Source organism: Vidua chalybeata, chromosome 2, assembly GCF_026979565.1.
Source record: "Vidua chalybeata isolate OUT-0048 chromosome 2, bVidCha1 merged haplotype, whole genome shotgun sequence".
Taxonomy (NCBI): Eukaryota; Metazoa; Chordata; class Aves; order Passeriformes; family Viduidae; genus Vidua; species Vidua chalybeata.
In genome coordinates this window covers 92,846,802-92,989,515 of record NC_071531.1, presented here as the reverse complement: position 1 = coordinate 92,989,515, position 142,714 = coordinate 92,846,802, and the positions used below count along the sequence as shown (strand labels likewise).

General features: G+C 43.2%; 3 protein-coding genes, 1 long non-coding RNA gene and 2 other non-coding genes across 13 annotated transcripts; 4 read left to right on the top strand and 2 right to left on the bottom strand.

Annotated features, from left to right (window-relative positions):
• Positions 1–23,313: 23,313 nt before the first annotated feature.
• ALOX5AP (arachidonate 5-lipoxygenase activating protein) lies at positions 23,314–31,092 on the bottom strand. The gene is made up of 5 exons (XM_053935404.1): positions 30,926–31,092; positions 27,285–27,384; positions 26,225–26,295; positions 24,775–24,856; positions 23,314–24,132 (listed from the first exon to the last, which is right to left on the bottom strand). The coding sequence occupies exons 1-5, from the start codon at positions 30,993–30,995 to the stop codon at positions 23,970–23,972; spliced, it is 486 nt and encodes a 161-aa protein (XP_053791379.1). The 5' UTR covers positions 30,996–31,092; the 3' UTR covers positions 23,314–23,969.
• Positions 31,093–37,364: 6,272 nt separating this feature from the next.
• TRNAN-GUU (transfer RNA asparagine (anticodon GUU)) lies at positions 37,365–37,438 on the top strand. The gene has a single exon. It is a non-coding gene; the product is annotated as a tRNA-Asn (tRNA).
• A 233-nt stretch (positions 37,439–37,671) lies between these two features.
• Positions 37,672–37,744, top strand: TRNAV-AAC (transfer RNA valine (anticodon AAC)). The gene has a single exon. It is a non-coding gene; the product is annotated as a tRNA-Val (tRNA).
• A 4,713-nt stretch (positions 37,745–42,457) lies between these two features.
• USPL1 (ubiquitin specific peptidase like 1) lies at positions 42,458–57,637 on the bottom strand. 3 transcript variants are annotated; one of them, XM_053934976.1, is made up of 9 exons: positions 57,598–57,637; positions 53,248–53,414; positions 52,581–52,709; positions 50,726–51,383; positions 48,508–48,594; positions 47,963–48,092; positions 46,986–47,111; positions 46,152–46,312; positions 42,458–44,604 (listed from the first exon to the last, which is right to left on the bottom strand). In XM_053934976.1, the coding sequence occupies exons 2-9, from the start codon at positions 53,344–53,346 to the stop codon at positions 42,710–42,712; spliced, it is 3,285 nt and encodes a 1,094-aa protein (XP_053790951.1). In that variant the 5' UTR covers positions 53,347–53,414; positions 57,598–57,637; the 3' UTR covers positions 42,458–42,709. The 3 variants fall into 3 exon arrangements, with proteins under 3 accessions (XP_053790951.1, XP_053790952.1, XP_053790949.1); XM_053934977.1 differs by having other exon boundaries at positions 53,319–53,414; positions 57,598–57,629; XM_053934974.1 differs by lacking the exon at positions 57,598–57,637 and having other exon boundaries at positions 53,248–57,479.
• An 83-nt stretch (positions 57,638–57,720) lies between these two features.
• On the top strand, positions 57,721–99,461 carry LOC128784343 (uncharacterized). 5 transcript variants are annotated; one of them, XR_008429441.1, is made up of 10 exons: positions 58,109–58,439; positions 68,881–69,052; positions 69,801–69,900; positions 70,830–70,931; positions 71,264–71,329; positions 74,332–74,462; positions 76,520–76,676; positions 89,657–89,731; positions 94,464–94,633; positions 99,078–99,461. It is a non-coding gene; the product is annotated as an uncharacterized LOC128784343 (long non-coding RNA). The 5 variants fall into 5 exon arrangements; XR_008429440.1 differs by lacking the exons at positions 58,109–58,439; positions 69,801–69,900 and adding an exon at positions 57,721–57,810; XR_008429439.1 differs by lacking the exon at positions 69,801–69,900.
• Positions 99,462–100,305: 844 nt separating this feature from the next.
• HMGB1 (high mobility group box 1) lies at positions 100,306–108,981 on the top strand. Of its 2 annotated transcripts, none has more exons than XM_053932058.1 (5): positions 100,306–100,475; positions 103,268–103,430; positions 103,717–103,862; positions 104,831–105,005; positions 107,024–108,981. In XM_053932058.1, the coding sequence occupies exons 2-5, from the start codon at positions 103,281–103,283 to the stop codon at positions 107,198–107,200; spliced, it is 648 nt and encodes a 215-aa protein (XP_053788033.1). In that variant the 5' UTR covers positions 100,306–100,475; positions 103,268–103,280; the 3' UTR covers positions 107,201–108,981. The 2 variants fall into 2 exon arrangements, with proteins under 2 accessions (XP_053788033.1, XP_053788039.1); XM_053932064.1 differs by lacking the exon at positions 100,306–100,475 and adding an exon at positions 100,581–100,633.
• The last annotated feature ends 33,733 nt before the right edge of the window (positions 108,982–142,714 follow it).

The following is a 142,714-nucleotide window of genomic DNA, read 5'->3' as shown; positions in this document are numbered from 1 at the left end:
GATACAGTTCAGATGCTGCAAAGGGGCTCTGCTTGTGTTTCTTCCCTCTTCTTCCTTGGTTATTTTGATAGTAACGCAAAAGAAAGGTTCAAGATATTTCCATTATCAGTGAACAAAATAACTGTTTAGAGAAACTGAATGCCTTTGAATTTACAGTGTTGCAAACAATCTACTGAGGACAATGCAGGAAACCTGAGCTGAAAACTTAGCAACATTTGTATTTAGCATACATAAATCTTGGAAAAACATGAACAAAAAAAACACCACTGCAGTTAAGAGATTTTTTATTAAATTCATCAGACCAAACAAATGCTTTCTCTATTTTCAAGAAGTCATCTTCATGAAAGTCAGTAATCAGGTTGTACTGGACATGGTGAGTGATAACATCTCTTTCATGAGTCCAAGATTTTTTTTGTGTTTTGCTCATTGGGTTGAAATACTTCAATTAAAAAAAGTATCAACACAATAGTTCTATCTGACACATAGCAAAAGCATTTAAGACAGAATATAGTGTTGCTTTTACTGGAGATGAGCCCCCTTACAATCAGCTGGCATAAGTTTATTTGTGTTGATGATACTCCCTGGTCTGTTGCAACCAGTGGTCTGCCCTTGCAGGCACCAGAGATGCACTGCCTACAGCATGTCACCTTCAGGAGTACTTTGAAAATATTTGCATGAGCTAGGTTCAAAATTACTTGACCTACTTTTTCTCACTACCTTTTCTGAAAAATTATTATAGGATCCTTCTTCTGCCCTCAGATATCAGCCAAGATTCTTTGGGAGCCAGTTTCCCATTTAGAAGAGCCCTTCTCTCTCTTTGTATTTATATCCTGTACTTGTTTCATTTCAGATGTTGCCTGAAGCTGATCTGTGGGAATTGTACACTGTATTCCAGATAGTTTCTCAACACAGGCCTATAAATGGATGTTAGTTTTGGATGCTATACATGGTACTCTCTAGTCCTTATCCTGTACTGATTGTAAGTAGCTCCCTTTACTCTAAGAGCTTTTGGCAATATTTGTTTGTTTTGCTGCTCTGTTTCTAACTCACTTTGATATTTGTCAATGCTTACTTCTTCCCAGTACTTCTTAACCAATAAGAATTGGCATGTTTTATTTTCCATGTTTTCCTTCACTCTCAATAGGCTCTTTCCTTGTTCCTGCTGGTTGTTTTTAAAATTATAAATTTTCATCCTGTTGATCATGGTGATCTTTTGCTTAGAACACAAACTCATCATAGTTAATGCACACAGTTTTTATTTCTTTAGAGTAAAGATGCTGCCAGCCTTTTCCACAGTCAAGACTTTTAGTGCTTAAAAGCATTAATTAACTCCTCATTTTGTCGAAACTTATCCTTCTGGAATTAATGGCACTGTTATTCCATAAACCTACATGTGTTCATACATCCCAAAATTTCAGATGTATCAATTCAAAGTTATTTGCTCTGCCTAGGTATTCGGAAAGGTCCCTCCTATTTTCAAAATCTTTGTGTTGTAGAAAAAAATATGTTGACTAGCACATCTTGGAAAATAACACATCTGAGTGTTGCTAGCATTTTCTCACTGGACAATCTCTTAAAACTGAGAGTTGTGGGAGACAGTGATTTCAACTGTCTTGTTGTGGCCTGAAGTAGAGTAAGAGTGCTTAGTAACATCAAGAATTGTTAAACTGTGACATCCTATTTCCGCCTAAACTCTGGTCCTATTGTCTGTGTGAATATTTAAATTCTTTCTCAGAAACCTGGAGCAGTATGGGCTCTGTCACTTTGCTTATCATCCTGAAGAGAGTGATGGGATTTCAGAGGGATATGTACATGATAAGTTTTGTTGTTCTGCCGCCGCTTTTCCAGCTGAGATGGAAGGCATTGCAATGACACCTACTGACTTGTTTGCATGGATCCCCGTCTCAGGCCAGTCAGGAATGACCCTTCTTGGAAATATCCTAGTGGGAGCTGTTTCTAGCTGACTTCAGTAAGGGGAGTCTTTCACCTGCTGGCTTTTCTCTACCCTGCCTTCTTGTTTCTAGGGCACTAAGACCCTCAGCACTTTCTTGTGCTGTAGCCATGCCATTTCCCAGTTTTGCACCTCTGAGTGCAGCTTACCAATAAAAAGCCACAATCTTGGTGATCAATCTTAGCTGCTGAACCTGATTTTGAAGATAAAACCATGGAAATGCATTTAATTAATTTCCAAAATATTTTCGTTTTAGAGCTCCTTAGGGCATGAAGAGAGTGAGGCATCTTCCAGTCTCTTCCGCTGGCTAACTTCTATTAAAATTCCTGGCACACATGGTGTTCAATTGTAAGATACAGCACATGAGCCACAGGAGATAAGTGTATGAGCAGGAGAGAGTGTTCTGAGCGCTGGCAGGATGGGAACTGGCTTGGGATCAGCAGCAGTGAGGTCCACACATGGGTGGGCTGGGGTGAAAATTGTAACTGTGGCTGCTGGGGCATAGGCAGCAGGGATGAGAGATGCGGACCAGCAGTACAGGAAGGCTGATGTCTGCAGACTGAGGCTGCTGAATCATGGTTCCCACTAAAATCTTCCACACAAGAAGGGTGTTTGTGGGATCTGGACAGCTTTATGATGGGGAAGTGCAGACACAGACACATAAGGGATTGTCTTCCTCCTTTCACACCCTGCCCTCAGACATTTCCAGGGAGCATTCAGCTCTCAAAGCTCTGCTGCTCCTAAGCTGACTTGAAAGACAGACTTATGGGTGTTTTTCTATCAACAATATGCCAAAGGGGCTGAGGAAGGGGAAACAAAAATCCTCCCAGTCTGCTTATAGGCTGGAGCTGTACCAGTGAAGCCAGGGCACTGAGAATTAGGAGGCCCTGGCTATTTCAGGACCTGTGCTGGTAGGTGAGTCTGGAGTGGCAGGGACCTCCCTGTGTAGGGCCCTTGAGCTCCTGGAGCTGGGTATTTCCCAGCAGGAGGGTACTGGCTTGGGAAATGTCTGTCTGGTTCCCTCCCTTTTGCAGATGCCGTCTCTGTGTCCAGTATCCCAACCCAGCCACGACCAGGCTGCCCCAAGATTACTGTCACTTGTGGCTGAGGCTCATGCATGGCCAGTCTCCCGAGGAGCCCACCCTGGTGGCATGTGCATGAGCACGCACTCCCTGTGAGCACTGTTTTTAGGACAAGCTGCAGCTCACTCTCCATTGCCAGGGCTCTCAGCTCCTTGGGTGGGCGGCAGCGACAGCTGTGCTGCTTGAGTCATTCTCTGTGGGCATTAACTCGGCTCTGCAGGCCTGGTGGCACTGCCTAGCCCCCACAGAGCAGCAGCCCTGGTGAAGACCCCAAACTTGGGGGTTCTGGGTAAGCAGGTGACAGTGGATCCTGCTGCCATTCTGAGAAGGGGCTAGCATGACCATCCTGCAGGCAGAGCTACAGGAGAGTCCATGGCAAGGCTGGGCACGCGGGCAGCGTGGTTGCCCTTGGGAAAGATGGATGTAGCCACAGGTAATGTGAGTCAACTGGTGTTGAGAAGTGGCTGTGTTCTGAGTGATGGGCAAGGCATGAAATACGGACAGTTTGCACCACATAAACCATTTTCAGCCAGGACTAGAGCCTGAAAGATCTGCTGATAATCAAACCAAATGTTCAGCATAGCTATCAAAGAAAAAAACACAAGTTACCATTAGGAGAAAGCAGTGAAACAGTTCATCAGTGTGGGGAGAGTCTCTCCCAGTGACTTATTTTCATACCATGATCAGACTTTTAAAAAACCAGGAGAATTAAACTGGCACTTGGAACTGCCCTCTTGAGACTTTATTTGAATATAATATATTTCAATTATTGGGTATTTGAAGTTCCCATGCTAATATACAATCTGTGGAGACTTATAATATGTGTTGCTTGAAATCTGAGCTAAATTAATATAATCTTTTCATTAAAAAAAAAAAAAAAAACCAAAAAAAAAAAAAAACAACCAAATAAAAAAAAAAAAACAAAACAAAAAAAAAAAACCAAGAGAGATAATCTACTTGGCTGCAAGTGCTTCAAGCAAGGAATATTGAGCAGAAAAGAGACAGAATAACTGGGGAGTGATTTGAAAGGAGCCCTTACGGCCAATTGCTCAGAGCTAGTGCCAGGAAATAAGGGAAACCTTCTTTTATTAAACATGATTGCTGTGACCTTCTCTGGTTAACCTACAGAGGGGAAAATGAGCTATGCACTGTGCATGATTTTTTTTCTCACAGCTGGGCTGCATTTCAGTGACTCTGTGGAAGCTGGAATGTTTATTTTGATTTATTTTTGCCTCATTTTTGCTCAAAAGAGTGAAATGTCTTCTAGGGCTGCACATTTCTCTTTGAGTACTGTGATTGTACCCATATCTCTGAGTACCTTAACTGTGACTGCTGTCACCTTCCCTGTGAACAGCACAGCCATGCACATCCCTGGCCCCCTCCTTCCAGGTGTAGACAGACAGGCCCTGCGATGGCCACCGGGCACTGTCCTCCTCTCAGTGCAGAGCTGGGAGCTGTACCTGGCCCTTGAGGGAGGGCTGGTAAGGTTAAGCTTTCTCTTACCCTGAGCCACTAACCACTAGTGCTCCCCTAGGGATTGCATAAATGAGATGGAGAGCAGCAAGCTGACGTACTTATGTGCAGCAGAGTCAAGAGGGCCCCACTGTGCCTGGGATACTCATAAGCAGAGCTCCAGAAGGCTCCCTTGTTGGGGCACCACAGGGACAAAGCACAGGTAAGAGCAGAAGGACAAGGACAGTGCAGTCGTGGGTGTGCTTGTGCATTCTTGTCAGCCTCCGAGGGTTTTTGCAGGGGTACGCTAATGTATGCAGCAAAATCAAGAGCATACGAAAATTCCCACAGAATCCAGACTCAGTCAGCTAATTATGGATTAGGTCATTTTCTATGTGCCTTCCAAGATGACTGCACATACCTAATTAAGTTGCCTAGTGTATTTTGTTTAGCCCAAATGGTGATGGAGGAGGAAGGTTATTGGTCTGGTGTCCAGGGTATTGGCAGGGTTGATTTTTATGTGGACTGGAATTAAGCAGACTTTCAGTTTCCAAGGAATAAAGTTAAGAACAAGGCTCAGTCACACAATTACTTTAAGGAACAGTGAAATCACAGAAAACATTTTCTGAAATCATAAGATTCCACTGATTCATCTTTCTGTGTCATTCCTTGGCTTCGGCTCTCACTTCAGGAAAAATATGCATTTGACTTTATTTTAAAACAAGGTTTTTTAAAGACTACAACAATCATAGAATGTTTGAGGATGGAAGGCACTTGGAGATTATCTAGCTTGAGCCCTTGCCTACATCAGGCAAGGCCACCTAGAGATGGCTGCCCAGGACCATGTCCAGATGGCTTTTGAATACCTCCAGGGACAGTGACTACATAACCTCCGAGAGCAACCTGTTCCACTTGGGTAAAAAAAATATTTTCTGTATTTCCAGTTGTTCCCATTACCTCCTAGCCATTCATTATCACCAATAAGAAACGTCTGTCTCTGTCTTCTTCATTGTCTCCCAGCCTTAGGTATACATTTATAAGGCACTCCTGAGACTTCCCTTCCCTGGGCTGAACACTCCCAGGTCCTTCAGCATTTCCTTATATGTCAGGTCCTCCAATCCCTTAATCACCTTTGTGGTCCTTCAAAGGATTCTGTCCAGAAGATCCACATATCTCTTGTACTGAGGATCCCAGACTGGGACACAGCACCCCAGATGTGTCTCACCAGGGCTAAGCAGATGGGAATGTTCATGTCCGTAGACCTACTAGTGATGCTTTTCCTAATGCAGCCCAGGAGGAGGTTGGCCAACTTTCTCACAAGGATACACCACTGGCTTATGTTCAGCTAGGTGTCCCCAGGACCCTCAAGTCCTTCTCTGCAAAGGTCCTTCCAGCTGGCTGGTCACCAGTGTGGACTATAATAATAATAATAATAATAATAATAATAATAATAATAATAATAATGGTCCACATCATTATTCCTCCCAAGGAGCAAAGCTTGGCACTCCTCTTTGCTGAACCTGGGGAGATCCCTGCTATCGCATTTTTTCATCTCTTGAGGTCCCCCGAACAGCAGCACAACCAGCTGGCGCATCAAACCCTCATTCCCATTCTGCAAATTTGCTGAGGGTGGCATCTGTCCCATGATCAAGTTCATGAATGAAATTGTACTGGACCCAGTAGGGCCTGGCCTCTGACAGGATTTCATGTCACTGATTACATTCTTCTGAACTCAGCAGTTCAGCTGGCTTTCAGTCCAGCTTAGCACTCATGTACCTAGCTTGAACTTCATCAGTTGGTCTGTGGATTTTTGACTAAAATCAGGGTAAACAAAGACCACTGCTCTCTGCTCATCCACCAGTCATCTCACCTTAAAATGCTCTTCGGCTGGCCAAACATGATTTCACCCTCATAACCCTCATAAATCATGCTGACTTCTTCAAGTCATGGTTTTCTTTTTCATATATTTGGAAATGGTTTCCAGGATTATTTGCTCCTTTATCTTCTCAGATATTAATGTGAGGCTGACCAGCCTGTGGTTCCCCAGACTTTTTCCTTGCTCTTCTTGAAGGTAGGAGTCATATTTGCTTTCTCCCTATCCTTAGCTACTTCCCCTGGTCACCACAACCTTTCAAGTATATTTAAGAGTGGCCTTGTAGCTACATTAGCCAGCTCCCTCAGCACTCATGGGTGCCTCCCATCAGGTCCCACAGACTTTAATATGTCTAGTTGATTTAAATGTTCCCTAAACTGGTCCTTCTCCAGTGAGAGTAACTCTTCTTTGCTCCAGACATTCCCATGAGTCTCAGGAGCCTGGGACTGCCGAAGGAAAGCTGTACTGGAATGACCATGACCAAGTCAAGGTTGGCATTGGGTACGTCAGCATCTTTCATGTTCATTGTCACCAGGTCCCCTTCCCCCTTCAGCAGCAGGCCCACAGTTTCCCCTTTGCTGCCACGTCCCAGTGGCATTTTCCCTGTCCATCCCCATGCTTACCCTTTCACCATGACATGTACAGTGACCACTGCCCCAGGAGAGGCACGTGACCATCACAATGCCATCAGGAAGAAGAGAGAGAATTCAGCCAGGCACAGTCAGCCCTGCAATACCCAGCTTCTCAGATGCACTGGATCCCTGCCTCAGTGTAGTGTGGCAGGCCAAGGAAATATTTTGGGACACTGTCTCTAGTCCTGGGGCTGTATGTTGCACATACAGCAAAATGTGGATGAGATGGGTGGGGACTGTTGGATAACCACAAAAACATTGATTTTATATCACTGATGTGCACAATCAGTGCACAATCTAACTACACATGTAAAATAGAGCGGGTGTAAAAGGTAAGTGCTCTCAGAGAAAGAAAACTTTCATGTGAGGAGATTGAGTTTCAAGTGGTTTTTCAGAGGGAAAAGCCTGTGGCAGTCTGTGAATGGCCAAATGCTTTTACATGACAAGTGGCAAGGAGCCAGTAGAAGTGAGAAGTGCCTGTGGTGTCTGACCAAAAGGACCACCCACACACACTTTGTGCCAAGCGCTGCTTTGCAAACATAGTGGAGGCAGCGCCTAAATAAATGTTACATAAACCGTGCAGAGTTCATGTATGAAAAAACAGTAATGCTGAATGTCAGCTGCTATGCACCTTGTGGGGCTGTGGTGTTTAATGTCTCTGACAGAGCTCAGCTGTGCTTTCTCAGGCATCTGTACCTGTAGTCCCATTTAAGCCATCCTGCCCCTAAGCAGTGGAGACGGCAGTCAGTCAAGACTCTTTGTGTTTCATGGCCACTTGCTCTGGTACAGGGACATTTCTTATGCCCTTCTGACCACCAGGCTCATCAGTGAGGTCAGGAGCATCCCAGGGAACCTGGCGACCACGTGCCTGGATGAGAACAAAAACTGCAGCAGTAGTGCCATTATGAATAGGACTGCTGCCATCTGTTGGTTGAAATCTCATGGGGAGCTGGAAGAATCCTTGAATTGATGATGTCATATCTAAGATGTGGATATACTGAGAAAGGACATTTTCGTTTTTATGGTAAGTGTGATAAGGTCATATTTTGGCAGTCATAAGGGAGGGACAAGATTCTTGGTCTGCATCATTTTACCTACTTGCTGACCTACATATCAGTTTAAGCCCTTTGCTGAAGTACAGGCCAAAGTTTTAACTTTTCAAGATGTGGGTGTACAAACATTTCTCACTGCAGCACTGCCACCTTCAGCAGCTTCTGCTGCTAATTGCTCATGAACGTTCCACAGCTGAATATTTGACTGCCATCTCTGAGTCAGCACACTGATATGGACCAAGAATAACCCCTTACCTCTTTTTTCTTAAGATTATTAGTAAGCTGGATAAGTTTCCAGGACTGGTCTCTATGTCATCCCACAAACAGCACAGCTGAGGGAGGAGGTCACCCATTGAGGCTGCTGAAAGATGCCCTGCTACTGTGAGAAAATCCTGTCTGTATCATCAGGGCTCTCAGCAGAACAGAAGTCTGTAGACACTGCCCAGATTTGTAAAAGACCAACCTATGAAATGGCTGTCTGTAGACACTGCCCAGATTTGTAAAAGGCCAGCCTATGAAATGGCTGTCTCTCCAAAGGCTGCAACTATCCAGATTTCTGCCTCTCTTTCTCCCAAGCCCAGAGCAGCTCAGTATTAACATTCACTTCACGAAGCTCTGCTCTATTCTCTGCCTGAAAGTCACAGCTACAAAATAACTGTTAAAAGTAAATCCTATAGATCGAGCAGCCCTGAGAGATGATAAATGTTCACTTCTCAGCTTTCTCCACAAGTTTGTTAAACAAATCGACATGCAACAAACATTTCCAGAGTGAGTGAAGGGTTTTTGCAGTGAGTTAAATTGAACCTGCAGTCTCCTCTGTCCCCAGTAATGCGGGTATTAGAGGTTAATGCTCACATTAAACATCTCGAGCTGTACAGCAATTTTTCCTCTCTGCATTCTGCCAGGCTCCACTTGCAGCTCCATGCAACCTGCCTGTACCTCACCCGCAACAAATTTCTTACAGTGTTCAGGAATAGCTGCTGAGCATACTGAAAAGGCAGGATACTTACCCCAGGATGTTTCTTGGCCTTTCACTGGAAATGTGAATGGGCAGAAGCACTAACGTTTCTAGCAAACATGTTTCCTTCAGGCTTCACAAAGTTTTTGTTAGACTTGGAGTGGGGGGTGGTTTGGCAGTTTCCAGATTTCTTTCCATGTAGGTTGAATGGAAAGTGGAGTCTGAACCAGTCTGGTGGGTGCCACTAACTTGGGTGGATGAGGAATTCTTCCTCATACATGATCTAGGAATTGTTTCTTCTCACACTGCTCAGGTTGCACTGCAGTTAGAGGTCCAGTTTCTTTTGCAGTCAGCCATGCTGATAGGTTATTGCACCAGTGTTTCCCACTAACTTCCAATGGCTACAGCATGTTTTTGAAATTTTAGAAAGTTTGTTTGAATTTCTGTGTGATCTTGGCAGAACTGGTGGAAACCAGACAGAGAAGAACTAATTTCCCTCAGTAATTTAGAACTTCAGCTGAACTCTTGTTCAAATTATAGGAAATACTGAAGAAAGGCTCACTTTCTGGAAGTCTGCCTGTGGCTTTCAGCAGAGATTTAAAGAAGAATTAGCTGGCTAGGTTAAACACTGCTTTACTCACTCTTGTAAATCACAGCTCTTAATTCTTATTTTGCTTTCTTTGCAAGAATTACAGGCTGAGGATGTGTTCTTGTAATAAGGTAAATGAGTACCTGAGTACTCATGAGTACCTACGAAGCTTATATAAAAAGTATTGACAAATATGCATTAGAGATGTACATATGGTTATGATTAATAGAAGAGGATTAATAGACCTTCTTTGACCAATGCACTGCTCAGTTTCTGGCTTATTCCTTTGTTCAGTTTTGCATGTGGTCCATCTAGCTCTTTCCATGAGAAAGCTCACACAGGGCACTGAGGAGGGCTCACTACCTTAAATGCAAAGAAGCACTTCTATCTATCTTAGACTAATCAACCACTAGTTTGATCACGCTTCCCCTAGTTCTAGGGATGAATAACCATTCTGCAATCACCTCATCCACTGCCTTCACGATTTTGAAAATGTCAGTCATAACCCCCAGTTTCCTTGTCTCCAGAGTCTTCCTTAGAAGTTGCTTCATTACCTTGATCATTTTACTTGTCCTCTCTGCCCTTTTTCTAACTTCATTGGAGAGGACATGGCTTAACATCAGTAGGAATGCCTTCCGTGTGGGTTACGAAGTGGAATTCCCTAACTCCAGACACAGTGGTGTCCTGTGAAGTGTCCTTCAGTCTTTCTGTCCCACAGGCTACCTCATCAAGGAACAGTTTGGCTGTTCCCACCACGTTGTCCTGATCACATCTTACTGCACAGGTCTGCATGGGCCAGCATGGACCCTAGACAGAAAGTCCTTTAAACTGTGTGAAAATTTATGGTAAACATAGGTGAGTTCATCATCCTTATTCCCTTCTACATACATGTGAAGTGACCCACAAAAGCACTCAATGGTGTAAAGAATATATTGACTTTCTTTCAATGCCTCTGCCCTTCTGTGAGTGCAGGGCAGTGGCAGCAGTGTCTGGCTGGTTTCTCTCTGAGGGATGCTCCTCTGAGGGCTGTGCAGCAGCAGAGCTGTGCTGCATCCACAGGGCCATGGGGACAGCTGCCTGCTCAGTGAGGCAGAACAGGTTTTGCTGATAAAGGCAGAGGTTCTCTGGGGTGTTTCACAGAATCAGTTATTTTCATAAGGTAGTATCAAAACCAAAACTCAACAGGCCAAAGAAATGGAAAAAATCAAAAAAAAACCCCAAAAACAAAACAAAACAACAAAAAAAAAAAAACCAAAAAAAACCAACCAACCAAACAAAAAAAAAAAAAACAAACAAACAAAAAAAAAAAAAAAAAACAAAAAAACAACCAAACAAACTCTCACAGGACCAGGAAAGCACTTGGTGGTCACCAAAGATTTTTCTAGTAAGTCAATTGACTAATGTCTTTCCTGAAACTCCTGGTCCCCTTCCAGCAGCCAGCCAATTACCATGATCACTTGACAGCCCTGCCTTGGCTCTGGTGGAGCAGCTGCTCTGCAGTCCCCCTCAGCAAAAGCCAGGGGCAAGTGAACCTCCTGCCAGCCAGCAATATGAAAATGTTCAATTTTGCAGAGAACTCAGAAGCCCAGCGTGTGGTTGGGATGGGGGTGAGGGGAAGATATGTTGCCAAGCCTTACTTGCTGGCTCCACTGTCCTTCCCCTTTCTGTGGAATTCCAGCAAAATCATATTCATTTGTATGCATGAAATCCATCTGTGCATTTTTAGAAGCATCTCTATTACCCTTGCTGCAAGGCTTGAGCCCAGTGGAGAAAAGAAAAATGCGGTTAGGAGGAAATAGTAATGAGTTCTTACAGATTGCTTTTGTCTGACTCAGACCATTAGAGCCTGTGTTTAACAACTCAGTGATGCAAAATATGCCCATCAATAGATTAAAGAGGAAAAGCAGGTCTTGTCTAACTGCTTTACTATGGGAACTTGCTGGTGTTCTGCTAAAGGTCTTCAGATGGACAAAAAGAAATTAGTGTCTTTAAGAAATACATCTTGCACATCCTCTGTCACCCTTGCCCAGGTTCACCCTTGCCCAGAGGCATGAAATGTTGCGCCAGAAGCCAGTATCTTTATTTACCCTTTTCTCCAACAGAACCATGAAATCAGGTTTATTAACACAGAAGTGAGTTCAGTTTTCATAAGAGAGGTCAGGTGGATTCAAGTCCATACTGCTATACCCAGTCTTTGTTGTAGGATTCAGTAATGGTCACAGGTCTTGCCCATCCCTCTTGGTGCAGCTCCATTGCTTTTCGCTCACAGCAGCACCCAGCTGGCATGCAATGGAAGGAGAATCGAGCATGGAGAAAACACAGTCTTTTGGGTCTTTTGGATCTTCTGAGTTTACGTTTCTGTTTGAGTAAGAATCAGTCTGCTCCCAGACAACACTTGCCTTGGTTGCTCCCCTCCACACATCTCCCAAGGAGAGGCTAGTTACTGTGGGCTGCAAACTGCCCAAAGGAGATTTTGGCTAACTCGGGAGAGAAGTGAAGACAAGGAGAGAGGATAAAGCTCCACCAGGGATTGACAGTGGTGGAAATTAAAATGGGGCCAGAAATTAAAATGGCTGCAGCACTGAGGAGGGGCAGCGCATGTGCCATACAAGGCAGCAGAACAGGGTGGGGGAGAGCAACAGCCCTGATGGCCTCCCACGTCCTCCTTTTCATAAATCTGCCTCAAGATGATGGAAGGAGATGTGCTCATCTGTTTCCAGTGCTGAGGGTGCCTGTCCTTTTATAAATCTAACCTGATATCTCTTGTCCTATCCTGACTGTAAGTAGCTGTGCAATTTCTGGGCATGCCAAGAATGAAAATGGGAGTGATGTAAAATTCTGAGAGTTGAATATATTGCTCATGCTGCTCTTTGTGCTTCTTTATTCCTCACTTTCTTATATGCTTAATACATGCCTTCTAACACCAGGTCCGGTGAGAGTGCAGTGCTGCAATAGCTCTCTCTGTCTTCCTATAAATACCTTCTTAACCAACATTAACCAACAGCTCTTCTGCAGGGTTTGAGTTTGTTCTTGGGCATCACTGCTCTTCCTTTAAAATGCTCCTTCAGTGGGACAAGACGGTCTGCCATAGCTCTGCCACATCTCAGCATTCACTCAGGGCAATCAGAGGCAATTTAGAACAACTCCATCATTTCATGATGGGTTTCTGCCTTGTGCTGACCCACTTTTCTGTTATTCTTTTCATATGTGTGCTTGTGTCCTGTTTTTTTCTGTGACAGAGATAATTTTTTTTTTAGTATCTGATACAGTGCTGTTACAGTTTTGGATTCAGTATGGGAATAATGTTGGTAATACAGTGATGTTTTGGTTATTAAGTAGTTCTCACCCTAAGTCAAGGACTTTTCAGTTTCCTATGCTCTGCCAGTGAGGAGCTGCACAAGAAGCTGAGAGGGAGCATGGCCAGGACAGCTGACCCAAACTGGCCAAAGGGATATTCCATACCATAGAACATCATGACCAGTATATAAACTGGAGGCTGTTGACCAGGGGACAGACTGATAACTGTTCAAAGATGGGCTGGACATTGGTCAGCATGTGGTGAGCAATTACATTGTGCATCGCTCATGATTTTTTTCAATTGAGTTTTATTATTTTCCTTCATTGTTATTGTTACTGTTGTTGTTATTGTTATCATTATTATTATATTTTACTTTGTTTCAATTATCAGCTGTCCTTATCTCAACCCACAGGGTTTTTTTCCCTTCCTTAACTCTCCTCCCCATCCCATGGGGGTAGAGAGGAGTGAGCAAGCAGCTGCACGGTACTTGGTTTCTGGCTGGGGTTGAACCACAACAGTTTGTGCATGTGAACCGTCTCCAACATAGTGATATACACCTATACAGATGGAATAAGTGTATTTCTGATGAAAGACAGGTCTAATAATTTCATAAATAAAGTACAGATAATGGAAATTAAATCAATGTACCCAGGCAGGAAATAAGCAAGTGCAATATGAAATGCACATTACACCACCGACAGCTATTTTAATATAGCCTGTGAATAAGGGATTTATTTATAAGGAAAATGCTAAGACAAAACCTAAGAGTCTAATTATTTATCCAGCTATGCAATTATTAGTTATAAATCTCTAGAATGGCTGAGAAACTGTTTGGGGAAATGCCAAGTCTGGCTCAGTGTGAAATGCTATTGCTAGGAACTGTGTTATTCCTAGCAATATATTATGGCCAAAGACACCAGAGACTTTCCATTTTCTGGGAGCTCTGCCTTTTTGCAGCAAAAAATGTGCTTACAGCGATGGCTTTAATATCATGTTGCAGGCTTCAGCCACACAGGGGAGGAGGAATGGAGGCAGTTCCATTTAATCCAGACCTTTCTGGATTAAATGTCTGTTATGTGGTTGCAAGGGACAACAGGGGACTGGGTTTAATGGCCCAGGTGGTCCCTTCATATTCTGTACTCATATCCTCTGCTATTCAAATGGTTCCTTGGGGATCTCTGCCTGATCAAATATGAATGGCACTAAATCCTGAGACCTGCTGGAAAGCTCTGACTTGAGTGATATAGTATGTGCTGAGCAGAAGAGTGTGTGAGTTAGCCCAGGTCAGTTTGTTTTACCCCAACCCCAAAACTACAGAATTTGAGGCACCAGACAGTGACAGGTCCTCAGGAGCAGGAGACACAGCTCTGCTTCCCTCACAGCAACTGCACAGAGGTCCTTTGTTAGAAGCTGATACTGGCTCTGTTTCAGGGCTCTTTACACCTTCCATCCAAGGCACACCTAATCCTGTACCTAAAATCTCAACATCACTAGACTTTTGCCAATGGTAAAACAACAAATGCCATCATGTAATCAGTAGGGTCTCCTGGGACACTGGGCACAGTATTTCGCCCCCAGAACTTTGGATATATGTAATAAATTCATCTTTACCCACATATATGATGAGTATAAGGAATGAGTTATGTACCCTTGTATAGTTCTGACAGGGCTATACCAGGACTGCACTTAGGGTAGGGATGGATACCTTAAGCAAATCTCCCACAAACTTCTGCTGCATTTTATAAGGAAAGACTGAGAAACTGGACCAATAATCAACATTAGGTCTCTTTTTAGTGTAAAACCTGTCACACTATTACATATATTACGCTAGCCAAACATGGGAAAAAGCCAATTGGAATTTGCCATCTGGGTTAGAAAACCCCACAAAGCAACAGTAAAAAACACTGAATGTTTGGAATGAAACTTTTAAGAAACGTTTCCCAGCTGACACTTGCCAAAACCCAGAGCAGACTGGTTTGAACTGGGGCTATGAATCCATCCATATACAAAGACTTCCTGGGATGTGCTGCCTTCTCAGGCTTGGTACAGCTCCACTATAACAAAGAGCTGCAATACAGGCTGTGCTGAAGAAACATTGCTGCATCACCCTCTGTGTTCTCTCAGCCCAGAAGGGAGATGAGAAAGCATTAAGGATCCTGCCAAATGTTGTCCCAAGCTACACTTTCACAGCTGCTGGAGGCACACATCTGACCTGTGTCTGCTCCAAGCCTGCCTGTATTTTTGCTGAAGGAGGCTGAGCACAGGATGCAGGGGGTCGGGCTCTGCAGGCTTGTGTGAGCTTTCCCAAGTGGACTGGGGATGACAATGGGATGCTTTACACTGTGGGTTGCTGCTCCCATCACCACAAGTCCCAGGACAGGTCCCCTTCACCCAAGCCTCCAGGAGAGTGTTCACACCCACCTTGATGCTGTTACTGCCCTTGGGGCTGTGGTTGTGTGGAGCTCCTGCACAAGAGCTGTGCCATGCCCCAGGCCAGCAGAGAAGTCTCCTCCCCTGGGAAATGTTAGGAGACAGCTACTTTTCCATTGCAAGCCCTGGAGCAGATTGGTACCATCCAGGCTTGAGGTTTGTGTGTGACTCATGGTCATCAGATGGTGGAGGGAGAGAACCAGCCCTGCCCAGCTATGGTCTTGAGGGCCTATGGACTAATCTTTCTCTCATTAACAGTGTTGAATTTTTCATGCTACACTAATAAAAGCCATTTGTACCATCCTGTAGTCATTTGCTGAATTGTTTGACAAAGAAACAAATTTGGCATGGTGTCTCTTCCTTGGTTTGCAGCGTGCATTACCACTCTCTTCCCCTTGCCTTGCTGGACAGCCGTGGTGTACTTTGCAAAATTGGCTGGGAGCAGAAATTCATCATAACATAAGATCAGCTGCACTGAGTCAACCCAAAAAATGCTTATCAACATGATCCTACCTCTGATGGTGGCTGAGAGTGAGATCCCTGTGACTAAGTGTAAACACAAGGCAAACAGAATGATGCTCCCCAGGCTGCCTATTAATTTTGGCTGTATTTAAAAGCAGCATTTGAGCCTGCACAGGATAAGCCTGTGCTGATCCCGAGTTCAACACCACAACTACTCAGGCATCTTCAAGTGCAACCTCAGCTACACTGAGCAGAACACACTGCACAGAGATAAACACAGTTTCCCACCTAGCAGAAGATCTAGCCTCTCAGGCTCTTTCTGCAGACAGGTGTAACCCACAGAATCTAGAGGTCTTCTGCCATTTGAAGTGGTTCAGGGAGAGATTTGTTGAGTGCTGGTGCTGAAGCAGAGGTGAGGATGAGACACTGGGACCAGGACTTGGAAAGCAAGGGTTGGGATAAGCACACAAAGTTATGAACCACTTCCTTCCAGTGCCTGCAAGATATCAAATGTGCTCAGTGGTGTGTGAAGCCACACTGTTTTCATGTGATGTGCAACCTCACAACTCAAGCTTCCTTACTATCCTAATTTGCATTGTGGCAGCACATGGGAGACCCATCCAGATCCCCTCACACCCACTCAGCAGTGCAAGAGGTTTCACTGGGACAGCTCTGTGAATCACACAGCTGTCGGTGGGTCTGGAATGCCCATGGTCACAGCTGAGCATCTCTGCATCCCACAGGAAGCAAACACCCAGCACGTTGTGCCCAGTGCCCAATGAGTGCTGGGAACACAGCCCTGGTGGAATCCTGCTGTTTCAAATTAGCACGTTGAGTATGCTGTCATCTGAAAAGTCCTCAGACCACACAGGGCAGGGGAAAACCAGAACAAATCACAGGGGATTTGGGAGAGAAGAGGGAAGAGAGGCAAGGGGTGATTCAGCATGCCAAATCAGCCCACCTCAGAGTGAGTGGTGATGCAGGACACTCAACACCTTGGAAACCAGGTCAGCCTCTTCCAAGCACATTTTACAGTGAAGTACTGGAGGTAGCTATTACTGAGGTGCAAATGTGATAAGCCATGAGCTCTGGGCTTGCAGCATCTGAGAAATGTCAGGCTTGGGGAAGCGCACGCAATCCCACAGAGAAGTGGTGGCTCTGGTGGGATGGGAACTTGTCACCTCATGGGAGCCAACAGCCTGCTGGCTCAGGGCACCTCACTGGGATGGTTGGGCTGTGAACAGGTAGGAGTGTGTCACTGTTTGTCCCCCTTTCTGGTTTTCAGTTCTGCTATAAGACTGTTTCCAAGGCCATCTGAATTGTGTGTGAACCGGAAAAGTTCAGCTGACTTTTGCCAAGGAACTAATGTGTTATTAGCAACCTCTAAATTTGAGCCAAGTCTGTGCTGCTGCCAGCCCTGTCAGAAGGGCCACATCCTTCTATTTCAGTCAGAAAAGCCCCCACAAATTTATAAACCAAAGACCGTATTTGGGAAATGAAAGTACTTTTCTGAAATATAGCAGCCCAGGAGCAAAGCCAGCTGTGGGTGGGATGAGCAATGACCAGCAGGGTGTTTAACAAGCTTGGGCAGAGTTTCCTGCTGCTATTTCACACCTGTGAGCAGTGTCACTGGTATGTCATGCTGTCAGAGATCTGCAGCAGAGGTTGCAAGCTGGGCAAGAGCCCCAGGTCAGTCATGTTTTCTGTGCTGCAGGGGATGCTGTGCCAATCCCTGGGACAGTGTGAAGGGACACAAGGGGAGTTGGCCTCTGGGTGACTCTGTGGTGATTTAGTGTGAACTAGGGGAAGGACAACTAAACCTCATAGAGCATCTCAAGACTGATACATCAGCACAGCATTTACACCATGCAGAAGGGACACACCATGGGCCTCATGAGGACCACGTGCAGCAATGGGGACCAGGGAGCTGAGGTAAGTTAAAAACAAACCAGTAAAGGGGGAGAAAAGGTTGTTTTCAGTCAGATCAGGTCCCTGTATGGCTTATCAGGTGGCTCTGCCAGTAGGTGCATTGATTAGGAGGGATATGGAGGGAACAACAAGCACAGAAAGGGATGAATGAGTGAAGCAGGCACTGAAAGGAATGCTTGGGAAGCAGCCTGAAGGGAGCAGGGAGAGTGGGCAAAGGAGATTTAGGGAATGAGGACACAGCTGAACCAAACAGTGGGGCCATGCCATGAAAACTATTATTTTCTGCTCTTCAGCAATGCCTCTCCTGAAGGCAAATGGGTCAAGATACACTCCAAGAAACCTCAGTATTGTTAAACATAGCTCAGGACTACACTGCAACTTGAACTGTGATAAATGACTGCCTGCTTTGGTTTATGTCTGAAGCTGCCTCGGCTGAGAGAAGGAGGTAAATCTGTCCACCAGCAAAGGTGTGTGGTCCCTACAGTGGTGGTAGAGCACAGGGATACACAACTGCAGCCTCACAGCTTCTGGCAGGGACTTCCAACATCCCCTCCCATCTGCTGAGGGCAGTGGGAAGGCTGGCACTGCCTTTTGAAAAGAAATTCCTTTGCTGCAGCAAAAGCAATAGCAAGAAGCAGCTGGCCAGGAGATACCATGCTGTTCTGTTTAATCCCAGAGGACCAAGGGGGCTCTTGCTGGATCAGACTGACACCCTCTGAAGTGCTGTGCCAAAAGCACAGAAAACATTGTTTGGGGATGAAGGCAGCGGTGGCACTCTCTTGGGCAAACACAGGAACAATAAATCAATCGTATGCTTGTACAAGTGGTGGCAAACAGCAGCACAGCAGGCAGCAGCAACCAACAGAGCCTTCCAAAGCATCCCCTGGCCTTGCAAGAGGTCACAGCACACAAGCAAGTCCCTGCCGGTTCCCAAATGGCAGAAACAGCACTGCCATAACTGCAACATCATCACACCTTAATTTCTTTAGGTGGAAAACACATCCCATTTCCTCTCTGTCCCTTTGGTGTCTGGTTCCCTTCCCCTGAGGATGAGCAGGAAGCTCCTAGAGGACAGCATCTGAGCAGCTCAGTAGGCAGCCAGCACCAGCCCCAGGATCTCCTCTGTCTGATGAAATCATCTCACAGTGTGAAGATCCTTGCAGCTGAAATTGAAAAGTTATTTATTTCTCCTCTAAAGGGGAAAAAAATCTCACTGTGGAGGCTGTTTGTCTGTTGGGGCAGCTTTTCCAGCTTCTGTGTTTCTGTGTGCTGGCTGGGAGCAGTGAGATGTTCCGGCAGGCAGGATGGAGCAGAGCTGGTGCTCTGCTGCCCACAGCCTCCCTCTGCCAGGGCAGGTACAATGAGGGACACAGTTCAGCACTCCTCTCTCCATGGGACATGGGGATCACAACAGCACTGTTAGAGCACCTTTTGCTCCACTGCAGCCAGTCAGCAATGCAATGGCTGATTCTCCACCCTCACCCCTTGAGGCATTGAACTGCCTTGATAGGAGCCATGGCTGAGGTGTTCTGCATGCTCCCTGGCAGCTCCAGGGATAGCAGTCTTTACCCAAAGGGATTGTGAAGCTTGTGTCTGTCCCCCACATGCTCCAAAGGAATATCACAGTGTACAACATCCTTCCCTCTCCCAGGAGTCAAAATGTTCTCTGCAAGGGTGCTGGTAGGCTCTGCTGGGCTCTGCAGAACCCCTCAAAAAGGGGCTTTTTCATGGGAATGCTCATCCTGCTCACTCCAGCGGGAACATGAGAACAACTTAAAATCACACAATGAATGAATGTTCTCAGTTTTTACTGTCTGTTCTCTTATCATGGGTGGACTATTTCCAAGCATGGCCTAGTCTTGCTCCCAGTGCCATCTGCAAATGGCACACCACTGCCTAGGGCCAGTGCTCAGTGCCTTGCAGCATCCCATCCCAACAGGGCGTTGGAAAGCTTTCTGTGAATACTAAACCTGCTACTCTGCTAGAAGAAAGTAACCTCAGAGCAGGTGAGAGTTGAAGGAGGAGTCCAGGGCCAGTCTTTTCTCCATGCCAGCAGAATCACTTTCCCAGTCCTCAGAGACACATTTGGAAACTTCACCTGGCAGAGGTGTGACTTAGACCAAGCTGATATGGCACATGACGATTTTTCAAGCTCTGGGAAACTAGGAATGTAGGAACTACTGCAGGAACTCCTTGTGGCTGGTGCACACAAACTTCTTATTCTGCTCAGATTTTAACTGCTTGCTCAGATCCTGTGCTAAGCAGGACTGCTTGCTTTGGCACAGGTAGGAGAGGGGTCCTGCTTCAGGACTGGGCCTCCTATTTAAAAGAATAATAGAAAACAGCATTCAGTAGTAACAATACACCTGTTCAGAAATGTGGATGCTTTTGCACTGCTGTCAGGCTTCAAACCTTGAGGGAGCGGCTCATGCTGCAGCCAGCAGCACCAGCGTGCCGATGGGGCCGAGTTTCCACTAGAGGGTTGTAGTGCTGTAAGGAAGCAGACATGGTTACTGTGGCAGAAATATTGTATGCATTCCAGGCCTTTGTCAGCAGATCAAAAGCAACCTGCGATATCCCGGCTTCCAGCAGGCTCCGCAGTCTCTGATGTGCACAGCCGGCAAGCTTCGAGAGGGCTGTGAGGGGAAGCACAGCCTGCTTCCCTGCCTTCCCTGAACAGCCTCAGCATCCACGTGTCTCAGTACCTACAACATGGTTAGAGAAGGACAGACAGACAGACAGACAGATAGATAGATGATAATAGAGAGAGAGAGATGGTAAGCAAACACACTGTGCCTAAGCCTATGCACTGATGGACAGAATGTTTGTTTGTGCACCTGGGATTTTGATGCACAAAAAGCCACGAGGCATGGCGTTGGCACGCCGTGGCAATGAGTCAGGGCACCACTGGTGAAGCAAAGCCCACAGCCCGGCAACATGGTGAGTGGGACAACTAGCAGCATCAGCACAATGATAGAATCACAGTGTCATTCAGGTTGCAGAAGACTTAGAAGGTCATTGAGTCCAGCTGTTATCCCAGGACTGTCAAGTCCAACACTAAACCTCAGTGCCACATCTACACAGCTTTTAAATACCACCAAGGATGCTGACTCCTCCACTTCCCTGGGCAGCCTGTTCCAATGCTTGACCACCCTCTCAGTAAAGAAATTTCACCTAATATCCAATCTAAACCTCCTCTGGTGCAACTTGAAGCGATTCCCTCTTGTCCTATTGCTTGGCTGTTTGGGAGAAGAGACCTTTCAGGTAGTTGTAGACAGCAATAAGATCTCCAGTGCTGAGTACAGGGGGATGATCACTTCCCTGGTCCTGCTGGCCACACTGTTGCTGATCAGCAGAACTGGGAAGTGTTAGCTCCTCATATACAACTGCGGCTCCAGGTCAGGAGCTGCCATGCTGTGCATTGCACCAAACACGTGTGCAAACTCCCTGGAGTTTTCAAGCCAGCCTTAAGCAGGAGCCATGAGAGGGGACTGCCACTTCTGCCACCAACCACGTTCCCAAGTCCAGTGCAGCTCATTAGGTCCTCATAGGTTCTTGTGTAGGTGGCCCCAGCATGCATGTTTACAGTGGTGTTTGTATCTTTGCATGTTTATCTGTAGAATCATAAAATCATAGACTGGTTTGGGATGAAAAGAACCTTTAAAGGTCATGTAGTCCAACCCTGCTGCAAAGAGCCTGTGTGTGCAGCTTTCTGAGTAGATGGTGTGCTAAGTGCTGACAACTGTACCAAAAAGATCAGGGTGGTTTTGCTGCTGAAAACAAAAACTGGAGCTGTGTAAGACTGTGGGAAAAGCCCAAATATCACTGACGTTGCCTTCCTTTTGCAGAAAGAGTGGGAAGGGAAATGCAACCACAAGGCCTGCCTGTAATATGAAAAACACATCATGACAGTCACCAAGAATTTACATAGTGATCAATTTATGTTGCACTTGTTTGTCTGATACAGTCACTATTTCCAGATAGGTGGAAAATGGATTTTGCCTACATTTTAATCTCTTTTGTTATCAGAAAGGTTTTGAGGAAGCAAGTATGAGACGTTCTTGCAAAATAAAACATTGCAGCAAAGATGGGCTTTGGTTCCTCTGAAAGATGACCTGATCATACCTAAGTACAACTATGTAAAAGCCAACTGTCCAGTTGACAGAGAATCATAAAATATCTTGAGTTGGAAGGGACCCACAAGCACCATCAAGTCTAATGGAGAGGCCATAGAGTGCTATGATAGGTTATCTGACCTGAAATAGACACTTGAATCTTCTTCCCTTTATAGTTGGCTGGTGGAGAGTCACTTCTCATGCTAACAGGGGAAAGTAGGAGTTTAAGTGAGCTGTTTCTTGATATAGAGGACAAAAAAGCCCCATGAGGAGACTCAGCCATCTGAGGAGACCTGCAAGGTGGACACACAGAGTTGGGAGAGTCACCTCCCACAAGTGATGGTTCCCATTAACAAGTCACAGACCTCAGGGAGACCAAAGAGGCTGGAGAGCAGGGACTGGGGCTGGTGAAGCTTCCCCTGCTCTGAACTGGCTAAAGGTGGTGGCAGCATGAGCCTTTGCTGATCCCAGCAATGCAGAAGAGCTCTGCAGCTCCAGACCACTGGGGTTACCCTCCTCCTCCTGGGGTGCTGCCACGGGGCAGAAGGGTAGCGGGTCTCCACCAAGGATAGGCAGCTGGCATCAGCTATGAAGAGAGCTATGGCAGAAAAGCATGGTGTGAGGAGTATTTGGAGTGTGTTATGAGAAGGATGTGAGGGAAGGAACATGAGTACCCTGCCTGGGAATAAGCTGTTTCAGCAGCTATAGGTTGGAAGGCTAGATTAAATTTTTTTTATTACCTGTTCTAACCAGTGAAAACATTTATAATCATCATGCAATAAATGTGTCTATTACTAATCTTTCACATCTAAAATTCCTGTAGAACACACACACACACACACACACAAAAAAAAAAAAAAAAAAAAAGAAAGAAAATAAAAAGAAAAATATGCATGTGAATTGCCAGCTGCAGAGGACAGCAGCCATGCACAAGCACCTTTGCCCCATGAGACAGCACCAAAACCCTCCAGCCTTGGTGTAGTACAAAGCTAGATGGCTTTCTGCACCTGCTTTTGTGAACAGCTCTGCAAACTCTCTTCTCACATAGCGAGGAGTCTCATTCCCTCCCGAAGGAGTCAGAAAATGCAGCTTTATCCATCCTGCATGCAGCAATCAGACAGGCTTAAGAGCTTAAGCACTCGGAGGGTAGGAATGTTTAAAAAGATTGCGCCGACCTGTTTGCCTGCCTCGGTCTGCACCGCTAATCAAAGCTCTCCTCGGCGCGGACTTGCGGGGCACACTGTCAGAGCTGGAAGCAGCACACTGACCGTGCTCACAGAGGAGGAGTTGTTAAGCTCGGTCCTTTCGGGGCCGCGCACGGGGCGATCAGCAGCTCGCACAAAGAGCCCGGTGCTCCTGCCCTTGCTCCGCTGTCCGGCCAGCTGCTGAGCCACGGAGCACGGGGATCACCGGGCAAAGAAGACAGCAGCAGACACATTTCATCTCTTTAGACTGTTTTATTAAACAAAGCCAATCAAAACAAACCCAACTCCACCGGCGGTATACCAGCTTCTCATTTACACACCGCTCCTTTTCCCCGTTGTGGGAGAACAAAGAGGCTGAAGTGTAAATGAGATCAGTGTGGTGAGTGTTATGCACATGAATTTTTATCAAGGGAGGGGTTAATTTGCCACCCTCCTGCAACAGCAAGAGCTTGGTCATCAACAAGTCGAAGGAAAGGGTAGGTGAAGAGGCTGGTCCATGCCTTTGTGCAGGCAAGGGCATGTGGAATGCTGGTGAAAGGCTGTTCTTGCATCTGAGGGTGACTGGGGAAGCCACCACAGTCAGGAACAACACTGGGAGGATCCTGGGTTTTGCGACAAAAGCTGAGTACGACACAGTTATGAAGCAAGCATACAATGTCCCTTCCAGTCATGCAGCCAGCATGCAAGATCCGCTTTAGGGAAAAAATTCTAAAGAATTAACTGAAAGTTTTTACTATTCCTTGGGCGTGCCAAGTGCTCATGATAAATCTTTTTCCTGAAGAAAAAAAGCAAGGCTAAATCATACTACAGAGCTTGTCAAGCATGACATTTACAGAAATCTCACTGGGTTATGGGTTCATTTCTTAAACAGTTGAATTATGGCAGCTTCTGGGCATCAATATACAAAGCGTGCTGACCCCCTCAGCGCTGTGGGGAGTTAGTTAGGGTATGAGCAGCAATGGAGAGATCGCGCTGGTTATCGTCTTAATGTGTATCTCAAAGTCACTTCCGAAAAAGAAGATGAGATAGTAGTTGAGTATTCCAGCCACAGACATGAGGAACAGGAACAAAATGATACGCTTTCCAAATAAGTAACCAGGAGTGCTGAGGAGACAGAAATGGGGGAAAGCAATTTGTTAATGTGCATCATCTCACACGAGAACCCTCAGACTTTGGACTCTGCTGTTGAGACCAACTGAAAGACCTCAGGGGCTGAGAGAACAGGGGAAAATTTCTCTTCTGTCTTGCATTGCCAGGCAGTTGAAAGGACTTAAATGTAATTTTCAGGATCCATTTGGGTCTGGATTTGGCCTTCTGTTCTCAGTGAAGGCTGCTGCTTACAAAAGTGTCTGCTCAGAGAGACTTGAATGTGTTCTCATCCATTACAGGCTGTGAGACAACTCTGTTTCACATGTGTGTAATTTGCTTTATTAATATAAATGAAATATAAATATTAATATAAAAGGACAATCTTGTGCAAATAGTGACACAAACATGCAAACCTGTGCTTGCAGAGAGTCCTGTGAGCAGGAGCTGTAGGCCCCCTGACCCCAGTGCTGCTGCACGTCTGACATCTCTCACAGCTACACCCATTCATCCAAAAGAGAGGGGCTTTCCTGCACTACCCAATGCCAGCAGCTCTTGCATGCAGCACCACAAGCCAGTGGCTCTGCCTGTGGAAGTGCAGCATCCAGCTGTGCTGCTACCACATTCTGGATTTTTTAAAGAGGTTCTGCAAGTCCTTACCTCTGAGTCCTCTCCCCGAGGTAGCCCACAAAGTACTTTTGCCTCACAAACAAGTACATGAGGCCAGCAAAGGCAGCAGGAGCTGGGTAAAGGACAAAAAAAGACATTAAAAACACCAGCCCACGTCTCACTGTAAGCACTGTCCCCATCTGCTGCCTGGGCTGGAATGGAAATGGGAATCTGCAGTCTTGGGTTATGGGACAAGCACTGGAACTAGGATGGAGACCTCTGCATGGGAAACAACACTTGCCTTGCCCTCACTCCAGCTTTTCGGAAGACTTTGTGGGTGTAACCCTGCACAAAGCTGCCCCCACTGCAGAGCACACACTCACCACCATCCTTCCAGTACCTAAAGGGAGCCTACAAGAAAGCTAGAGAGGGACTTTTTACAAGGACATGAGCTCATAGGACAAGGGGAATGGCTTTAACCTGAAAGAGAGCAAGTGTAGATTATATATAAGGAAGAAGTTTTTCACTGTGAGAGTGATGAGGCACTGGCACAGGTTTCACAGAGAAGTTGTGGATGTCCCATTGATAACTCAGGTGATGCGTTGATGCATCACCATCCCTGTAAGTGCTCAAGGCCAGGCTGGATGGGGCTTCAAGCAACCTGGTCTGGTGGAATGTGACCCTGCCCCTGGCAAGGGAGCTGTAACAAGATGATCTTTGAGATCTTTTCCAACCCAAACCTTTCTATGATTTTGTGAAACACAGTGTGGGCTGTACCAGGCTCAGGAAAGAGAGTCCCAACTCAGGCACTGTCCTCACCAGAAACAGAAGGCAGTTGGTAGATGTACTTCACTAGGAGCAGGTGGAGGATACACTATGGTCCAATACTAACTTCTGAGCATAAAAAAAAGGGGCTTTATCCCGTAATTCTAGCCTTTCCCACAATTGCAGGCAAAACCCCTTCTTCTCCCGATCAGGAAACTCCTTTTTTTTTCCAAAAAGAATAGACATGTATCCCCGGTTAGCACTCATCTTCATGTTAGATAAACTCACATTGCATTGAAGGGGATCACAATTAGAAATGCAGGTCAATAGTACCAGGTGGCCCTCAGCACAGGGGAGAGCTGGCAGTTCTAGCAATTCAAAAAATTGAGCCCATTTCCTGTCCCAAAACTGAATAATGTGGCAATAATCCAGCAATCAAGTATTAAACCCTTCACCCAAAACAAAGGGAGCTAATCCATAATGCCAGTATGGGAAATGCCCCTGGCCTGGACTACCTTGAATTAAGTCTGGGAACATATCTGTTGACATAAGCCAAGCCATGGCATGAGTGCTGCTACTCAAGCAGCATGCTCAGCTCAGGAGAGGAGGGTAAGAGAGACTCCCCTGCTGCAGGAGGCTTGATCCCTGAAAGTGTAACTTCCAAAGTGCTCACCATCCTTTGCTGAATGTGGTACCAGGTTGAACGGGGAAAAAACCAAACAAACAAGAGTGTTACCTTGGCTGCAGAGAAGGCCAGCACACCAAAGCACGGCGAGAAACGTAGGATATGCATGTCCACAGTTCTGACTAGAATGGAATTTATAGGAGAGAAATCAGAGCACAGGCAAATAGAAAAAAAATCAGAATGTTTCACCAGCAGAGACTGGTGGCAGGTGAATTTGGGCTGCACTAGTGCCCTTGAGAGTAGACTTTTACCCCAGAGCAGTGGGAGATCCCTGACCTGCCAAGGGCTGGACTCCTCACCCACGTCTGCTTCCCGGTTTTCTCACTCAGATAATAGATGCCTTTGTGCTGCCTGATGAGGAAAACAAACCATCCTGTGCCCGCCTGGCACCTGTGAAAGCCACTTTTCCCTGACCTGTTTGATCATGATACATGCTGTGAGCTTTATTGGCTTAAAGTCCTTTTAATTGAGTCATACCAATAAAGCTATTGGATGAAACCAACAAATGTAGAATTGCATCACAAATAAGAGTGTCTCACAGAGTTAATATGTGTCTTTGCAAGGGAACAGGAATGGTGTCCAGCTGCCTCCTTCAGCTGTGAATGCTTTCTGAGGGGGAGAAGTGAAAAAGTTGAGAGTGATTCCATGTGGCAAAGGAGTGGAGAAGTGGAGAGCTGTGTGCCAAGGGAGGTGCCAGAGACCAAGGGATTTGTACGAGCTCTGCCACCTACCTGCTCCTCAGCAGGCTGATGTCTCTGCTGGCTCTTTCCTTTTGAGCCCTTGGCACTCTGGCTGTGCCTGTGCCACACTTCCAGCAAGGAAGAGTGAACTGCTCTAGAGACCAAATGAAGGGACACAGTACTTGTGATGGCTGCAAGACCTATATAGATGCACCACATGGTGGCAAGAAGGGTGCTGGATTCAGCCAGCAAATATATCTGAAAACCTCATGTCTGAACACTGAGCACAGCTAGGGATTATGTACAAAGCCTTCATCTGAGGCAATTTGGAATCCACCCCTGGCCCCGAAAAGGGTTTGGATTTAATTTTAATGCAGAGCACGATGAACCCCAGTCTACCCTCACTGACTCCTCAGGTCTTATCTACTCACTTGGCAGTGTAGACACGGTCGAAGGAGGAGGATCCCTGACGATGCAACACCTTCCCATTACAGTGTCTGCTTTCATGTTCTACTTTGTTAGCAAAAAAAGCTGTTTAAAAAACAGAGTATTCAGTCTGAGATCTCACCTGAAGATATTGCAGAAGCTGGGCATTGTGGGCTCGGCTCTGTTCCCATAAGCATCAATGCTGGACAAATGGCAGGAGAAGACACAAGTGCGGGAGGGTACAGGATGTGGCCAGTATGCTCGCTCCGTCACCCAGGTTTAACCAAACCCTCCATGCATCCCCACACGTCTGTATGTGGCTGGTAGCAGGCTCTCACCTCCAATCCCTGCTTCATCCCAACTTTGCACTTTGTGCAGTCACTGCATCTCTGCTGCAGAAGCGCTGCCCTGACCTGGTCCTTTGAGCTCCCAGTGGGAAAAGAGCTTTCCAGTCAGAGCTGCCAACCCCAAATCTTGCTCTCCAACAGAGCAGGGAGACAAGGGAGTCTATTCTCTTTTAGTGAAACCCATTTGCCAAACCAAGGACATCCTGCAGGGCTGGTTCTTTTCCCAGAAAGGCCCAAAGAAAGCCTGGTCTTAATGGCTGATCTGTGTGTACCCTCATTTTAAGCAAAAGTTGTGTCAAAGTGTTAGCTGCTGCAAAAATGCAGCCCCTCAAGATAATGTATCATGCTCTTGACAAACACGTTTTATCTGATGACACTAAACCAGAGACCATCAATCATATTCCTAAGTACACCAGAGAGAGCTCTGGCTGGCTACAAGCTGCAAGCTTTCTGTTGTTGTGCACCCCATCTCAAGTGTGTCCAAATCACTCTATGGCTTGGAATATTAACCTAATATATACACATGAAAGATAGCCCATCAGGAAATATATTATTATAGCAATAAAAATTTAGCTATATAAGCTGCAGGATTTCATCCCTGCAATCTGAAAAGTTGCCTCTTTTTCCTCCCCTTCACTGATGCTGTAAATAGGTCTTTTGTACTTGCACTGCCTTTAACAAAAACTACTGATTTTTTGGTTCCCAATATTGTGGGATCCCCTGGGTACATACAGCCCTTCTGCAGAGAAACCCACAGTGCTTTAAGCTAGCATCCCTACTCTGAGCCAGGCTGCAGACCCTCCCACTGCCACCAGCACAGTGTGCTGGCCGGTTCCTGGGGGACCCAGACCAGACATCATCTGGTGGCAGAGTTCTCAGCATCTCCATCTGCACACCAGCACAGCCTTTGGCAAGAGGTTACCCTGCCTACAGTGACTAAGAGGACCTAATTGAAGAGGGCAGAGTTGATCAGCACTTTTTTGTCCAGTTCTGAGCTGCAGCAATGGACTTCTGCAGGTCTGGGACCACATGGACTCACTGGTAGCATACCTTCTCTCTTTCTTATATCATGCTTGAAAATCTCTAGAAAATACCACATTACTTGGCTTTCTTTTTTTTCAGAGAAAGCCAAGTAAGCTAGTTATCTCCCTCTCCACTGCTGCAGGTGCTTCCACTTCCCAAATATCAGCTTGCTGCTGCAGAGAAGTTCCACTATGCTAGGAGGCAAGAGGGTGCTTTCACAAGCCATCATGAGAGGAGTGAGCAGAGCAAGGCTGGAGTGGAGAGATTTAATTCACCTCAGTTGTTCCAGGAGATAACTCCCTGAGGCTCCAAGGCTGCAAGACTGCCCAGAGCCTGAGCAGTGGGAGTCCCACTCTGATCAAGGTAATGTGCAAGAGTTCAGTGTAAGCCTGGTTGTTTCACAAATCCATGCCAACAGAAACTGGGAGCTGATGATCCCACATAGCCAGTACTTGCAAACATGCTCCTTATTTCTCTCCACTTTGCTTCCTCTGTCTTGGTCTGCTCAGCAATGACCACTGATTTGCCCTGAAAGCTGCTGGCTTGCAACGTATCTCCAGTAAAAGAACAAAACTTTAGGCTGCATACGTCACTCAGTGGTATGCGGCCACATGAGTCATTCTGTAGGATGTGGAGATTCCATAATGAACAAGGTGACAGCAAATGGACACCAGACTGGGGCAGCACCATAGCCCACCTCCATCTTCAGGAATAACATCATTCAAGCTGTTTTCTAGTCCTGCACCCTCTGCAGAGAAGCATTTAATCACAAATTTAGGTGGTACTGACTTCATGCACTCAGAGACAGTCAAGCAGAGGCCCAAGTGCTTTGTTGAACGAGAGCCACAGCAAGAGTTCAGCACACCTGATACCCCTTGATAAACATTTCTACTGCCTTCATAATTGCATTCACTGCAAGACTGCGTATCAGGTCTGATTTTTCTAGACAGAAAGCTTGGGAAGAGGAAATCAGATGATGCAAAGCCTGAACTCATGGTTTAGGGCTGTCTGCCTCACGCGCTTGCAGAATCTGCCAAGCATCCTACTTCCCCTTTGTAGCAACTGGGTCCATAATCTCATAGACAGATAAAAGCACATGGATGGAAGTCTGACATGTCTGAGTGAGAGGAAAAAAAACCCTGTATATAAAGTCATATGATTACGTAGCAAGAAATGTGTATTTGACACATTTTCTTAATTATGGTATGTTTTTATGGCTCTGGTCTTAATGTGCCATATTCTGGTGATGTCACACATTGTGCATTTGCCAGAGAATAGCATTGGGTTAAATGATGTGGCATTTAGTATTTAGTGACTAAACCAGTCTGCATCTCCTTTTTTTTTTTTTTTTTTTTTTTTTTTTGCTCCTTGGCAGCTAGGCTCCCACCACTTCCCCATCTCTGCAGCAGCCCAAGAAATTTGTAATAAGAAGCCTTCACTACAGATTTCTGGAATTTTCACCAGCCACCCAGCCCACTGCTGAATCTCTTTGAACCTGGGCAAACAGTGCAGCTGAGACAAAACTCAATCCTTTCTTTGAATTCTGGGCAGAATTTCCAGCTTTAAAAAGTATTTGTAAGAGAGGATGAAGAAGTTAAAATCAAATTTGCAGAGGAGAGATACTTGTTTTATTTAAAACATCTTGAAGACTATACAAGGGACTGTACAAGGTCTGAATAAGAGCTAGAGAAGGAAACTTCACCATCTCAGGAAACGTACAGTGTTCTTGGGACCACAGTTAATTGAGATTATTTATACTGCAGGACTTGGAGCTGCAAGAAAGCAGGAGAGCTGCCTGCCCACAAATAGCCCACACAGACTCCTCCAATTCTGTTCCCTTCACCCAGCTCCATGCTCCAGCTCCCACTGCAGCCCCCCAGGGACTCCATCCCTACACATGGCAGCAGGGCTTCAGCTTGAGAGCAGCTCTGGCTGACCATAGCAGGGACCTAGGTCAGAAAAGGAGGTCTTAGTCATCAAATCAAAATTCATATTGCCACAGGGTATCCCAGCATATTAGTCCTTACATTAGCTGAAATGTGTAACAAACTCACTCCAGAATGTCAGAGTGTAAGACCATGTGACTGTCAGGATACTGCCAAAATGTCACACAAAATTCCATTCTTAGAAGGCTGTTTCTAAAGCCAAAGCCATGCCTAAGCATGCATGCACTTATAACTAAAGATTATCTATCCAAAGATCAGCTCAGCATATGTCATCCTGAACTTTCCTCAGCTCCTTTCTACCCCTTGAATAAATGTTTATTTCTGTCTTACCGTTCTGGACAACACTGATCAGGGTGACAATGGCAAGCAGGACAATGCTTCCCAGGGTCTCCTGGTCCATTTTGGGAGAGGGCTCTCAGGGTGGATGGTGCAGCCTCGGTGGCAGCTCAGTGCTATGAGCACAGAACGAGGAAGTGAAGGTCTTATCTTGAATCATGAAACACTTCCTATGGTTTCACAGGAGAGTGGCAGCAGCCTCTGCTCTGGCGCCTATGAGACCAACAAACGCTGGCTCGGTCACTCGTCGTGTACAGATGAAGCTCAGGGAAAAAAAGAGATTACATGTCTGTGATCTAAGATGATACATAATGTGGAAAGATACCTATTGCCCTTCCCACACACAAGCAAAACCTGGATATCTAAAGCATGTCTGAGCATTTGGCCAGCTGTGTGGAACAGCAGAAGGCTGGAAGAAATCAGTCAGGCTACCACAGATTGTCAGCAAGTGCCCAGCCACTCCACAAGTAGCTGGGAGGAGAAATAATGTTGACAAGTCTCAGCAATGGTGTTGCTCTCATGCAGATGCTCTCCCTGGTCACATCTCCATCAGTCTCACCAGTGAGGAGACCCCAGGCCTGCACATCACGAGCCAGAGCTCCTGAACCTCCTGAAATATTGGAATGGACAGTACACCAGTGCTGTGAGCATTGCTGCTGAGCACAGAAATATGTCTTTTGTTACCAGGCATAGATCCTGCATCCTTCCCCCTACAAATAACTCCTTGGAAGACAGCAACAACTACAAGCATTCAGCGTTTTACAGGCTCAGACTTCACAGTTGTGCCCCAATTTTAGTGCTTGAAGCCCAGTATAGCTGAGCACAATTGCTGCAGCATGTTCACAGCTTGGATCCAACCCCTTGATGAAGCTGGCACAGAAGCACAGGCTGCAGTGTTAGACAGAGGGGTGGGTTGACCTTAGCTGAAAATCAGGCGCCCAGCCAAGCCACCCTATCTCCCCTCCTCAGCTGGACAGGGAAGAGAAAATACAACAAAAGGCTAAGGGGTTGAGATAAGGGCAGGAAGAGATCACTCACTAGTTACTATCATAGGCAAGTCAAACCTCACTCTGGGTGTGACACAGCCAGGTAGGAGTTCCCAGCAGGAGCCAACCTGCATAACCTATCTTTTTCAATGGGGACACATTTACTTACAATGTTGTTTCTACCCAGTCTCTCTATCATGCAAATTTTTATAATCTGTAGTCTTACATATGGAAAACTCTCATATACTTTGGGCATAAACAAATATGCAGAACTGAAGTGGCTGAGACGTCGTTATCAGAATAGGAAAAGGCTGTCTTTCTAGGATGCCTTCCCTACACTCCAAACAGATAGGACTGTGTGAGAAGCAAGGCCATAAAGAATATCAAGGTTTAGATTTGAAAACAGATTTTTAACTTGTGCCAGATTTGCTTTAGGAAAAAACCCAAATTCAAGAACAAAAAGAGAAGGACAACAGCTGTTTGAGAATGTTTTTATTCAGGCTAAAGTTCTCTTTTTCCCCAGAATACCATCTTTTCCTACTTGAACATCAATGTTTATGTTTTGTGGTCTATTGAGCACAGGATTGTAGCTGGTATTTAGGGATGGTATTTAATGCTAAGCATCTACTAATGTTCTGAGAAGAAAAACCATCACCTAAAAGCCATTATGGAATTAAGTCAAAAGAAGAATATTGTCTAAGCAGACAGATCAGTGTTATGACTGTAAAGAGAGGAGCTGCGCATGGGTATGGGTAAGCAGAAGGGAGCTGCTGACAGGAGAGGATGAAGGGGACAGCACAGCTCCTCGGGGCATTTGTGGTAGGAGGATTCCCACTCATCCTCCTGCAGCAGGCATTATCCTTCTGCTACCTGTTTTGTGCTGGTGCAAACCTACCAGGCAGCCTGCAGCTTGCTTTTGATTTACAAGTGGCAGCACAAGCACATGAGCCTGCTCCAACTTGCCAAGAAAACACACACACTTCCCCACTATCAAAGGCTTTCCAGAGGTGACTTCTATTCAGCAGAAATCAGTCTGCTGAGGTGTGAAGTTGCCATAATGCAAAAAAACCCACAACACACCAGGAGTTTATGCTTTCCAGCTGGCTAACCCAAGCTCCCATCCCTCACCCTGTGCACTGGCCACATCGTGAGAGATGAGCTGATGATGTCTTTGCTTTCTTCTTGCCCTGCTCTTCATTTTGCAGCTCTTTGCTGCTGCTCAGTGCCTCTCACAGCACACTCATCCCCACTTTGCTCTTCTGCTCTGCCCCTTCTGATTTCCCCCCCGTCCCCTGGCACCGCTTTGGCATTTTGGCACTTAACATCCCCAGTGCTCCTCTGGAAACCCAGCCTGTTCCCTCCTCTCACCCAGGTTTGCTCCAAAGCCATCCCACATGTATGGGTGGAGGAAAGCAGGGTTTCACACTCCTCCCTGCAGTAAAAAAAAAACCTATGACATCAACTCCAGGGCTTGTTAAAATGATTTCTTGGTGTGCAAGGAGAAAAAAGCTTTGCCAGCAAGAACATCTTTGGTATGGCTGCCTTAAGAAAGGAACTGCAGGGTATTCTTTTGTTGGGTTTTTGTTGTTTGCTTGTTTTTTTAAGGGCAGCATCACTCTGAGGGCTCTGCTTGAGGAAAAACAGGGAAATCAAGGTGGTATGTGAGACATGGAAGAAGAAGTCCCTTTACCATGGCAAGGCAACACTGTTGTACAGCCAGAGCAGAAACCTCTTGGTGGGAGGAAAATCACCTTTTCATACCCCTTAGCACTGGAATAGCTGCAGGGTAGAAGGAGATTCTGGCAATTTTTTTGCAATTTGGGGAATTGCCTTCGCAAGGGAAGGCTAAAATGACTCTGCTAGCAGTGTTTTCCATATGTACACACTAAATTGTTCTCTCTCCCTGAGACCTAAACACACACAGGATCACTGTCTGGATAAGACAAAGTTGGCACCACTGGAAAACCCTGTCCACCTGGAGAAACATCAGTGCAAAACACCTCCATCATGTCTAACTTGGACCTTTGAAATAAGAGATTTTCCTGAATAGACAAAAAAAATAAAAGGGGGTGTGGGGGGAGGGATACACACATTGGGGAACAGTACCTGCACCTTCTGTAACCCCCAGATGTGGTCAGAACTCTTCAGGCACAGGCAATTCAGCACTTTGGCAGCTGCTGTCAGACCCCAGCCCTTTTCCTTGCTGCATGGCTGTTTGACATCCACATCATCCGGTCCAAGGAAGATAACCTTGACACAGTGAGCCACGAAGCTCATGAAAATGTGCAAGGCCAGCGAGCTTTTCCAGTTGTGCAGCGAGGCTTCCTGCACATTAATCTCCTCCTCTGAAATCTTGAACAGCCAGTCAAAATAATCCCTTTGTAGAATTGCTTTCACGGTTAAGAGGAAAGGAGTGGGAACACAGATCTATAAATACCTTTTGGGATGTTCATCTCTCCTCTCATGCACTGCGATCAGAGCTCAGGAGAAAGGACTCCAACGAAAGTGTGTCTTGATAAAATAAAGGCTGCTTGTGTGAAACTCCCACATATGAAAGCCAGGTGACACCCAGCTGTCATGCTTTGTCATAAATGCAAGGGGACACAACCCCCTTGGACTGTCTGGTTAATATAAGCACCGTGCTTTGCAAACTCAAAGCACCACAGCCCCATCAGATGTAGTGCACACGCACACATGTGGGTGACTCCCTGCTGTCACGACAGCCTGCCTCAGCATTGCATCCTTGCTGAACCCTGACAAAACCCCAGCAGAGAGCATGAACAGAGCTGGAACTGTGAAGTGCAGCATGAAGAAAAGGTCCATGCTACAGGTTTTAAAATGCTGCCTTCATTCTGCACAGCCAAGAGAATGAGGCGACAGAGCACCACCTCAAAAACCCCTCCTCCTCCACATTTCACAGGCTTCCTCCTCTCACTCACTGTTTTCATATTCCTTTGGTACAAATTCAGCTCAAAACAGAGCTGGAAGACAGAAGCTGTAGTCCCTCCAGGTCCCCTGGCACAGCCTCCTCCTCCTCATCCTCTGTGTCCCATTGTCATGGTTCAACCCCAGCTGGCAACTTAGCCCCACACAACCACTTGCTCACTCCCCACCAGTGAGATGGGGGAGAGAATCAGAAGGATAAAAATGAGAAAAGGGTTAGGAAATTCCACACATACAGGCAAATAAAAGCAATAAATGCATTCAGTGCTTCCCACAGGCAGGCAGGTGTTCAGCCGTTTCTAGGAAAGCCAGGTTCCATCACACATGATGGTTACTTGTGGAAGACAACGCCATCACTCCAAATGTTCTCTCCTTTCTCCTTCCCCTAGCTTTATATGTTGGGCATGGTGCTATATGGTATGGGGTAAGCCTTGGATCTGCTGGGGTCAGCTGTCCCCGCTCTGTCCCCTCTCAACTCTTGTGTACCCCCAGTCCACTCAGTGGTGGGGTGATGTGAGAGGCAGAAAAGGCCTAGACTTTGCGTAAGTCCTGCTCAGCAGTGACTAAAACATCCCTTTGTGATCAGCAGTGTTTCCAGCACCAATCCCAAACAGAGCCACATGCCAGCTACCAGGAAGAAAATTAACTCTACCCACAGTATTTCAGATGGGGCCTCACCAGAGCTGAGCAGAGGAGCAGAATCACTTCACTTGACCTGCTGGCAATGCTTTGTCTAATGTGACCCAGGGTACCATTCACCTTCTTGGCCACAAAGGCCCACTGCTGGCTCATGTTCAACCTGCTATCCACCAGGACACCCAAATTCCTTTCTGCCAGGTTCAATTCTAAATGGGTGCCCCCAGCATGTCCTGGTGCATGTTTTTTTTTTTTTTGTTTTTTGTTTTTGGTTTTTTTTGTCTACAGCTGCAGAACTTCGCAATTCTCCTTGCTGAACTTTATGAGGTACCCATCAGCCCATTTCTCCAACCTGTCAAGGTCCCTCAGGATAGCAGCATCACCCTCTGCTCTGTCTGCCACTCCTGTGAGTCTGGTGCTGTCTGCAAACTTGCTGAGGGTAAACTCTGGCCTATCATCCAGATCATTAATGGGATGTTGTGCAATATTGATTCCTGGGGTACATTGTTAGTTACTGGCATCCAACTACATTGTGCCACTGATCACCACACTCTGGACACAACGGTTTGGCTGCTTTTCAATCCATCTCACTGCTTATCCAACCCACACATCAACAGCTTCTCTGCAAGGATGTCATGGGAGACAGTGTCAAAGGCCTCACTGAAGTCCAGGCAGACAATACCCACTGCCTCTCTCTTCTACCAGGCCAATCACTTCACCATGCGAGTCTACCAAATTGTCAAACATGACTTCCCCTTGTTTGAGGCACACTGACCAACTGCTGGCAATTCCACTTCTTTGATGTGCCTGAAGATGGTTTCCAGGATTAGCTCATCCATTACCTTCCCAGGGATTGAGGTGAAGCTGACCAGCCTGTAGCTCCCCCAGTCATCCTTCTTGCCCTTCTGGAAGATGGGGGTAATGTTGCTTTATTCCCATCCTTCCCCTCATTCCCATGACTGATCAAAGCTGATGGAAATTGCAATGGATCTGCCATCTCTCTCAGCACCTGTGGGTATATCCCACCAGGTCAATGGACTTATGTACATTCAAGTCGCTTAAGTATTCCCAGACTTGGCCCTCATCCATCTAGGGTATATCTTCCTAGCTAATTCGGGTTTTGTAACTCGTGTTTGCTGCCATTATCACCCTATTACCTTTTAGGTGGCTGCAATCTGATTAATAATTCATTTTATAGACTGTTTAGAGCTGATGTGAGGCTGCCTGGGCAGCAGATTCACAGGTCTTTCCCTCCACTTTGCTTTGAGAATTCTCTTTCGCCCTGTCTCATTTCTGTCAGTGTTCCCACTTTCCATTAGCTCTTGCAAATAATTATCAAAGGTCTTTGAATCAAAAGTCACCGTGGAGTGAATTTTGTCTTCTGTTCTTCAAATCTCTGGTCACAACTACTCCTTTTGGTACTGTAATTATCAGAAGGAAAGATACTGGATCCCTTGACCACCTTAAATAACAGGGTAATGCTAATTTTTGCCTTCCTCATCCTTGGCACTTACTGTCAGAGCTTCCTCTTGCCAGCTGAGCTGTCTCGGAGAGCAGCTTTCAGGCTCCCATTTGCAACTGTCCCACCAACAGGCAGAACTTCAACCACTACATTTTTCTGCTTGTCCACTCTTTCCCAATCCCTCAGGAAAACAAACAGAAAAGGCCACAGAGAAAACAAAAAAGGAAAGCAAAGGAAGGATCGTTTTTCAGATTAAAAAAGCAATCAGGCCCCAAAGCCGGTGATTAAGAAGCCCAACCCACGCAGCTCCCAGAAAGAGCGGGGACAGGAAGAACACAAAGGAGCACAAAGCCCGCCCAGCTGCCGCGGGAGCCAGCCGTGGCTCGGCGAGCGCCATTCACAGCGCGTCTCTGTGGCGCAATCGGTTAGCGCGTTCGGCTGTTAACCGAAAGGTTGGTGGTTCGAGCCCACCCAGGGACGGGATATGATTCTTTTGTGATGAGCCGTGTGTTTTTGTCTTCTCTCCTGCAAGAAGCCGCGGCTGTAACCGGCCCGCGCCGCCTTTATACCGGCGGGAACGGCCCGAGACCCGCTTTTGGCTCCGGGACCTCGCTCCTCCTGCCCCGCCGAGAAGAGTTGCCCCCGCACCATGCACTCACAGCGGGGTTCCGAGTGCTCAAGGGACACTGAAGGAGCGTAACAAAAGAACGGGAGTTTCCGTAGTGTAGTGGTTATCACGTTCGCCTAACACGCGAAAGGTCCCCGGTTCGAAACCGGGCGGAAACACCAAATTTTTTTCCCCTTCCCGTGTCACCGCGGTCGTGTTTCCTGCCTTCTCCTTTAGAACGCGCGGCGCTCATCCCCCGCCCCGGAGTGGGAGAGGGCGAGCGGCCTCCTGGGCTGCAGGGGGCCGGGAGGAAGGAGCAGGGGCAGGGCTGGGGGCTGTGCAGAAGTTCTGCTTCATTCCCATGCACGAGCCTCTCGGCAAACGCAGTTTTCCCCGGAAAGATCGCCCAGAGGAAGGGAAAGGAGCTTCAGCTGAAACGGTCTGAACATCATCAGAAAACTTGGGACAAAAACTACAACCACTTGCTCTGAGCATTACAGAAGTCTCTTTAGATATTAACTTACATAAAAAGAGTAATATAGATCCAGGTCGAGGGAGAAGCATCTCTTGAGGGTTTCTTCAGCCTCTTCCTTGAAAATGTACACTGGAGACACCCAGCCCCTTTTTCCTTACACTCCTTTCCCAGCATTTCCTCTCCTTTGTGAGCCCTGTGGCTCCACCGTGTTCTCCTGGGCTGTGCAGCTTCAGCATCTCCCTCGCAAACAACCACACCGTGTTTGTGCACAGCTGTGTAAAACTAAAAATGCCTCAAACTCCGTCAGCCTTGTTATCCCACTAACCTTCTCTTTTCTCTTGCTCTGTCTGCACACTGTCTTAGACTGGAAGTTCCTCCACTCTGAGACCAAATCCTGGTGAATTTCAAAGCACAGCACATACTTTTGAGTATAAGCTGCTCAAAATGTGCTTTGCTCTGAGCACAAAGGGGCTCACATCAAGAGCAGCTGCTTAGCTTTGCAAGAGGAACACAGACAAGACACAACAGCTCTCACTGATATATTGTCAAGAAGGGAATAATTATTTAAAGAAAAAAAAACAAAACAAACAAACAAACAAAAAAAACAGTAATGGAAGAATAAATGGCAATACCCAGCCATGAAAAACATCAAGATTAAAATCAGATTTGTAATCAGCACCACAATAGATCTCTTGAACAGTGCTCTGGCAGGTATACAGCTAGAAATCCACCCAGGCAGCTCCTTTGCAGATGTGTTGGTTTATTGTAGGCAGGATGCGAGAAGGCAGCCCTGTTTTTCACCCTTTACTGTGTTGTAAGAAGTGCTTGAATGCATCATCAAGTAGTCAGATCTGAATCATAACACCATCTCTGCAGAGCTGTTTCCAAACTCTGAGTACCACGATTATGCCTTTCCCAAATCAGAAGACACAGCCTAACAAGACTCTGCAGAGAGCTCTGGACAGGCTGGGTTGATGAGCCAAGGCCAATTGTATGAGGTTCAACAAGACCAAGCACTTGGGCCTGTGCTTGGGTCACAAGAACCCCAGGCAGTGCTATCCCAGACTGAGGGCAGTGGCTGGAAAGCTGCCCAGTGGAAAAGGACGTGGGAATGCTGGTCAGTGGCAGCTGAACATGAGCCAGCTGTGCCCAGGTGGCCAAGGAGGCCAATGGCATTCTGGCCTGTATCAGCAGTAGTGTGGCCAGCAGTGATTGTCCCTCTGTATTTGGCACTGGTGAGGCCACACCTCAAGTTCTGTGCCCAGTTCTGGACACCTCACTACAAGAAGGACATTGAGGAGCTGGAGTGTGTCCAGAGAAGGGAAATGGAGCTGGGGAAGGGTCTGGAGTGCAAGACTGATGAGGAGCAGCTGAGGGTGTTTCGCCTGGAGAAAAGGAAGCTCAGGGGGGACCTTGCTGCTCCACAACTACTTGAAAAGAGAGTGTAGCCAGGTGGGGGCATGCTTTTTCTCATAGGTAATGAGATAGGATGAGAGGAAATGGTTTCAAGTTGTGTCATGGGATGTTAGATTGGATGTTAGGAAAAATCTCTCTGAAAGGATGGTTAGGAATTGGAAGAGACTGCTCAGGGAGGTGGTGAAGTCACCATGCCTGGAAGTGTTCAAAACATGTAGATGTGGCATTTAGGGACATGGTTTAGTGGTCAAGATGGCAGTGCTCAAAGCCATTAGACTTTGGGAAATTTACCCTAGAACACTGATAAAACCATAATATAGGGACCAGTTTCTGATCACTACCTGTACTTACTAAAAGCCCACCTGGTATACTTCCAATTGACAGAAAACTACTACAATACTTTTTATTCTCTTCATGGCAAATTAAGAGCAATGTTTAAAAACTACTCTTGATATAAAACATCCAGTAACATTTCAAATTCCAAACAATTTCTTTAGTTATAGGGTTTTCATTTAACCTCAGCTGAATTCTCACTTGCACAGGATTGGAAGCAGTAAAACATTTATGGAAATAAACAAATCTGCACTGCATCATCTTTAGTTTTCTGTTTCAGATAAAAAGGTAGCCAGGAACACGCAGCACCAACAGATTTATTTTCATACCTACTTTAATCTCAAGTGCTATTTGTTTGCTCTTGGAGTTTCTATATATACCTGTACCCACACTGGATGCCATGCAGCTGCAGACCAAATATTCCCAACTTCAGTTTGTGGAGGGGGTACAGGTGGTGAGCAGAGGTCCTTGCTTCTGTCTAGGTGTATTTGCACAGCAGGTGTGCCCCCACACCCTCCCTCCTCTGCCATGAACCTCATTATAAACCTCTCCACCAGGACCTCTTCACCTTCTAGCAGGGTTTCTTCCTCCTGTTGCCCTGTGAATTCTGCATCACCAACCCTGGGCTGCCTGCTTTACTCACCCCTGGGTCTGTGTTTGTGTCCCAGGCCAATGGTGAAGGAGCTCCCATGTCACAGCGGCAGGTCATTGCAACCCATTCATGGATACATCAAACTCTCATTTTGGTCAGTTTTTTTTTTTTTTTTTTTTTAATTAGCGAATTCACAAGCAGGCAAACATTTCATAAGCAGTACACCAGCCCTTACATTCAGAATCCATTCATTTGTTTTCTATTGTAACATTACCAATTACAGTATTTAAAACAAAGAAAAAGTTCAAGTTCTTCACAATAACTCGAATTTCAAAAATTCATTGCCTAAAGTACCAGTTTGATAACAATGTACCCAATTGCAGCAGAAATAAAGTGAACACAGCAAGTTCAGGGCCAATGATAGTTTTTCAAACACTTTTTAAACCTACTACAAACAATCCAAAACCATTAGAATTTGTAACCATGCCTTGTAATATTAATATCATTATGTTTAACTCCATCTACTAGTAAAGTAAGACTGAACATTTAATGTTTTGAACTTGGGATCTGAAACAATGAAAAAATGCAGGACACTATATATGCCTGATATAAAGACTTGCTGATAATATCCTTCTTATTTCCAAGAACAAGAAAAATGTACAGCTAATCTAACTTGGCATATAATACCCTCATCTTTGTATCTATGCATTTAAAAAAAGACTCCAATCTAGCAAAATGAAAGCTATACATATCTAGAAACCAAGGTGTGAATCCCTCTGCTTACTCACTGCTGTCTTGCCAAGTTTTTCCATTACTTTCTTCCTACTGACCTTGCCTCTCCTTGGCATCTCACATACGATCAGGGCTGCACTGCCCAAGTCATGAAAAATTCCAAGTGACAACAGTAATAGGCATTAGCTTACTGTTAAATTAATTCTAAGAAACCTTTTTTTTATTAAATGGTTTTGTGGCTATGAAGAGCTAATGGGTACATTTGATATTCTTTCTTAGTGAATGCAAACTCTGGACCGAATCTTACAATTCTTCTTAAAAAAATAACCTGGCTCAGAAGATATTTTACAAAGTTATATTTGCAGTTGCCCAGGATGAAAACTCAGTCGCTGCTGTAACTTTTAATAGGAAAATTTCTACCATGTATTGTTGTATTGTCTTTTTATATTTCTGTAACAGTTCTGTAATGGTTTGCCCCTTCACCCCCCCATTTTCTCCCAGTGGTTCCAGCCCGAGCTTTCCCACCTTTCCCTCAATGCCAATCTCCCTGAAAATGCTCAGTCATTCCCCTGTCCCCTCCCTGGTACCCTGTCCGTCACTCGGCTCCCCATCCCACTCTCCCAGAATCTTCCACCTTGGGCATTGAGTGAGTGGACGAGGGCCAGGGGTCCCTCCCTTAAACTTCCCCCATTGGTCTGTGTGTCTGTCTGTCCTTCCGCCTTCCACTCCCCCAAATCCCCCCATTGGTGAATGGGCGTCCCTTCCCCCTGATTACCGCCCCCGTATTTGAGCTGTTGCGGAAGGCTCAAGGCTGCTCTCGGCTGTTGGATTCTCTGGAGTTTGGAGCTCCTCGGAGCGTGGATTAAACCTGAGACTGTTTTCCCAGCCTTGAGTCAGCTCCTTTACTGCCTCCTCGGATGTCACCTCTCCTCCATACAAGGCGGATTGTCCCTCGCAGCTGACCGTGCCTCTGCTGGACAGGTGAAGCCAGGGGGCTTCAGGGTGGCACGGCGGCAATGTATCCATCTTTTCTTGAATCCAAGGGCTGTATACATCAGCATGAGCTTGTAGAACAGTAATTCTGTAAGGAGTTAAATGCCAGCCTAGCAGAATGCCAGCCTCAAGTTTATAATATCAGAGGATGCAAAATTCCCTAATTACAGAAGGTACTTACATTTTTTTTTTTAATGTTGGACAAAGTAACTTCAGGAATTGAATGGTCCTGTAAAATGATTACTGCATAAATAGTATTTCTTACACCGTTACATCATCAAGACTACAGAACTTAATTAGTTCTCAAACTCACTAGAGTATGGAAGTTTGTCATACTAAAAACAGCAAAAATTAAGACTCATAGGAGCTTTTAATTAAAAATCATTTTCATATCTGACAGCTAAAATGACTGCTTCTCAGAAGAATAAAATACATTAAACCCTGATTTGCTTGTTACAGTAAAACATTAAGAAAAAAAATCTCAAATGTAAATTGTTCAAGTACAGCCAGTGTGCAATTAAACTGGTTATAAAATATAATTTAGTAGTGCTTTGTTTCAAAATATACATAATACTGAAAAAATACACCCAAGAAACTGAGTATTTACCAAGTTTCAAACAGAGTTTCATCAAAATGAGGTAAATCCATGTCACCAGTCATTGAGCTTGGTGCTGAAATGGAGAACAGGTCTTCGAGAATATCATCTCTTGTAGGACTTTCAAAAGAAAGTTTTTTCACACTCTGTTTGTTTATTGCATCAAGCTCCGAATTAGTGTCCTTTACAGGACTGTAGTAATTGTGGTCCTCACTTGTCACTGCTGCCTGTGGCACACTGGTGCTCTCATGGGGCACGGTCGTTGCCGTGCTGCTGTGCACCATTTCCATGTACATACACTCATCTTCGCTCTGTGGAGCCTGCAAGGAAGCGACACTCGAAGTAGGGGACAGTAATTCTGCCAGTATGTCATCAGTGTTATCATGGCCAGTGCACCGTGGCACAGTGTTTGCATTCAATTCAGATTCATTGCCTGTGACATCAATCTGATACTGCAGCTCCCTTAAAAAGCTCTGCAATAATTCACTGTCATTTTGAGATTCAGTCTGCGATGAGGTGCTTATGTCTCCACTCACAGGTTTTTCATGTTTCATCTGTTCCACTGCTAATCTATCCAGTGAAGCCAACTTCTTCTTTTTAGCATTAAGTTTTTTTAACAATTTTAGGCGGAGTTTTTTTGTTTTGTCACTGTCTGACTCTTCTGCCTTACCAGAGTTACAGCCAGGTGAAGGGAACTGAGTCACTTTACCTGAGGTACCCAAATTACTTTCTGACTTATTCCAAGTTGGACCTACAACAGTGGTATGATTTGCTGTTGGAAGACAAGTGCTTTGAGAAAATCCTTTGAAATTTGATAAAGGATGAGTATTATTACTCTGAGGAGCCACTAACTTTGGCATCTCAGTTGTTTTCTTTGTACCTCTGCTTTGAAATCCACCAAAGTTACTTGCGCCCTTCATTGGCAGCCGAACTTCACTTACTCTTTGCACTGAGGGAGTTTTGCAACTTCTCTCATTCTTGAGAGCTGAGGAACTTGAAGGCATGAAAGAAGTACTCTTGCTTAATTTCTTTACCCAGCTTCCTACAAATCCTCCTTTTCGGTCTTTTTGTGAGGACTGAACTGAATTACTGACACCAGAAGAACTGCCAACTTGAGAATTAACTACAGCTTTGCTTGCATCTTTCAAGTCAGGTGGATTTTGTATAGTATTTTCTACTGCTAGCTTGTTTAGCAGTAGATCTGAATTTAATCCATGTTCTCTGTTAGCTAAATTTGTTCTGTCATTTAATTGGGAAGGCAATGAGTCAGATGAATCAGGGTCATGTTTTTTGGGCACGGGAGCAGTAATACTTACTGAGTTCAACTCTTCTAGAGGTAAGCAAATACTGGAATTTTCATATAACGTGGATTTCTCGTTCATAGCTAGACTAGTTCCAGCAAACTCTCCTGCGTATGGAGTGCTAAGTGAAAAAGCAGGTTCCTCCTGTTCTGGTGTGCCCCATCCATCAAGGAAGTTATTGCCCACCATCTGTCCGTTAGGCAGTGATTTATCTTCCGAGTCAACTAGAACTTCTTCAAGCATCAGTGTTATAAGATCACCATCTGCCAGATTTTCTGAACCATGATCAACAATACTTTTGTCCTCAGTTACTTGCTGCTGTTTCTTCTCTGGAATCCTCACAGAATCCTCTTTATGGTGTTCTGCAGGTGTTTTGCTGACAGTGTTATCAAAACCACAATGCAACACTGTGGAATTTGAATGTACATTATTAGAAGGAATATCTTCGCTATTTTTACTTTGGAACTGTGAATTCAGTTCTTGTGGCACATGGGATGCTTTCTTTTCCCAGATAACAATATGAATCTCTGAAGGAGGAACTTCAAATCTTTTACGTTTCTTGCAATACGGACCCTTTAAGTCATCACATTCAAGCCAAGTTCCTGAAAAATAGCAACCAGTGCAGAGACTCAGAGACTTTTAAAACTGAAGTCACTATCCTCACACTTGTCAAGTATTTTTATTAACCCATTCCCCTGACAAGCAGAAAATAGTTTTTTTTTTTTTTCTCCAGAGAAAAATGGGAGACTGCCACTGTAAAAAGATTAAATACAAGAAGTTGCAGCAATAATATTACAGGTCAGAGTGGGTCAACCATATAAAACAAAGCTAGCTAAGGGTTTTTTTTGGCTGAAACATCTTGTCTGAAAATACCCTCACAAGTCTGAGGTAAGAGCCACCTCTCAAAATAAGTTTCTCTGTAGACTTTTTCATTGCCTGGGTAGGAAGCACAGGGGCTAAAAAGAAACTGCTTATTTTAATACTCTTGTCTCATCACCTGCAAACTGTTCATAGATCATGAAAGAATATTTTATAGCTTCAAGAATTTTAAAACAGATATATATGACATATAGGAGCTTCTTAACTAGGCATTTCCCAGCTGCTTCCTCTTTTCATTTCTTTTTTATCTATGGCAATATGACTTAGACAATTTTCATATTGTCACAACACTTCATAAGACTGCACCCCATGCTCTCTACAGAGGCATGATTATCAAAATATCACCTTTTCACCTTCTCTGTTTGTGGATCTTCCATCAGTGGTACAACCATCAAGCAGCATTAGTAATGTTTCTAATATGGATTTGTGCCTCCCACCCCTGAGGTGCCATAAAGTTCAGATATAAAAAATAACTACATTAATTGCTCATAGTACCATAGGTTACCTTGCTTCCAGCCAAGAATGGATGAATCACTGGTTTAAAAATAAACAATACTATTTGTTCCACAGTCACGGTCAGACTGCATTTTTTTAACTTTCACCAAGTTATGAAGGGAAAAAAACTCTATAGCCAAATTACTTTTTCCAGTAAATGCACTGTAAGACAGCACAGTGCAGTTAAACCAACTGAAAACCTTCGCTCTGAGAAACAAATCCCCCCAGTTATTTGCAACGTTTTGATATGAAGTTTAGAATGCAGACAAAAGAAATCTTTCAACGGTTGAGACTACTGCAGTAACCCATAAAACATTTCATGTAGACTCATGAAATATTATGGTAGATAAGAACCATTAATTCTATCTTATCTCTCTCTTTTATGAGAAAAGACTGAGGGAGCTGGGCCTGTTCAGCCTTGAGAAAAGACAGCTGAGAGGGGACCTTATCAGTATCCATAAGTGTACGGAGAGAGGTGTCAGAAGACAGACCCAGGCCCTGCTCAGCAGTGCTGAGCAATAGGACAGAAGGCAACAGGCAGAAATTGATGCACAGGAAGTTCCACCTGAACATGAGGAAGGACTTCTTTACTGTGCAGTGGCCACATACTGGAACAGATTGCCCAGAGAGGTTGTGGAATTTCCCTCACTGGAAATATTCAAGAACCATCTGGATGCCATCCTGTGCCATGTGCTCTGGGACAGCCCTGCTTGAGCAGGGAAGTTAGATGACCCCCTGTGGTCCCTTCCAACCTGACCCATTTTGTGATTCTTACCATCAGGATTCAAAGACCAGCTTATGAAGTGCTTCTTATCTGTTTGGTACTGAACAACAGATGTTATTTGGTAGGTATCTTCCTCAAATTGAAACGAATATTTCTCCAGGTTGTTATGTGGCAAGCCTTCCACAAAATGTAACGTTAATATTGAGGGTGCTCTGACAAAGAAACAATAAGAACCAGTTTATTACAATGAAATAGTGGCAAAACTTCCTAATGAAAAAGTAAGATGTCTCTAAGAGTATGTGGTTCTGCGCTTACTATTCTACTTCCTCACAGACTCTTCAGATTGCACAGTAAGCACAAAGAGAAAAGAATATCCCAATTGGATGTTCCATTTAATTATAGATTAGGAAAAAAAAAAAAAAACAACACTAAGTAAGGGATTTGGGGAGTGGGGAAAAGTTGAGGAAAAACACCCCTGTGCCATAAACACAGTAGCAAGGGACATTGTTCCCAGCTCAAATAAGTAAACAAATGATCAAACAACTTTTATCCACAGCAGGGGCTGTGAAAAGGCTGACACTGGATATCAGTTGTCTGTATTTACTACTTGATAGTTAAGTATTTATGACCTAGCTCAAATACATGTGCTGGTCAGCATTTTAAACATTGCTCTGTTTCATCTTTAGTAAACACTATTTGCTATTTCAGTTTTTAAGAATGATCTAAAAATCTTTAAAACTGAGTACTGATCAGAGTTTAAGGTTTAGAATCTCTTCAAACTCATATTAATAGTTTGGTTTCAAAAATCATAGGTTCAATAAATGAAGTCTCAGAACTGAGTTAAGTTAAAGTATGTTACTTTTAAGTTCACATATTCAAACTTACTTTTCCAAGATCATCTGCTGTCTTTGAGAAGTATTTCCACAGTTAATACACAATCCAATATGAACAGCATTAAGTGGATGCCATTCAGGGATTACATTTGTAAACGTTGTTAGAGTTTTCTTCAATCTGGACACACACACACATTTAAAGAGTAAGCTGAGTTGGTGATCAGAAAACAGTAAATATACATACTTTACCAGGAAACAAGTTATAAAAATATCATAAAAACCCACATTTTATTCATGTTCATGCAATTTGTGTGGAATTCGCTGTGACAGCATCACATCCAAGTCAGCCCTGAATTCAGTTCTGCCAAATGCGTCACAAATTTTCAACAGCCCTGTGCCCTTCAGTTTCACATTATTTGCTTTTTCTCCCTTTTAATGTTACCTCTGCTTCCTTTCCAACATAAGACAGAGCTTGTACCAGGATCTGCATAATTTACTAGCTAATACAGATGTTTTTCAAATAAAATGAGCTGTCTTCTGAAGGTGTCTCTCTTTACCTGCTGACTCTGAAAGGAGCCTAAATTAAGAGCTTGTACCTGCGGCTACACAGAACTAAATCAATTCATGAAATGACTCCCCTGTAATACTATTTTAAAATAGACAAACTGTGTTAGAGACTCTCTGATTCTTTGTAACCCAAGTGAATATTCCAGGTATTTCTCAATAGCAGGAGTGTACTAGGCATACATTCTTTAGAACCACAGCAATTTGTATACTCTCAGCAAAATATCAGAGTGAGCATGTCCAGAGACTCACACAGTTACCTATTGTTTCTTTCTTTATTAATTGATAACATGGTTGCTTAAGACATGGAACAGCAGTAAACTATTTGCAAATGAAAAAGCAGATCATGTAAAATTTCAACAACAAGCTTAAGCGTGCAAACCTGAAGAAAACCAACTATTACATGCAGATTTTAAAAGGTAAGGTAGAACAGCTATATAGAAGCTACTTATATAAAAATCTCACCGATCCTGGTATTTGTGGCCACAACGTACACATTCAAACTTGCATGAAAAAGAATGCAAGAATAGTCTCTCAGCTTGTTGATCCACTTGTAAGAGTAACTGAAGTGCAAACACTGGATTCTTCATATTACCTTCAAAGATGGGGCAGAAAAAAATGGGCACTAAATATCTGAAATCACCTTTCAGTACCTCAAAAAGGAAGAAGATAAGCTTATTACTATGATTTAAATGTCAGTTTTTATTTCAAGGCTCTATTTGCAATTCTCACAGTAAAGGGATTGATCCATGTTATTAGGTTGTTATCAGTGACAATTTCATGCCTACAGTATAATTACAAAGATTATCTGCTCTCTAGAAAGCCAGAATGGGCAAAGGACAAACCAGCTGATCATGCTGTAAAGTATGTGCAAGTCACCAATAGAAACAAATGTATTTCCAAACTTTCTTGTATGCATTCATACACACATGCTTTTATGTATGACATAAAAGGCTTCACATCTAGGGTTTCCTGAAAGTAATTACTGAGATGCTGCACTAATTACTTACCCAATTCACATTTCAGCTGGGGCTGAAGTTCTTTAAACATTACATTTCTGATTTCATTGAGCTGAGATTCTGCTTTTGGAAGAACATCTAAAGAAAAAAAATACATATGTCTTCATGTAGTCATGTGTAACAGCCCCCACACCTTTTCACACACGTATGTACTCCTAGCATGCACTCCCTCTCTGCAAACCAATGCCTTTCATATTGACCCATACTTGCCTAAGACTTGTTGGTAGAACATCCAATTCTTGGTATTAATTGATTTGAACATAAGAAAAGAATTTACACAAGTTACTCACCGTTTACTGCAGTTTGCTGACTAAAAACTACTTGCTCTGGCTTAAATTATGACTACAAGCCTGCACCAACAACTTTGTAGTAACAATATTTAAGGACAGTGTGACCATACATTAGAAATACTGAAGATTCAGAGATTAAAAGAAAACTCTAAAACTTAAGCATTAAGAGCAAAAGCACAAAAATTTGCTTACATGCTAAGGTTATACAATTCAAATAAAACATTTTAATGTATTGTTTCAGATTAAATACCAATTTCCTAAGTGAGCCTTTAAAATAGTAAAAATAATTTTAAATTTAAAAATAACTTTTTACTTTATATATCTTAGTATTTTAATTTTGCAAGTTGTTTAAACACCAATACATTCTTTGAGCACAAGCAAGAACGTAACTTCTACTACACAATCATAATCATAACCTGCAGAAATGAAAGGAAATATTTAGAATAGCTTATTACATATAAACTGTGTATAGAAATAAAGAAACAAAGTTTCTTGCAGCTATATTGCTTTTGATTGTTTGTAAAAACAGCTTTATGCAAGAGATACTGTAAAATTACACAGAAGAACAGAATGAATTCTACACTTGTTCTCCACAAAAATACTCTTCCTCCAATCCCCTCTCCACTGTTACCCAATAAACTGATTTGTTTTGCCATAATTGAAATGAAAAAGTTTAAGTTCTTTCAAAACAACACTGTATTCCAACACTTAACATTCCCATTTAAGGGTTACTGCACACCAGACCTCCTGTGCAAACACAGCCCAACAAAGAAAAACATCTCAGACAGGTTCTAGGATGGCAGAGGGCTTCATTAACAGCTGAACACCTAAACTCAAGCAGCATAACTTCCTGGCACAAACAGTACATGACCTAATTCAGAATATTTTGGGGCTTTTTCCCCACTTTGTAACATGGATTAAACCACTTCTGATACACATTCTTTTTCCCAGGAAATATAGGACCATATTCAAGTTACCTAGGGCTGTTCTGTGATTGTGGTCTGTGACTGTGGACTGTTTATATATTCAAACACACATAGTCAAACAGCGTCCACTGAAATTCAGGAGAGGTACTGGCTAAGCAGAGGGCTTTATTCCTTCTTTAACAGATCATATCTAAGAAGTTTAGACTTATCACACCAGTGATCCAGTTCAAGAGAAATAAAAACCCCATGATCTTAGTTTAGGAGTCTTAAACAGAATCCACAGAACGGAAAATGACTAAAGGCCGCACCAGTAGAATACAGTGACACATCCTCCTCAGTTACAGTCCTCCAACGTGTGATGCTGAGCTGACCTGCTAACCCCCTGTTAAGTGTTACTGAGTTACTAACCCTTTCCAGACCATATGATCCAGGTTAATGTGTTTGGCTACTTCCGACTGAAGCAGGTTAGGAAACACTGTCCTCTACAGCAGCTTGCAGACTTCGGGGGAAGCATTCCTTCAATGAGCACAGCTGGAGCCAGAAAAGAACTTATGTTTCCAGCTTTACTATTTTCGGTGTGGCAAGGCAACAGCCCATTTACACAAGGATATAAACCACAACAGAAATTGTTTCCAAGATCAAGATTAGAACAGTATTCTAACATGTTAACCAACAGAGGGGAAGGAAACAAAGTAAGGTTGAATTACATAAATAATTCATAATACCTTTATGTTGGATATGACAAAAAAAAAAAAAAAATTAAGAGATGCTTGGCGTTTAATGCCTTCAAAGAGTGCATGTTTGCCCCAAGAAGAACAATTTCAGATGTTACCGGGACTTTGCTAGATAAAGCACACTATTCTGCAAATTCATGGTAATAGTTGTATTTTTTGCCGTCTTGAAATAGAACGGAGGCATATATAAGTGTGCTGTACTAAATTCCACATATTTGTAGCAAATCAGTCTGAGAAAACAGCAGCTAAATTTACTCACCTTTTACTTTACTCCTTTTACAGGTATTCAGAAGAATAGATGCTTGATTATACTTTGTTAAGAGTTTCTGGAATAAACATTTTCCATCGTTATATTCTTCTGCTAGAGCAGATTTTAATGTTTCTAAGTGTACTAGTGCTGACAAAATGCAATCTAACCAACAAAGATTGTGTATGTTTCTCCACTGAAGACACAAATCTCTGTTATTAGTGGAACTTTTATCCTCTTTGAGTGAAATTTCAGATGCTGTTGATAAAAGTTCAGAATTTGGCAATAGTTGTGTTTTGGGACTAGAAGTCTTTGGTGGACTTTCTTGGTAGTTGCTGGTCTTGGGGGTTGTTTCAAAATCCACATTCTGCATGCAGGATCCCACGTGGTTGCCAGGATTTTGCTGGTCATTTTGTAATGCATCGTGTAGGCTTGCCCTGGGAATACACGAACTATTCTGGCAGCCTTTCACAGCGGAGTCTGCACTAATGGTGTGCTCAACATTGAGCACGTTGTTAGTTCTTGCTTCTTTTGGATCTGATTCAACAGCAGAAAAGTCACTGGTACCATCTAATTTCCTTCTCTTGTGAGTAGATGGAACTTGATGATTTTCTGAACCAGTAGAAGTAATTATGCTGTTTAATGGTTTATAACCAAGTGGGTAGATACACTAAAGAAAAGAAACAAGGTTACAGTGAAATCTACAAAGCAATTTAAAGAAGTACAAAACGTACTTTTAAAATGGAGTTGAATCACAGAATCATAAAATCACTTGGTTTGGAAAGGATGTTACAGACCATCCAGTTCCAAACCCCCTGCCATGGGCAGGGACACCTTCTACTGGACCAAGTTGCTTAGACCTCCATCCAACCCAGCAACAGGGACTCCTGTAAAGTGATATTTTAATTAAATCAATATATATATTCAACATAGGTATGACAGGAAGAGTGTGTTATCCCACCACTGTCTTATAAGCAACTGTGAAATAAATCTATCAGTAGTGATACTTCAACACTACTTTTCCAGTAAATTCTTCCAACCTCTGCAAACAACTTAATTTTGCTAAGGAGAGTCCTCTTGTCTTATTCTGCGAAATCCATTCTTTTAGGGTACAGATTTGACATTATTATCTCATGCCTGAGAGACTACTAGTGCCCAAACTGACAGGGTATCTTTCAGGCTAGCTCAATGAATATAGACAAATCCCTATTACCAATCTCCAGAACTATACTATAATTAGTTAAAAGCAGGAAAGAATGGGAAAAACAACTCTGAGACCCATATCTAGTCAAGTCTCTACTAATTTAAGGACACCAGTCTGTTTGGGACTGCTATACCCTCCCCAAATACATGGAGCAGTGAAGGGAGAGGTAGCAAAATCACAACTCAAATATTGAGCAGCACAGAAATCCAGCTAAGGTTAAAATTAAAAAGGAAAAAAAAAAAAGAAAAATATTGTAATTACAATTATAAACCTATTTGCATTACCCAGACTTAAAGAAGGGAAAATGGGAGACTCAGATCTGCTAGAGTTATGCACTAATTACATGGATCATCATCACCTTCTACTCTGACTTCTACAAAAATTTACTTGTGATCCCTTGTTAATTGAAAAGAACCCTCCTTTATTTCATTTTTTTATTCTTTTTAATCCTTTAGCGTAGCTACCTATGCCTAAACACTGCATATACACAGGTTAGTTCTGTTTTTCCCTATTTGCAAGCAAATATCCTGCAGCATACAGACTCAGACGGGTCCTATTCCAACAGTCTGCTCACCACCAACAATATCACCGACTTAGAGAGGTGTAACTGCTGAAGGCAAAGGCCTCTGCAGGGCCAAATAAAACTCTCTATTAGTGTAATACCTGAGGATTTTCACAAAGGAAAATGGACTCTTGAAAATTAAGGCGGTAAGTCCGTAAACCTTGGATCTGACCCTTCTCTTTGCAGACTGGACAATACTCATGTGCAGTTGTTTCCACAGGACTACAGTTCTAAAATAAAAACAAATCAAGAAAGATAAAGCAGCATAAATTTATGTATTTCATACATTTTCCCAAGGTAACACATACTTATCAAGATATAAAATCATTGTTCAACTTCTAAATATAATACAATATAAAAAAGCAAACTCCATTGGTTTCTTCTTTATTATTTGTAATATATTTGTATGTTAGTATGATTTAAATAAATTTATCTTTTTATTTAAATATTCAAATAAGGTGTCATTCACAACACAATTATGCATATTTTATTCTACTTGAACTAAACCACAGGACCCTTATTGCCAGGGAACACAAGCTCAGATCTTTGAAAGACAAATCAATTTTCATAGGAATGCAAACAGTTGTAAAAATAGTGCCAGTAAAAAACATAGGCACATATTTATTTAGAATAATCTTTCGCCATTGTTATAGATTTCCGTGGAAAATAATTTTGAAATTTTTTTTGTAAAATTAAGACCAATTAAAAATCTCTCAAAACAGAGAAAAATATGAACTTTGCACATATGTAAAACAAGTTTCAACTGACTTTTCCCAAATACCCCACCATGTGGAGTGTCGATTTCCCTATACCAGTCCCTTCTCCAATCACTTGCAAACCATTTGTAGTCTTCTGGGTATCCATCATTCTGAGCCACTGGCTAATTTATGTCACTTGTAACAATGCCATGACCACTAAGGATTTTTCAAAGACTCCTGAAAAATAAGAAGTGAATAAAACAATTAAAGAAAAATTAGACTGACGTTTGGGAAAAAGAAATACCAACAACAATGCAGCTTGCATGGTTTGTTGAAATTAATTCAGAATAGTATTTCCTAAACAGAAAATAGTTTTTTTTGTTCTAGTGCAGATTGTGAACTCAAAATTTTAAATTAAGAATTACAGGGACCCAATCCTGCTCCTGTTGATTTGAAACTAACTAGAATAAATATATATCTCTTCAAGATGCATGAGGAAGTTAAACTGAACTGCAAAGTCATCAATGCAATATCCTTCCTTCAACCACAACTGCCCTCTTTTCATTACTTCACTGAACAACATTCTCTCACACACCACGATGTCCTTCAAACCCTTTATACAGTACAGCAACAACTCCTTATGAAAAAAATATTTCTCCAGGCATTCTTGATACCAGTATAAATACTGGTTCAACCTAAACCTACATATAATATTTGGCAAGAAGAGACCCTACAGAACTGCATGGAATGCTAAAAAGCAAGAGAGCTTAAATTTAAAAAGCACAACCGAAAAACACAACCACTCAGATTTCAAATCAGACCCCCAACTTAAAAGTGAGTCAAAATGAGGGGATATCCTGTTGAAACTGCCAGTGTGTCCAGCAGCATTTCTCAGAATTATCAGTCTGCAGCATGTAGAGACAGTATTCCCTGACTGATGAAACTATGGTTGTAATAGAAGACAAGAACATAAAAATATCAATCCATGTCCCTTAGAGCACATTTAGCTTTCCAAGTAATGCTGTAGGGTGCACAAGAAACAGCATGGTCCAGGGCTCATGCAAGGTGAAAATTAATGAATTAGCTCAAGGTATACAAACAAGCTTGTTGGAGTATAAAGGAAGACAAGCACCCTGACTTTTCACACAGCAGCAACAGCACTATCACACTGCAAATCAACCCTGCTATCATATATTTAGTCTAGCCAGGAAGTTGACTTGTTTTATACAATTACAAGTTGTATAGATAACAACCCTTATCATAGGATATCTCATATTAAAATACATCAATTTATTTTTTAAGGGACTTTTAGTCAATTCCTCATCATGAAGCAGTCTCAGCACTCCAGAGTAAATAAAAACCAGGTCACATGACATGACAGAAAGTCCTGAGAAATTTCTCACCACAAAAATTCACCACACACTCAAAAGGTTAGTAACACTAAGAACCTGCAGGTTATTATGTTTTAAGCATGCCCCTTGGTTTTTTAAAACATATGTATTTCTTTGCAAGGCCCTGTTTACCCTATCAGCTCTGTCAAAAGGAAAACAAGTTTTTTTTCTGGTTGTGTTCAGTTTCTGTTACTTATGCTGTTCTTTTTAAAGCTTGAATATTGAGATGTATAAGATTTTCTGAGATGTACAATACCTCCCCCAGCTATAATCACCCAGCCAACAGTACTACAATACTGAAAGAAAGACTTTTATTTCTCTTACAAATATAATAACATTTTTTAAAAATTAATTATCCTTTTAGTTCAAAGACAAACTACAATGAGCAAATAAAATAGGTCTGCCAGTACTAGATATGCAGAGTAGTACCAAGAGGCCTTCCTGTGCTCTTCAAAGTTTTAACATTACAGGAAGGTATTGCTGATCTTTGCATAATATGCAAACACTGGGCATCAGATCAACACTGCCAAGAAAAACAGCCAAGTAAAAGACTGCTGCATCAAGTACTGCAACAACTCATTGTAGCCACGTGCAGTTACTGCATTACAGATGGGAAAGTGCAAAGGAATGCACACTCAACCTTACTAGGTCATGTTCTAAACAATTAATGCTGCTTTCCTTCTTTAAGTCTAAATATTGAAAAATATAATGTAAAATATGCTGTGGATGTGACTAAATTATCATTATGCTGTGGCTATGCTTCCTTGAGTAGATGTGTTGATCTAACAGCTTGCTGGTGCAGAATAGGGGCATCACATTTCTTTTTTTTTTCCCTTCTCCTCACTTTCCCTCACAGCTCATATCCTCATCAGACTTTTTAAGAACTAAACGGACTCACAAAACAGCAGAAAACTTAGTAAAGAACAAGTTTTTCTGCTATTCCATAGAATTAAATTGGCCTATGAAAACTCCAATGACCTAGGGAGGGTAGAAGATAGAAAATAAGGAAAAGATGAAGTAATAGAGACATATGGCCTTGAAATAGAACTGCTAAATGCCTAAGGAACTGGCTGGATGGCCACATCCAAACAGCTGCAGCTCAGTGTACCAAGCACAAACCAGTGGTGTCCCTCAAGGGCCCAAAGTAGGGCCAACACCGTCTATTATCTTCAGCAAAGAGACACAGACTGTGGGATCTGGATTCTGCGCCTCCAGTCTGTTCTGGTAAGACCCTACCTGAAGTGCTGGGAGCTGAATAATGATGTGGACCTGCTGGAGCAAGTCCAGAGCACCTCTCCTATGAAGAAAGGCGGTGAGAGCTGAGATTGTTCAGCCTGGAGAAGAGCAGGCTCTGGGGAGACCTTACTGCAGCCTTTCAGTAATTAAAACAGGCTTATGAGGAAGAGATAGAGGCCTTTTACTGGGATCTGTAGTGACAGTACAATGTGCAGTGGTTTTAAATTCAAAGAGGGCAGATTTAGATTGCCAAAAGGAAGAAATTCTCTATGATCAGGATGGTGAGGCACTGGGAGAGGTTGCTCAAGGAAGCTGTGGATGTCTCATCATTGGAAATGTTCAAGGTCAGGTGGGACAGAGCTTAGAAGAACCTGGTCTAGTGGAAAGTGTCCCTGCCCACTGCAGGGGGGTTGGAACTAAATGATCTTTAAAGGTCCCTTCCAGCCCAAACCATCGCATCAAACAATTCTACAGAAAAAGGGACCTGGGCCTTTTTGATAATAACTGTACCTTGTGAAACTGTACCTTATGAATTAGAATCAGTTACAAACTGCAAAAAGCAGGCAACAACAGTGATTACACTACAGTGAAGAGGACATCTCCTTGTTTACAGGCTAAAAGGACAATTAAAAAGAACCTTTTTTGTAAATCACCTCACAAGTCTTGTTTCCTTCATCAAGGGGATATTGAAAAGATTAAAAGAAACAAATGTGAAGAAAAAAAAAGTGTTGTTAGTTACCTTTCCATTCTTTACACAATAAGACATCAGAGTACTAAGGTTTTTCGTTATCTCAGGCCCTAACTACAAATATCCGAATCCCAGTCTCTCCCTCAAAAATTGACAGTTTAGGCCACAAAATGTATTTCATTACATGCAACAGTAACATTGTTCCCGTGAGAAAGCAGCTCTCTCTCCAGCACAGCCTGTAAGTAACGGACAGAACTGCAAGGCTCCATGGTGTGGGAGCAAACACGAATTCCCCACCTGAAAGTAGCCTAATGTAGACTAAGCAAATAAAGATAAATCAGATGACATTGCAAAACGAACCAGCGTGCAACATCATTATTCCACTGTTCTATGAGTTTCTTCTACAGGCAGACTTCTCTGAGACGTCCACATATTAACTGCTTTTATGGGCGTATGACAAGTGATGGGGACTACATTTTGCTGGCAAATCATTCAGTCCTTCCGAAACGAAAATGCGAGTGTAGGAAAAACACAGCCTGAACTAGTGCAGTTTATTATAGCTGCAGCGAAGAGGTAAGATTTCATGAAGGCAGGCGATCTGTGTCCCAAGGCAGTGGAAATGAGAGGCACGGGGGTGTGGATGCCACCTAACCAGCCGTCAGGGCAGGGCCGGCCCAGTACGGGGCTGCTGCTCTCCCTCCCTCCCTCACCGAAATGTGCTCGGCTTTTTCAGATAAATCTATGCGTAAGCTGCCTCCTGATTTCTTATTCCACATCCAGAGTGATCCACACGCTACTGCAGAGGAAAAAAGCGCTCAGAGTTAATCGCTGAATACTAGAAAACCGTGCCAGGGTAGATGCGTGCGGACACAAGCGCGGTACCTCCCCGAGCGCATCTCTGCCGAGCGAGGCGCGGAACGCCCGCACCCTTCCCTGCGCTGCTACTGACAAGAAATACTCAGTCGGCATTTCGGGACCCGCGAGACCCTCCCGCTCTCCGCCCCGGTCGCACCGAACAGACCGGGCCGGGCCGGGCCGGGCCGGGCCTGCCGCTCCCGGCGCCAGCCGAGCCCCGGCCCGCTGCGCTCGGCGGCCCCGCTCTCACCTGCGGCCGCCGCCACTCCCGGCTCCCGCCGCTGCCCCGGCTCCCGCCGCGCGTGGCCTCCGCCGCCCCCCGCCCGGTCGCGGTCGCTGCGCAGCTTCCGGCGCGCTCCTGCCTCCATGCGGGCCCGCCCCGCCCCGCTCCCGGCTGCCAGCGGAGGCGGAGCCACCGCCGGGCGGGCCTGGCCTGCGCCGAGCGGGGCCAGCAGCGCCCGAGGTACTTCTCGCTCCCTCCCTCTCTCCTCCGCGCCCTTCCGCCCCGCTCCGTCACTCACGCGGCGCGGTGGGAGGGGACGGCGGCGGGGGGAGGCTGGTCCTGCGGCGCCTCCCCGGGCGGGAGGGGCCCGCACCTGCTCCCCCCGCGCTGAGGCCCGGGAGGCGGCGGCTCCGCAGCGCTCGGCCCGGTGGCGGCGGGGGGGGCAGCGCGCCCTGCTCGGCGCGGTGCCCGGGGCAGGGAGTTGATGATTAACCTGCGGGCCATTGAATACCTGCCTAAAGTCGCGCCCAGGGTGGGGTTTAACCTTGTCCGAGGCTCCGTGCCTCCCGTGTGACTCTCTGCCCGAGACCCTGGGGCGGCCAGTTCTGCTGCCGCCGCCGAAGCGCTGCGGGAATGCGCAGCTCCCTGTTGAAAATCTCTGCTCTAAATCTCAGCCTAGAGCTCGCCTCGCAGTCGTTTTTGGAAGTTTCAGGCTCAAGAGGTCGAGGTGATGTGGGGTCCCGGCGAGCGTCTCTGCAGCAGCAGCCTCGGGCTGCAGGAGCTCGAGTGTTTGTGGCTGGCACTTGAATCCATGCTGGCCCCTTTTCCTCGGGCCGAGCTGCAAGGAGCTCAGCAGCTGCGGCATTTAGGTCAGTGCTCCGCTTCTCTTGCGTCAGGAAAGCTGTCAGTGCGGCCCCAGCCTCCTGCTCCCCGGGGCGGCAGGAGGGAGTGAGTCAGGAGATTGTTCCAGTGATAGCAGAGAAAATACCTTCTCTCCTAATGCCTGCCACTGCTTTCCTGACACGCTACTCCTGGTTGCGTTTTTAAAAAGCACTTAGCGCTGTATGATTTTGCATTGCGAAATGATGTGTTACTATAACGGGTCCATCGTAACATCTGTAATCTAATTTTTTGCTGTAGTTACTCCTTTAATTTGTGCAGCAATGTTGTCAAGGTTGAATTAATGTTTGAGAGTATTTTGTTCTGTTGGAGGAAGTTTTATGCCTGACTGGAGAAATACTGCAATGAAATTTGCAAATAGTTATGTCACGAGCACTGATTTTTTTAGGTTGATGTTGGGGTTTGCTTCATTAGTGCTTTGATTGTAGTGTAAGTTTTCCCTTTTCCCAGGGGTGACCAGAGTCTGCCGTTTTGTTTTGGCCTTCCACAAACTTTTGTTTCAAGTATGTACAGCCTAAAAGATAATGTGGCAAAGGTGTTTACTTGTGTGTGTTTGTGCTCTGGAAGGATTAGATAGATGCTTTTCCTCCTTGTTAGCATGGGCTGATTTTGAAAAAGCTCTAGTACTAGATCCCAGTTCTCTGGTAAGTTAGAATTCATGACTCAATACTGTTAAGACTTTTTAAGCTGCCTAATGCCTCCATTCTCTGCTTTGTCTCCTCCCTCCCACCCCCAACGTTTTTGGTAAATTAACTTATATCTGGGGACAGACATTTTAGCAGGATCTAGGAAGAAATACTTTACAATGAGGGTGGTGAAAAACTGTCAGGTTGCTAGAGAGGTGGTAGATGCCTCATCCATGGAAACATTCAGGGTCATTTTGGCCAGGCTCTGAGCAACCTGGTCTTGTAAATGTCCGTGCTCATTGCATGAGGTTGGACTAGATGAGCTTTAAAGGACCCTTCCAGCTCAAAGTATTCTATGATTTCAGATGTTTTTTATATACCCCTGAGTACCACAGTAGGATTTACTGGTGTCCTTTATCTTTTTTCCTCCCTGACATTCAAGCTGATTAAAGGAAAGCTTGTGCCACTGACAGAATCCAGAACCTGAGTTTTTCCATATGCTTGAGGAACAGAATTTGTGTGTTGGCAAAGAAAAGAAACAGACATTTTTCATGGAACTTGAACTCATTTTACCATACAACTTGATTTGTCCTAAACAAAACAGAGTTACTACATGACGCAGACTCTGCAGTCACTAGAAATTGATGTGAATGTGCCAGATGTGGACTCCTAATGACTTTGGGGTCTAGGTAGACTGCTGCTTGCTCAAATGGAGTTTTGTCTTGCATGTTATGTCAATTTGACTAGATTTGGTTTTGATTTAACTAACAGTGCATGAGCACATGGCTTATTTCTTGTTTTATCAATTTCTATCTGCCTTTTGAAACTTTTTTTCATAACATAGACAGGATTAGGAGGGTTTTAAGATAGAATTTTTGAAGCTCCTTTGGTTCAGGCAAATGAATGAACACCCATGTCTGATTTAACTTCCTGAATCAGGGAATCACCCTCTTGTTGCACTCTGTTCAGGCATTATTTTCCAACTTTGTGACTACATGGACACAGTGAAGACTCAGAGTCTCCCTTCAAACCCCAAGATGAACTCTTGAAATGAGTGTTGTTTAAGGCTTGATATGTGTATATATATATCTTTGGTGCTTTCAAAGAGTAACAAATCTGTACAAGAAACCATTATCTGGAACATAGTTAAGAATGTTAGGGAAACAATATTCAGGGCATTTATTTAGAAATTTGTACTTGGTCTGAGAGCATATGCTATTCATGTGTGTCTTCTAAAAATATTTTCACATGCAAATTGCACACCCGCTGGCTGCTCAGTTCTAACCATGTTGTTGCTGCATGATGGTCTCAGAGAAACTGAGAATGGAGTGGGATGTACCAGCTGAAAACGTTTGCTTTGAAGGTTTTGTTTTTGGGATTTTACTTCTGCTTGACTTTCCTCCTTTTTCCAAAACCTAATATAAGAACATTTCCAAAATGGCACTTTTCAAGTTTAAATTTTAATGTAAGAATAATAAAGTAACTAATTATATATGTATCTCTTTTTCTCTGTTTAATTGCTTAAATATATTAATCATGTTCTGTTTTTCAAGTGCAGACCACAAGAAAGCCATTGTCTCACTTAGATTTTTTTTTTTGTATATGAAGTCCAGGTGACTCTGATTGTAAACTTTCTTGCATTCCTCAACTATTTTTAAGCCTACAAATTAGTAACATTACTGATTGTGAAATATACACATAGTATCCTTTTGCTATTGCATTGCAGTATTTTAACCAAAGGGAGGGAGATCTTTTCTAAGAGAGAGATTCTAAAATAAGAGGCCAGGGTTTTGGTTTTTTTTTTTTGTCAACTGCTGCCTGTTTAAACCCTTTATTTTTTCTGGAGTAAAAACCTCTTACATTTTTATGACTCATTTTCAAAAGTACAGGGGAAAAAAAAGTGCTGCGTTTTTTCCCTACTATGGTGCCTGTAGCCTTGGCAGAACAGAAGAAATCTATATATTGCTCTGAGGTAAAGGTAGATTTCTTTTTTCTTCTTGCGTCTTATAAGAGTGTTTCTTATTTTGTCATCTTTAACAGGAGTGTGTTTTTTGCTGTGTTGAAAGAGAGAAGCTGAACACTTGACACCTGATGCAATGCTCTCAGAAATCACTGCAAAGATTTCCATTTGGGAATTGCAGCTGGCCTTCAGAATAATTTCTTAATTTTCATACTATTCTTAAAGTTATTTTACCTCCATTACCTACAGCCCATAGGCTTCTGACCCCATTCTAGTAGGGAACAATAGCCAAGAGTTAACTTAGTATCTCTTGTGTTTTCAGAAATGAATTATTTTCAGGCATATTTATAGTGGGAAAATACCAGTGATTAAATGTTTTTTCTGAGACCTGTGGAAAGCTGAGTGCTGTCTGATACGATCATAGTGGTTATGTTGTGCATTTGTGTCCTTACAAATCTTCCAGTACTTAGGTTACGTTTCTGTGGTGTTGTATTGCTACTCTTGTGAAAATCAGCAAAAAATAGAAAATACAGCTTAATGTTGATGGAAGGATTTGGATAAGACTCAGCATGAGGTAATATATCAACAGTCAAACAAAACTGACGTCTTTGTAGTGGCAAAGATATTGGCTAGCTTGACGTTAAGGACTTGAAAAACTGATGTGAAAGTTTGGAGTTGCATTGGTTAAAAGACTTACAAAGTAAGAAGGATTACAGCAAGCCAAGTGTTTTGAAATTAAATGAACAAATAGTTAACACTTGCCCAGATGTGATATGCTGGTTTCTGGTTTCATACATTAATTGCTCTTTTAAGGCAGGTTATATTTGACTCTCCTTTTTGTTTGGCCTTTATATTGTTTTTCTCTTCCTCTGTATGGAAGTCTGGAATTTCTAAGGTGGTTTAGGTTTAACTGATTGACTTGTAGCAGAATTCCAAGATGTATTGTCAGTAAGATTTCATGCATTTTGAAAATAGCGATTTTCAGCAGTAGTTGCTAAAGACAGTGTTGTACAGGAATTTGGGAAAACTGGGATGGTGTAAAAGGTGCTCTTGCTCTTTTGTGTGTGTTTATAAAAGGGAAATGAATACTAAATTATTTTTATGCAAGTAAACAATAATTGATATAATGACACTTCCAGAAAGAATCTTAGTTGTTTCATTCTGTTTTCAAAGTAACTTTAAATTCTTTGAAAAAATAAGTGGTAAGCAAACATATTAGTTAAAGTTGAATCCTTGTGGATCTTGGGAAAAAAATTCTAAGTATCTTAGATGCAGAACCCAGTTCCTATGTTAGCAGATCAAAGAATAATAAGTAACACACTCACTGTCCAAGTAATTAGTCAGTTCTTTTTACATTCCATAATGTGCTTGAAGATATTTTTCATGTATTCTGGTACTTTCAGAAGGAAGAAGTCTTTTCAAGTAGTCTGATTCTAAGTTTGTAAAATGTCAATTGGTATTGACAAAGGAAAAAAAAAGAACAATGATCTATTTTGTGAAATTTACAAGTGACAGATTATTCATTCTTACTTACTGTATAAACTTATACTGACATAGCATTACCTGCCCATTAGAGACTTCCCCCTCTGGTACTTCAAGCACTTGAGCTACATTTTATCACCATTATCTTGTGGTTCTCCTCTTATTAGTCTTGGAGGTTTTTGCTGTCTGCAATCCCATTTGATTAAATGTCCTGTGTAAGGATGCTGGTATTGTTACAGCCACTTTACAGTGTGTGAACAGAGGCTCCAGCTTCTGGCATCTCTTTCGAGTGAGTGCTGTGTAAATGCAAAGAAAGACTGATGCTTATTGTGAAGAGTTTAAAATGCCTGTCCCGCCTTCTCTTTCTGGAATTGTCAGCGTATTGCATACTTCTCTCGTTTTTCACAGAGTTGCTTGAGTCTAAAGAGTTTGTTAAAGTTGGCAGGACTAATTCTGTGTGAGCTTAAAGCCCTTGCAAAATCTTTCCTGTTTCTGAATTATTCTGTGGTGGTTTTGCTTGATTTTTTTAATGTCAGAAGAATTTATTTGTATATGAAGTCATTCCTTAGTTAGGGCTAATGAAAGAAAATAATTTGTCTTTATTAAGGTGTAGGACCCAGATACTTTTATGTGCCAGTTTTTATTTGCTTCTGGTGCTGAATCACCACATGATTTTGTTACGCTAGTTGCTGTAAGAATGCATGTAGCTCTTCACGCTCAAATAGGAGTCATTTTGGGCCTAGAGACCACTACCCTTTTCTAAATAAATTATTTTTTAAAATCCCCAAACTATTTTTTAGAGTATTTTTTCTGTAATTCCTGGACCCTTGGTTGACAGGGGGTATAGGGAGTGGATGAGTGGGATCATGGTGGTAACAAAAAATGATTACCTTTTTTTCCCTCTAGCCTAAAATATCAATAGTTCAACTTCTAGCTGAAATGAAATATTGCTGAGTTCTGGTTTGCTGATGTAAATTTAGTGCCTCTCTCCTTCTCAAGTGTTGCAACCCATTGGCCTGGTAAGTGCATCTAATTGTATGTCTTCTTCCCTGCCAATCTCTCAACCTTTCTTTGTATTTTAAAATAAGAGATATGTTCCAAAGCAATGGTAGTGTTCAGTACTTGCTCTGTATAAAGCAGGATTTCTACCTTTGCCTTTAGAACAGAAGGGAATGGCTGTAATTGTCCTTTTCAGCCTAATAGTGCTTTTTCTGTAGATCAGAAATGTTATTAACTAGCCACACTGGTAATTTTTATATAATCTGTGGTGTGCTAATGCAGAAGTTTTGAGCTGTGCTGGTGTCATTCTCTGTACATAATATGATATAATTGACACAACTCTTTCTCTCTCTTGCTCTCTTTTTTTTTTTTTTTTTTTTTTGGTTGGTTTTTTCCTAGTGAAACTTTTCAGTAAAGTAATTTTGAACCTTGGCCAAAACTCAAAACCTGTCATCTGCTTTTTACATGGCAGCAGCACCTAGCAAAGGTGTGGCCATACCTGTGTTGGCAAAATACCATGGAGCATCTCCTTGTGATTTTTTTCTCTCTTCTGTCAGACAGGGTGCCAGGACAGGGACTTGTTGCTTGGTAGTCAGGTAATAACCTTCCTTTCTCAACTAGAATGCCAGATGCCACACTTCTAAGAAGGGTTGCAAACATGGAAATGCAGTTAGTTTTATTGCAAACAACTATTCTAAAGTATTTTTTTTTCTTTCTAAAACACAAAAGCGATAGAGTTTATTGTTAAAAGGGAACCTAAATATTTAGTAGACTCAGTTACTCACCTTTATTAATCAGAAAAAATATTGAAGTTTCTTAACACAAGTATAAAATAAAGCTATCTAAGGTAGAAATTTGCTGGTGAAGATGCTCTGTCAGTTTGAGAATCTGACTGACCTCTTGGTTTTTGCTTTAGAATTGCTGGCTGGATTGTTGTCTCTTCCTGCTTCCTAGCTGCATCTTTGAACCATGTCCCTTTCTTTCATGACTTAGTGGTTGATGTGGTTGCACCATCCTGTGACCTAACAACTGACACTTAAACACTGGTGGGAAATTTAGCTCTTTTTGTGGATATGTAGGAGAAAATTGTTGGAGTAGCCTATAGTTTAAGTGAATGAGGTCACATAGGGACAGGCCCTCTATGCAACCTAGCAAACAGCAGTGGCTACTAATGAATGCTTGGGGAAGACACGTAAATAATGTCTGGAACTGTAGAATTTAAATGTTTTTCTGTGTATTTAGAAATACCCCAGGATCCAGTGTTTTAAAATGCCTTTTGAATGGTCCTAAGACCAAGGTTAACAAAGCTGCTAAAGTAAATTTCTTTTTTTCTACATATTCTGCTATTTATTTCTTGTTGCTATTGTTACCACTTAAATAGTGCCTATATTGTTTACAGTAGTGTCCACAGTATTAATATTTGAAGTTACTTACAATAGCAGGTATTAAATGTTCAAATGAAATCATAATTTAGAAGATGAACTTTATTTAGTTTGGGAGAGTTCATGTATTGTCACACAGCATAGATAAACCGTTACTGTGTTTCATGCTTCAGAACAGAGGATATTACTAAACTAATATAAGGCAAATTTATTTTGTAATCCAGCTTGGGTAACCATGTTTTTATAAAACATATTACCTTTTTTTATTATTATTTGTGGATTCTTTCAGTGAGGGTGTTTTTTTTTGTTGTTGTTGTTTTTGTAATTAGCAATGCTGTACCATATTTCATGCATGAAATAAAGGTGTAAACTTATGCACAAATCCAAAATGGAGGTCCTTATCAGAGCAAAACTGGAGGAACAAAACAAAATGGCAGTACTAAAGCAGAGGTTCCCAAACTTACTCTGCTGAAGTTTGGTCACTTGGTGCCACTGGTGTTAATTTCTCTTTATAGGTATTTTTTAGGTTTATAGGTATCTCTCAGAGCAGGACCTCTATCCTACATTCATCAACCTGTGAACCACCTGAAACCAGGACCCAGCCCTGTGCTTAGGGGTTCATCACCCCCTACTTCACTCCATCCTTTTGCCATCTGTCAAAATCTACCCCTGTGCAGCAGGTCCCCTTGGAAAGCTCTCTCATAACAGTATCTGATTAGAAGACATTTGAAGTGAAATGCAAGCATGATACTTGTTCTGAGTACAGCTGGAAGTGCTATAATGTTCCATGCTTAGGAATAATGTGTGGCAAGTGACTGGTCCCACAAACCCTTCTGCAGCTAAGTAATCCTATCAAAGGCAGTTGAGTGCATTTGATTAAGGATTACATGCGATTAGTGGTCTGCAAGGTTGAGAGTACAACTTGTGTCATTAATGAGTGTTCACATATTAATGCTGCTTTGAGCAGAGATTGAACAAGATGACCTCTGAGGCCTGCTCCTACTAGAATGATTTTTTGATTATCACACTTGTATTATGCAAATAGATAACTTCCTTTATTAAAAAAAATCATTAGTTGGATAAGCTGAAGTCTTGTAAGTCCCTGCCATTATTTTACCTAACTGCATCTTGTTGTAGCATGGAGTTGCAAATGTGATCCAAGTTTAAGATTTAAAACAGTAAGAGGAATAAACCCATGCCTTCTCTGTGTATTGCTTCAAATTCTTTGTATACAGTTTTATGCCAGATTGAATTCCTTGTGTAGCAATTGTTTCCTAGCATACAGTTGACTTGTTCTAGAATTAGTTCAGAGTAGAGTGCCTGAAAATTTGATGCTTTATGTGCAATTGAGGTGTGTGAATGGATTTAAACTTACTCTGCCTAATTCAGGTACCACTAGTACTGAGACTATGGTAACAAAGGTATCAGTGCAGGTTAGCAGCCTAAGAAAGGTTTGAGGCCCTAAAAACTTTCCAAAGCAAAGACTCAGAATGTGAGAAATATTAAAAAAAAAATATATATCCCAAACCCACTACCAGCCCAACAAACCCCTCTACTGTTAGAATATACTATGTAAAATCTGAATACATGTAGATATTGAGACACAGCTGGTTGAGTTTAATAAACAATAATCCTTCTCATGTGCAGGGAATCATATGGATTTTCTTCTGCATCTGGATAAACTTTGTACCCATTGATACTTCTATAACTGTTCTCATTTAGTATTGTTAATTACTTACTTTAAGCAAGAAGTTGGTGATAAGAGAAGAAATCTCTAAACTGCTGCCTGATAAAGGCCAATCACTTTCACTTGCATGCAATTAGAAATATTTTTACGTAACATTTTAAGCCTCCCAATAGTTGAATTAATCTCAGTAACAGGCTATAGTTGTTTTCATGTCCTATTGGTAGCGTATTTCAGGAAAACACTTGGTTGTATGCTTTTTTTATTTAAAAATACAAGAAGTATGGTAACATCACAACTAATGTGTTAAGGACCTGGCAGGTCTCTTGGGCTTTTAGGCAGTATAGAAAGTAATTGAAAGCAATAAGAGGTGCTAGGAAGGAGTGGAGTTATTTCTTTATGCTGCTCTTCACCGCAAGGATGTGGGCATTTTATTCTTTTGAAATAATGTTGATTGGATGTTATCTGATTATGGGATTAGAGTGGCAAAAGACTGAATGCTAGAATGAAGTGCTAAAGACTCGTAAGTCACCAGGACTCGGTGCTATTCATTCCTTTAGTGGTTCTAAAGGATGAAGTGGCTGATCTGCTAAGAAGAATGCATCTCGTTAGGATGAGATGCTGTGCCAGAAGACCGGAAGCTGTCAAGTGCTGTACATACTGTACTTCTAAACTGAACACAAAGAGCAGAGCTGGAATTTGCAGACCAAGGACTCTTATTTTAATGCCACTTAAGTAGCTTTGAATTCTGCATGGATAGTCTAGTAGTTCTGTGAGCACAAGATAAAACAGCTTTCTATGCAGTTGTATCTTAGAGGTAATGAAAAATACCAGCTGCAGCTGGGGTACTTGTCATGTGTCTCTTGCTTGTGTGTTTTCTTCCCTAATTACAAGGGCATAGGCTGCAGTCTGTACTTCAGTTTGGTCTGTTTGTGGGTTGGTCTTCTTGGATTTCTGAAATCTCTGAATTCTTATTAAACTGTAAATGACTTTTCAGTTTTCCTTTTTGATAAAGTTTGAAATCAGGTAGTGGATTTGAAAGTTAGAAAAGGCCAGGCCTAACTAAGCAGACATGTTTAACTGCATTAATCTCTTCTGTGTTTAGTAGTCTAAACAATGACTAAGTTGCTTCTGTTATTAGTAGACAAGAGAGGGATGGACCTCTATACTGATATGCTCACACACCCTGTTTAGTTCATCCCACCTTAAACTTGCAGCGTATGGCCTTTGGCAGGAAATTGTACCCCATGCAATTTTGGTGAGGCTTTGTGAGTTGTCATTTTTGATGCCATTGTGGGGATGATGACCAGTGATGCAGAGGTGGAACTGAAAGCTAAGCACTCCAGTAGTATGCTATGCTGCTTTCAGTGGCAGAGCTGTGATTTACCTTGGAATTTACACTCAGGTAACAACAGCAGTTTCTTAAGTACTGACATTTGTAGCTGCAATTAGCTGTGTCATCTTGTTCTCTCACTTTCCCTCCTGTTGTATTAGCACAGTGATTTGTGCCATCATGCAGTGACTTGAATCAGAAAATTGATCCTGACTTAGAGAGGGGTCTGTGGCAAGCAGCAATTTCTAACCCAAGCTAGTTCCTCACTCTAGTCTAGAGGGTGGCTCCACCAGGAGATGGGATCGTGACCTAAGGATCAGAACAAGCAGCAGGAGTGTCCTCTCTCTTTGAACTGGCATTTTACCAGAATAGATGCTCATCAGATTATGCCTCTAGAATCTGTGACTCATCTTGCCATCAAGTAAGCATCCAAAGTAAAATACTGAATTCATTCTGTAAAATCAGAGAAAGTTGTGAGAAACTTGAAGACAGTCTTCTAAAGCTGTCTGTATTAGCACAATGGTGGTAGATGATATTTAGTGGTTTTAGCTACAAAATAATTCATGCTGGAAGGAGTAACTTGAACTACTTGAAGATAATTCTATATTACAAGCAAATGATCTTCAAAAATACATGTATCATTATAGATACCCAGGTGAAAGCCTCTTTGAAGAGAAGAAATATATTAATGTATAAGAAACATCCCTAAACTGTATTAAAATGGTGCTCTGCAGTAGCATTAAATGAAAGTTCTTTATCTGGGCATCTCTGCTTAGATTAACCATCTATCTGGTTTAATGAATTCATTTATACTTTATCAATCACTGCATATGCATATCCTTTGTGTTTTAAATGCTATTGTTAAGTAACAAGTTCTTGAAAACTAACTAAAGTATTTTCAGTAACTTTACACAAAATAAAGTTGCTTTATTTCTTGCTTTCAGTTAAATTACTTCAGATCTGTAAATTTTCAATAATGGCAATACATTCATTCTGCCATTTGGAGGAGCCTGTGCCACAGAATAATGATCTGAAGAAAGCTCACTCATTTGCAAGGAAGAGTCTTCATTTGGGAATTAGCACTGATGCAGCTCAAGGGTGCTTTTTCAAGTCCAGGTAAGTTTTTTTAAAGTATACTTACTTGGGTTTGATATGCTGGCATTTCATTTACATTAGCATATGTGCTGTATCCTGTCAGAGCCTTTGTGTTGGTCATTTGACACATGAAGTATGTTGAAATTAAAAGGCACATGTAGGAGTAGACATACTTACAAGATGAGTGGAGGAAAATAGTCCGGAAAATAATTCTAGCACCATTTATTATCTCTGGAGTAGCTAGAGATGTGGAGGTTATGATCTTAATTCCCTTTTGCTGCATGCTTTTTCAGACATTTTGTATGTGTTTATTATATAAATTCAATATTTTGCTAAGCCTGAGTTGTTGTTTTGGATCAAAATGTTATTAAGTCTCAAGTCATTCAGAGGCAGTAAAAAGGAAGGTGCAGGTAGGTTTTCACAACTTGGAAAATTTTCTACTTAAAAAAGTCAGCATTGGAATTTTAAAAAAATTATTTAAATCTAATTTTTTAAAGTTTGTTATTAAATCTTGACATTGTAACACTTGACCAGGATTTAATTTTAGACTAATGGTTTCTGTATGTAGTGTTTATTTTTTTTTCAAGACATCCAATTACTTTTATAACTTAATCATGACTTCACAGCACGAGTTGGTTTCTAGTAATGTTCTGTATGGGAGCTGTATGCAATGTACATTCAATAAGAACTCTGAGCAGTAAATTAATAAAATAATTGTGAATATTTAAACAGGCACTTGAATTTCTTGTGTTCTCATTGCAAACTGCAGGGATTCTCTAACTGGCAATGGGTTTGGTGTTCCAACCAGCAGCCAAACAAATGATAATTTATTGAAAAAAAAAAACCAACATCCAAATGCTTCTTATCAGGTAGAGTACAGTTAGTCAGCCTTTTCAATGGTGCACAAATCAAGAATTGTTTAATGATATCTGTCTACTTTTTTAGACAAATTATTAGTTAAATTACTGGATCACTTGCATCTTTCTAGGTGCATATACGATCTGAGAAGCCTTAACAATATCATTTGTCATGCAAAAAATCCTGCAGAGTTAAATGGTTTTCAAATTTCTCAGGTATATTACTGTGGTATCTTTGGGGTCTGGAAACAGAGGCTCCTGTTCTGCATGTTTTTGTGCACATGTTTGACTTCATGTCAGTGCCTTCCTGGTAGAGAACTGATGCTGAGAACTTTGGCATAGAAAGAGCATCAGTTTTTTTTAAGTGTAAGCCTTTAGTTTAGTCCTCTCATTCTTGTAGGAAGCATGAAGGTGCTGTTTTAAATAAATGCTTTATAAATGTAATGGATAATTAGAAGTCAGAAACTAGTTTAAAATAGCTTTTGAACTGTTAGTGTACTCCAAACAGGAACAGCAGTAGTGAAAAAGAGGCTGTTGCTTCAGTGTATTTCTAAAAATTGAAATGCATGTCAATAAAATCATCACAAACCAGAATTATCTGGTCCTATTTTGCAGTATGAATGCTGTGAATAGTGTTCACTAGATAGAATTTTAAGTTGTTTTTTTTTTAATGATACAGAATTATAAAAACTGAGGGCTTTGGTGTATCCAAATTTATTTTTAATGCAATTGAAGAACAATATTTATTCTTAAGCTTATTAGGTCCTGTTGGTGAGAATCTATTGTAGCTGCACATGAAATCAGACTTTAATGGAACACAGTTCCATTGAACCCAAAGTACGACAAGAGTAAAACAGAAACCAAGTTCTGTATTATTCATAACAATGCTTATGGTGTCTATAATATGGATATTGAGAGCAGCAAGTATATTTTTTTTCCAGACGCTTTCAGCAGAACTGTTGTTTTCCTAACACAACCTCTGGTACAAGGATAAAATTGGGTTTTTGTCAAAGAACAGAGTCCTGTATCTGAAGAGCAAGAAGGTAAGGTATTGACATTATATCGTTTCAGCAGCAGTTAACAGTAATTTTGGTTATTTGTTACTTTGCACAGAAATATACAAAAGTACTTGATTCATCATGCATCAAGAAGTCTCAAACATTTTATATCGGTTCCTTTTTGCTTGCTGGGGGTTTTTTTTTACCGTTTTTATCTCATGGGTGGAATTTCTGAAAGCATTCAGCTCTGCTTTCCAAATGTGTTTTCTGTGAAATCAATGAGCTGACCTGAGTGGGAATGAAGGTTGGTTTATCTTTGGTGAGTCAAAGTTAAGTTGTCATTAAGTGATGTTGAAATACCATCCTTCAAATGCTAGGTCCTTGACCTTCAGTGGGATGAGAACTCAGAACTGACTACTGGGGACTCCCAAGCTACAGATCAGGTAAATAACTTCTTTGGAGGAGGAAATTAAAGGTGTCTTCTTTTCAAAATTATGATAATTAAGTAGCAAAGTGTGCAACTTAAACTATAAATATTTCCCACTTAACATTTAATTTAAAATAGACATATCTATATTTGTGAGAGGATTTGTTAGTTGCAGTTTGAGCCTTATATAATTATCTAACATTTCAGCAGTACTGTTTCTGAAGAGGACTTCTATACTGACACAGAGCATGAATATCTAGTTCTAATCCAATTTTCCAATGTGAACCTGTGTGTAGTTGGTCCAACTACTGTGGTTTTCATTTTGCAGTGATATCTTTTGATATTGAATGTATAATTTAGAACTAACAGTTTCCATATTAGAGGAAGTGATAGGGGCTCTGTTCAGATTGTGGGATTAACTTGGTTTATATCCTGTTTCAGCTAGTCCCCACTTTCTCCAAAGACAGGGTAACTCAGTTTGTGTTGTGACAGCTCAGCGTAGTTTGTAACAGAGAGCCTTAACATCACCCAGAACTGGTGCTGCTGTACTTTATTTCTGCTCTTGGAAAGTAGAATGGTGCTGCAGCCTCTGTACTGGGGGTAGGAAACTTGGAGAGAAATGGTGTACAATGGCAGCAGGAGCTCTTATGGCCACCTCTGATAGCTTGTCCTAGTTCATAATCCAGGGTCGTCTTTTACTCTGCTTTTTTGGGGGGATGGGGAGGAAAAAGTGGAAAATAGTTCTGTAATTGTTTAAAAAAACAGTAAGTTTTCCTTGTTAAAAAACAAAAAGTTTTTCTTCTGTCATAGTGTTTCCAAGAGAAAACATGACAGATTTGGGTATTTGTTTTTAAGACTTAACCAATTTCAACTATAGACTTACTTCCTTGCCACCGTCAAAATCAGGAAGATAATATAAAAGGATCACTATTTTAAGATCAAGAATAAAAATTGAGAGTATTTAAAGATAAAAGATTACAACAAATCAAAGAAATACATGTATTACCTTTTAAGATATTTAACTTCAATGGGCTGTTAACATCAGTGAGACATATTTAGGGTTTTCTATGTTCAGTTCTATAGGCAATATAGAATGTGAGAGAAACAGCTGCATCTGAAATAGATCATCTGCTTTAAGAAAGTAAGCGACTATTTCTGCCAAGCAGTTGGTAAAAAAAACCTATTAAAACACAAGTGGCTTTATAGCTTCCTAATTAATTTAAGTGCATAAAAGGAGTATCACGTGCTTGTAATAAGTTGTGTGTTCCTAAGTGGTGATGAATACAAGGTTTGGGGTTTTTTTTCCCCTATAGAAATGAGTAATCCTTGTAATTCTTGCCACAGGATATACTAAACAATTGGGGGTGAATTCCTGTACCTCTTTAATTCATAAAGTTGTACAAAATCTGAGCAACAGTTACTAAAGCTTCTTTATAATTAAAAAAAACTGTGTAGCACACAGCACATTCAGTCTTAGAGAAGTGACGTATTTTAAGAGACAGTTCATATCACTGTAGGAAAGTTTGTGCCATTAGCACTCTAAAATAAAAGTGTCTGAGCAATACATAAGCTGTGCATGTACCTCTCTCAGTGGGTAACCCGTTGATATATTAGTTTTATAGAATATCTTTGTTCCACTGTTTTTTGGAACACAGCTTCCTGCCCACTCAGAAAGATGTATCTTAACTTCTTCTTGGGACTTGTGTTCCAAGAATGTATGAGAGGGCTATGTGGAGCTTACCTTAGGGCTTAGCAACAATGGTAGGACTGGATACCACCCAATGTGCTGCACTGATTTTGGGTCCCAACATCATGATATTTTTTTGAGAGCAGACACAGAAATTTGTTATCCTGGTCATGAGCATCTAGCTTAAATGCTCTCCTCTTGGATCCCACTCTTTTATTGTTGTCATATTGAACTGGTTGGTTATGTTCTTGAAGGAGGAGAGTCTGTTGCCTTATCTGCAATACAGCTATGGGAGTTTCAGAGTCTTCCAAGAGAGGATATCTCATTCCTGATGTGCTCACCAAGAAGAGGTGATGAAGCCTATGTAGTGCTTTGAAGATTAACTTCATTATCATGCTGTGGAATGGTAATTGTGTGTGTTATGGAATACCATCAAAAAGAGCAGTGAAGTTGATTTTTAAGGAGTAGATTTAAGTATTGCATCATTCAATATGCTTTCTGTAAGTTAAAAGTATTTTAGATTAATTTTTACAGAATTTCAGAGTATCGAGAAATTATAATTTCTGTATATAATAGACTACATTTATTGGCAGGTCTTTAAAGTGTTCTGTTAACTATTTACAATGAGATAATTTTTCTAAATAGAGATACTGTGTGTTTAACAAGATTTTCTATGTAAGTATGCCCTTCTAATTAATTTATGATAGCATGCTATACAAGAATTGTCATGTTGAGTTTTATTTTCAACTTTTTTCTTACTGAGATTCATCAACTAGCAAACAAAAAACCCCTACTTTTAAGCACCTCACTTTTTAACACATATTGATCCCTGAGATGAGAACATCCATGCTATTAAAAGTAAATATTTTACTATTTTTTTAATAACTAATATACCTATCAGTATATATGCTAGGTTCTAGTCGCTGCAGTTCTTAGTGAGGCACATACAGTTCACCTTTGATACGTACGTTACAATTGTAGATATTTCACTTTATCCAAAGATTCCTGAGAGTAGAGGTCTTAATTTAAGGGGATGCAGAGATAGGGAGACAAAAACAGTGCATTTCTCTAGAGTATCTTTTGGAAACTGTTGTAAAGGAGTGACAAGTAAAGAGGACAATGCATTCTTGTTTTATCAGGTGATGCTGGTGTCTCAACTCAGTTGTCTTGGAGTTACCATTCATAGTGTACCAGGGACAATGCAGTAGTTTAAACGTTTTTTTTTCATATCTTTTGTCCCTTAAAGAACACTTGGATAAATAATTAAACTATTTTCCTTTAGAAGAAAAAAAGTTGAGGTTTTTGTTTGTTTGTTTTTTTTAACACCACAGCTGGAATTGGCAGATGCTGTTTCAAACAACCTAGTGAAGTGCAGGTACATGTGGAAGTACTATTGTGCAGCTGAACTAAAGGAATTTTTCTGGATAACTGCTTGCCTGTTATTGTCGTTGGCAAGTTACAGGTAATTTCCAAAGCTGTAGTCTGGCAGAGGAATAATAATTGCTTTTATGTGTATTTTTCAAGCCAAGACACACACTTTATTTTTACCAGTGTTTTTACAAAGATTCAAAATTACCACAACATTGTTGCTAAAAAAAAAAAAAGTTTGTTTTAAAAGAAAAGGAGGTATTAAGAGAATAGTGACACCTGAATGGCACAGGGAAAACTTTTGTCAGATGAACTCCTGAGAGAATCTGGCAGAAATTCAAAGTCTAGTTTGTATCTAGTAATTCCATTAGCATTTCAAAGGTTGATAATGTTCTGGGAATGACACAGGAGGGATTATTTTTAAGTTAAGAATTAGAAGTCTAAAGTGTTGTCGGTGCTAGGAATATTGTTGCTATCTTGCAATAGGTAAACGGACTATATCTGAGACACTCGGTTTTCTATCAGACATTTCTCTACTTTATTTGTACTGACATAATTAAAGTATCAGCCACCTTTCCCCGGTGTGAATAGAGCTGTATCAGTATAAAACTATCTGTTGGTAGCTTATTTCCACATTGAAGGAAACAACCTAGGAGTGTTGGCCCAATTCCAGGAATTGTTTGTAATTATATTGCAGTTGCTATGCCAGTATAAACTATTCCTATTGCAGATCTTGCACCAGATGAAAGTGACTTCAATCTAGTTTATTTGCCCTTATCCATACAGCCTCATAAAAAATTATACCACTTCAGTTTCACAGATTTGATTTGCCTTTGTAGGCAGACTTGCTCTTTACACTGACTTATCTCCATTTATTCTAAAGGATATAAACAATGACTGTTTTGACAATGAAAATGCATCTTCTGTTCTGATATAAGCCTAATCTATTCTGTTAATGCTACAACAAGTACATTTACTGTGAAGGTTAAAATATTTCCATCTGTCTGTGTGCACCAGAGCCTCTAGAGCAGCTGTCCCCATCCTGAATCCTAACAACTCTGTTATTCAGCATGGAGTACAATGTTTTATGTACTCTTATCAACTTTCAACTGCTCTTTTATAGATCAGTGTCTTGCCTTACTTTTCTACTATCCAGTATGTGTTACCGAAGAAAGAGTTAGGAAGGCTGAAGTCAGAATATAAGAACTTGGATGGCTTGCAAATAGGGCTGATGTGCATGTGCTTGTTATATACAGATACTGTTGAGTAGATTCAGATCATCTCTGTTTTAAAGCTACATGTGAGGGAGAGATCTTTGATCCCATCTTAAAATGTGGGGAGGGGATTGTGATGGGGAAAAAACCTGAAAATCAGTATACTTAGACTTATTTTATACTTGTCTAAGCCTGGCAGCAGTAAAGAAAGGACCTTGCCAGAGACTAACAGGAACAGAAAGAGTCAAAAGCCTAGGGACCTTTGACCGTTCAGAGAACATTCACTAACTTTAATTAGCTGATCTCTGTCCTGTGCTGTTTCTTCCACCTCTAGCTGTCCATTCTACCTCTTCACTTCTGCTTCGTTCCTGCATACTATATATGCTTCCTCCCACCCAATGTTACCCTCCTTACCCTGTGCCTCCTTCTATGTTGTTTGCAAGCAAAAGCCACCTGCAAAGTAGAACTACTGTTACATTTACTGCAGTCCTGCTGTTTGTGCTGTGTGTGGACTTTTCCCCTGTGCTGTCTTACCTGTTTAGACTTGTTTTTCTTTTATGTGGTCAGGGACCTTTTACTGTTCTGTGTATTTGCTCTATCCAGCATAAATGGATCTTCAATTTTCATAAGTCCTTATAAGACCTTAAGTGTAGTTTAGAATAATGTTCCTTTATCCTGTTCTTTTATAAAAATCATTCATAGGCAAATGACCACCCCTAATGAGATGAAATATGAGATTCCATGGGATAAAAAGGAATTTTGCTCTTCGGTTTTTTTATAGGTGAACCAGTGATTTAAAAGTATAATGTCACAGCTGTGGTTATATTAGTGTCCAGCATAATAGGATGAATGTTTCAGAATGAATTTTCTATTTGCTGTGTTTGCATTGTACTTGCACTGTTTTGCAAATTGCTGGTTTGTTTTCCATGTCTTACAGCTATATAGCGTGCTTTCTAGAAACCATTTTGGTAGGTGTGGGTTGCTTGTCAGAAATCCATTCTGAAGCTTGAGTGCAAAGGAAGCAGGGTACTAATGATGAATAAGAATGGATATCTTGAGGATAACAATGGATTTTCAAAAGCAGTGGCATTCTGGTAAGAATTTGCATGTAATTTATTAAACACTGCGTGATAGTTCTCAGTAAAATGTGTTTGTGTCTCTCTCTGAGGATTTGTCTGATGAAATTTTATTCTAAAATGTGAAAAGTAGGAGGATTCCTCTATATCATGAAGTATTTTAAATTCTGAAGCATTGTACCACAACTTTACTTAGCATTGAGTTCTTGCATATAAAAATAGTGAAAACATCTTTTTAGAAAAGTAAGTTATTTTAGAGAGGGAGTTAGTGGCCATTTATGGCTCACTGTTTGTGAGCCTGTTTCTCTGAATATTTAGAACTGAATATTTTTGAACTGTCATTTTAAAAAACTGTGTTTTTTTTCACTCAGAGTATAATCTCTCATTGCATATTTCACCACTACACATAAGAATATTCTAACAGACATTGCATCCAGCTTTGCAGGAGATATAAAACACAAAATTATTGACAAAATAATCATAGCTAGAAACTTTTAATCCTCATATTGGTTAAAAAATATGGCAGCATGCCAAGTTACTGATTGGTACTGCTTTGTTGGAAGTTTCACACCATTTAAACAATGTACACAATTAGAAAGTGCAAGTGAAAACACCAATGAAAGTTTTACTATAACTGCAGTGTAGTACAAGAGATTCCTTTGAATTTAGTATTTGAAATAACTTAGGCCAGTAATTCCCTAAGCAAAAATCTTTGCTTTCACCAAAGCCGAGTGTATTCTTATCTGGGTAGATTATGACTTCTTGAAATTAACAAAGAATTTGTGCCTCTTTTTTGTCCTATTCTTTGAATCCCACTGGTGGTTTATATTGAAGTGGAACTGTTCTGGTGGCAGCTGGCAGTTCTTAAAGCTTCTTGGTAAGGGTATTTTGAGGTGCTGGATGTGCATATGCTCTATAGTAAAGAGCAGCGCAGATACTGCGCATTCTTCTGATGAGCCAGTTTCATAGCTGAGATAGCTGTTCCAGAGCGTGCTACTTCCAGTGAAATCAGGGTTTAGACACACCTCAGGAACTCTGAATTTTGTCATGCCCTGCAGAAAGCAGCGGAGGCTCGGGAGCCGATTGACAAGCAGATTAGGCGTTAATCGGATAGTCTGTGTTGGTCAGAGGGGTGGTGGTTCATGTCTCAGTGGTAGCAGTGGGCCTGTCAGAGGCCTTAGCCCTGCTGAGAGGCAAGGATAAGGAGCTCAGACACATCCTTGTGCCGACACAGATACTTCCCATGGACACACAGTGAGAGCAGGAAAACAGGGGTGTATTCTCATGGGAGTGAGCACCAGCCAGGCTGGCAGAGCATAGCTGCTCTGGACTCCATTGCACGGTATAGATGCACATCATAACAGGTACCTAGGGCAGCATTAATTGAAACAGAGCATCCTCACTAAGATACTGTGGGAGGAAGGACAGAAAATGCCTGGTAGGTGAGCTCCTGAGAGGTCTGTGGCCACACTCCGAAGGTCTGATATAAGTATATAAGTTAGACCTAAAAAGATTAATGTAAGCAGTCTCCTTATTTGAAATTAGATTGGCAAGCAAGGTGACTAAGAGTGACTGTTTAATATCCCTTTCTGTAACATTCAGTTTTTCATTTTACTTTTGAGGTAGGAAGGAGGGAGATAAAATCTGGCCCTCAAAGTACTATGTACTCATTCCAGTGCCAAAATACGAAACACAAATCAGCACCTTAAATTTAGGGGCATACTAGGTTCCCTTAACTGCTCTTGGACAAATATGCATGTTAGCTATATGAATGTAAACTTAGCTGCTTTGATGTACTTATAAGTGGATTTTTTTGACTGCTGTGATTCTGTGGGCTAATGTAATAAGAAGCTAATGGAGAGGAAGCTAGGCTGCTTTACAACTTTTTTTTTTTTTTTTTTTTTTTTTTTTTCTTGCCAGGCTAACCTTTCAGTCAGGTTCATTGCATGTCAAGTGTTTGGTTAATTATTTTATCTTATTTATATTTTAAACCAACTTTTTTGGGGGGGAGGGGTGAAGGGAGAGGGGGCTAAGGGTGTCGTGTTCTTAGTTTTAAATTCCCCCAGATTCTGAAGGAGGATACCAGTGAAGAAAAACCTACTTTGCAATTTCTGTATTGTAGAGGTTTCTTATCTGTAGTTGCAGTAGTTATAAAAGTCAAGTCTGGAGTGTCTTTTTTTGTTGATCTTTTCTAAGATGACTGTACTGACTGGTATGGTTTCAAATACAAACAGTTAAGTTATTGACTTGTAAAAGAGTTGACTGTCATTTTCTGCTCAATTCCTCTTTTGCTAAATGATTTATGTGATATTAACTTCATTTGTGACACTTTAGTAGGTGCAGGCCTGAGGGAGAAAATGTTATAGTTCTTTCACAATTCATTAGTTTGTGGATATTTCTGTTACGTTGTTTCCACACTGAATGACTCATATGTTAAATGAACATACCAGCCCTAAGGCATGCCCTTGCTATTGCAGCCCACAGTGCAACTTGATGCCATTGCACATTAAAATGTGGAAGATGCTCATATCCGTTTGAATCCTTGGGAAGTTTTGTGCACTTCGGCCATGTGTGCCATGTGTGCTTCGGCCATGTGTTACTCAGCGTGTGTTCTTTCAAAAAGCTGTGGTTTACCATGTCTGATTGCGCTTTTTCACACTGTTGATTTGCTGAGTTTGTAAGCTACATCTATCTTGTGAGCCTAAGTTGGAACTGAGAAATAGTAATTTTTAGGTTTTTTTTTTCTTTTAACAAGGTGGTACAGTTTCATTGTATTCATTTCTGGACTGTTTGATGAGAGGCTACAGAAGTATCTGATTTGCATTGCCACCTGTGCATTTTTTGAAGTATTTTGACAGATTCAGAGATTGTTTTATCTTGGAAGTTGATAGCACAGATCTAATGCTCTCCACATAGTGAAAGCACTAATTAGTGTTAGATTGAACAAGTTGGACCTGATTACCTTAGCTCTCCTTGAATTTTGGCTTTCTTACCCATTTGATTTTTCATTGTTTAATAAGAATGTGAAAGACGAAACAGATTTACCTATTGATGAAGTCACAAAAATTATCACATTACAGATGCTTCACAACAGAATGTTGCTAGGAGCAAGCTCTTTAGTATCTATAACAGGGAGAGAGATGTGCACTCACAGCAGTGAGAGGAAAGGCTTTGAAAAGTATATGAAATAAAACTTTTTTGATATTGTTTTGAATCTTTAAGATGTTTGGGCTTTTTTTCATGTGCCATATAGTGGTGTTAACTCTAAGCCTTCATTGATTCATATAGTGAAAGTATGTCTCCAGAATTTTTGTTGTGTGGTTTTGTTTTGTGGTTTTGATAGGAGTAAGACAGACTGCCGCGACAGGATAGATAAAACATATCACAAGGCAGGTATTTTGGCTTTTAAATAATGATCCTGTTCTGTTGTGCATAGTTTGCAGTAGAGGAGTTTATGCCAGAACAAACAGATGCATTTATGGGAAGACCACTCTTCAATATAAATTTTTCACTCAACATTACTCATGGCTGTACGTTGGGTGCAACTTTTTCTGTCTGTGTCCCTGCTTGTTTTTGTGAGGAGGTTGTCACTGCTCACCTAACTCTACTTTCACTGATGGGGAGCTTGTCTATCCCATCCCCTGTCAGCTGTGGCAGCAAGACTAGGCATGTTAATGAAAACTATGTGCAACTGTTAACAGCACCGATCGCAATTGCACAGGAAAAACTGGAAGGCAATAAAAGCAACTGTTTCAATCCTGTTTGCAGTTCTAGCACCCCCAGATCAAGTCATCTCAGGTCACTTAAGGATGTCTCACTAAAATGGTATTAAAACACAAAAAGTTATAACAAGTCTACTGTTTAATCTTCAAGTGGTGTTGATGTATAGGCAAGAAGAAGGAGCTAGCAAAGTGAAAATACATCAGAAATTACTGCTCTGGCCAGTTGATGTGTTTGAAAGACTAGTGTGAAGATGCAGAATGGTAATCTTGTACAGCTACATTTGCTTTTAATAGACAATAGTAACAACTGCAAGCTAGAAAGCGGACATGCTGGTGTATTCCACATCTACAGGTGTAAAAACTGCCTCGCCGGGCTTCTTGCAGTCTCCTCTCTTCCTAGTCTTTGGCTTGTCAAGAGCCTTCCTTTGTTTGCCAGGAGAGATCCTGGAATCATGCTCGCGTCTCCTCCAGCGTGCACAGTTTTAGTCCTGCTCCCTCACTTTCCCACCTGTTCCAGAGCATTTTGTCTGTTCCTGTACTGCATGATGAAGATGAGCAGCTCTCAGGTAAAGCTCAGGGGCTGAGTTTTGATGAACAAATCAGGATTTCTTACAAGTATAGAAGGAGCATCGATGTCAGGGGCTGGTGGTACCGTCCCCTTCCTTTTCCCGTGGAATCCTTCGGTGCTTTTCTCTCGGGGGAGGGGGCAGGTGGTTTCACCGGTGGCAGTGCTCAGCTCTGCCGGTTACAGGCGCACGGACCGTGTCGCACATGAGCACGTCCGAGTGGCCTCGGGGTGTTCCCCGCGAGATCTGTCCTCGAGCCAGCGCTGCCAGAAATTTCCCCATTGGGATGGTCCGGGCATCGCCTCGGTGCCTTCAGCCCGCCCGGGCGGGAGGCGAGAGGCTCCTGCCCGGGCTCGGCGGCATTAGGACCCGGTGGGTCGTGCCTCCCTCCCTCCCTCCCCAGGTTGCTGGCTGCGGCCCCGGGGAGCGCGGCTGGAGGGACCTTTGCCCGCCGAACAGCCGCTGCCCCGGGCGGGCGGCGTGCCCGCTCCACGCTGGCTTCGTTCTTTTGTTCTTTTATAGCAGAAACTCAACTCTTCCTTCCTTCCTTCAGTGGTTATGCAGGGGATTGTGGCACGTGTTTGCCCTCAAAATCGTGCTTTGGCTAATGTTAAAATGCGTCGAATTTAATGCCTACATGACATTTGCACTACAAGACTTTTACAGCAACTACTATGTATCCTGCTGAACTCTTTGTAGTATAATATTCGAAACAAGACCGTAAGAATAAGAGTTCTAACTATTAAATTAAAATTAGACTGCAGCAGAAGTTGATACATTATCTGACACTTGGCTTCTGTAGTGCCTGTCACAAAGTAATGGCTCTCTTAAACTGTACATTAATCTTCAACAAGTTCAAAAATGCCTGCTTCAGTCCAGAAACTCTTATTACCAAATAAATAGCTCCGGTACTGTTAGAATGAGCAAAGAAGTGTCCTTAACAAGAACTTCCTTTACATCTAAATGAAGTAAGTTCACACCTTTTTCTCCCATGAGTTTAGTTTATTGCTCTTGCCCACCTTCTACTTAAAAGGAAAAAAGCATGGGGCAACTTTGCAGGTAAATGTCCAATGAGGTATATTTCAAGTTATGTACATTCAGAATATACTATCAAGCATGTAATAGCTTTAGAAAAGCAAAATGTTACTTTTATTTCAGAAAAGCAGTCTTTGTTAATGGGATTAAAATGATCACAGGTAGAAACTATACAACTGAAAGGTAAATCTGTCAAGTGACAGTTCTTGCACTGAAATACACAGCCCATGAAAACAGCAAAACAGAGTAAGTTACTCTGGAGAATAATTTTTATGTTCTTAATGTCCTGGTGGTGGATGGTTTGCTGCTTTCAGAACACAGATGATGTTGCCTTTTGTGTTCAGAAATTTTATACAGCCTTTCTGCAACCTGTTGCATTGCTTTTATTCCAGGTAGTTTTCCTGTCATTGCTGGCAGTTAGGTCTTCTCAGACCCACAGCTGCCCATGGACTGAAAGTCTCTGCTCTACCAGAACCAGAGCCTACACTCAAGTATCACCACATGAAGTTCATGTAGTTCTTTAAAGCTCTCAGTTTCTTGTATCCTAGAAAAAGCTGTATTCTCTCTATCCAAGAAAGAGTTCTGAGGCAATCTTTCTGGTTCTTTGTGCTCTCTATATTATTGACGTATGAGTCTTCACTTTTACTGTCTCTTGTACTGTGTGATGCTTCGGCCTTTTACTTCTGCCCTGTTTACCTGACCCAGCCTCTGACTAAGCCCAACCTCGCACTGACAATGCTGGCAGCCTCTCCTGCTCCCCCACCTCCAGACAATATCATATTCTCTTTACCTGCCCAGATATCTGGGCATGTATGATATACGTATGGGCATGTATGATATAAGTATGATATACTTATCATATCTGCCCAGATATGATGGAAAAAATCAACCGAAGTATATGAAGCCACATCCTTATGCTGTCTTTCACTTTTGCCCATCCTAATAAAATTAAGACTCTGCTCTTTGATAAAAAAATTATAATGTTATATGGTTTATATAGGTTATAATGTTATATATGTTTTTGTAATTGCTAATACAACAGGGCAGTGTGGGACTCAGTATCTGCAGTGACAATGTGCATTTCAAACTAAACCAGGATGATCTTAGCAAGATAACCAAGCAGTATAGTTGTGGCATGCTAAGTGCTTAAGCTAATTCTAGCTGGCTTGTCTGTGGCTGAGTGGTAAGTAGTCAGTTTCTGGATGCTTGTTAGCAAGATTTGTGATGAGAATCCTTGTTAAAATAATCCTTTAAAAATGATAAAGGGAACACTGTTCAATATCAGGTCTTTGAAAAATGGACAAGCTTCTAAGAAACTGGTTATGATTGGAAATGAGGAAAAAAGATATTTTAGATAGAACCTGCAGTGATGGAGTAAACAAGTTCATAATCATGCAGTTTTTAATTTTTCATGTACTTGACTTTACTGCTCACATAAAAGCTTACTGTGTCCAAACATTAGTTGTTTCAAAACCTTCTAAAGACAACTACTGTTGTTAATGAGCTATTAATAGTATTTAATGCAAACTGTAGGAAGAGTTACTGTGAGATTGTGAATAAAATTTCAATAATAAAATCAAGTTGCTATTCCCTTTTTAATTTATATTTTTACAAAGGCATTATCATATTTGCTTAAACCATAATACAGCTTCCCATTTGACTGGTAAAATACCTTCTAATGCTTCAGTTGATGTTAACTATGAGTAAGTTGCCTCCTGATTTCTCTGTGTAGCAACTGGTTTAATTTATACTGTCATTGATAGGGACATTGTGTTTAGATTAATAACAGAATTACTTTACATGTGCATGCATAATATTCTTGATATGAAACTTTCTAATTTCTCTTCATAGGATATTTTCTATGTTTAGTACTGTTCACACTTGAATCCTGTCTATATCTTTAGTATCCTTTTGGAGAAAGAGTGATCTGTTCCACATATGGGATTTTTTTTTTTCTGGTAAGGTCACAGCACTGATTTTTATAATCCTGTTACACTGGTTTTCTTCTAATTGTCTTGCAGTGTTTAAGCTGCCTGTTTTGTTATTTTTATTTTGATTGTAGTGGTGTGTTGAGCAGAGATTTTTTCACTAAACTGCTAAAGTGGGCCCTGATTCCTTCCTGAGGCCAAAGCAATTGGTGTGTTTTCCCATTATGGGATAACTGATCTAATGATTGACTTCCATTAAACAGATGCAATCCTACCACCCCCTTGCACCTGACACTGGCATGTAGTGATAGGATGAGGGTTAATGGCTTCAAAATGAAAGGAGATAGAGTTAGATTAGATGTTAGGAAGTAATTCTTTACTGTGAATGTGGTGACATACTGGAACAAGTTTCCCAGAGAAGCTGTGGATGCCCCATCCCTGGAGGTGTTCAAGGCCAGGTTGGATAGGTCTTTGAGCACCTGGTCCAGTGAAAGGTGTTCTTACCCATGGCAGGGAGGGCTGGAACTAGATGATCTTTAAGGTCCCCTCCAAACCAAACCATTTTAAGATTCTATGACTTGTCTAATTGATATTGATAATTAAAACAACTCCTGAAATGGGTCAAGGACTTTATAGCTGATGGCCCTTGTCTTTTGTTTTTCATGTAAGTTATCTTGGCCAGACCTTTAAACAGATAAGTGTCAGTGCTTGTGAGTAAGTGAACATAAGACTGTGAGTAAATTAAATCTATGGGAGACTAAATGTTAGTGACTAACATCAATTTATTTGGAGATTTTTTTAGGTAACTGTTACCCTCCCTTTGCCTAACACATTGAGTGTTAGTGTACTAAGTTCCTTACAGCTGTGTCTTTGATTTGAAACCTCATAAAACACAGACTGTTTCTTTAATGTGTTTATTTTAATATGTCTGTTATCTATCTATCATCACTTAAACTTGATTTAGTGTTTCTGGGGTCCACTTACTAATTTTGGTTAGATTAATAATTTTCCTTCATTCTGAGTAACTGAAATAACTACAAATATTCTGCCATGATACTTGCCCCAGTTTCTGAATTATTAACAACTGTACTGTAATACAGGACCAAATACGTCCTTTTCAGCATTTTGCAGTTAACTCTTTGCAATTAATGACATTTTTTATCATGAAATCAAATAATTTAATTCAATATTTTCCCTGCTTAGATTTTGATCAGATTTTTATCTATGACTGACTGTGTCCTCATTTTTGTTTGTTTGCTTCAGGAGGCATTTTTCTCTTACTTTGGGCTTTGAAAGTACTTATTTTCTGTTATCTGGAGCGAGAACTGGATCATCACTAGTAGCAATTGTTCTATTCTATTTTCTTTTTTACATGGTGCCTGGTATGACTTTTGATTATTGTTTATGCAGCCCATTCCAATGTCAAATCACCCTTTATATGAATAAATTCTTCCTGATATCCTCGTTCTTCCTTCTCTGTTTTTTTTAGCTATGTTGATTTGTCTTGAGGATTTGCCCATGATTCACAGTGGGGAGAAAAAAGTTGGTGCCAGCCATGAATGCATTCCAGGTTTTTATTATAGGATTGAGGAGTTTAGTAAATACCAGAGTTGAAGTTAGTGCAAAGAGCTGTGCATCATCCACCAGGCATATGTGTGTAATGCTATGACAATTGCGTGATCGGGATCTGTATGATGAAATACTGTATAGCATTGTAAGACTTTTTTTTGTATAATTGTAAAATAGTTAGTTCCTATGATGCTTTGCATCACGCAGACATGTGCTGGAAAGAATAACTGCAATTTTAAATTTTAGCAGTGTAAATATAATACAGTTGAAAGTAGAAAATGTACACAGAGGAAAAGGGAAATGCTACTAGTTAGGGAACATTCATACTTTAGGCAACTCCTGTAACTAAATCAAAAGACTGATTTCCTTAGGCCATTTCCAGAGGGTATCAGAGACTACTTCACAGGACATTTTGTAGCATTTCAGGAGTTCCTTCAAACAAATATCTTCAAGGAGCCTCTCTCTGTTTACTGTAGCATAGGATCTGTCTCCTACATCCCACTCTTGCTTACTTTTGACATTTGAAAACAGGTGATGTGTATATAACTACTTATCACACATTTTGCTCATAGGGGCTATAGGGGCATGTTAGTAAGCTGAATTTCAGAGAAAGCTTTGAACAACAGTTATGCAGTATGTTTTCAGATATTTAAGGGAATTTCCATAAAGTGTAAGGTATAAGACAGAAAAAGGCACAAGAAGTTTGTTTGAAAATACACCATGTGGGTGTGAGAGGAGCTGGAAACTGGACTCCTGACACTGAATGGCAGGTGGGAGATAGGAAGGGAAAAGATACAAGAAGCATCTCTGAAATTTATCCTTTTTATCAGTAAAAAGTGGAGGGTTCTTAAAGTGTTTTATCCAAAAACAACAATCAAATTAGACAGTATGATCTGATGGTCTTTTGAGCTATATATTTTATGAAAATTGGCCCAGTTTCAAACATGAGCAAACCACAGCTGTCCTCCTGACAAAGATTAAGGAGCAATAGGTGTGGTGGTGATCAGCAAGGATGGATCTTGAAAGTGAAGACAAGTGGTAGATGCTGTAGGAGTAGCCAGGGAGAGCTGTGGAGATAGTGATGTGTTCTCCAAGTGATTTACTAGGAAAAGGGTCTTTGCAGCAGTTCTCTGAGTGAATGTGTGTGATATGAGGCTTGTGTTTGTCCAAAGCAGAGAGAAAAAAATGTTGCTGAATCAAAAAGCAGAGAGCAAAATCTTGCTGAATCAAAACATGATGATGATGATTAACCTGATTGAATACTTAAGCTGATTGGGAGGATTAAGAAAAATACTGTCTTGGAAATGCAGCATTGAAAGTATCTGCAAATTATGAATATAAATCTTGGGATTTGGATCTCTTTGGGATGTAAGGTGATGCTACAGTTACATGTCTGAGCAATAGGCAGGATGATGGTGTAGCTGTGCAGCTCTGTGTGTGTCACCAACAGTTAAATCATTCATAGGAAAAACTGTAAAATCTGTCCTCAAATATAACTGTATTATTTATTATTTGACGTTCTTCACTCCTACGCCTGCTTCCCACATAATATTGCTTAGAATATTTCCCCACCTGCCACAAAGGACTGGACATTAATTGTTGAGTTTGATTTGTAATGTCACAGTGGGGTGCCTAGTATGAAAAGATGTATTTTGCATTTGCTGGGAAGGCACTGCTCTTTTCATTTGGTTTATAGTAATGGTGAATACAGATGCAGTAATTTCCTTACAATTAAATTATGAAGTCAAGTCTTCCAATAACAGTACTCCATAGTATTTCAGTAATAATTAATTGATTCTGTTCCTTATTCTGATTCTGCCTGATGATACAAGAATTCCCCCCAGGAAGAGGAAGCTTTTAGTCTGCTTGAGAATTTTATAGCCAGGTCCCATACCAGCGACAGTCATTTTTTCCTTCCCCCTTCAGCATGTACCAGAACTCACAGGTTGAGAAAGGACAGAGGAAATACATCTGCTCTTGGCTAACTTTCCAGTGGTGTGTAGTTGTATGGACATGGTAGCAAACAAGTGTGACTTAGAATTGTTTCTAGGCTTTTCTGACTTAAACCAGAGATGAGGCAGCTTTAGTATCAAGGAGGCATAACCTGAAGAAAAAATCCAAACAGCTTTTTTGTTGTTGTTTTTCAATAGATTTCTGCCAAGTGTGGAAATTTAAACTGTTAATATATATTTGCAAGAGCAATAAGAAAGGTTGTCTTAGGTTTTGAGTAGTTAGGTGTCCAGATTAGAAAGATAAAGCCTCAGGAAAAGAAATTAAAACCTGCCTTTCTTTGGAAATATAACTCTGGCAAGGAGTTTGATATTAATGGCCCATCAATAGTTTCAGCTTGTTCAGAGAAAGAGCAGTGATATCCAGGAAAGGCAGTAGATTACTCTCTGCTTGCTAAAAATTTGTGAAATCATAAATTCATTGAGTAAACATACTCCATGGGCACACTGGGTCCTGGGACTGGGACCTCTACCTGCACAAGGCTGAGCCCTGCCAGCTGCATCTTCTCCCCAAGTCTCTGTGTGCCTACAGAGTGACTCCAGGTTTGAGGCTGTAACTCTCTGGAGATAAAATAACCAAAATATGACACTATATTTGAAGCCAAGTGTTGTAGATTCTTTACTATGTGCCAGTTTCAGCCATGCATGTGGGACATAACTGGGAATTCAATATTAAAACAGGAGTAAAAATTTTGTTATCTGTCCTGAGCTAACATTAATTCTAAAAAGACAAACACATTTCTTTTCTTCACAAATTTTGGAAATCTCATCTGCCTTGCATATCCATGAGCTTACTTATATATGTGGTCTAAGTTAGTGTGTCATCTTGGCAAAAAAGGCTTCTTAATGTCCATGTGCATGGAAAACATTTTATATACTACTATTTTTTCCTATCTAGAAATAATGGCAGTTTGAGTCTTTCTCTCCATGAGTGCTATAGGCAAATCAATGTCTCAGTGAATTTAAGATGTTCATGTCCTCATATATCTGGAGTTAATTTTTAAACTTATTAATTTTTTTATGTCAAGGATCTTGCTGCATCTTAAGCCATCCTGTAGGAGATACAAAAGTAATCGGAGATTGTTGATTGTCTTGAACATTTTTTTGGGGTAGAAGGTGTATTTAAATTGATTTGTCAGGTTACATGCTGATCTCTGAAGGTGTAACTCTGCTCTAGTAACAGGAAGACTGGTATCATACTCCTGGACAATTCATTCTGTCTTTGGTCTGGCTGTCTCAAAGAGTTCATGCTAGTGAAGGTCCAAGGTGCAGTGATGACATTTACAGGCATAGTGAATTGGCCATTATGGCCTCCCAAGCTGAGAGATAGCCTTAGGAAGAGAGGAAGCACGACCCCTTCCTGGGGTGGGTGATAAGTGCTGGTGTGGAAGTTTGGATGACACAGCTCCCCATGGTGTAACCTGTGATTCCATGTGCTTGTGCCACCATAAATCTGATATTTCTCTAGTGTCTTCACTGCTTCTGTCACACACTCCTGTTATGTTAAAGTCTATATTTCAGTGGGCAAACCTCATTATGAGGAAGACTTTTTTTTTTTTTTTTGCTAGTCTCTTTTCTCATTAGCAGTTGTATGATACTAGGTGCATGCTACCATGGCGTTTTACTGGAACCTTGGGGAGACACACCGCCAAGCTAGAACTTCTCACAACCTTCAGATAGTCATAGCAATGACAGTTCTTATAGAAATATTATTTACTTTCTGTCAGTTTTACAGTGTTTTAAAATACAGGCAGATGATCTCATTTTTGTTTTGGCCATCGTGTTACTAAGAGGCTGAAAATCTACATGAACAGCTGATGAAGATAAATACATTTATTGATTTTAGACCACTCTCTTTTATTAAAAATAATAAAACAAAATACATATAACAACAAAAAAGCAGCAGCACACAGGAGGTGAGCAAACACACTGCAGGTACTTGTGTTTGCCTGAAGGGGAATGTGCTATGATCAATTAATGCTCTATAAATCTCTTGGTGTAGGATACCACCGTTGCCTTTGCTGTAGCTGCAGCATTTTAAGGTAAAAATAGAGATCTTCTCATGGTCTAGGCACTCAGATTATTTCTCTCTGATTAGTTTGATGTCTCTTTAATTAGAGCTGTGTGCTGTGTTACCCAATTTCATTCTTTTTCTCTTTACATATTTAGGTCCTAGTCCTGCAACTGGATTTATTCAAATGGACCTCGATAGCCTGGGGGCCTGATGAAGTTCATGGGACTCAGGTGACTGCAGGGTCTCACTCTGAAGATCTGATTGTAGGCCTGAACCTAAATTTCAGTTTCATTCTCCTGTCTATTTGCTTCTTAAATGATGAAAATTATCCTTTTAAATGGTGTTGTCTTTGGGTCTCATGCACATCCACTTTAGTAGTGTTGAGACACTGTGTGCCTGGGATATCGTCAGACATTGTTAAATTATTTCTGTTCTGTTGAGTGCCTAAACCTCATGATTTCTCTGATTATTGTGTTAGATTTTTCTATTTAGCATCTTTCTACCTAAAATGGAGGAGATCATCATCTGTGTTTTCAATCGTTGTGGTATTTCTCTTAACTCAGATTTTTAAGTCAGAGTAACTGTTGAAACTGTTCAGGTTATTTTTAAAGAAGTAGGTAGATTTGTTTATTTCTTGCAGGACACAAAGTATAATATTTTATTTTGCAAACTTGGTAGCCTAGTATTACTGAAAGGTTTCAATAAGATGATACTCTGATGTAATGAAATAAGTAGGAAAAGACTCTTTACTAGCTCGCCTGTTGCTTTTCTATTCCTGTGGCTGTGGTTACACAACATACAACTGAAAGTGAGGATAGTTTTATTTTTTGAGAGTCAGTATATACCTTTTGTTGACAATAAGCACTGTTCCCTATCCTATTCCATGTTGCAGTTTCACTGCATAGTAAAGTTATAGCCTTGGTAGAAGCTATAGAAAGGACTTTGAAAAATCACATGTAGAGTGTGATCATAAATAGAGGGTGAGAAGAAAAATAGATGTGTTCTCTCTTTATACATGTTAGTATTTATGTTATATATATTTTTAAAGCAAATATGTAGTGGTGTATGATAATTCATATATTAAAAGAGCCAAAACTTCCTTTCTATATAGAGAATCAGAAAAACTTGTGTGGTTTTTGTAGGCTTATTACAATGATATTAAGGAGCTTCACAGTATTTGATGACTTTTTGTGTATTCCCAGAACAGAAAAGCACCATTGTCCTGTTAGATCAAGGAGAAAACTGAGCCACTTGTTTAGTCAGTAGTAAAGTCAGTGATATTAAATGGATTCTCCTGCCTTTTAACCTTGTGCCTCCAGCTCCATTTTTCCCTCAAGACCCAGACCTTCCATTACCATCATCTGCTTTGCATTTCTACGTGAAAGGCCCAAGGTGTTTCTGTTTGGACTCCCAGAAAATGAGGAAGACATGGTTGGTTGGCCATCTGCCAGGGTGCGAGGTCTGACTCAGTCCTTGCTCACAGGGGCTGCTGGTGAAGGCAGAGGCAGAACCGAGTGTTCTGTGTGGCATTCAACTGCCTTAACCACATGCCCATCGCTCTCTTCCTGTAGTTGTCTGTCTTGTTCTCAGCATAACTCCTAAAGACAACACATATACCAACCAATAAATAATCTAATTTGATGCACAGCCTTGATTCACTTCCTGAGCTGTGTCCTGCACACACGGAGTGGCCGCAGTCCCATGGAAAAATTCAGCATGGTGCATGAGGCCAAAGAGTAAGGCTGTTAAGTGTCTTTAAACTTTGGCAATGAAGCAGTGTTCTTTTAATGTCACTTATTATAGCCATAGCTTAAAGTATTTTTAACAAGACACAAGAGAAAAATGAAAGTTTTTAGAACTGGTTGTAACCAATTCCCTGTCTAGTCTGTGAATGTGAATGTCCAGCTCAGTGAAACACAGAACATCAGCTGATGGGAGGAGGCTGGCCACTTCCAGGGAGGAAGGGAAGGAAGAAGGGTGGGTGCTTAACACCATGGGTATATCCAATTTGCTTCCAAGTCTCAGGGACTATTTGTGGAGTATTGACCCCAGCTTTTTAGCTTTTGCTTTCTCTTCAGCATTCCCACACCCAAAAATTAGCTCCTCCAGAGCTTCTCAGTGCAATAGACATTGGGGGTGTTGCTGTAGTCTACTAATAATTTAAATGAAGAAACAGAAGTCGAAGGTGAGCTTTTCTCCTACATTTTCCTGTTGAAAAATAAGAGGAGATGCTCCCAGTTCTCTCCACAGTGAATTTCAGGGGCTATCCTTCTGATCCTTGATCTCACAAATAGATGGCAAAAACTTTAATAATAGAAAATTTTGTTCTTGGCTTACCCCTTTAATCTTCTTCCCAGTCAAACTGAAGTGGCCTACTGTGTTTGTAAGCTACCAAGGATGGTGTGTAGGCTCCAGGGCCAGAGTAATTGTGTTGGGAACACAAGCTCATCTTGTTATCTTTTATGTTAGAATTTGGTAGCATAAGTGTTTTTTAGAGAAACCTTGCCAGACCATGGTCTGAGTTTCAGTTTTTGTTAATATATGCTTTATCTATGGATGGTGCTTGAGATTTGGTCATCAAGCCTAGTGATTTGCTATGAGGAAAACAAAACAATCTCATACTTTGCTTTTGCATGTTTTTCTCTGGGATATACAGTCTTTTATCCCAAGTAATTCAGCCAGTTCCTGTAAAAAGAGCAGGTGGGAATACTGTTATGGAAAATTTGTTCAACCCATTCACTGAAATTTGTAAAAATCAAAATACTTGTGGAAGTATTCACTGGCATTTTGCTGCAAAATAAAAATGAAAACCCTGATTTAGTACTTTTTTTTTTTTTAATAAGGATCAGTCTTCAACATTTCATAGCTGTAGAGAAATGGTGGGAATGGAACAAAACAGTCTTGATATACAGAATCACCTTAAGTCTGTATCTCAACTCAACACTTTGTGTCATGAAACCGTGGCCTGAAACTGCTGCCTGTCATATCAGATAATATTATCACTGATTTATTATGTTACTTCATCTTACCTGCTTTTTGTAACCTTTTGGCAGGATCGTGATTTTTTTTCTGTATTTTGGGTGTTTTCTTTGGTTTGGGGTTGGGTTTTTTTACCAGCACCTAACAGAGCCCTGATCCATGATTTGGCTTCCAGGTACTAGGATAACAGAAGTAGTAATCATGCCTGCTGCTAAAATTTTTCTATGTTATTTCATTTGTATTTGTTTGCCTTCAGCTTCTAGTCATTGATTCTTGTTATGCCTTCTCCGATGGATTAAAGAGCTCTTTAGGACTCACTATTTTCTCCCCAGGAAGGTGCTTTTACCCTGTAATCAAGTTACTTCTTGATATTACTTTTGTTGTTGTTTGTTTGTTTTAAGAAAAAGCTAAACAGGTTGTGCTTTTTAGGGGACTCATTATTTTTTCACATTCCTGGATGATTTTTGTGGCTCTTTTCTATCCACAAAACTGTGTGTTACTAGTCAAATGCACAGAAGTAAAATTACTTCTCTAGTTCCTCTTGTGTTAGTATGGTTAGAAATTGATGTTATTGCAAGGTCAGATAAAAAAAAACCCTACCTAATATGACTTCTACACACCTGAGAGTAGTTATTAGAGGACAGAAAGTGATGGGAGATTTTAAAAACATTTAAATATTTTTAAGTGATCCACAAATCAGCAAGAGTGGGTATGCAGGAGGGATGCCAAAAGTATTTCTATTGAGGTTTTTAAGGAGCTAGAAGTGAAAATAAAAATAATAATTTTAATTGTAAAGCAACAATAATACATCAAAACTTAAGTGCTGTGTTTAGCGTAGTAATACATAGTTGCAGAAATTTTGTAGGATTGAATGAAAAGTGTTTGTTATTAACACACTGTTGTGGGTCACTGGAAATAGAGACTGTAAGTGGATGTGAATATACATGTCCCTTACATCCATTTAATCCTATAAGTACTACTTGCTTATATTTGGAAACACAAGAACAGTTATGTGATCCATTATGCTGAAATAGAAGAAATAACATAGTATTAAGAATTCCTTTTTTTATAAAGATTGTCACTATTTAGTCATATAAAAGTTCAAACAATCAAAATCCAGAGCTTCAAAGAGGCTCTTGAAAATTGTACTGCTTCAGTATTTCTTTCCAAAGGGGTGGCTATTTATTTTGATTTGCATCCATACTTTAGGACAAGGTTAAGTTAAATTTATACGAACAAGACTAATCAGATGCTTGTCTAGTCAAAACATCTCAGCCCACTCAATGACTTTCATGCATATCATGCATATAAGCATCTGAATTGGATCTGCACTCCCAGCCCCACACTTTTCCCTCCTGAAACCATCAGATTTTCATTAAATTCAACTTCAGACTGTTTAAACTCTCGGCGCTGCACATTAGTTTGATGCAAGTTTGTCTAATGTTGTGTCTGACAAAATTTTGAGGCCACCACATTGGCTTTCTGTCCAAACTGACTTGAGTTTTGACTTTGAAAAGAATGCATCTTTCCCTTGTGGCAGCATTCCCTCTGTGAAATTTGGGGCATATTCCACAAGGGTCTTCATTTGTTTCAGCAAAATGAAAGTTCATGGAAACATGATAAATGAGGAAGAAATGAGACTTAACATAATGCAAAAGACTTAGAATCCTCTAAAACTCATGGCAAAGAAGTAAAGGCAAACAAGAACTGAATAGTAAGCCAAATGGCCTCTAGTTAAGAAAGTAGTAAGCTAAACAGTTTTAGACTATAAATTTGTGTGTTAATGGAAAAGTTATTACTAAGATTTTGGTTACACTGGGTGACTTGGGGTAGAAGTTGTCATTCTGCAATCATGAGCTCACAGAGCCCTTTTCAAAACAACCATCTCCTGTTGGAAAAGGCAAGAGAAGTGGGCATTCTCTTGAACACTTTTTGGTATCACAGGCTTAGTCAGTGTAAAGTATGTGATTTCTTACATCCTAGGTTGCCTCAGTTTCTTCTCCTGAGTCTCAGAAATCTTGGAATAGAACCACTAAATAGAAGGAGATGACATCACTGGGAAAGAAGATGGTAGAAGAAACATGATAGAAGCTGGAGACCGTCTCTGTGAGAATACTAGCATGACTTCTTTTCTCTGAACAGCCAGTTAACAGGTGATCCTCCGTTCTGAACCAGTAATAAATTGCTATGGCTGCATGTAATGGTGGGTTTTTGACCAATGCAGCACCCAGTGTAGTGCAGTACATACTGGAAAACTGTTTTGGAATTGGGGGGAGAGGGGTCTGGCTAGAAAATTACTTTCCCATTAAATAATGCTACTGATGACTATTTGGTGAGCAGATACAGCTGCCAGAATGCATTTTTCAGCTTATCTTTGCACAGGAGTGTGGACAAAAGAAGAGGAGAAAAAGGAGACAGAAAGGAGAGAGATGGAGAAAGGATAAGATTTTTTTGAGGCTCCTTCTGCTCTTCCAGGATATGTTCTTTGCCCTCCCTAGTGAGTGATATATGCTGATAACTTGTAGTGCTTGTAATCTTCCTTGAGCACTGTATCTCTGTGGGAAGTTAGCAGGTTTATGAAGTTCCTGAGTATGTGGACAAGTCCTCCAGCGAATAAGAAACACTCCATTGCATTGTAAGGGATGAGACAGACACTACACAGTGACACCCATGTACATGTGGCTATATTCAGCAAAAGGGTAAGACTGTCCTGTCAAACTATGCAAGTTCCCCTTTTGAAGCTGTGAGCAAATGGTTGTTTCCTCCAGCAGTTCCTGTAACGGCTTATATGCAGTCAACATTCACAGTAGGTCCAGAGTAGTTACTAGATAGACTGATGTGCGCTGCATCCTGTTTCTTGGAATCAGCATCCCATAAATTCACATTATTTTCTTGGTTTGTGGAAATAAGACTGTGCTAGGATTTCTAATATCAGGGACTGTGTTGCCATTAAGGTGTCATCTTCATATCCAGAAGCAGATGGTTTAGTCTGTGTTGCAGTCCTGTATAAAGGATCAGAGTACAGATCAGGTGATGTTTATATATTGTGTATTTTCAGAAAACATGTAGATAAGGAAACAGTAGCTCTGTCCCAGTACTATACCTAGCTCTAGGAATCTTTCCTGTTTGACATGGAGCACTGAGGTCTGTCTAAAGGAGTCCTGGCTGTGAGAGAGCATGTCCTGTTGAATCTTCTAGGCTGGATAAAATCGTAAGGAAGGGCATCTCAGGTATTTTTCATCACCTTAGGTCTGGTTGGATTCTGTCTGTTCAGGTGTAGAAGTCTAGCAGTGGTGTCAATATCAGAAGCTTACCTGCCTCTAGACTGGAGTGAGGGAGACAGAGTACTGACACCTTTAGAACAGTGTCTGTGAAGATGGACAGCAGCATTTTGGGTTTGTTAGAAGCAGATGATAACTCTTATTTCAGTGGTAGCCTTGAGTGTACAATACATAAATGATCTGGAGATTTTGGAGGGGGCTGAATATTTGATGTCATGTTTCCAGAAAGTTGAAGAGATAAGTGGATATTGCACTGCATGTTGTGTTCTCAGCAAAGCAAGCATCTCAGCAGGTCAGCGATTTCAGAAATAGTGCAGTCCTGAAAGAACATTTTTTGAACTCCTTTTTGCTGTTGAAGCTGAACACAGTTCCATCTGTCTGAAACTGTACATTGAGAGCTTCACAGAAGCACTTAAAGAAGTTATGTACTTATGCATAAGTAATAAGATGCTGAAGGAATCATATTTCATAAGAGTAAATCTATTAATCTTACCATAAAATGGTTACTTTCTATACAAAAGTTCACTTTAAAAAATGTTCATGGTATACTGATCATGTGAGGAAAAGTCTATACTGATGTATCTTCACCATCTTTCTGAGCTGAACAGTGTAGGTATATGCTTGTGCTATGAAAATCTGTTTACTTGGATACTTTGCTATGCATCTGCTAATTCCACGCAAAGTGTACAAATTTTCATGTTACCTATTTTGTGGCTAAAAGCACTGTGTAAGTACTGACCCTGGATTAAGAATGTATCAGCTCTAGAAATGATGGAATTGTCTTCAGGGCTCACATGTCAACAAAGATCAGCTGGTTCGCACGTGAAGCTTGGCGAGGAAAACACTGCAGCAGCACTGGTGCCATCCCTGCTCCCTTCCTGCCTCTCCCAGACCGCTGCCTTTAGTCAGCCGAGGTTACCTTGCCTGTCTGCCACTGCTCCATAGTTACCACTTATACACCTGAGTCAGCCAACCACTCATCCATGGGGAGTGGACAAAAAGCCACTTGAAACCCTGCTCACTGATAGAAGAGGGACAGCAGCCTACCCAGATTACTTGATACAATGTGCGCAAATCCAGAGGGAAATGTAAAGCAAATCAGGTTTCATGCATGGTACTGTTTGCAAACATACTGATTCTCATTCCTTTGAACCGAGTCTTTCTCTTCCAGAAATTATTTTAAGAAAATATTTAAAGTGTATCTCCTGAACATTTCAAATAAGACAACAGAGGAAAAGATTGACTGTAAGTCTGCATCTAATAAGCAACTGAGAATTCTGTTCATCTGGGCTGTGCAAAGGCTGGCACTGCAGCCTCAGGAAAAAGGCAAATATGGCCAGGGCTTTTTTTCAAATACACTGTGAAAACCCTGCCCGCTGTAGGGATGGAAATGTTCAAAAGCAACAGTGACAATCTACATTACCAGCAGCTCCATCAGAAGGTCATGTGCCCAGGTGCCCTGTCTCCACAGATGTTTTGCTCTCATTTTGAACTGAAAATGTAACTTTTCTGTTGAAAAAGGCTTTCAGATCTTGTTAAAAATAGTCTAATAGTAGCTTTGGATTTGACTGACAAGCTAGTTGTTACTGTGCCATTTTCACTGTACTAGTCTAGTAATTTTGACCCAAAGAAACAATGATCTCATTCCCTGGGAGGGAGGACAGAGTGACAAAATCTGGAGGTCCTGTGACGACACTGAATCTCTTTGTTGTCAAAGCAAGCTATGAAATCATCTGCTTTCCTGCCAAATCCCACTGGGGAGTAAGCAGTGTCCTTCACAGAACACACATTTTGCAGAAGATGAGGGCACAGAAGAACTATGTTCCTGCCCCTGGGAGGTGTGCTGCCCCACACCCTGTGACTTCTTGAATTGATGCAAGTGTGTTTTCCCACCTCTGTCAACAACCACAGCACTAAAGTGGTCAGAAGCTTTCTAAGGTTCTTAATATACTGTGACTTCATCAAAAATTCTGCTGGTGTAGTGTCACCAGTACGTTTCACAGTTTTTTGGGGAATGGGGGACAATGTGATCTCTGCATCTCTTTCTCAGTCAGGCTCCACTTCCAACCAGGTGGCCTGTACTTGTTGGAATTCTCCATCCTTGTTTGTGTTTGCTAGAAGTCTTTGGTTGTGAGCTACATGGGGGATGATAGGAAGGGAGAGGAAAATTTTAATAAAACTCTTTTGTCATTCATTTGAAACCTTTCTGTTCTACTCAGTACTACATTGTTAAGAAGAACAGTTCTGTCTTTGGAGAGGCCTTCCTCTGTTACCTCTAAAGAAAACTGGAGAACAAAAAGATGCTTTAAAAAAAGGTTGATAATGTATAGCTGATGTTTCCAACCAAGTTCAGCTTGCCTTACATGGAAAAGGAGTTGAACCAAAAGGCTTCTTACAACCATTTCTGCTGGTTTCCAAATAAGTAGCTACAACGAGTATCTTAAAAACTGAATTTCTAATAGAAATCCTAGTTTTATTCTTGCTTTGCAATATGACAACCAATCTGTGTGTCTTTTCCCAAAGTAAACCCTAGTTTGCAAAACATGAAAATTACTTAACAGGGGTTTTGAAACTTCCTTTGCAGCTACATACTTTTTTTCCTGGAGCAGTTGTACTGGGCTCTTGTGACCCAAATGTTCTGTGGGCAAAGCTTATGTGCAAGAAGTCAAAGGTGTTTCGTGTTATCTAAGTGATCTCAGTGACTGCACCTGTCTAGTGGAGTGTAATTTAAAACAGATTTGAACTTCAATGAGGTTTGCAGAAGGAGGCATGTTTGTGAAGTATCAGAAGGGATGTGGCACAGCATGAACAAGAGAAAAAACATATATTGCTTCTGTAAAAATCGCTACTGTCTGCAACTGATGAGTAAATTCTTTTGTATTTCTGCCATCAAGGATTGCAGAAGAAACCCACTGGAATATGCAAACCTGTACAGGCCTGAGCATATAACTGATAGAGATGAAGGAAAACCCTTACAGGAGTATGTCACGTAATCAAATTCTCCTCACTTGCCTTTTACTGAAGGTTCAGCTCTAGACAAGAGCAAGAAATAAAGGCATTACTTTGATTTCCTTTCAGGTCTGGTTTTCACAGAATAAACCTTCAAGTTCTGTATGTGCAAGGTATCAGCTTCTGCACATACAGAACTTTAGACTACATAAATACTAGTGATTTTTACAGTTTTCTTCTGTTCCATATAAAGATTTTAAGTTTAAATGCAAATCAGGAAAAAAAAACTCAAACCACAAACAAAAACTTTCCTTGTGACAGAAACACTAGTGTTCCTTATTATTCACGTATTTTTGCATGATTTCAGGTAGCAGAATCACTGTCTTCATACGTTCACCAGCACTTCACAAATGAGGCAATTCTAGAATTAAGGTCGTTGTTCAGAAGGATCTTTGCCTTCCATGAAGCACCGCGCCTTCCCAAACAATTGCTATCCTGTGTGTGTCAGACCACAGACCCTTCCAAAACTCCATGGACAGATTTTGAGAGAGCATGATAATTAAGCAATTATTGAAGTCAGCTATTTACACTCGAATATTTTTGAGCAATATACACCTCTCTTCACTCAAGTTTGTGTTACTACAGCACAAGCGCTGACTCTGCCTTTCGGAGCAGAGCAGTGGTTTTGGACTTTTCTCAGCAGCGCTCCTCCCAGCCTTGTTTGTACTAATAAAGTAGTGTAAACAGCGAAGGTGATGTTAAGGGTTATTTCTCCCTTTCACAACTCCTGTACAGCAGCTTCGTGCGGTGCAAATGACAGTAAAAAAGCGGAGGGAGGAGCAGCAGCGAAGGACAGGTGAGGTGTGGCTCGGCGCGCCCCTGCACCGGGATGCCCGGGACGGCGCCGGGCCACCACTGCTGAGAATTGGGGGGGAGCTGCCCGACCACTGCGGACTGTTCCTTGTCACCCAGAAGGTTATGGAGAAAGCCAGTATCTTCCAGCTGTTGCTCATACAGGTGATGAAGCCATTTCTGGAAAAAGAAAGAAAAAAACCAAAAACCCACGAACAAGAAAACAAAACAAACGTGCCTCAACCTCAGGGAGGGAGCAGAGCCGCGCACACCGCCGTGGCAGCGGAGGGGAGCCCCGTGCGCCGGCTGGAACGGGGCAAGAGGAGCCGAGAAACGCGGGCTCGGCTCGGCTCCCCGCTGAGCTCCGGCTTCCGCGGCGGGGCGGAGCGGCCGCAGGGGCGGGGGGCGGCGGGGCCGTGCTCCTCACCGCAGGGCGGTCGCGGCGGTCGCCCCGGCGCAGCGGGGGCGGCCGCGGGGGCGGCCGCGGGGGCGGCGGGGCCCGCGGCCCTCGCAGGCGGCAGCGCAGCGCCGGGCGGCCTCCGCCGCTCTGCGGGCCCCGCCGCCGCCCGGCTCCCTGCGCTCACTTTTATATTTGCGCGCCCTTTCCCTGCTCGGTGACGTGTCTCGCCGCGCGCCCAACCCGCGGCGCGCTCTGGTCAGGACAATGGGAGCGCCTGGGCCAATCGGCGCTGCGCTCGGCTTGGCGGCGGCCAATGGGCGCGGGGCTGTGCAGAGAGTAATGTTACCAGCGCCGCGAGTGTGAGGAGGCTGCGTATCGATCCCGCGCTCAGCCATTGCGGTGCACCGGGCTGCACAGCGACCCAGCCAGCGCTGGGGCCGGGCGGGCGGCCGCGGGAGCGTCTCTGGGGCTCGGGGCCGAGCGAGGGCTGCGTGCCGACTCTGTCTGACACGGGTGAGTACGCGCTGGGGGCCGCTGGGCCGGCCGGGCGCGCTCGCTCGCTCGCCCGCCCGCTCGCAGCCGGGCGGTGAGCCGGCGGTGGCCGTCGTGCCGCCGCCGCTGCATGACCGCGGAGCGCGGGGCAGCGCCGGCTCGGACGCCCGTACACAAAGGCGAGCGGGGCTGTGCCCGGGAGACCCTTTCACGGGCGGCGAGCCCCTCGGCCGGGGCGGGGCGGGGGCGGCGGGCGACTTCGAGAGAGCGGGGCGGCGGGAGGCAAGGAGCGAGGTGGGGAAAGAGGCGGGCGATGGGAGCCGGGCGAGCGGCCGGGGGTCGCCCGCCGCGGGGGGCGAGGGCCGCGCCGTCCCCCGCCGTAAGCCGCTTACACGGTACCTCGCCGTAGCCATCGCGGCGGCGGCGGGGCAGGCGGCGGGGCGGCGGGGGCTCCGGGCGGGCCGCGCCGCGCCGCCGGGGCGGTGGGGAGCGCGGGGAAGCGGGGCGCGGGCCGGGGCGCCGCTGGCCCCGCGGCCGCCTGGCTGTAACATGGCTGACGGCAGCCGCGAGCGAGAAAACAAGGCGAGCGGCGCGGAGCAGCAGAGGAGGCGCTCGGGCGGGCGGGGGCGCAGTTCGGGGGAACTTTTTTCTCCGGCAGCCGCCGCTCGCCCGGGCGCGGGGCCGGCAGCTCCGGGGCCGCACAGCTCGGCGGGGCGAGGGAGCGAGCGGGGGGGTCCTGCCGGGGCTCGTACCGCGCCGCCGGGGCTCGGGCAGGCACTGAAAGCGCGCTGGTCCCCCCCCATCTTCTTCCCCCCCCCGCTCCCACCCACCTCCCCCCGTCTCCCGCCCGCCCTCCCTCGGCTGCAATGGCTGAGCGTGTGCGCCAGGGTAGCGGCGCGCTCACACAAAGGGAAGAGAGGAAGGAGCCATGTTCTCTGTGCGGCGGCGGCAGCGGGCGACGCCACAGCGGCCATTCCGCGCCGCCTGGGCTGCGCTGCCACCGCCGCCCCCGCGGGCGGGGGTCGCCGCCCGGCCCCGCCGCGGCCCCTCTCGGAGGGGGTCCCGCCGCCCGGGCTCGCCGCCCCGCCCGGCTGCGGGGGGTGTGGTGGCGGCGGGGGGGTGGGGAGCGGCCGGCTCTGCTCCTCGGCGCACAAAATGGAAGGAGGCTCGGCGGCGGGTGACCTCCTCCGCCAGGAGCCTGCGCCATGGCGGCCGCTCCCGCCGACACCGCCGCTGCGGCGGCGCGGCCGGCAGGGAGGGAGGGAGCGCGGGCCGGGGCTGCCTCGCCTCATGGCGGCTGAAGCGGGCAGGGCCGGGCATGGGGACGCTCCCCCCGCCGCGGGGGGACGGGGGTGGCGGAGGGAGAACGCTTTGTCACGCCGGGGCCGGGGGTCGCCGCCGGCGGGCAGCTGCACCCCGGTGGGTGTCCGGCTCCTGGGCATGTGCTCGCCGCTGCGAGCCCTCGCCTGAACGTGGAATAAAACTTACACATGTTCTCCCTAATAACGGGACTAGTTTTTTTTTATTTTTTTTCTTTTTTTTTAATTTTCCTTTTTTTATTTTTTCCTTCCACCCCCAGCAGGTCTCTTGAGGGACTTCAGAAGTTTCCCTCTGCCCCCCTCATAGGGGGAGCGTCCAAAATGGCGGGAAGGAGGAGGCTTTTAAACGCCAGCCCCGGGGTCGCGGTGCCGAGCCCTGCCCGCGGCCACCCCGTGTCCCCGGGGCCGCCTGCCCCCGCAGCCGCGGGCTCTGCCCCGGCCCGGCCGAGCCCCGCGCCCGGCTGCGCTGGGAGCGTCTCCACGGCAGGCAGGAGCGGCTCCTGCTTCTTCAGCCCTCTTGTTTACTTGGTGGAAACTTCAAACCGGACGTGTTTAGTCACAGAGCAGAAATCTGTTTCTGTCTATCCGCCAAACCGATAGGAAACACAGCTTCTGTGGCAATACGGGCAGGCACCGCCTGCCCTTTTTTTTTTTTTCACTTTCACGCCTTTTTTTTTTTTATCATTCTTTTAATTCGTGCTGAAAAGCAGAGCTTGTCAGGGTGCAAGTGACTTTCCGGGGAGCTATGAAGAAATACTCCAAATGTCTGACTTGGGTGTGAAAGTCCCAGGAAGGTATTTTTCAGTCACTGAAAGTGCCAGATAGTGCTCTTGCTGAGCACAGCTCTGCTGGGTGTAAGTAAATGTTGTGCTTCTCACTGCGTAGGTTATAACCTATTTGACCAAGTGAGCTGTTTCATTCCCGAATTTCAAGGTATACCTGCAAAGAGCAGGCTTTTGCAGTACACATAAAGATTAGTCATAACATATGGTATAGAAAATAATAAAAAATTCATTTTATAAATAAGCACCCAGGGCCTACAGAGAAGAGGTAGAAACATGGGCTCTAAAAAGAAAGAAATCAGCAATCCAGAAGGCCACTGAGACAGGATACTTGGGTACTTGTTCCCTCCTTTCAATAGCGTTTATTCTTCCCTAGCATATGATTAATACACTGGTAATAATCATGGTATCCAGTCTGCACTACAGTACTTGTCTTCAGATTGCTTGGAAGGACAGTTCTTGTTTGCAGGAGACAATAACTGCACGTTTTGAAGGCCCTTTGAGATTTCAAGTTGCTTACATCCAGGTCACCTCAGAAAGGGATGACAGAAATCTTCAGTAAATTTTCCAGAAAAGAATCTTTTTCTCATTGATGATTTCAGAATACTGCTCCAGCAGGTCCTGTTTGGCATGATCCTTGGTTGTGACTTATTTCCCACCTTGGTTCGTTGAAAGTACAAGTTTTAAAGGTGTCTCATTTGCTTCATTACAGAAAATCAGCAAAAATGGGTAAAGGTGATCCTAAGAAGCCGAGAGGTAAAATGTCTTCATACGCCTTCTTTGTGCAAACCTGTCGGGAGGAGCACAAGAAGAAACATCCAGATGCATCAGTGAACTTCTCAGAGTTCTCAAAAAAATGCTCAGAACGATGGAAGGTAGGAATAGCTGCTTAAAAAGTAAAAAAACCCACAAAACCTTAAATAACTGTTTTTCTGAAATACCATTCAAGATCGTAAACTATTTCTTTAGAAGCTCAGGTTTTGGGTAAGTATGAAGTGTAGTTGTAAAGTGACTGGTAACTATCCATTGTCCTCATCCTAACCTTTAGCTGCCCCAGCTGAAATTTTGGAATGGGCTTTGGTATGTTTTTGAATCTTAAAATACTGTTTTGATCCTTATGTGTCCCTTCTAAGGTATTTTGTGATTCTAATTGCCTTCCAGACTATGTCTTCTAAGGAGAAAGGGAAGTTTGAAGATATGGCAAAGGCTGACAAGCTTCGTTATGAAAAAGAAATGAAAAACTATGTACCACCTAAGGGGGAAACAAAAAAGAAGTTCAAGGATCCAAATGCACCGAAGAGGCCTCCGTAAGTAGTTTCCTAGCTTTAGGTGGTCTTGTTTGGGACCATCACACTGGCATGTATATATAAAATGGTAATTTTATCCAGGAGCTTCAGATATACAAGACTATATGATCTTCCTCACCAGTGGCGTAAAGACAGGTTGAAATTTTAGTTATGAATGCTAAGCTTTTATTTTCAGGTAGGCCGTCCCACTATCAAAGTTGGAGTGATGGCAGCCTTTAAAAGTAGATGCAAAAATAGACTATATGTGATTCTGACTGATTTTTCTAATTTCTCTTAAGAGGGTAATTCCAGTGTAATATGGCAGTAAAGTACTGTAGGCCCTGCTCTCATCACCTGTTAACTTGAGCAGAATTTTTGATTGGCAATCAGTTTAAAATTGGAGGCTTTTGCACAGAACAGGTTTGAGGAGTGATCTTCCTCAAAACCAGCTTGGAAAATTAAAACTTTAGCCACAACATAATGACAACTGGCTTCAAATTCATCTACTAGACACCAGTACTTTATTGTGTGTGTATGTGTGTGTTTTAAACTGAGCTGATGCTGAAAGGGGCAGGGAAGTTCCTTTACAAGCTAATGTACTTACTTGGGCTGGTGCTGTGGTCTGGAAGTCCTACTTTTCTAATAAATATTGCAGCCTCCCACCTCTAAAAGTTCTGATATAACATTTGCTGCCCTAGTATCATTGACTTAGTTTAATTTCTAAAGCTTTTCTCTGTGTCTAAAATCTGCCTATATGGGGATCCTGCCAAAAATGGGACCAGATGTGCAGCATTACTTAAGAGAAGAAGGTGCATTGAGTTGCCAAAGTGGCTTGTTCAGTTTTGATACCTTCCATTGTAATCAATGTCTGTCTCACTTCTAGGTGCTTTTTCCAAAATGCTCTTAAGGAACAGTAGCAAAGGTCCCAAAAGTTGCTGCTGTAGCGGAGTCTATAATTTAAATAATCTTCTCTTATTTTTCCTCTGTAGTTCGGCTTTTTTCTTGTTTTGCTCCGAGTTTCGTCCAAAAATCAAAGGAGAACATCCCGGTCTGTCCATTGGAGATGTCGCAAAGAAACTGGGAGAGATGTGGAACAACACCACTGCAGACGATAAACAGCCTTATGAAAAGAAGGCTGCTAAGCTGAAGGAGAAGTACGAAAAGGTAACACTGACATTTAGGGACATGTTTTGGGGAGGTCAAGCCTCAGTTCAGACACTCTTTTCTTTATTGGGTACCCTGGTACCTGATGTTGCAAATTATAATATGCTAATGACATAATTAATGAGATTTGTTGAAAAGGGTTGTATACGGGGGTAAATGGTTCGTTGGCATAACACTAAACTGGAGTCCTTTACCTTGAACTATTTGCATTTGTCTGTAATTTTGAGCTATTACTGGTGCTTAAATAAATACTGTGGGTTCTGTATGATTACTAAATCCATAGGTCACAGCAGAATTTGAGTTGAGTTGGTAGCAGTAAGTAATGCTGGTAAGGAGTGAGTTGGTTCTCCCTAATTTTGGAGATACTGGTGAGCATCCTTGAATGTTAGGATAATGGATACACATAGTTGATTTTTAAAATATGCACCTGGGAAAATGACAAAACACAAAGGAGATGCTAGTTTTAGGCATGTGTTTTTCCTGGACCTACTTTGTGTCTATGTCCTTTCTAGTAATGAATTTGGTTAATTATGCATATGAAGCAGCTTGTCATACAATTATTTAAATTATTAAGGCTAAACCCTGCCATCATAATTGGAGTTGTAGAATTCTGTTGTGCACACAGGACTGTGCTACGCGTGGTTTTATTTCTAGAGGCAGATTTTCATCCCAATACGTGGAAGCCAGGGGAAGAGGAGGGATGCACATTGGCATCCCCTGACGATGCTTCACAAGGGGTCAGCAACCACCTACAGCTGGCATACAGCAGCTATGTCCACTGTGTGCTGTCACCTTCCTCTGGGTATTTCTCCTGCTGGTAAACAAATCCAAGTTCAAAATTTTTGCACTGTAGTGTGCAAGGTGGAACCCTGGAGCCCTGTTGATTTGCCAGAGAGGAGTTGCAGATCTAGGAGATTCCCCTCATGTACTTTCTGTACAGCTTCATAGTAATGGCTTGTACATGCAGCCAAGGCAACTCAGACATTTTTTAAATGACAGAATTATTAGTCTTTATTTGCAGATATTATTTTATTTTTCAGTAGTAATGTCTTTATTTCTTAGACTTACATGTGGAGTAATCTTCACTATTTCACTGCTTGACCTTTGACTTATTGGGTATCATACCTTCTTAAAATTTCCTGCTAAGTTTAAGAGAGTCCAAGAGAACAGTAAGATTAGTGGTGTAGTGTTTATTAGGTGGCGAATATTTGAAGATTTGGACCATCTTGTGTGAATGTGTTTCTGTGTAGCTGGTGTGTGTAAGCTTTGTAGATCAGTTCTCCCACCTAATGGTTTTACTGTTTTGGCATAAAGTTGGGAAGTCTTAACTGCTTTTATGACTGTGCCTTCCAAGTACAGTTTTAACTTCCCTGTAACAGGAACTGAATTTTGTGCATTTCAAACGACTGGAATAAATTTATTGCATGCAGAAGGTGGCAGTGTCTACCCTTTAATCAAGTTCTTATACCTTTTATTTTGTAAACTTCTGTTAGGCAGAATTCATTCTAACTGTTCTTTGCTGAGGCATAACATTGCAGCTGTTAGGCTGGGTCATTCTGATGTGCTCCAGGTGGCTAATCCCAGGTTTGTGCCTCAAACGAGGGTTTTCCTGTGCATTTCTTTAGGCACTGTAGAAGGTAGGGCTAGAAAAGGAACTTAAGAGGTCTCCCTACTTCATTTCCTTATGGGATAGTGGGCTCAGTTGTGCCTTCACCATCAGAGGTAGCAGCTTTTCCAGCCTGTTCCCAGAAGCCCAACAATGGAGATTCCTTAGCAGCCATAAGGAATCTTATGCTGTGTGCAGCAGCATGCCAGTGTCATTTCTGTGTTAGAGGGTTCTTGTTTCTTTGGCTTCAGGTCACCTCAGAGCTGAAGCCGCAGGTCCTGGTCCTGCCCCAGTGGATGTACAGAAGGGGCAGGTACCTGGGTGACTGCTTTCACACGTGCTCTGTGGAGGTTGCTCAGACCTCTTGGCTGGTTAAATCTTTGAGAGATTGTTCCTGCTTTTCTTCTCCAAGGATATTGCTGCGTACCGGGCCAAAGGGAAGGTTGATGGAGGCAAGAAAGTAGTTGCCAAGGCTGAGAAAAGCAAGAAGAAGAAGGAAGAGGAGGAGGATGAGGATGAAGATGAAGAGGATGAAGATGATGAAGAGGAGGAAGAAGAGGAGGATGAAGATGATGATGATGATGAATAAGTCTCTTTTAGAGCAATTTCTTTCTTGTCTATAAAGCATTTAACCCCCCTGTACACAACTCACTCCTTTTAAAGAAAAAAAAATTGAAATGTAAGGCTGTGTAAGATTTGTTTTTAAACTGTACAGTGTCTCTTTTTTTGTATAGTTAACACACTACCGAATGTGTCTTTAGATAGCCCTGTCCTTAGTGGTATTTCAATGGCCACTAACCTTGCCTGGTACAGTGTGGGGGTTGTAAATTGGCATGGGAGTTATAAAGCAGGTTCTTGTTGGTGCACAGCACAAATTTAGTTATATTTGGGGATGTAGTTCATTTCTCATCTTCAGTTGTCTCTGATGCATCATAAAAATAATTGTTGTTCTGTTAACTGAATACCACTCTGTAATTGCAAAAAGGAAGAAAAAAAGTTGCAGCTGTTTTGTTGACATTCTGAATGCTTCTAAGTAAATACAAATTTTTTTTATTAGTATTGTTGTCCTTTTAATAGGTGCCCTTGAGAATCATACTTTTCTCTTTTTTTTTTTTTTTCTTTTTTTTTTTTTCTTTTGAGGGGAACTCATCTTTTGCTTTATTGAATGCCCGTATGGGATCACGGGAATATTACAGTTTTCATCTTTCATATAACCAGCTGATAAACAAAGCTTTGATCTGCATACCCTGCATTATCATGATAGGGTAAGAAAAGAAATACATAGGCATATGATGAAAATCTTCCATAACTGGAAACAACAAAAATTCAATCTCAGCAAATGGATACTTGTTCAGATTTTTGTGAAATGTAATATTCTATTGCATTGCATGAGTTTACCAGTCTTGGAGAGTTGAGAAGCATAGAGTTCAATTTTACAGAAACTAAATACTTTGCGGGGTGGGGAGGGAGGGAGTGTTAAATTTTGTCCTAGAAGGACCCATAGGAAGAGTGTATGTCCATCTGGTGTAGAGAAATTTACACGTGTGACTCTGTTACCATGTAATGGAAGTTATATTTGTAAATCTCTGAACACCTGGGAGTGATGAGCGTACCTAAAATGTGTAAAGTTAAAAGCATGAAATGACCATATTATTTTTTGGTGACAGGTCAGGTGATGGCCACGGGCTTTATACCATGAGACTCCTGGTAGGAAAGGGCCCACAAGAAATGATTTTTCTTTCTAAGATTTCTATAAATGGTACCATTATTATTTGTTAAATCTATGTAAATTCATATTTGTATTCTTGAAATTCTAGTTTTAGCCCTTTAAACAAAGTTGTATATTGTCTCAAATTGAAAATGAGATAAGATGTATTTTTCCTGTTAGGTTTTATACCGCACTCTTGATGTTTGCCCATTTTTAAGTTAAATATAGTTGTATGGAAAAGTACATTTTATTAAATTTTGCATTAAAAAGTTAAATGTTTATGGTATACCAACAATGTCTAATTTGGTCAAATACAGTTCTCTTCCAAAACCAAAGCTAAGGGGTTTTTTGCATATTTAGTAAAACTTCAAGTGCTGGCAGCTGTAACTATTTTCACATATACCTGCTTACCAGTTTGGGGGACAATTCGGCAATTTTGTGGTTACAAAATTATGGTTCTCTTAAGTGCCAGTGTTTAAAAACAAAAAAAAAAAAGCATTCTTGTAATTTTACACGCTTTTGTGATGGAGTATTGTTTTGTTATACAATTTTGACTTTCAGATTCTTATTTCAATTTGCATTTATGTATAACTTCAGGAGAAATATTGAACATCTGAAATCCTGGATGATACTAATAAACTAATAATTGCAGAGGTTTTAAATACTTAGTTAAATGGCTCACTTAATACTCTAAGGATTTGGGGCTTTTTGTGTGTGTTGGTGTTCTCAGATATGTACATCCCTGCTTTCTGTTTCAAGCAGAAGAATGATGCTGTTTGCAAGGTCTCTATATAGAAAGGGTAGGACAGACAGACTTTTTTGTCTCCTTAAACTGGATATTACACATTCAAATGTGTAACTGATGACAAATAAATTTTCTGTGCTGAAGGGTTTTTTTGTTTCCCCAGGTCATCAGAGGAAAGTAGACACATTTCTTGTTCTTGGAACAAGCATACTTAATGAGATCCCTATAATCTTGTGCCTTTGTTCTCGATGCTTGATGTTGACAGAGGTAACCGAGAGGATTCAGCTGAATTTAAAAGATGAGTAGCGAGCGCTTCCCTGGCAGCCAGGCATGGCCTTTGCCTTGCCTTTGACTTTAGCATATTGGTAACAGAGTGTGCTCAAGGCTGAAGAGGATATGTAATGTAATTATCACTGCTGCTTACTGAGGAAAAGAACCCCTGTATCTCGCTGCAGAGGCCAGTGTTGGGTGGGAGATGCTCCAAAGCTTCCCCAGCTCTCCAGAGAGGCTGTGGTTTTCTCAGGAGCGCTCGGTATGTGCCTGTAATTCTGCTGAGCCAGCACATGGATATTGGGACTGGAACCTTTACTTGTGTCTGCTATAAAACTGTTCTGAAACAGTGGAAGTGTTCTTTGGTGAAGGGGAATGCCATAGGTTGATTAATTGCCCTTTTTAAGGAAGAGCTGCTGAGGGTTGTTGCTGGAAAGGGCCTCCCTGTTCCGCAGCAGTGTTCCCCTGCAAGCTCCACTGGTTAAATAATCCTCTTGTCAAAACTGTCTGAGCCTCTTCACTGATAGGTCAGACTTGGCCACTCCAAGATTACTTGGTCAGAGGTCAGTTACTGCTGACACTTCAGCTTGAACCTGCCTCCCCTTGATCTTTAAAAGTGGATTCTTGCTGTAGAAGAGGGATAATGAGCAGTGAAATTACGACTGTTTAGGTGGTGGTTCCCTACAGGGGAACTGACAGCATTGACATCACTATCAAAAGCATCTCTTAGGGCTTTAACCTTCACATAAATGCTTGTTGTAGAGGTAAAGAAAAGGCTTTTCCTTTTCTAAACAACAACAAAAGATTGATTGGTCTGGAGAGAACTTGAATTAATATGTGGGAATTATGATACCTTGAATGCCAAATGAAGGCAGACTGATTTTTATGGTTGTTTATCTCAGGTTGGTCCTGAAAGGAGCTGCAGTTGCAGCCACCTAGATATGCTAGATATGCTCTGCAATTTTAAGCTGGTTTAACTAAATGTATGGACAGTGTTCATCCCTCCTGCTGAGCTTTCAGTGATCACACCAGCTCTAGCAAAAAGCTGAGCTTATTTAACAAAATGTTTCTGTCCAGGCAAAAGCGCCCCTGGAAACCTGAACTAAGGGGTGTGAAGTGGCTGATTTCTTCAGCTTAACTAGGGCACTGCTGACACAGCCTCTCTACAGCTGCTTTTATCAGTGTAACCAGCCCCTCCTGAAAGAAAAGGCTGAGTAACAGCTGGGTCTAGGCTTGCTGGAAAGTGGGAAGATGGATTTCAGTAACTCCTCCAGAAGAGGAGCCAGGTGGACTGCAGCCACAGCATTGGGTTCTCTGGATGGGGGACAAGCTGAGCTTGGAAAAAACCTCTCCTAATTCTTGCTAGCCTAAGGGTTAGACCTGCTAGTTAGAATAAACATTCCCACTATGCCTGACAGGAGATTAAAGGAATAAAGGCAATGTGCTGTGTTGGGTTATAATGAGTTATTCAATACAGAGTCTGTAACTGAGACATGGCAAAATACAAAGGTAGTGTTTAATACAAGAAACGATTAATTTTCACCATTTCCAGGCTGTGCCAGTGGCAGCTGACCAGCTACAGGCTTTTAGGACTCAAATGTACCAATCATTTTATTAATAACAGTAAAATGCCAAATATTTTCAAGCATTATATTCTTTAGCTTACGAGTCTACTTCTCTGCAGATCACATCTTTTTGGGGTGCTTTAGCAGAAAATAACTGTGACATTTTCCTTTGGCAGGCTGCAGCAGACATTATTTTAGCACCTGAAATACATTCAAAGACATTTTACAAACGTGCTAAGTCCAATGGAGTGCCTAAATGTGGATGTGCTTTGATAAACTTTTTCCCAGACTTAGCTACTGGATTGCACTCTACATCTGAAAACCACTTTGAGGTGGTCTTAATTTAGCCTAGTATAGATCCACTTTAAATTAACACCAGCCTTTATTTCAAAACAGTGTATTTGCAGGCAAGCTGTCAGACTATTCCAATGTTTGAGTAAGAAAAAGCAAGAAAAGTAAATCTCTGAGTTTTTTATAATTTTGCTGAAGTTGTCCTGTATTTTTATTTTGTAAATGTTGTGTGTGCCCTGGCTTTTCTTTTGACAGTACTTCAAGCTGAAAAACAAAGATGGATTTTTTTTTCCCCAGTGAATTTATTATGAAGAATGAAGGTCAGATTCCTCTTACGGCTGCTTTGTGCTGTTGAAAAATACAGTGTGGCTTCTGCTTCAAGAGCACCTAATTTTGAAATCCATCTTGCTTGAAAGCAATTGCTATTAGAGGTGACCCACAAGAGAGACGAGCCTTCCCTTTTGCCACTCTGTGATGGAATAAAAGACTTGAGTGATAAATTAGCTTAGTCTACCTCTGCCACATCAGAAGCTCAAGCCTTCCCTGCAGCAGGAGTGCTCGAGATCAAGCTAGGCAGCAAGAGGCAGAGCAGCACAGAGCAAGGAGGACAGACAGGCAAATGTGGGTTTTTTTTTAACTACACCTTTTAAAATTTTGCGTCTATTGTTAAAAAGTGTTTGACTTAAATGGTGGTCATTTGGCACAGAGGAAGTTTATCCACGTGCGTCCAGCAGCCTTTCACCTATTAAGGCAGCAAAAGCTCAATTCATGTATTTCTGACCTCCCAAAAGTTCCTCAGTAAAAACAGGAAGGACCAAGCACTACAGCTTGAATGCCTGGAAAGGACCCATCTCCCTTCACATCTTACAGCAGCAAGAGGTCACCATGTAAATGCTTTTTCCAAGAAGCCATTGAAAAAATCAGGCTTATGGAGGGGAAACCGAGGACGTGTGCTGCTGTGTTTGGCAGGGGCATTTGTAACCAAGGATAAAAACAGTTTTGAAGAAATGTCTGGGATGACATCCCTGACCCCTCCTGCTCCTTCCCAAACTGAAATGTAAGAAAACAATGAAAATAATATCTTTATGGGAAAAAGTCTCCTTTGCCAAAATACTGGGGTTGACCACACTCTTCCTCATCCCATCCCAGGGGAAAAATGCACATCCCCGGAACACTGTGCAGCAGCACTACAGATGACGTGGGGGGCATTGATGGCAACTGGGGGGGTCAGTCCCAGCAGCCCTCTCCTTGCTGCCAGCTCACTCCTGGTGTTGGGGAGACACTGAGTGTGAAAAGCCCTGGGCAGAACATAGGTCATGCCAGGGCTGGCAGGCTCACACCTGGCTTTGAAATGCAGATGCAGAGGGAGCACGGGGCGGTGGGCTGCAAGTAGGGATAGCAAAAACCAGCCCTCTGAAAACTCAGCCACACAGTTGAAAGTAAAATCAAGGTGCTCTTTAAAACAACTTTCAAATTTGTGTGGTGGTAATTCCTAGAAGAGAGAACTTTCTTGTAAGACGTGCGCTGGTAAATGATTGAATAACAGTGACTCATGTTTTATTATCAGACTTGACTGTAGTGGCGCTTACGCTCGCTTCAGATTTGTTGACACACATTTCTCCTGACGCCTGCCAATAAGGAAGATGCTATGAAGCAGCACTGTAATGTACAGGAAAATGCAGGTGAGGGCTGATCACAGCCTGAGCCCCTTGACACCAGAGCAGCTTTTGGGAAGAGAGGGATTGGTTTTGCAATACCAGCCACCGATAGAAAGTGCTGGTGGGTTTCTGCTCCAGGATGCTGAGAGGCTCGGCACCCACGTGGGTTGTTGGGGCATTTTGCAGGACTAATCCCTTAGAACCTGCCTGAGACTGATGTCTGGTCCCAGAGTCACACCCTGGAATGTTTAAGTGGCTCCCAGTGGGAGGCTGACAGTGAACAAGACCCCTCCTTGCACCAGCCCTGCTGTATCTGAGTCTCCTTCCAACACTGTTTCCTTTGAGGTGGAAGAAGGACGTGATCTATTTTTGGGGAGCATTCACACCAGATGTTTGGTGATGGCAACACTGTCTCTATCACTGCATGCTCTGCTTCCGCACAGGAGTCCCCGGGCTCTGCCTCCCTGCCTCTGCCGCCGGTGACCCTGTCCCTTCCTCCTGCCCTGCCTGACCTCCACTGCTGGCAGCCCTGCTCCAGGAGGAAGGCGTGAGTTCACCTCCCCCAGCTGCTGGGGGCTGGATCTGCATCCTCCAGGTAGGACTGGAGCGTTTTCCTGCTGCCCCACCACCCCCAGGCAATCGATGCCAGTCCCGTGGGGCCAGGGGTGCTCAGGGACACCCCCAGTACCAGGAGCAGCACTTGTCTTCCACAGACCCCTGGCACAGAGGGATAAACCATAATGTTGCTGCTGTCACAGGGTGCAACATTCTCAGGATGTGCTGCTGCCTGGGATCGATGTTCCTGGTCTGCTGGCCTCGACACTTGTCTTTGAGTCCCCTGTTCCTTCTGACGTGGGTTTTTCTTTCCATCTGAATCATTCAGCATGACTTTGGAGCACAATGGAGCTGTGATTTTTTTCAAAGCCGCCAGCCTGCAGGAAACAGAAGGTCTCTGAATAAAAGGGAGGCTCTTGTTACAACTTCCCTCTTATTTACTGTTCCCAGTAGCAGAGAAGTAAAAAGACAATGAATGAAATGGAGGATTAATCACGCGTAGCACTGAAATATAAACAAGGAGACAGCGCGTTCCAGAGCGCTGCTCCGAACAGTGGCTCGTGCCCACAGCGTGCAGAAATCTCTCATCACTGAAACCTCCTGATTTCGTGAAAAAGGCCAAAAGGCAGAGGAGGCTCCACAGGTGGTTTTTCAAAGGTAAACTTGCAAACCAGGTATTTTCTATGGACTTTCCTCTGTTCAGTGCTCTCAAAACTTGAATTCAAGTTGATAACCCCTGTGCTTAATCACTGGTCCATGACTTTTGCAGAGGCGACTCCCTATTTTCCTATTTTTCTGCATTTATTTTAAACCAATAAAAATTCAGGACAACTCCTTTGTCCCACAGAAGACTTTTAAAAATGCCTCAGAGAGAACCTACTGTACTGCACAGTGTGTAGCTCTGCTCCTAAAAGGGGTGTGTGGTCATTAGCCTTGCTCCCTTTTCCACTTGGGTTGGTATCCAAACACCAAAGGATTACTAATCATGTTCCTTATTTATTTTTCAAATCAGAGATTTACCTGTATTTGATTTCCAGCTATACATTTGGAGCATTCACACCAGCCTTTGCAAAGGTGTTGAGCTCCTTAAGTTAATTGGTTATAAATTAACCTTGGGAGGTTGTTTGTGTGAAGCAGATTACGTGCATGCAGCTTTGTGAAGGTTTTTAGTGAAGCAAAATGTAGGAAAGGTGGAAACAGGGATGCATGACACAATTCAAATTGCCTGAAATGCCTGTAGTAAACAGTTGGTTTGTGCGTCTGGGTATCTGCGTCTGTCAGGTAAGTACTGTTGATTTTTTTGGCACTGGGATGATGCATTTAATGTCAGGGTTGAGGCGAAGTGGAGTGAATAATTATAAAACTGATAGGGAAGCTCCAACAAACCTCTTAACTGTTCATTTTACAATTCTCTTTAGAAAACATACAAGAAAAACCTCGGGAAAATTTATTTGGGCCACCTGCAATAATAAAATTGAAGTGACCCAAGCCTGAAAGTAACACAATGCATCTCCAAGTGAGTATAAAAAGCCGGAGCATGGGATATATTTAAGCTAAAAACCAAACCCAACCCCTGCTGCTTAACTAATCCTTGCTGTAACCTTCTGCCCAGACTTTGCCTGGGACTGGGACTGGGACTGGGAGCACTGGGACTGGGAGCACTGGGCAGGCAGGAGCCCTGCCAAAGGCTCCTCCTGGCCTTGTCTCCCTGCCGTCCCGGGGGCTTTCCAGGTTGCACTTTGTTTCACTTTCTCTTTCTGCTGTGCAGGGCTCTGCTGGAAGGGCTGCAACATCCTCTATCAATTATTTACACTATTTGCATGGAAATCATAACAAAATATATATTCTTTTTAATATGATTATTTTTTTAAATACTATTAAAGCTGTGCTGGTGTTGCATTAAAGTAGTTGGTGATACTCTTTTAAATGTCCTTTCTAAATACTTTTAGAGGGGAATTGCATTAACCTCTCAGCTGCAGCTTCCCTGTTTACACACAGCAAAAAGCACTGGCAGCCTGAAACTGTTGGGTCAGGAGCAGAAGGGTGACCCCTGCAGCTCCCACCACCCTGATTCCCTGGCACGTGCAGCCTTCAGCTGACTTGATTTGCCAGTGGTTCCCTGGTGGGGAAGAGGAGGTGGGCAAGAGCTGCCTGGAGTCTTTGGTCATGGTGTGAGTTCTTCCCAGACAGGTGCTTGCTTCTTTGGTACCTATTTTAGGGTAATTAATAATAGAGAGCTCCTGTGCAACCCAAATTTAGATACTCTTTGGAAGTCGAGGAAAAATTGGGGAAAAAATATTCTGGGAAGAGTTTGTGGTTTTTTTCCTTCTATCCACTACAGCAGATGTTTGAGGATCTCAAGTCGGGATGGGGGTTTGCCACTGTGCCCTGCTTGGTCCCCGCTCTGGTTGCAACCTCCGGGTTTGGCAGCTCTACCTCTTCCCTGGGAAGCCTGCCCCAATGCTTGACAAAATGCTAATAAATGTTTTGCTGCATTTTTTTTTTCTCTTTCCCCATAACTTTAAGTTTCAGCACACTACTAGCAGAAACTTGAGGAATCTTCATTATAAGAAGACTCCCAAAATTTATAGGGCTTTTCTGGCTTTTGGTCTTAGTTTTGGCTACTCCAGCAAGTCACTTGGAATTTTATAAAATTGTCATTCTACAACAGAATGAAAGAAATAGATTATATATTGTTACAAGGTCTCAGGGTCTGTCCCTGCCAGGGTTCTTGCAGGCTTTATTCTCTCTGCCAAGGCTTCTGGGTGTAGGACCTGTGGCCAGGATCCTTAAACCTCAATCCTCAAAGTTAAGGGGAATTTCTAAAATGGAAGGTGTGTGCTCCATGTCTCACCCAGCCAGAGTGAGAGGGAGCACAGGGAGAGGGGTACAGGTCCTGCCCCCTGACCCAGAACCTTGTGCCTCACTCCTTCTGTGTCCCCCGGGGTGCTGCAAGTAATAGGAGCTGCACGAGGTGGTGACAAGTCCCCAGCATTCCGGGTATTTGATCCGAGGAAATCACCAGTCAGCCAGGAAATGTCAAGATTACGTCACATGCATAATCTTTTAAAGCCCTGAAAAGGAGCTTGTTAAAATCTGTGTCTCTGCAGTGTGATCCCAGTTCCTTTCATTTTGCTTTGCTCTTCCACTTTACGGGAACAGGCAGGCAGATCCTCCTCCTACATATCATTTTACTTTTCCCTCCCTTTGACTTACAGCATTGTTGTTTGCCATGGCCTTGCCATTCACTGGGGCTGGAGGAGCAAGTCCTCACTTTGCTGGGCCCCCAAAGGGAAGATGTTGTGATGCCCAGGGCCTGTGGGGATACAGCTACAGCCCAGCTTGTCTGCACTGGGAAGGAAGGGAGAGGACGTGGGAGTGGAGCTGCCATCCCATCCCCTTGTGTTTGCTCGTGTTCCGGGTGGGCGCCCTGGGCAGCCCAACAGCGCTGCAGGGAGGTGCCAAAACTTCACAGAACAAAACTGCACCTTGTTATTCCACTGATCCTGCAAAACTATTAAGGAGCATCCAGCAGAGTATGTGACACACACATGTTTAATTTCTTTTACAGTTTCTGTTTTGATATATGCTCAATGTGGTTTTATAAAACAAAGATTTATTGGAACCTGGAATTTTATGACTTTAAGGTTTGCTTGAGCCCAGATTGTGAGTTTCTCCTTTTGGAAGAGGAGAAGGTTTAAAAGAGCCCATCTGCCTGTGGCACTTATGAAACCCAAGGCCAAGGATGACACCTTTTCCTGTAACTTCTCCTATAATGTCAAACAAAAATTTACCATCAAATATTATGCCTTCCATATGCAATGCCCTGCTGTAGATTTAGATCACAGCAATCATGTTTGGCTTCTCTCTTTCAAGTTTTTATCTGTGCCATAAGGAAGTCAGGACTCAGTGTAGGGTTCAAGGAGGAGCAGCAAGGCAGGAAAAACCCAAACCATACATAATTAATGACAATGTGCCTTCACTTGTGCTCTTGATTTTTCTTGTAAAAGCACAGCAATGTCCTTGCTGCCTGCAAGGCTGAGGAAAGCAGTGTATTTTTAAAACACAGTGCCAGTGTCAGACAGCTCCAAGTGCTCTGGTAGGAAACAACCAGCATCCAAGGAAGCAGAGCCTGAGTCCAGCTCTCTGGTTACCACGACATAAGTAAACAAACAAGTTTATCACAAGTAATGAGGGCATTGTGCCAGTTTCAGTTAAAATAATGAAATAAATAAAAAAGAAATCAACCCCAAACCAACAAATCATTACAGCATGAGGAAAGTCCTGAATGAAATTGATTGTTCGTGCCAACACCAGAAATATATCTTGTCATAAACTCGGGCCTCCACATCTGCTTCAGCACCAGCGGATTCTTTATAAACAGCCTCTTTAATTTTATCTAACAGCCTGTTAGCAGACATGGAGTCCAAAAATACATCTCCTTTTCTTCCTCGCACTATCCTGAGCTTGGCAGGGCACCAAACATGAGGTTCAGCTTGTAATTCAAAAAAGCCCTTCTTTAAGCATTGACAGAGCTTGATTTAATAAAAATCCGTCCAGCTTCCTCCGGGCAGCCCTAATGGGATGCAGAGCCCAGCACTTCTCAGGGGCTGCTCCAGACCTGCTGTGTGTTGGCCAGTGAGATTTTTTTTGTGGTGAAACAATATTGCTCTGCGGTGGAGTTGGGGAACTGGCTGGTGTTCTCCAGAATGTCTCCCCTGAGGGGTGTACAGCTTCACTTTCAGCTATGCCACCCTCTGAAAATGGAAGTGAGCAGGCAGCACCATAAAAACAGAGCAGAGCCACAGCACGGGATGTCCTGGTGCCCCTGGTAGCCCCGGGGATGCTCCAGTGCCACTGGCACCAAGCCCTCCTCTCACTGGCCTTGCCTTCCCCAGGGGAAGGAGAGAAAAGCATCAAGGACCCTAAGGTGACTTCCAACCCCCAAGTTCTCCTGGGGGGAGATCTATCCATCGTGTCCCAGTGTGGCACTGTCAAGCACTTGTAGGTGCTCCTGAAGGAAAGATTGGGCATTCACTGAAATAGAGGGGGTGTTGCACTGGGGCTGCTTCCCAGAGGGCAGCCCCGACACCAGAGGCAACCACCTTCACACTTCCTGACACTGGTGTTCCCAAGCACAACACTGATTTTCTGGCTGCTGATTGCCTGGGAAAGCTGGAAGGGACATTGGCTGACTTTTAATGCCAGGACAAGAGTGGCTGACGTCACCTTAGAAGACGAAACACATTCCTGCTGTGAGGACTGCACCAAATTACAGGCCCAGATTTCCCAAGAAATAAGTGTGAGAAACACTATACAACACCACATTCACTGTAACACAGGAACTCATTAGCTGAATAGATGAAAATGTTAATAATTATCCCATTTGACAAACCAAGGTATGTATTTCAAGCCTCAAAGTTTGCTGTGCTAAAGGAATATTAATGTCCTGCCATGTCATGATGTCCAGGGGAAAAGGATGTTTTGTAGTTTCTCCTCATGGCTCAGTTGTCTATTTAAATTACTTGGAAACTACACCAGCAGCAAACATAACCACTGCTGTTGTGAGGCGTGGTTAACAATAAGTAGGTTTTATTTAGGATTACATCAAAGGATGAAATGGAGTGAAATAAAGGAAAGGGAAGTTGCTTGAGTGGTCAGTGAGCCAGATCCCAATGCCAAGACGTGAGGAGGATCAACAGAAATCCTGCAGAGCCCATCCCGTCACTTGGTCATGCTGACAGAGGCAAATAAATGAACAGCACAAATGTCAACAAAAGGGAACTACTACATTTGGCAAAGGATGCTGCAGGTCTGTAGTGATGGAGGGGCTCTGTTGGCTGGCGTGGGGGATGCTGGTGGCACCCTGGGGTTTTTCATCACCTCCTGGGAGGGATTTTCTGACCGGTCCTTGTGGTTGTGCCAGGGAGGCTTGAGAGCCTTGTGCTGCTTGGCTGCCAATTCTCAGCAGCACCTGACCCAACAATAGGGAGGGATCCGGGATTTGCTGGGGAGCTTGTGGTTCCTCCAGTCAGGTGCCAAATTTCACTTTACAAAGAGCACAAGCATTCATCCAGTGGTACCTTACTGATCTGAGCATGGCTGATGTCTTTCAGCTGAATATTAAAGAGAAAGAGATCGAAGGCAGATGATTGAACAGGAAAAGTGGGTTTAGCTGCCCAGCTGGGAGCTGCAGTGCCCTAATCCTTCCCCTTATGTGCTACAACAGGGTGTAATTCAATCCTAAATTACTGAAAATCTTGATGTTTTGTAAATCATACATATCAGAAGGTATTTAGTTTATACAAGCATCTACTCATTAGCAGTATCAAAATACTGGCAAAACTGTGCACACTCGGCAGGAGTTCTTGTCAGAGCTACATTTCACAGCTCAGATAGCCACAGCTGAGAGGTACACATAGGTCTTCCTGGCATCTCATTTTTTGTCCAGTCCTGTGACTGGTGGGGTCAAATGGAAAAGCCACTTCTGAGTGAAGAGGCCTAGAGGGATATGGTGGGCAGGGGAGCAGGATGTGGGCAAGCACAGCATCTCTACTCAGGTGGTGGCTCTGCCATCTTTAGAGACTTCCCAAAGCTGGCTTGATGGATCTCTGGGAAACCAAATCCAGCTCCAAAGTCCCTTCAGCCTTGCTTACTTTCCCTGGAGCTTGCAGGTAGTGACAGTCAGGCTCCAAGCATTCTGTGCCAGTTGCTCCTAAAAGCTTCTAAAATCTTTCTCCCAGTGAGGGCTGGAGGAGCTGATGCTGCAGTAGGAAGGAGGAGAAGTAGGAGGCTTGAAAGGGTCACACCAAGGCTGCAATTTCCAAATAAGTGTGAAGGAACTGGATGCCTTAACACCCTCCAACTTTAACACTCAGTCTTGGCTGTTAATGGAGTGTGCCATAAAACTGCATTTTCTATACCTAATCAAGAAGAATTAGAGGGAGAGACCTCTTAATGTTAAGCAGGAGAAAACTTTTTGGCTGTGAAGGCTGTTCTTCCACATAGGAAAGTTACTGGCAGAAAATGACAGCTTGTGGACAGAGTCAGAGTGGCTGCAACAGCAAAGAAGTGGAGGAAGGGAAGCAGCCTCAGATGAAAATGAGACCATAAATAGAGAATTAGCCAGTCTGAGGTGTCCATACATTTCATGGACTCACTTCCCTCCTTTTCTAGCATTTTGCTGAGCACTATAGCAATATTCAAGCCATTATTACATTAAGAAGTCTTTCAGCTTTTCTGCCTGAAAAAAATAGTCATCACTTGTAAATTGAAGGCATCACTCTCTTATCTGGTCTGCAGCCAGAAGGGCTGGAAGCAATAGAAGAAGTGTGAACTTTCTCCTTCATCTCAGAGAACATTAACTTCAAAGCCAAGCCATAAACTTTTAGATGTAATGACTATTTGTCCAAAAGAGAAACACATCAGCTTGATCAATGAGTGAAAGGTATAAAACACAGAGGTTACATTTGCTAAACACTTTGGGAAAAATGTGTGGTTATGCTTGGGTGTGTGGAGGGGTTAGGGTTAGGGCAGACAGGCCCAAGGGGCAGTGTGAAGATTGTTGTGGGTGTTTGTAGGTCCAGTACCAAGTGGTTTCTGTCCCAGAGGAGGCTGGGCTGCCATGTCAGAGTGTGCTCCCTTGAGTGCAGACCTTCATCACTGAGTGGGGATCGTCGCTGTGTTGGTAGCCACACTACTCTGCTTTTCCAATAAACTGTGTGAGAAAACATCTCTCCTTTCAGCTGCTCAAACAAAGCATTCAGGACCAGTATTTCCTCCTGTGGCCTTGCTCCAGCTGTGTGAATGCTGACTGGAGAAAACCCCCCTGTGGGTGCACTGCCTTGTCCCCTGAGCATCGCTGAGCTCCAGGGCACAGGGTCCAGCAGTGCTAACACAGCCAGGCAGGTGCGCTCAGAGATTTCAGACACCTTTGGTAAGGCTCCCCACGTCCTTCTTCCTATTTTTTAAACATGCTTTTCATTTCTCTGATGAAAGCCCCATGGAAATAGAGAGTAACAATGGTTTTTTGTTTCCATGGCTTGCATGTGAGAAATTTAGAGGGACGAAAATTTATATTATGTGACCTTTTTTGCCCTTCCTGATAACATCCCTTCTCCCCTCACCCATTAGGGCTTCCAGGAGGCATATGGACCCCATGCTCTCCCTGGGCACTGGGTGTGTGAACCTTGTGCATGGTACACGGTGCTCAGAGAGGGCACTTTGTAGTGTTAATCAACTCTTTGGTGAAAGTGTTTTTAGATGGAGTAATTGGGAGGACTTGCTGCTGGGCACCAGCTTCTACTTGCCAGGGCTCCAGGGCTGGGGAATGAAGTCCAGACCTGTGTGATTCCTGTCTGAGGATGGAGAGGAGGAAGTGCTGGAGTATGAAGAGGGATTTTGAAAGGTCTGTAACATCTTCTGCCAACATCTTTTTTGGATCAGCGCTGCGTGAACAAGTGAGAGCCCGGAAGGGCTGTGTCATCCTTGAGGACAGCTGGGCTTGCTGGGGGGGCAGCTCCATTTGGGATGGGAGGCAGAGGGTTGCTGCCACAGCTGGGGGGAAAAAGAGATGTTGGTGGGGTTGCTGGCTCCCAGGCTTCGACAGTATCCTGCTTTCCTGCTGTGCTGTGCTTGCCTGTCCCCTAACTCCTCTGTGAGGTGCCAAAATGCCTCTGTAGGGAACCAGAGAGCAAACCTGAGCCCTTCTTGCTCACCACACATTTTAGTGTCCCCAAATCCCTGTTAGAGTGAATGGAGCTAGTGGGGTCTACTCAGATTCCTCACCATACAGATGGTGTTGGGAGGAGATGGTGGCTCAGCTCTTGAAGTTTCTACCTGCCCCTAGATGTGCCCTGGCCTCCAGAAGGTGAGTTATCCTCTCCAGGCTGTCCCCTCTGCCCTCCGGAATTCCAAACTGAGCTCCTCCCAGCATCCTGGAGAACAAACCATGAGATGCTGGAGCTGGGGGTGTTGGTGGAGGTTGAGATGACATTCTGGAAATGTAAAGAACAACTGCATGCTGAATCCATCTGGTCACCCTCCTCCTCGTGGCATATCACCTGCCCACCTTGATCCCAGTGGAGACTCCAGAGATGAGGGCAGGTAATAAGTGGGTAGAGGTGGAGCAAGAAGAGCAACAGGAGGGCAGTTAAGTAATTTGTTTTAAGGGGCAGATGGCTTTACCCAGGTAAAACCAGCGCAATGCAAGCAGGCTCCACATTCAGCAGATCCCCAAAGGTATTGGTGAAGCAGTGCTCAGCCTCCCTTGCAACACCTCTGCTTGAGGGAGCTGTACCTGTGCTTTGTAGGTGTGTTGTGTATTTAGGTCTGGTCTTTGCAAAGGGATTCAATGTAGCAATCCCTTTTCCGTGCCTGGAGTCCCATTTTCTACCTTCACTGGATCATGTCCTGGGCTTCAAAACACATGGGGAGCAGTAACCTGTTTTATTGCATGGTCATAAAGCAGTGGCCCTTCTCTGCTCCTGAATATGAATAATAAATAGTATGTATGAATAATAAACAGTAGTGATATTGTTATATTTTTACATGGAGGCCTGCCAGAGGCTGTTTTTGAGTATGAGACGCGAGATTTAGTCTGAGAAAAAGGAAGCAGAAAACAAGAATCCTGACAGTTTTCTACCTGGCTGTGCAGCTGTGCTGAAAGAGGTGCCCTGCAGATCAAAGGGAACCCGCTCCCCTTCTTCCCAGGTGCTGCAATGCTTCCCCTATTAGAGCAGATATTGGATATCAGGCAGCAGTGCTATGAACAGCACAAATGTGCACTTTGCTCTCCAGAGGTTATGGCAGCCAGAAGGATGCCAGATTAGATTTAGGAAAGCACATATGGATGTATTGCCTTCTTCAGCCTTGCACCATTCCTTAAAATTCTCCGCTGCTCCGGAGGAAGACAGAAAGCACGGCTGTGGACAATCACAGCTGTAGAAGCATAATTGCAATTGCTGTCTCAGAGCTGCTTAGTGCTTCTGATAATCCTCGGAACCTGCAGTGAGTCACTACTGGATGAAGGGAGAGCACTTTGGGGCAGGGATACAGCACAGGGACAACTCCACAGAAGGACTGAAAAAAACCCACCTCTAGTTTACATTTCACTGAGGGGAAAGATGCTCTGAGGCAGCACCAGCACAAGTTCAGACTGAACTCCAGACTTCCCGCTTTGGGAATCCAGGTGCTTGGAGAGTGTCTCTGACACCAAGTCCTATACCATGTCTTCCCCCGAAGGCTGAGATGCCACCATAGCTCATCTCTCAACCCAGTCGCTAGCCAGAACTACAGCTCCAGTCCACTGGCAGCGAATCCCACCAGTTCACCTCACGTGTTTACAGGGGTATTTAGCTTCTGGGGAGGTAAACAGGAAGGTGACAGGAGTGAAGTCTCATTTCAGTGTTGGGATCTCCTCCTTTCTTTCAGTGCTTCAGCAAAACCTCCCTCTAAGCCCCATACACTGCATAACAGATGCCACATCTGTTTCTATTTCCAGCGTGATCTCTCTAATCACTTTTTAAGAATCCAGCATCCAGGGTTAATCAACATGAGCTGAATTACAGTAAAGGTTCCTACAGCAGTAGAAAAATCCTGTGCAACTCCCTTTCCTCAAGTTATCCTCTTGGATAGTGGGGTTTATCCTCTGCCTGAATTCTGCCCCAATTCCTCATGATCCCTGCAAAGCCAAGGCCTCTTTCCAAAGAGCTTCTGCCTCTTGGGGCCTTTGTCTGTTTGACTAGGCAGATCTTTCAATAGTTGATTTTCTGTCTGGCAGTCAAACTAAAAGCTAAAAAAGCATGATACAGGTCAACCCCAAGACCCTCAAGGGAATGGAAAGGGAGATTCCCAAGGAAACTTTGTCCTCAGCCACAAGGCCTATGAAGAGAAGCTATCACCCACTGCAATCCACTGCCTACAACACAGCTTCTGAGCACTCAGGATGCAAGTTCAAACCCCTTCTGTTTCTCATATGGAAAATATTTTAAAAAAGCTTTCCTGGAAGCAGCATCACACCCAGTGTGCCAGGCAGCACCAGAGGCACATGGAGGTGGAGCACAGAGAGGCAGGAGACTGGCTGTGCCTGGCTGTGCCCACACTGCTCAGCACAAAGGCCAGGGCAGAGTGGCACCCCTGGGCTCACAGGCACTGTGCCTAGAGCTTGCTTCCCAAGGAGAACATTTACCTCAGAAACAGCTACTTGGAATGATCCAAACCAAAGCCTCAGAGTTAGCGGAGAGCACAGCAGACAATGAGCACAAATCCAGGGCTGGAGTCCAACTCTTCTTTGCTGGTGATGCCTGGTGATTCTTTGCTAGCTATGCCTGTCACATGTGCCTACAATGTCAGAAACAACTCCCCAGTTGATTATGGGTCCTCATCCTTGATTGTTCCTGTGTTGTTGGTCAGCACACACCTATGCTGTCCTCTGGACTGGGACAAGCAGCTCCCTCTGGCCACCAAGCAGTGCTGCTCTGGGCATGTATACTCCTGGGAAAACTTGCAAGAGCCACATGAACAAGCTCTGTCTCATTTCCCTCAGGATGTTCCTACAGCACGGTCCCACCAGCCTTTCCATCCTCCAGCTCTCCTGAATGCTCTCATGCCTCAGTCCAGGCCATGCTACACACCCTATGGAATTCAGCACTGGTGAGCTATAGCATCATCTTTGTGGGCATTTTATGCTGGGATAAAAAAACCACCAAACTTACAAAAATACTTGTTTGCCCTTAGGCCCATAGGCACAACACACAGGGCCAAGCTAAGCTGGAGTCAAGTGCCATGCTATGCTGTGAAATTCAGCCTCTTTTTGTTGGCTGGCTCTGAGCAGCCAATGCTGCTCTGCAACAACTGCTCTTGTCCACTACCTACCAGATCCCAGGCCTGCTTTTTGGAGCAGGCAGTTTAGTCCTGCTGGTATTCCTGCTCCATCTGGTCCAATAAACAGTGTAAATAATTCTACCCTGAGCAAGAGGATTAGGAGAGCCCCATTGCAGGCTGTCCTGTGGTTTGGCCACGCTCTGAAGACACAGCATGTCGGGTAAATCCTCACTCCAGCTGAGGTTTCCTTTTGAGATCAGCTTCAAAAAAAAAAAAGTAAAAAGAACCTCAAACCAACAAAGCAAGCCATTTTTATGTTTCTAATTTTTGGGGCTAATTCTGATGAATGGTTGCACACCAATTGGCAGATAGCTTCAGTCAACCAGGAATGGTGCTTTTCGATGAGTAAGCTGTTCTTCAGACATCATTGCCTCTACTTGTACCCCTTTCCCACTGCCACAGGAGCGGGAAGGGATACTGCAGATATTGCTTCATGTATGATCCTTGCTGCCCTGGCTCTAATGTAGCCACCAGATGGTCTCACCCTCTGCCTGCTCTTCTGCTTGGAGACATTAAGGGCCTTCAGCAGTTACCACCTCTCACTCTGGGCAGCTTCTTCCTCAGCTGCACCTCTCCCACTGCTGTCAGAATGGCCATGGCAAGTCTGTCAAGACTTGCTCACTTCATTTCCGTATTGAGGATTTTTAGCTACTATCACTGGTGTTTCTATGTCCTCCTTTCAGGACACACGTCTTTATGAGCCCATCAGGTTATGCCATCTGCTATCTGTTAGAATGTAAACACCTTCTTAGGGACAGGTGCACGCACAACAATGGTAATGTTTGTTACCAGGACATGGCAGTGGGGCTCCACAGGTGGAGTAGAATGGCCACAAGTCACAGCATCATAGAATGGCTTGAGTTGGAAGGGATCTTAAAAGATCATTTAGTTCCAATCCCCCATTATGGGCATGGATGCCAGCTGGGATGCCATGGATCAGGCTGCTCATAGACCTGGGGTGTCCTCTGAGGACAAACCATTGGAACCTGATTTTTTGCCACCTCCATCACCATTCGCACCAGCATCTCCCAGAACCCACTGGAGCCACGACAGCCTGGTTAAAGGGTGGCTGTAGGCAGAACTAAACTTTGCCATGCACAAACCACCCAGGTCTCCAGGGACCTTCAAATGGTCATATCCTGCATGATCCCTAAAAGATGCTCACTTGTAGGGTGAGCACAGCCAATGGGGCAGCCACGTGTTTATGGAGGTGCTTCTTTTAAAGCTGATTTATTTTAGTAGGATTTTTACAGAGTGTAGCTGGCAATGGTGGCCAGCAGACATGGCAGTGTCCAGGCTCTGGTTAGAGACTGACAAGGAAACTCTGGGGCTGGCAGCAGGCTCCTGGAACCCTTTGGGGACCACCTGGTTAACCCTGCTTTGGCTGACCTTGCTCAAGTAGAGGACTTGGTCTAGGTGATCTCCAGAAGTGCCTTTCAACCTCAGCCTTTCAGTGAGACTTATTTAAACCTCTGACATAAAGCATAGATTGGATATTCAGGTGTATATATTCAAGTATTCCATAAATTCTCAACTCAGTACAGGAAATTTGGCTTTCAAGTCCAACAGCACACTGAACCTTTACCAGGCTGTAAGGCCAGAGTTTCATGAGAGTTTTAACAACCTAACAAACCAGGGAAGTACAAAACATGCCATGCAAGTCAGATGTTTCTATGCAACAACCATATGATCCAAAGTTTCTCAAACAAAACCATTTGCTGTCAAGACAGAGTGGAGCCAAATCAGTGTGATTCAAGGTTTTAGTCAATTTTGTAAAATGTCAGAAGGAGTTACTTAGTGCCACCCAGTGTTGGCAGTCAGAAAAGGGGAGGTTAAATATGGTTACAATTGGGTGTAGCCCAGTGAAACAGGGAAAAAAAAAACCAACCCAGCTCTTGCTTTCTGTATTAGGGGTGAGTAATGTCACAGAAGCTGGGTAGCACCAGCATTCAGGGATAGGTGTCCCAGAGCTGAAATGAAGTTTAGCCATCTTGTTAAAAAAAAAACCAAAAATCTCTGCTTTTTATATTCACTTTTCAAAGCAGGTAATCAGTTTGAGTTGCAGATGGTCTCTTTTGTCACAAAAGAGACCATCTTGTCACAGGACTCACTCCCCTAGTCTGATATCTGTCTAGTGAGAAAGTTGCAGTGACTTTTCTGGTCAGATGTTCAGGAATTTAGATAAGACACAACTATATAAAATGTGTCTCTTTCCTAGAGTAAATAGAATACAGTTAAACACAACTCTTTTCCCTCTTCCTGCCTTTGCCTCAGGTGCTGCATATGACTTGTCTTTTCCTTGAAGCCTTTAAAATTACACAGGATCTCATGTATATCAGGCATAGAAATAGTCTCCCGATTATGATCTTTGGATGTCTGAAGAATTGCATGTCTGCTTTGCCCTTCAATGGAGTGTAGAAAATCACAGAATGGTTTAGGTTGGGAGGAGCTTTAAAGACCATCCAACTCTCCTGCCATGAGCAGGGACACCTTCCACTAGACCAGATTGTTTGAAGCTCCATCCAACTTTGCCTGGAACACTTCCATGTAAAGTTAGAGTGTCATGGTCCCATGTAACAGATGTGGAAAGTGAGATCTGAGCAAGCATTCCCATCCTCATCACAACCCCATCCCAGGAGAGCTTAGGCCTGGCCAAGATGGGATGGAGGAGATCTGGAGCCAAGAACTCAAGCGGGAAAGAGAGGAAGGGGAAAACAAGGCCCGAAGATGCCCCAAAACCACCAGCTGCTGGCAGGGCATCCCAGGGTTGTGGCTTCAACTGTAGTGGCAGAGAAACCTTCCTTCTACCATTTTGGGCTCCTTCACTCTGCTCTGAAGTATTCTCACTGCCCAGAGGGAAAATTAAGACAACAGAGGTTTGAGTGGTTCTCTGCTGGTTCTTTATTTCACCCCTAGAAGATGAGGGCCAAGGGCAGACTGACACAGGAGTTTATCTCAGATTGATACAACAAAAAAGCAACAGTGAAGTGAAGGGTGGCTGCTCTCTGAAACAACCTCACTTCCATGAGCTGCCACGCTGGTGATCCATGCTTTTGGGTATGAGGACAGGCATTTTTACTTTTTTTTCCTACTCATGGAGCCATCTATCTCCCAGTCACACAGCCTATCCCTTGGATTTGTGCTTGCTGGACAAGTCTCCTTTCTCACTTACCTTTCAGTGACTGCTGGGAAACAGGCCAGGCAGTATGGCCACAGGTCACGAGCCAAAAACTCTTCTTCTGGGGCCAACACACTCAGGCTGGTTTTTCCTTTTCTCACCAGTCCCATGAGGCTCCTGGAGGACCTGGGTGCTGGGCTAGCTCTGCTGGCTTTTGTTGGAAGACCTCCACAATCACTAATTGCATCTGCATTTCTCACTGGGGCCCTACATGTCCTAAGTGCTCTCCATGCTCTCCACAGCTATGAGAATCTCAATCTTTCTCCGACAGAGCTCACAGTTTAAAACCCAAGGTGGGAAATCACTATTTCCTGTGATGGCTGCTCATCAAAAAGATAATTTTCTCTAAGAGGGCCACAGGACACAGCGTGCACAGAAAAAGTTGGTAGAGGAAGGAAACCAGACAAATACAGCATTCTTGAAAAAACAAAAAGAATAGAAAAAGAGTATCTGTGAGTGTCCCTTCAGTTAGGAAGGTGTACAAAGTAGCTTCACAATGAGAAACAGTGCCTGCTCCATAGGTTTTACAGTCCCAGCAATCAGAATGAAATAGCAGGAAGGAGAAAGGCAGAAGCAGAAGACCTGTGCTTCCCTGCCTTACACGGAGCAACTGTGCTCAGTTTGCAGGTCCAAGGCATTTTTAAGCCTATAAATAAACTGGGGACGTTAATGAAGCCATTAATCTCCGCTGGCCGCCGTCCCAGCTATTTTCAGTGGCGAGGTTACCTTGCCTCTCCCAGCAGAAGTAGGTCTCGAGGGGAGGGTCGGGCGAGCAGCAGGGACTGATGCCGTGTGCCCGGGGCCACCGCCCTGGGCGGGAGGACACTGCCACCGTCCTTGGCAGCCCACCAGGAGGAGGTGTCCCAAGCGCCAGCCCTCCTGGCTCCCAGCCTGCGGGGAAACACACAGAAACAGACGTCAGATAATAAACAACGAGAAAAAGCAGGATGCTGCCGGCTGCAGAGGGAGGCTGGTGACTGCTCCTGCCTGCAGCCCTTACGGCAGAAATGCCTTCTTCATCTCCTACAAGGAGATACCCACGATGGAGACCCTCTGCTCCTCCGGAGCTGCTGGGAGCCTGCTCCTCCACCCCTGCCTTTCCAAGGACAGAAAGTGGCAGAGCTCGGAGCTACAGAGTAGAGGGGGAGCCTGGGAGGGGCAGGCCAGGGCACCCCAGCATACCGGCCTAGGGCAGGGAATGGCTGGCGTGCAGGTCCCTGCGGAGAGCAAGGTCTGCCCTGAGACAGCTTCCTGCCCCTCACAGGCAGAGGGGGAGAAAAGCTCCCTTTCTTCTCCACCCAGGAGGAGCGGGAACGTCATGCACTTGGATGGTAAAAGCTGCTTTTTCTCCTTCCTGCTGTGAGGCGAGAAGCCCCAGGGCAGCATCTGCTTGGGAAAAGAGCAGCCCAGCATTTGCCCTCAGCACTCACATGGCACCCAGGGCTGGTTTGCCCGTGGGCAGTGTAGCCCTGAGGTTCATCTTACAAAGGTACCTCTTACAAATGCTTGCCTTATCTTACAAAGTATACCATGCTTTTGTTTATTTTACTATTTCTTTACTACTACTAATATGCCAGGAAGAAATTTATTCCTAGTAGTAAATGAGGTTCACACTCACTGAAAACTGGCCTTTGAAAACCACATCTACACATTGCTTTCCTTTGACCTGCCCCCTCAGGTATCCAAGGTGGTCAGATACCACCACACAGGGTTAGAGAAATTAATATTAATTAATATTCCTGTGCCAGAAACCAGAAAACATTGGCCAACTTTTTCTTTTCTATTCTGCAATTACCTCAAGATGTTGAGACATTTGCCAATAATATTACAAAAGAATTGTTCATACACTGCTCCCAGGTGACATTTGGCTACTGTAGCTATTAGGACTTATTCTCCCAAAGCATTCAGTGGCACAGGACTTTCCCCCCAATTTTCTCAGAAAATACACACTGTTTTCTGTTCTTTGTGTTGCTTAGTAATGCTTCTTGAATTCTTAATATCTATAGTGCTCTGACTGCCAGTTGCTCATAATGTACTATCTAGAAAGAATTAAGAGAAATTTGGATGTTTTTCTTACCTTCTTACAATGATATTTTGGGGCCAGAGGCAGCAATTTCTCTGTGAAAGACCCACCCCACTTGACGTGGCTTGCAGCTCACAAACAACACAACCTATTCGCTCTCAGGAACAGCTAAAAAATGCGTTTCATTTACTTGAGTTTTGCTATTGTGTCTCAGCTATATCTAACGGACAGTGGGAAGGCGCTACTTATGCTACAGCTTCCCTGCTGCTGTTCTGTCTGGCATCTTTTAGGGATCATGCAGGATATGGCCATTTGAAGGTCCCTGGAGGCCTGGGTGGTTTGTGCATGGCAAAGTTTAATTCTGCCTACAGCCGCTTTGGCAAGCACCTGGATCCTGCACTGTGCACTGGCTCTGTGAAGTGGGGCTATGGACTCCCATGTCAGTGGCAATCTGAGACACCAACCCCAATGACAACTGACAGGAAATTTCTTTCCTACTTTAATGAGTCTATGCAGTGTTAAGCCATGTTTTGCAAAGCTGTCACAAAGACTCCTGACTGATCCCTACTGCCTGTAGCTGGTACTTTGGGGAGCCCATCAGCCCCATCACCCTCTTGAGATGCTGCTCTTCCAAATCTGCTGATGAAGGGCAGCAGGGAGCAGGCACTGCAGTGATTCTTTGGCTCCACAGAAGTGTCTGTTCATCACACCCCCGCAGCTTTGGCAGACTTGGTGCAGTTGTTATTAACTCCTAACCTCTACTTCTGGATTTTCTGGGTAGTTGCTAAGATGAGAATTTTCTTTATCAATGGAATTTCATCAGTTGGGTTTGCTTGCCATCCACTAGCTTGTCAAATTCAGAGATACAGCCATCTAAATCTTATTGGTATAAACTGCAGCAACATCACTCTCAGGAGGAAAGTGGCAGGAAAAATAACCCCTCAAAGGTATTCTGTGTCAGGAGAAACTGCATGCCCAATAAGAAACAGCTTGCAACAGCAATCTTGCAAAAGACACATAGAGATACTCCAGATAGACTTAATGTTCACCTTGACAAAGTAACCAGCTTGTCAAGCAAACAAGTCATTATGGCCACAGTGGTCATTGGAGGTAACTAATACTCTCCACCTGCAGCATCAGTCAAATAAGGATTTAAAATATTACAGGAGAGGAGATCTGAAACGTGAAAACAGCAGCACGTGATGGCCAAAAATGGAAAATAAATGCCAGAAATGTTTCATATTGATGCAAATAAATAACAACCTCAAATGGTTTAGGCTTGTGTCATATGGTAAAGATATAGGCTAGCCTGGTCTTAGGCTAGTAATTTGCTTTCCCAAGAACAAAACAAAAGGCATCAGTTTATCTTGGCTATGAAAATGTCCTTGTCAGATGTCAGCTGAGATCTCTCTGGGCAGGTCACCTACCTCCTCCCACCTTCAGAGGAGACCCATAAACCACTGGCCCCCAAACACGATACATCTGTGCATCCTGAGCAGTTATCCCTTCTCTGACCTGAGCTGCCTGAGTTGTCTCAGAAGGCATAGACCTTCCCTATGCCTGGAAAATCCTGCTAGAGAAAAATGTCACTGCTAGTAGTAGTGACAACGGAAGACATCCCCCCTGAACCCCCACAGGGTTATATTAAAAGTGCCTTTAATGGCAATACCAGGTACAATAATTCCTTCTTGCTGACCTGGCTGCTCACCCACCCCAGAGCAGGGCTCCTGTGGGCACAGCCCTTCCTGGCACCAAGAGGGAAATGCTGAGGACCAGCACCCAGAATTACCCAGTCATAAATAAAGTCCTGTGAAAACTTGTTGCTGCTTAGAAATAATCACCAGACAAAGAAAAGACCCAACTGAGAATTTCCTTCTTGGAATACCAATGATGAGGTGATGCACTGCAACTCAGAGGTAGGAAGGGAGGGAGCAGCTAGAGCAGGAGTGGGCATTGCTGCTAAAGATTAGCTTCAAACTAAACCCAGTGTTCCCACATTTCCACAAAGATGGAGGGAAGGGTGACAGTGTCTCAGATGGGCAATCGCTGGAGTGAGGTGGAGGTCAGCCCTGCAACAAGGCTTGAGTGAACCATACATGCAACATCTGACTGACTGCACTGGTGTCTCCAGGGAGGCCTGAGGACTCACATCTATCTGCAGATTTAGGAGAGCAAGAAAAGTAGTGATTTATCTGATCAGTCATAGAAATGTGAAAATCTGTCTTGTTAATGTTGACAATTAACTCATATATTTGCCTGGGGAAAAGGATCCTGGTGCCTTTCCTCTGGAATGCTCAGGTATGTGGCAGTGGAAGCTTCTTTTTGTCTTCTGTAGGACCAGGACAATGCTGTGCTGGCAGGCAAGAAAAGTATATGGCGCCTCTGGACCTAAGTGATCACTGAGCAGGACACAAGAACATTGGAAATGGCCCCAGCTACACAAACATGATATTCCATCGTGCCGCTGAGGCAGCAGAGCCTCCTCCCTCTGAGCGGGCTGCGTTCGCTGGTTTGGGTTTCTCAGAGTGCTGTGATGGTTGTGAGATTCAGTCTCTAATTAGGTCCCTGTAGTGGTGAGATTGCTTCCTTTGTAATCACTCACTGGGAACTGGTACTTTATCCTCTGTGCTCAAATTTTTATGTCTTTCACCCTCATTTTCTCTCCAATGCCCAGAGTCTCCAGTCCACTGGATGACAGCTGCAAAAGCCTCTGACATTCACTTTAAGGACAATTCTTTTTAGCTGCTTCACATTTCCTTTTGACAAGCTCTTCCAGTGATATTTACTGCAACTAATGAATTAACTCACAGCTGGACCACTTGCTAGCCTTTTCACTCCAGAGCTGTTTTAAATCTTGATTAGCTGTTATGATTTGTAAATCTCACAGAACTGCTAAGTCCAAGCTTTCCTGTCTCACACTGTGATCAGGAGACTGTTCCCAGTCATGCAGAGCAGCAGTACACAGGCATTAGGCATTCAGGGGGACTCTACCTCTGCAGCAGGTAGCAAAACTGTATTATCCACAGGAAATAGTTCAATTCACAGGGAAAGTTATTTGGATAACTCGTAGTGTGTCGGTTTTGCATGGCCTGGTTTTTGGTAGCGGGGGAGCCACAGAGGTGGCTTCTGTGAGAAGCTGCTGAAAGCTTCCACCATGTCCAGCAGAGCCAATGGCTGATGGCTCTGAAGATGGACATGCTGCTGGCCAAGCCTGGGCCAATTAGGAAGGTTGGTAATGCCTCTGTGATAACAGGTTTAAGAAGAATATCAAACCAAAGTGAGGTGTGTACGCAGTGTTAATTCCAGCTAGAGAAGAGGAGGAGTCGAGAACGTGTGAGGGAAACAACGTGGAGACACCACGGTCAGGAGAAGGAGGGGCAGTAGGGAAGGCATGGTGAGGCAGCTGTTCCTCTGTAGCCCATGGGCATCCATGGGGGATGCAGAGATCCACCTGCAGCCTGTGGGGTAGGTGCCCATGCTGGAGTGGGTGGATGACCGGAGGAGGCTGTGATCCAGTGGGAGACCAGTGGAGGGAGGTGGCCCTTGCTTCCAGGCTGGAGCAGCCTGTCCTTGGAGGTGTGCAGCCCACAGAAGAGTGACCCACACTGCAGCAGTTTTGGGAGGACTGTGTGCCCGTAGGAGGGATTCATGGTGCAGCAGTTTTGGGAGAACTGCTGCTCATGAGATTGGAAACACACTGGAGAAGTTCATGGAGATCTGTCTCCCATGGGAAGGGACCCCATGGCATAGCAGGGAAAGGACTCCTCTCCCTGAGCAGTGTAAGAAAATCTCAGGTGGTGAACTGATCAAACCCCCATGCTCTGTCTCCCTGCACTGTGAAGGAGGGAGGAGGTTGGGGGAAGAAAAGGTGTTTTAAGGGCTTATTTTACTTCTCATTATCCTCCTTTGACTTTTGTCAATAATAAATTTACTTTGTACTTCCAAGCTGAGTCTGTTTTGCTCTTGGAGTGTTTTCTCCTGGTCCTTATCTCAACTCATGAAGCCTTCATTAAACTTTTCTCTCTTCTGCCCAGCTGTGTCAGGGGAGGATGAGTGAGCAGCTTTGGTGGGTGCCTGGCGTTTGGCCACTGTCAAACCATGACAGTTTTTGGTGGAGAATGCAGACACTGACAAGGACTTTGAGATAAGGATATTAATTGGGAGAAATATTGGGCAAAACAATTATTAAACCATGTTATCAAGTAGAATGATAGTGGGGAATTTGCATTGTAATTGTATTGAAGGGTTTAGGCATGGATTTTGTGTAGTTTGTTTTTGTTCTGTATTGTGATGATGTTATTTTTGGATCTGGTGTGGGGGACTTTTTTTTCTTTTCTTTCTGTTTAGTTTAGTTGTTTTTGTTGTTCTAAGATTGTATGTTGAATGTGGACGATTTTTTTACTGCAGACTTCCATGGTTGTTGCCAATTCTTATATAAGCTGTCTGATACTGTTAATGTTATTAGCCAGTACCACTGTTATTCTATGGAATTCATGGAATTTGTCATCATCCTGGTGCAAGAGAAAAAACCTTTAGGTGAGGAGCTATTAAAATCTGCCAGGCATCCAGTTCCTGGGCGGAAGGGTGTGTGGAGGGATTTGGGCAGGTCCTAGGGCGGTTCTAAATCGTCTAAATCATCTCCCATTGCCTGGGAGTTTACTCCTGAACAGGCAAACACCCCTAGCAAATTGGCCTGTGGACTGCTAGAAGGGAACCATTACAAGTGCTGAAGCTTCCCGCAAGTGTCCAACATTGCTTGCTGGTGGGAAGTAGAGACTGACTTTTCCCTTCGCTTATGCACACACAGATTCTCGCTTATTTCTTTTCTTTCACTGTAATAAAACTGCCTTTTCTCACCTGCTGGTTGCTCTCCATCTTATTGTCTCTCCTGTCCCATTGGCTTAGTGGGCACCTGACACCCAGCCAGGGTCAACCTGCTACAGATAGTCGGAAAAGAAAAGGCCTTACTATTTTAAGCATGTGTGAAAAAATATGCAATGCAGCATATTCTACATTTCACAAACATCTTGCACAAGTGATATTACACAAATGCACCTTTCTCCACATTATTTTGCAGATCCTCTTTTCTGTTTCTAGCTTCTGAGCACATCCTGAGCAATGAACAACAGCCCAACATTTCAAATTAGGATCCTTATTTGAGTTCCTAAATAAAATTAGTCTGATTTGAATACATTCTGCCCTCTCAAGTCCCACGACACTTACAGGGTCAGCAAGTCAGGTCATTTGTCTTTTGGCAACTAATTGTACATTTAGGAATCTAAATTTTCAGTGATTTGAATTTCAACTCTAAAATTCTGGCCTGGAGGTAAGTGTCAAACTGGAATTTGTAGCCCAGGGGCTGGGAATACACTAGTCATGTAGTTGCCTAAGTTCAGGACCAAAAGTCAATGCGCATGGAGGCTTTTCACTTATCAGAAGACTTACAGCAAAACAGGAAGTTATTAATATCAGAGCTCAAACTGACTTGAGAGTCAGACAATATCAAACAGAAGGTGTCTCCCCTTTTTCCTGTTTATCTTTTGCTAGCTCAGAAGACAGGGGAGATGAAGAGGCAAAGAGTTTCATAATTTGGTGCTACAAGGCTGTGAAATTGAACCGGCAGGCTGTACATCATTACACAAAGTATATGGCATCACTTTCCTCAAGTCTTTAAAGCTTTTGCTGTACTTTTAAACAAACAGGGAAGCTATTTTGAAATGATGGGGTGGAACATGACAAAATAATGCAGTGCATTGGCATGCAGGAGCTTAGACAAAGTGAGCAATAAATGAAACTGCAGGGGAGGATAATATGCTGCCTTGGTATAAGTTATCTTAGGAAAACACTGGAACTAAAGAACTTTCTCTTGAGAAAGTGTCATTTGATTTTTAAATAACACAGGTCATTAGGACTACAGTTTCATGTCATGTCTGCATGATGGTTTATCAAAGCAAGACCAAGTTACTGGCAGGGTCCTGGGAGGAAGCTCCAGGGTAAAGGAAAAATATTGTACAGAGCAGCTTACCACCACACAGTGCAGAAATGAGCAAAACTTTCTGGACTTACGGCCCAGCCTCATCACATCAGCACAGAAATAAACCAGACTGCATTCAGCTCTCTGTTTTCACTGCTGCCCAACACAGTGTTTTCTTTCAAACAAAGACAATTTTAAAAACTGCCCTTTCTAAAAGGGATCTGGACACAGTCCCTCCTTGAAAGACAACATCAAGCAGGAAGCCCTGCACTGAGAACTAGCAAGATCAAAACTGGAGTGCCAACCTGTTGGGATGTGGGGTCATTGGCTGTCTGAGATCTTTTGTGTTTTGTCAGCCACTGTGGAGGTGACAGGGCCTGGGAGCTGCCTCCCTGGCCTCCATGTTTACAGAGAATTTATTGAAAGACTCATGATGGGCACTGAAAAACTGACACTGAGCAGGCAAAAGGCAAACCCCAAGAATATTTATTTGTTTTATGATTGGGCAGGTGATACTTCCTAGTGTAACTTGGCTGTTCTCTAGAACAAAAAACATGAAACACTTTAAGTAGGTGTCAGATCCCTGGGAAAGGTTTCCTTTCTTTTGAATAAACAGGAGATTTCATTGAGGATTCATTCACTGGGTACTTTCACTCTTTCAGCTATCTAGAGATTTAGGCCTTTTTCTTTTTTTCCCATCCTATCTTGCTGAGCCACTCACAGCCACATGAAATAAATAAATTCCTAGAAGGAGATCACTCCCACAGAGCCTTACAGCTCTCAATTTACACTGAAAAAAACCACCGTTTGTGCATGCAGAAGATTAAAAAAAATAGAGGTACATCTTCTTTTCTGTCCTTAATAAAGTTTCAGCTGCAAACACAAGGCAAGAGTCACACTTTCCACTGAGGTTGCAGATATCAAACAAAACCATCACAAATTTCACTGCTGCTTAAATGAAATCTGCTGTACATGACTTGGAGGAGCCACTACCTCTGACAAGATTTGTTAACTACAGTACTGGTGTACACAGTGTAATCCTCAGGGGAAGGCCCAGAAGTCAGCTGTGCCCCCAGAATGGCATCTTTTCTCCACTCAGGCCACTTTAGGGGTGCTGGGTAAGGAGGAGTAAAGCAAGCAGCTTCCAGTGATCCCCCAAGCTCATGGATGAGGAGAAGGAGGAGGAAGGGAGGAAGAACTGTATCAGATGAAATGGAACTAGGCAAGACAAACGAGTGGTTACTAGCAAACTAAAAAGAATTCTATAAATGAAGATATGAATAGTTTTCATGTTTAAGCAAGAAATGCGACAGGTATGAAATGAAGCAGAATTAAGAAAAATAATTCTGCAGAGTGACTTAGAGAGATGTACAGCACAATTTCAGTTCCCTGTGCACCTCAGGTCAAACACCACTTTGCATTTGAAAGTCAGCTACACGGAGTGGGATCCCCTTTGCTGTCCATCGCCTATGGTAAAAAGGTAATGCAGACCAAACCACTTGAGGGCCTGATATGACTCTCTCTCATACTGTCGCTGAATTTCTCACAGGTATTAATTTCACAGACCTCAGGGGTATGGATGCATATTTTTCCATGGAGAATGAGGGGAAAAAGGCAGAAGGATGGGACTAACTTACACAAGGGAGTCAGTGGCAAAGCAGAAATCTGGATGTAGATCACCCAAGTTCCAAGCTAGCATCTGAACTTCCAGACATACCCTCTTCTCCCTCCAAATGTGAGAAAATAAGAAATAAACCCAAAACCATACCATAGTGGTTTGAGTCATTTGAGAGTCCTGGCTGCAACCTCCCACGCAGTGATCACCGCACAATCTTGGCTGCTTTCACCATTGCCATCTTACCTTTCCCTCTCAGGCTTTCTGTTTTGTTCTGACATAAACTGGCAGCTGCCTGAGGCAGAAGCTGTTTAAGCTTCCCCATTATTTTGCATATAGCATGAAGTATCATGGGGTATCTCACAGGTTTTGACTCTAAATTGAGTTTTTGAGAGAGAGTCAAATTACTTAATGTCACTTTGAGTCTGCCTCCCGAAGCTTTTCCACACCTAGGAGCAGCTGGCAGAAGCAGTGGAAGTGAGCAAGGGCCATCTGTGCACATTGCTCAGGTTTTACTATTTCTGCTCACCCTGAGATTTTTGGTATCAGGGAAATTATTTAGGCTGCAGGAAATAGCTCTTGAGGGCAACAAGGATCTGGCTAGTGAGTCTGTCCTTAAGCTAGGCAAGCCTAAAAAATGTGCATACAGCAGCAGCTGCTTTGTAGAAATGAGGGCCTGCAAATTTTTTATGCATACTGATGTCCGAAGCGTTGCTGTGAAGGATTTATGCAATAGATCTGTTACTATGTGTTCCTGTTCTACTGCTAACTATTCCTATGTGTCTCCTCTCTCACTGCCCTTCAAGGCTTTCCTCTGAATATAGTGATGCATACTGCTCCTGAGGAGTCTTGGGAGAGAATGTAGAGAGGGCATAGATTTGCTTCAAAGCAGATCTTCAAACATGTTTGTACTTACAGCACGAAAATTCAGCACACTACAGCACATAGCTGCCTGTAGCTTCAAGGCAAACACAAATGCTACGAGGTATTAAAGACTCAAACATAAACAAGATAGCCTGGAGCAGCTTATCAGTTAGGTGGTAATGGGTGGGGAAAGGCTCATTGTATATTTAAGGCCCAGGCATATTCCCACTGATTTTTGCCATGTTAGTAATGGGCCAGGGAGAGGAAAACTCTCACACAATTTAGCTGGGAAATACTGCTCAGGTCAGTCAGTCCTGACTCTCTCCTGCTGTCGTTCCTGCTTGCTGCTGCATGGGGATGCAAGGGCAGTCTCTGGCCAGACACCCTCTGAGTCAGGAGGGGAAAGAGACCACTGTTCATGCTAGCTCCATTCCTGACAGCCAGGCCACCACTATGGCAGGTCACCCCTGTAGCAGAACAGAGGTTACACTGAAGGATAAGGGACTTCCCTGGCAGCAGAGCCTTGCTAGCTGGCCATACAGGAGCATCAGGGGAAGGCTCTGGCCCCAGATTATTGTTTGAGTGGAAAACAAATGAGCAGATGAAGACACTGTTACCTGCTGTTGCTTGACATCACTCTGACACCACAGGGCAGAGTGGCACTGAGACCCCAGGACACTTTTACCACTACCTGAGAGACAGGTATCATGATTAATCTGATAGAAGTTGGTGGTGTTTCAGTCCGCTCCACATCTTCTGGGTGAATGAGAAGAAATTTTGGCTGGCTTGAAGTCTCTATATAATTTTGTATTAGTATCAGATGACTGCCAGTTCTGGTGGAAAGGAGGGGACAGAAACATGGGGCAGGATCTGTTAGGACTTGAGGCACAGAAGCAGAGCTGTTCTAGGTGGGCATAAACCATTATGGACAACATCTCAGTGTGTCTAGTTCACAGTCTTCTGTTTAGTCTAATCTCACCTCCTTGGAGATTTCAACTCCAATGCCATTTGGAATGCTCTGCCCTGGACATATGTTGTCTTCTGCCAGCTCCACTGCAGGGACCTAATCTTTGCCAGCAGAGCAGTAAAAGCAGCTGGGTGGGTCCTCTTCAGTCACCGCACCATCACTTGTTAGAGCTCATTTGTCAGAGCCCTAAATCACAACACAAACACTAGAAATCAACCCAAAATGGATATGGCTAGACCACAAGACCTGAAAATTCTCTATAAACGTGCAATCTAGTTCAATAAATAGTGCCTTCCCCAGGACAGATAATTTGGATTCTCCAGACAAAACAGTGTCAGCAAGAAAAGCATTTGACACCAATATTTTTGGCAGTACAGAAACATCCCTGTATATTACATGGTACTTACTACAAGGGCAGAAGATTCCAGTGTAGATCCACATTCACTTTTACATTTCTAGAGGTGAAGGGGGGTTTTCACTCATGTTGAGCTAATGAGACTGAGCCAACAGGAATTAAAGCTATGCTTCTTCCTGCCTGTTGAGACATGGTGAAAGAAAGCAGCTACCTTAAATCAAAGGGTCCAGATTCAGGGAGGTGCTCCAGCTAGAAATCAGAAGCCAGTTTACAGATACTTTGATAACTTGGGCTTTTATTGTTCCACAGGCCCCCAAGATCAGTTGGTGAGGGTTGGGTAAGTTTCCTCATATGGTATTTGAAGGCAAAGGCAATCTACATTTGCTTCCCACAGGCAAGCCCAGGCAGCTACAGCGTGTTATAAAGAGAGGAGATTAAAAGCAAGTTTTGTAGAACTACTGTATGAAAAGATACAATCGGATACAATTCTACCATTAGGAGCTTAGGAGTTAGGATTGGAAATCTGATGTAGGCACCTTTGAAGCACCAGTTTTGTCAAGAATATCCCATGCTTTGTCCTGTCTTGAAAACTGAATTGTTTAGCTATTAAAAGAGATTAATGTAATCTCTGTGTCTATGAAATTGGATTTTAAAACTGTTTGCTTATTGTACTATCTCCAGTGCAGTGAATGAGACTTCTGCTGCTTTTCATGTTGCTATAATTACAGGTCCCACCTTGTTTGAGCCCAGTGTGTGCTGACATTGCCAGCAGGACAAAGTGCCTGGCAGACTGCAGGAGGAGGCACGTAGCTGGCAGGGAGAGGGAAGCCTCTGTTCCACAGAGGCCACTGGTGATGTACCGGGTTGCTTTGGACCCCTCAGTGTGACCAGAACCAGTTAGAGAGGTACTGAGACAGCTGGGGCAGAGCGTACGAGCTAGGAGCAGAGGCTGAGCGAGCTGGGTGGGTTTAGTCCAGAGACAGGGAGATGGAGGGGAGAGCCAACAGGACCCTATTGAAAATTACGCCTCCCTCAGGGGGAGGCTGACAGACCCCAATCCATCCTGCAAGCAACAGATGGACAAATGAGGGGCAACAAACCCAGGCTGGAGCTTGGGAGAAGAGAATGGACATTAGCGGAAAACATGTGCCAGAGAGGGAGATTCTACATTCTTCATCATTGAAGGCTTTCAAGACTTGGCTAGACAATGCTAAAGCTGACTTGATGTAATGTGATAGTGTTGTGCTAAGCAGGAACCCAGATGACCTTGGGCCTCAGAGGACTCTTCCAAGCAACATTTTTGCGCTTCTGTTCTTTTCCCAGTGAAGAAAATGAACACTCCGCAGCTCCATGGATATGTGTCTTTTTATGACAGCTAAGGAGCTGATCCTGCAGTCTTCCTTCCAAGAAGCTAGCAGTAAAGGTTAAGAAATCCTAGCCCTCTCCACCCCTCCTTCTCCCACAGGTAGCAGTGTGTTGTGCCCACCTTCAGTCTCCACTTTGCTGCAGAAACATGGCTTGTGGTCCTGTGAGCATGGTCTAGCCATGAGTGTTGACAGTCCAATTGCTTCACTTAGAGCTAAATGGTAGAAGAAGAGGTATCCCAGGGCAGGAGGCAATTGTTGCTGGGAATTCTGCTTGTCATCAACTAACCCAGACCATGTCTCCTTGCAGCAGGTTCTGTTCACTTGAGGATCCTGGCACAGTTACTTTATTGCTGCTTCCACTCATGCACCCCACAGACACTTTAGCAGGCTCCTTTTCTGCTAACAGAGGGATCATGAAGGTTCCTCTGGCTGCCTGAAGCAATTTCTCTCTCTAGCCAGAGATCTGCAACTCCATGCAACTCCAATCTTTGCAATGTTTGCTAGCCCTTTGCATCCTCTGGATGTCCTCTGCCAACTTCCCCCTCTCTTGGGAAAAGGGGATCTATTTGCTGAGTTTTTATTTACTCATCATGGCAGACAAGCTTCTGACAAGCCATCTCTCTGCAGTGCTGCAGCCTTACCCTGCTGTCCTGCATGGGTATGGGGTAAAAAAAACCCACTGAGTTTTAAAATGGTAATTTTTTCCTTTTTGCAGCAGATGAAAATCAAACTTGCTTTCTCCTTCCCAGAAGCAATCTTGACTGCAGTGGCTTCAGAAGAGCCCTGGAAGTAGCAAGGTCCTTGTTAATGACTGATTCCTCCAGGGCAGGGAATTATTTGGTGCTCTGATACAGGGACAAGGGCAGAAGAGAAAGAAGTCAAATGACCGGGTGCCTGTAGTTGTTATGCTTCTCCTGCTGTATCTGGCAGAGACTGCAGAAATGGCAGTGGAAGGGCTTGTGTAACGAGGGAAGCCCCACATGCCAAAACACCACAGGCACAGACTGTGTCACCACCAGCAACAAGCTGTCCCACATTGGTGGAAGGGACAAAGAACCAGCATGTGTCCTCTGCTCTCAGACAGA

What these genes read in the sequence shown, in the direction of transcription:
- USPL1 (XM_053934976.1), bottom strand. Translation starts at nt 53,346, where the DNA reads ATGATGGATACCCAGAAGACTACAAATGGTTTGCAAGTGATTGGAGAA. An exon ending in TAAAAGGAGTAAAGTAAAAG is followed by an intron (nt 48,595 to 50,725) that starts GTGAGTAAATTT and finishes TTTTTTCTTTAG; the next exon opens with ATGTTCTTCCAAAAGCAGAA. An exon ending in CAGCAGATGATCTTGGAAAA is followed by an intron (nt 46,313 to 46,985) that starts GTAAGTTTGAAT and finishes TTTCTTTGTCAG; the next exon opens with AGCACCCTCAATATTAACGT.
- HMGB1 (XM_053932058.1), top strand. Translation starts at nt 103,281, where the DNA reads ATGGGTAAAGGTGATCCTAAGAAGCCGAGAGGTAAAATGTCTTCATAC. An exon ending in AATGCTCAGAACGATGGAAG is followed by an intron (nt 103,431 to 103,716) that starts GTAGGAATAGCT and finishes ATTGCCTTCCAG; the next exon opens with ACTATGTCTTCTAAGGAGAA. An exon ending in TGAAGGAGAAGTACGAAAAG is followed by an intron (nt 105,006 to 107,023) that starts GTAACACTGACA and finishes TTCTTCTCCAAG; the next exon opens with GATATTGCTGCGTACCGGGC.
- ALOX5AP (XM_053935404.1), bottom strand. Translation starts at nt 30,995, where the DNA reads ATGGACCAGGAGACCCTGGGAAGCATTGTCCTGCTTGCCATTGTCACC. An exon ending in TGGCCTTCTCTGCAGCCAAG is followed by an intron (nt 24,857 to 26,224) that starts GTAACACTCTTG and finishes TCCTTTACCCAG; the next exon opens with CTCCTGCTGCCTTTGCTGGC. An exon ending in CTCGGGGAGAGGACTCAGAG is followed by an intron (nt 24,133 to 24,774) that starts GTAAGGACTTGC and finishes CTGTCTCCTCAG; the next exon opens with CACTCCTGGTTACTTATTTG.